General features: G+C 36.3%; 1 protein-coding gene across 1 annotated transcript; it reads left to right on the plus strand.

The window, feature by feature from the left end:
• The first annotated feature begins 19,450 nt into the window (after positions 1-19,450).
• Positions 19,451-82,462, plus strand: CLVS2 (clavesin 2). The gene is made up of 5 exons (XM_007078668.3): positions 19,451-20,058; positions 31,163-31,337; positions 70,731-70,841; positions 77,088-77,308; positions 82,375-82,462. Exons 1-5 carry the CDS (start codon positions 19,670-19,672, stop codon positions 82,460-82,462), a joined length of 984 nt encoding a protein of 327 aa, XP_007078730.1. The 5' UTR covers positions 19,451-19,669.
• The last annotated feature ends 61,717 nt before the right edge of the window (positions 82,463-144,179 follow it).

Here is a 144,179-nt window from a genome sequence, read left to right on the forward strand (position 1 = left end):
CTTACTTTCCTGTAAGCATCAGAAGGAACCATTCACTTGAATAATTTACCATCTATGCTCCCAAGTGGGTGTTTCAAAATCCTCTTTATTTTCTTTAACTTTTCATTATGGAAATTTTCAAACATACACAACACTAGAGAGAAGACCATAACAAAGTCCCAAATATCCATAACCCAGCTTCAACAATTATCAACATTTTCTCCATTGCTTTTAAACTTTCTACTACTCTCAATTTTTTTCCTTAGCAATTTTTTTTCACAGAGAGAGAGAGAGAGAGAGGGAGGAAAGAGAGCATGTGCACATGTGGGGAAGGGGCAGAGAGAGAGGAAGACGGGGAAATCTTAAGCAGACTGTATGCCCAGTGCTGAATCTGAAGCTGGGCTGGATCTTATCACCATGAGATCGTGACTTTGCGATCATGACCTGAGCCAAAATCAAGAACCCAGTGAGCCCCCCAGGCACCCCATTTCCTAGCATAACATCACGTCATTTCACCTGTCAATAATTTCATGCGCTTAGAGCTCTTGCTAAAGGGTAAGAATTATGCAAGAAAATATTCAAATGAATGTGACAATCACAGTTATTCCTCTATAGATGCTCATGTCCTAGAGGGTGGAAAGGAGCCTTTGAAAACTTTTAGTTCCCTTGAGTTACTGGTCCTAACTCAGTATTGACAATGGGGCTTCAGTCATGCACCTTAACCTCTGGGCCCTCAGTTCTTGTTTCTAAGGTGAGAATTTTAAAATGTCTTTTACCACAGAGCCAAATATTGCATTGTTACAAGGATGCAACATGTAAAGAATGCAAATTGGCTTTATAAACCTCAAATACAAAGGCACATTTTATCAAGGCTTGAGTATGTAAGTACCAAATAAAAATGTGCTAAATGGCAGAACCAGTATGTAAAAAATGAATTAAAGATATAGTGTGTACAGGGTTGTATGAAAAGTATAAAGTGAGTCACTTCAACTGACGTCAAGCAGGTAGCTATTTAGAAATAGTAATTGAATATATAGTGTATATAAAGTATACCTTTAGACCATTTGACGTTTTGGTCTTTTGTCGATAAAACACCATATAATTGACAGACATTTCTATTTTTCATTTAGATGTTTATTGTTATGTAGGAATAGCAAGAAAAAAGTGCTATGTTTCGTGCATTGCTGCTTACACTAAAGCATCCTATCTTTGCATTCAGTTTACGGTGTGTTGCTGCCTCACATGGTGATTAAATGGATCTTCTCACAAAGACTCTTCCAGATCATTGGTTGTTCATGGTGAACATGATCGACTGTTTACAAGAAACTAGTTTTTTTCCTAAATGATTAAAAAAAAAAGATTATTTTGGAATGGTTAAAGTCCTTTCAATTAGACACAAAAATATTGAGTATTTTTTCTCTTCAGAGAGTATCATTTTTTTGTTGCTGTAAGGGATGAAAGACCCATGGGTACTGCCCTTTAAGAATTTGCAATCCTGTCGTAGAGAAAAGCATGCAAAAAAAAAAAAAAGCGTCAGCTGCTAGACAGAATAAAACATGTACTTGAAGGAGGTGCAAATAAGTTAGGACAAAGTAAGATGCAATTAAATCCAGAGGAAAAGTTGAATGGTAAAGAAACAAAATGTTGGACTAATGGGTTGCAATTGTAATCAGAGCCTGAAAAAATAAAATATAAGGTAATATATTTTCTTGCCCTGAGAGACCATTTAAAAAAAATTGCATGAAACAAGTGTGAAGTCTAAAGAAATATATGCAGATTTTTCCTTTCTTCTTTTTATCCACAAGCTCAAAGGAAGGTTGAAAATAGAGTTGTATTTGTAATTGATATTAGAGAACACCTTTTAAAATAAAAATAAGAGAACAGACGATTATAATCTGCAATTTTTTCTAAATGTGCTATATCACATCATGTAATTAAACAGTTTCTGTGGGAAAAAGGGCATAGAATTATAGTAAGCTTTTTTAGTCAATCATGTAGTCATGATTTTGTGTAAGGTTTACTGAATTCACGCTACTCAGAGAGCTTCTCAGGCACCACAGTGGTTGCTTTTGTTTTCTCCCACTGCAATCCTCAATTGTCTGTATAAACCAGAAAAGGTTTACAACTTCTGATAAATGGAGTTGATGAGATTTAAGTCTTTTGCTCTCACCATTCTAGCACTATGTAACAAACTATATAGAAACAGATTTTTTTTTTTTTCCATTTAAAAAATGCATTTGGGAATCTTTGTGTGATAGCAGCACTGGGAGAATGCGTCGTGAAATTCCCATTGCTGTGAGGGATATGTCAACATCTGACACTACATAAATTTTTTTTTGTGTTTATTTATTTTTGAGAGAGACACAGAGTGAGAGTGGGGGAAGGGCAGAGAGAGAGGGGGACACAGAACCGAAGCAGGCTCCAGGCTCTGAGCTGTCAGCACAGAGCCTGATCGAGGGGGACGGGGCTTGAACTCAGGAACTGTGAGATCATGACCTGAGACTGAGTCGGACGCTTAATGGACTCAGCCACCCAGGGGCCCCAACACCCAACGCTTTAGAAAGCACGCGCTTTATGCTTTTGCCCTGAGGAATGCACATCACTGGCTCTAATGGGGAAAGGGGCCTCTTCTGCCCCTCACCCAGATCTCCCATTAGTGCAGTCTTCCTCCATGGGGAAGCACTGGATCTCTCCCTGGGGGCCAGCAATGCACAGGGGTCCCTGAACAGTTCCCTCTTCAGATCAGCGAGCCGCTAAGTGGAGTGGAGCCTGTATGCTGGCCTGTCTGTTTTCAACTTGGCCACACATTCTCTGGGACTATATTCAGCTTACCTGAACTTCAGGACAGCGCTGTGTAACATGCAGACACCTCTCCTTCCCCCAGCCACCTTCGTAGTCCCCTTCTCCTAGACAGTGAGGGGGAGGATCAAGCTTATTATATGGATGGAGTCAATTGATTTCCATTCAGTGTGAGTCATGTTTGCTTTAATTGGTACATAATCAATGTCCATTCTACTAAGACAGTCAGCATGCTCTTTTGATGAATTGCTTTTAATTTTGCTCTGACAGTTTGTGGATAGATTCTCAAAGGTGATATTACCTTGTTCATCCAAAACTGAAAGTTTTACATCTATAAGCCATATGGCAACGCTCTGACATTAAATCATACTCATTTGAAGAAGTATAATCCGAAGGCTTTGAATTCTCCATGCCAGTTTCTGTATTGCTCTAATCAAAGAAGGTGATGCATGAAAATATATTAATAAAACACAGAGAAAAGGATCATTCAATTGATAGATTTCTATCTAAAGTTGAATCATAGTGATTAGAATTGAATTACTGAGAATAGATTTAAAAGTAGGTTTCAAGTCACCATTTATAGTTGAGATAAACTGTATTCCACTTCAATTTTATTTAAAAATTAGATTTTCCATTCAGTAGCAAAATCACAAGAGACAAACTGATTTTTAAGGAGAGTGTGAAACATATTTAGTCAAACCATGATGGCTTATAGAGATAAATATTTTTTTTCCATTACTCCCATTTTACACAACTGAATAGAAGTAAATAAAGCATGTTGTTAGTTAAGCAGTCTGGTAAACATTAGTACTTTTACATATATTCTACTTACATTTAATGTTATTATCTGAACAAAGGGTTTTAAATTTGAAGGAAATGTTAGAAATCATTTAACTGAACACTCTTACTTTACAAGTGGAGAAAAAGTGGTTAAGTGATCTTAAATAATCAAGCTTAGCAGCACAGCAAGTGAGAAAGACATAACTAATATCGGGTATCTTGACTCCTACTAATGTAATTTCTACCATATAATTTATAAAGCTACTTCTTATCTGTTTTAAATCATTGTTATTATATTTTATTTGCTATATTTATTTGAGCTTTTGAATTCCTTGAAAAACTTGGCATTGACTCTGAACCAGAAAACCAAATGATGCTATTCATTAATTCAACATATATTTATCACATCCCTAAAAGACAAAGCTCTAACTTTTCAGAATTTATGCACACTAGAGAATGAGATTAAAAAAAGAGAATGTGGGCAATTGCACTAGAACATGATATGTGATATGATATGAGGTTATCATACAAAGTTATGAGCACAGAATAGGAGCACAGATCAATCTTGGGCAGAGGTGGGTAGGTCTTATAATGAGGTTGATTTCAAGTTGAGTCCTGAATAACCAGAAATAACCAGTGACGAAGGGTGCAAGAAGCATATTTCAGGATTGGGGAACAGACTGTGGAACAGAGTGTGAAAAGGCTCAGAAGCAAGACTGTGCAGTACTCTTGCAAGGATGTGCTAGGAGATTGATTTTGCTGACGCTGAGTGAATGACAAGAGAAATGAGTTAGAGAAGTAAGCCAGGGTCAGATAATACCTGGACGTTAAGCTGAGGGAAATAGAGATCTGTTGAAAGGTCTTAAAGAGGAGATGCAAAGTTCACTCTGATTCAAGGGCTGGAACTGGCACCCCTGTAGCCAGGGTGATCATCTTACTATGTGACTTTCCTACTTTCAATCATGCAATGGCTGCCAGCCTCCATAGGACAGAGTATAACTAATCTTATTACAGAATTTACAGGGATCTGTCTGTTTCTTCCATCTTGATGCCAAATTTCAGCTATACTAGAACGGAATGCTTCATGCTAAGAAAACTGGCTTCTGGGACATTGAAGATGGTGCTTCTTACCTGGGACATTTTTCATCTTTCTGTTTGTCCAGGCAGCACCTGCTCATACTTTAGGCTTCAACTCAAGTATCACTTCCTCCAGGAAGCTTTCTCTGAAATCTCCCAATCCTTAAGCCAGTTTTTGTCTACTCTATATCTTCAAGGCCAATTGTATTATCATTGTAATATCATTGTCATCCTATCATATGATTGCATTAAGATTCTTGTGTTCTTAAGAAAATTGAACCTGAATAATGTGTATGTGGTATTCTATGAAATAAGAGTAATAGAGCTGACACTGATGAAAACATAAGTTGTAACTACAGATTTACTTATTTTTCTCCCCACTGGCTATAAACTTGAGTCTGTAAATGCTTGTTGAATAAATGAATTGGTATAAAGCTGGGACAATGAAACCAATAGAAGGTAGTTACAGATGTGGTGTAGGGCCTGACCAAGAGAATGGCAATGGAGTTGGACGGAAGGGGATAATCTCTAGGGCTGTAAAGGATAAAAAGGGGAAGACCTGACTGGACCAGAGATCAGCTGTGAAGGATGATGGCAGAATAGTGGCTGATCTTTAGGTTTCTAGCTTGTGCAATGTCTTGGTACTAGTCACTAAAACAGGGAGCTCAAAGCCAGAGTCCTTATAGAAGGTTAAATTCAAGACTTCAGTGTTATGCATGTTGTATTTTTAATTTTTTTTAAATTGAGAGGGAGAGCACGAATAAGTGCAAAAGCGCGTGCACACACACGTGCACACAAGTGCACTCATGCGCAAGCGTGTACACACATATAGGGAGGGGCAGAGAGAGAGAGAGAGAGAGAGAGAATCCCACACAGGCTCCACGCTGTCACTGCAAGCCCTGACATGGGGTTAGATCCCACAATGATGAGATCATGACCTAAGCTGAAACCAAGAGTTGGAGGTTCAACTGACTGAGCCACCTAGGGCCCCTGCATGATGCATCTTTAGACCTGAAGGATCTACAAGCAAAAATATGCTCAAAACGCCAGTATGAGGGTCCGGAACTTCTTAGGGTAATTTGGCTAGAGAGGTGTGAGTCTTTGACATAAGAGTGGCAGGACACATGAATAGAGTAAGAGGAAGGAGCTGAAAATGCAAGCTTAAGAAACACAAACATTTTAGGACTGGAGGAAGTCATAATGAACTGTTACAAAGGTGCAGTGAGATAACAATAATAGTAAATGTGTGTTGTGGGCTTTCCATATACCATAGTGCCAAGTGCTACATCATTTAATCAGACAAAAATGATGTCTACTATATCCATATTTTTCACTTTCATATTTTATAGCTGCTAAAGTAATGTATGCTTTCACGAAATTTACAATGATACAAATACATAATTTAGGATGTAACTCTACTATCTATTCCATTTTATAAAAAACTTTTGGTGAAGTTCAGTGCAAATCCCTCTAACTTTTCCTACATTTTGCATATTTCTATTGCTATTGATAATTCTTTTAAAGCATTGTGTTACCTTTGTGCAGCTTAATTTTTCCAGATGATTGCAACAGATTTGATTTATATTTTAAAATAGCGGCCTCGTATTCCATTGTAAGGATGCAAAACACAGTTCAAGTAATGCTACAATGAGTAATCTTCACAGTGAAGAAAATGAGGCTTATAAGAGGCTTAGGGTAAAATTGTCAGGGAAAATGGTAATAAATGGTGGAAATAGGACTCAAGAGAGAGAAGCTGAATATATATCAGACGTCGGAGGCCTAAAGACAACGTGCTAGGAAAGACGGGGGTATTAGCAGTGCAAATGCTGCAGAGATGAAGTGATCTTTAGCAAGAACCTGTTAGTGACAACCACTAATGCCTGGTGAATACATTTTAATGGAGCAAGTCAGAGGGCGTGGTCGAAGGTGACTAGAAGGTGATGCAGAGGAGATGGGGACTTAACCAGCTTTTTCAAACCTTTTAAAGGAGAGGAGAGGAAAAAGATAGGGTGGTAGTTGGAGGGGTTTCTGAGGTTGAAGAACTCTATAAGTGATACCATTTGTTAAAATCCAAGCCATTTTTATAGTTCATCAGAATGCTTTCCTTTGATTTGTAATTGAATGAATATGTAAACATCAGAAAGGATGGGTGAAAAAACAAGACAAAATTCTAAATAAAATACTAAATACTATACAAAATACTACATACTGAATAAATGTGCCTCATATACCATGACCTGTATATAAGCATCACCAAAGTATGCGTATGATTAAAGCAATTCTGATGTCTTCTTTCTTGAAAGCTTAGTATAAAACATTCAAGAAGACATAGAAATGGAAATACTATGAGGAAACCCTTATACCCACTAACATACTAAAAAATAAAATGGTACTAAATTACTTAAAGCCCTATGGTATCCCTCTTTGACCCTGCCTCTCTGTCTTCACCTGAACAGCTGCCAGTATTATGAACTTGGTGACTTCTCTTTAGAAGGTAAAATTTTTTGTAGGAATACATTTTCACGGAAACACGATGACGGCTAATAGGCATTAGTATAAAATATTGATCGATTATTCGACACTGTGAGAAATGCTCAATTTTGAAAAAGTTCAGAAGATATTTTTATACACGTGGTAAAATGAACTTTAGAGGGTGATTTAACCCACACCAGCTAAGTTAATTTTTATGTAAACCAGGCAGTCTGGGCATTATAGCAAAAGATAAAACTTATGAGATAAACCAGAGCTTTTGCTCTGACTGATGTTCTTAATTGCATGCCGTTTCCTTATTGTCAAAGTGTCTAATATAAAATTTTATGCTCAGAATGATTTTTTTCCAGGTTAAGCTTCTTAGGCTGAAGCACCCGTCTGCCTTGTGCATTATGCTGTTCATTTAGTGGAAAGGATGTGCTGTTTATAAAAGTGAGTCTCATGGCAGTCAAGGCACCTGGTTGGTGGCGTGACATGAAGGGAGATAAGATGGGACATTATTCTAGAGGCACATCAGCAGAAATTAATCAAGCTCATTGCTTCTCTGCATGGTACTCCTCATCCATCCAATAATTTAAATCCTGGTCACATTATGCCAGAGTGTAGCTAACTATTTCCTGTAACACAGGAGTGTTTTGTCTTTCTCAGAGACAGCTTCAATAGTTTTTAATGTTCAAAGAAAGTGAAATAGTTGAATTTTATATTAATAAAGAGTTGCAATCATTTTTACCAGATTACTTGTTTCCCCCCTTTAAAAGTCTGAGTTATATTTTGATTTCTTGATCATTTTTGAAATAAATATATAGTTTTTGATGCTCTGAAAGGCCTATTTCTTTTCTTTGGAGAAAAACAATTTTTAGTCTCATAATCACAAAATATCAAATCAGCATAAACATCCACAGCAAGCTCCTTTGAGACTGGCTCGCATCAGGTATTGAGAAGTCAGTATCAATATGACTTGGTCCTTTTCTTCAGGAAGTCCAAGGATCTCCTTGTGGAGACAAGCAGACACAGTCATGCCTGATGATTCCAGGTCCTTTAAGCCACAGCACATTTCAAAGGCTGAGATTACACTCAAAGACACATTTCACTCGTTCACTGAGTTTCTCTGAACTTCATACTCTCCAGCTCCCAGTTCTCTTTGCAGGAGACAGAGGAATGTTTTGGAGTCTACCCTCCCGCTAAGAGTCCAGGCAGACAAGTAAGATGGACCAGATAAATCAAATGAGCAGCTTTCCAGGTTGTGGGCACCTTGTTGACTTCCTATATCCACTGCTTCTCCAATCTACTGCTCATACTCCCCATCACCCCAACCTCATCCAGGCATTTGCTTACCTTACCAATGGGTGCAGAGCCATCACCATGAGGCTGGTCTTGCTTTCCATCTTCTTCCCCTATTTCTTTCCTGTTTCCATTAAATTTCTCATGTTGGTAAAATAGGTCCTGTATTTACTCTTAAAGTTTCTTTCATCCCCTCTGTAGGCAACAGACTTTTCAAATATGGCTGCCAGATAAAATACAGTATATTCAGTTAGATTTGAATTTAATTAAAAAAATTTGTGTAAGTATGCCTCAAGTATTTCATGGGACATATTTATGCTAAAAAAAGATTTATTTGTTGTTGATCTGAAATTTAAATTTATCTAAGAACCTTTTTCCCCCCTAAAACAGGCAACCCTACTTTTAGATGGCATTACACAGCCCAGACCCCAGGTGACCATTGCCCCTTTGGCCCCAGGATGTTAGTCAAGCTCTAGCAAGTTTGTGGCTCCCTCTGCTGGGAAGCCTGCCCCCATCTGGCTGGAGCTCCACTCCAAGGCTGTGAGCAGAAGTAATGGGTAGCCTTTGGAGAAAGTATGCTTATCGGGAGTCATGAGTAAATCCATGCGCATGAAGCAAGGGGCATTTTGAAGAGTTGAGCTGCAAATTTTATTTTTCCTCAGTTGTTTTATATTTTAGGAATTTTCATAACCTTATAAAGTTACTTACTCTTTGATTAATTTTGAAATCATGACATCAATATTTTATTTTTTCTGCTCTAGAGTGGATATTCATCAAACTCTTCTGGTATTCCCTTGTAACTTGGATCCTAGAAAACTTGCAACTGTCTTTAGAGTCTTGTTTTGTAACTTCCAAAGGATTATAAGATCAGAAGATAGAAGTAGGATATGATTTTCAGTGATTAGTGTTCTGGAAATATACAATTTGGAAACCCTAGCTGTATAAATTACTACTCACAGTTTTTTTCTTATTATGATATTGTCTTATTATGTTTTACCTCATTGTGAACGTTGTTCAAATCTTTTTCCATAGTTACTTTTCATAGTACCCAGGCATATACTGCAGAGTTGCTGAGGTATGGGAAACTTTTATCATAAACCTGTCTCTAAACTTTTATAATCAAGTACTGTGAAAATGGACGGTTAACAGTTTGAGCTGACTGCCACATTACGACCTATTCTGGGCTATTCAAGTTATATTCTCCCTTGAGTTGCAATTTTGGTAGATTGAGGAACAATGTTGGCTAGATAAGGGAAGAAAGATAGAGCCAAAAAATCTACTCTCTGAGATGTTGCTGGGCCCCTGGTGCTTTTTTGGAGGGGCCTATCTCTTTCTCACACAGTTTTGGAGGAGGGATGTGCTCTTGACCATGATTCTGGAAACAGGAGGCTCTGGGACCTGGCCTCATGTTCACGGAGTCAAGGAACAGCCTGCAGTCCTTCGACTGGTGGGAGAACATTTGGAAGGCAGAGAGTTCACAGTCATCTTCTGGAGAAAGTGTCTATTGATGACTGGTGCCTGGTATCAGATAAAAGGCAGTGTTCTAGCCAACAAGGAGAGCAACCAGACTAAGCAAAGCCAGAATACCAGACAGCCAATCAGTGTGTAAGATGCTAAAAGGGGAACGTTTTGGTCATAGCATCAATGTGAAAAGCTATACTATCACCAGTAGTGGTCATTATCCTGAAGGATTCTGTTTAAATTTATGGAACTATGCCTATCTTAAACTAGAAAACATCACCTTAGCAACTCTGAAAATGAGGCTTTGGCAAAATAAACCTCTAATAGTTCAGATAATTTATCTATAGTATATCCTACAGTGGTGAGCTGAAAATGAAGCAGAGTTGCCTAACACAGGGAGCACATCATAATTGGTTCTCAATAAATATTTGGTGAAAGAACAAATGAATTAGTAAAGGATTGAAACTGCATTTGCATCTTTAAACAACATTTTTTTTCAAACTTCATGGGAGGATTAATCCATGACTTCCTAAATCATTCTTCGTATCACTAAGAATTTCATCTTAATAATCCATTAACACATAGTCGGCTAGACATTTTCAAGGCTTTCTTCTATAATATAATCCTCTTTAGTAAGCCAGAAGATAAATACTTTGGGAAAGACACGTGAATGTCTGTAACTGCAGCTTGAGAGGAAGTGAACCACTGGAAATCTAAGGGAAACATTTTCAAAAGATGATTTAAGTGAACTACAAAAAAAAAATCATAGAAAACCAATTTATTACACATTGAATCAAATGTCAAAGACAATTTCTTTCAAGAATCTAAAATATGTTACTTGTATATTTTGAGGACTATTTCCGCTTAAAAAAACATACAGATGAAGCACATAGGGATTTTTTTTTAACTTCACAAATTTTACTTTTCTTCCACTTGTTTTCACTGGTGGCCTTTGAGTGTTTAATGTGTACTTAGCATTGGGACTGTAAGGAAGGGCAAACACCTATCGTTGCTATGTGCTTGTTGTAGAAAATTTACTTCTAACTCTCGTGAAGTTTAGCTAATTATATTCCATTAAAAGAAACTCAGGTCCTATCCCATGATTATTAGTAGATATGATACAATAACAGGAATGTCAATATTTTGAAGGACAAAATCATTCCTGAGAAAATGAAAGAGATTTAAGTTTGAGCAGTTGGTCTGAAAATATGTTACAACTGAAATTATATGCCTCAAAACAAGAGCAATGAGGCAGAACTGAATTTGTTCTTATCTACTGACACGGCATCACCAACAGGGTGACATTTACTCACTGGCATGTGCACTACATCGGCAAGTCTGAATACAAGTGCATTCATTTAAGAAATGACAACTCTGGGAAATCCAGCAAAATAGTAGTTTTTACCGTGTTTATCTGTCGAAGGACCTTCACCCTGACAGACTCTTTAGTATTGTAAATAGGGAAACACATTTTAGGGAGGTTAGCATTGTTGATCCCAAACTGCTGCCCAGGGAGTGACACATGATTGCACGCTGTCTTAAAAATAGCTGAGGCTTATATACATCCATCCAGAACTTCACCGGTTCTTTTACCTATACACATACATACAAACATGTGCACACACACCTCTCAATCTTTAATGGAGTATTTTTCCTCGAGGTGGTCCTTAGTGATTATTTTAATCTAGTTTCACCTGTACAACTATATGGAAACTGTTGACACTTGGAACTACCTGGGCAATGTACCTGGGCAAGGTGTATCCATTTAGAAAAGCCTTTATTAAAAGTAGGGAGAACCTTGGCAAAATAAAATAAAACAAAATTGCAAAACTTAATTAATATAGATCTGTAATATGAAATAGTATTAAAATTGTCATATATATTATTTATTATGGTTTTAAATAAAACTTATCAGACTAATAAGACTTAATATAATCATCTCCTCGATCACATTTACTCCTCTGAAAGGAAGAAGAGCAATACAATCGCCTCCACTGCATCTAATAGGGTTTCTGGGAAGCATTTGTATCATGAGGGGAATAGGTGGATCAATTTCCTATTACTAGTTTCTGTAAAGGTGTGATATCATTGGTAACACAACATTAAGATGAAATGAGAATTTGTCAACTCCGTCTGCAACACCAGTCAATGTGATGTTTTTAAAGGCAATACCTTTGTTTTAATTTTTAACTTATCTGTAGTACATAGATATGACAAAAAGAAGTAAAAAAATTAAAATAAACCTCTGGAAAAAAGAATTTTGCCTATTAACTACCATAATGGAGACTGTGTACAAGTGACAATGGATTGTCAAGGTATTATTTCAAAGTTCTCTAATGCTCTCTTATGTTAGAGAGACTACTGGTTATGAATCCTCTAATTGTGGAAGGAAGAAGATTCTAAAATTTTGGTGTATTTAGATATATTGGGGCATTGGAGTTTGGGGTCTGAGAGTTAAGTAGAGCTTATAAAAGTGGGTGTGGCTATAAAAAGGTAACAAGAGGGATCCTTGTGGTGATTGAAATGTCTGTCTCTTGATTATCAATATCAATATCGTGATTGTGATGTGTTACCATTGGGATAAACTGAGTTAAGGGTGAGTGAAATCTCTTTGTATTAGTCCATAAAACTGCATATTAATATGAAATTATCTCAAAATAAAAATTAATAAAAGTTCCCAACTTAAAATTTTAATTTAGTTAAAATTTTAAACATACAAATGTTTTCTTATATTTTAGAGTTCAGCTGTCACTTGTCTGCAAATGAGACTCACAGATGATGAAATAGAAAAACACTTGAGAAATAAATACTAAAGGAAAAATTTAGAAATGTGTTCTAATATTTAAGTAAAGTTTTGTTCTTTTCATGAACATATGAGCTCCTAGGAGTGATTTACTTATGCAGGCATTGTTTGTGCAGGTAAAACGTCTTCATATATCTCTTAATTATACATTATAGACGTAGATATAAAATTATGGTCTTCAACATCTAAAAAAGTCTATCAGTAATAAGAAAATTCGGAAACTGGTTTAAATTATCTGATAGTTTCTTAAGAAAAAAGATTCAGTTTGGGCATTTTGGAGATTGATCAGAGTGCTGAGTGAGAACATCTAGAAGTGACAATCAACAAAAGGAAACCCTGCCTAAAGATATTAGAGAGACAAAAACAGGATCAGAGGGAAGTAAGAACAGATACAATTTTTAAAATAGGTGGAAACTCAAGGGGATAGATAATACAATAACAAATGAAAACCAGCAGAAACAATGGAAACAATAATTAATAATAGAGCAGATCCACCAAGAACCCAGATAGTGGAGTTATCAAAGAATTTAAAATAACTATGTTTATTATGCTTATAGAGATAAAAACTGAGCTTGACAATTCCTACATAATTGACATATGTGTATCTCTCTTTGCATTAAGCAGCAATCCTGGAACTAAAATTAAGGATTGAATAAAGAGACAGTTATGAGGCAGACTAGCAGGCTAATGAGATTTGAAAAATTATTTAATAAATTGAAACCAGTTCAGACAGAAAATATCCAAAAGGAAAGATGCCGAGAAAATTGAAGGAAAATGCAGAAGATACATTAAGGAGACATGGAGGAAACAGTGAGGATATATATCTGTATAATCAGAATTCCAGAAACAGAGGAGAAAGAAAATGGAATAGAGGCAACATATGGAGATAGTATGACTTAAATCACTCCAAAACACATGAAAGACATCACGATAGCATCAAGAAGCTTGATAAAACTCAAGAAGGATTTTTAAAAAATGTATAAAGGAATAGAAGAATAAAAAGTGGTGAAACAGCAAAGTAATAAAAAGAGTACAGGACACTGCTGATTATGAAAGACAGGAAGAAAAAATAAATTCAGCTAGAAAAAAATCACTTTCAAAAGAGAAATGAAAAGAGATCTAACTTTACAACAGAAATACTATAGGCCAGAAAAAAATGAATTAAAATATTTAATGTGCTGAAGGAAAATAGCTGCAAATCCAGAATCTCATACCTAGCAAAAATATTCAAGAAGGAAAGTAAGATAGTGACTTTCAAGCAGATGAAACAAGCCATTTATAACCCTCAGATCTGTACTGAGGGACATATTAAAGGGTGTGCGTCTGGTAAAAGAAGAACAATTCTTTCAGGAAACTCAGAATTTCTGGAAACTCCTTGTGTAGAAGGAATAAAGAACACGGAAAAGGATACACATGTATGTAAATCTAGAGCAATGACTCTCAAATATTAATGTAATTTAGAGTCACTTTAAAGGCTGGCCAGACAACACTGTGAGATCCCATCCCAAGATTTTGATTCAAGATGTCAGAGGTGGGCATTTACATGTCTCATAAGGTCCCAGGTAATGCGAATGCTGCTGGTCTGAAGCTCACATTTTGCAAACCATTGAGGAACGTTGATTTATAAAACAATGATGCCTTGTGAAATTTAAAATTTATATTGAATTCAGTCTATGCATATACGCACAATTATTTTGTGACAATAGTAGCTCTTCTGTTCAATAGGAAAAAGATGTCTTTTCAAGAAACAGTCTCAATAAATGGTGCTGAGTCAACTGGATATTCATATTAAAAAAAAAAACAAAACAATACTCTATCCCTTTCTCACACCATGCACTAAAATCAGTCTCAGGGAGATTGTAGGTTAAAATGAAAGGCAAAAATAATAAAACTTCTAAAGGGTACTATCAGAGAATATGTGAGTGACCTTGAGATATTCTTAAACAAAACCCCCCAAATACTATTCATTGAAGAAAAATTGAACTATTTTAAAATTTAAAATTATACTAATCAGAGACCATATTAAAAGTGCAATGACACTTCACACACAAAGTTTATACAAATGGCCAAAAAACATGAAAATTTGCTCAACCTCATTAAAAATCATGGAAATTATACTCAAACTACCATGCAAACATGCCTGTTCAAAATCAGATGGGATAAGTTAAAATGATGGATAATAATAAGATATGTGAGAATGTAGCACAGTGAGAAATCTCATATACTTCTGGGGGGAGGGTGAAATAGCACAACCATTTGGAAAAGAGTTTGGTGTCATTTAGTAAATTTGAAGATACTCATCCCACATGACCCAGCAGTTTCATTCCAACATAAACCCATGTGCACCAACAGACATATATTAGAATGTTTATATGTCATGATTCATAATAGCCCAAAATAGAAAAACAACTCAAATCTCCACCAACAGTAGAATAGACAAGAATATTGTTTATAAAATGGGATTCCATGCACCGTCACCAAATATGAACTAACTACATGCAACACCATGGAGAAAAGAGCCCTCTTTCACAGACGTAACACTGAATGAAAACAGCCAATCACAAAGTTAAAATGAATGATTGCATTCATTTAAGTTAAAAAAAAAAAACAGGAAAAACTAAATTGTAGTGCACAGCCACCTAGTTTATACAATTTTAAAGAAAAACAAGGAGGTGATGACCTTCAAAATGAAGATGGTGTAGCTTCCTTTGTTGGAAGGCAAGGCAAGTAGTTAGGAGGTGAGGAGAGAAGGGCTATGTGGGTACTGACAATGCTCTATTCCTTAACTGGGGTGGGCATTTACACAAGTCCGTGCTTTGTAATATACCACTGAGCTGTGCATCTTGTTTTGTGCCCCTTTCTGTATGTGTATTTTATTTAACAGCAAATGGGATAAAGTATTTTAAAATGTAAATTACTTACTATGTCCACTTTAAATATAATAGCAAACCAAATTGTGGTTTAAGGTTGCTTGAAAACACCAGAAGTCCTTAATTTAATTATTTTTCCAATAATACTTTAATTAATCCTTTAGTTAATTTATTCTTCTATTCTAGTTCTTACATTACTTTGCATTAATTTGGCAAGGTAAATTAATATTGAATAAGAATCAAACACACTGAAGTCATCTGGATAAACACCTTGTTTAATTCTTAGGTTACTTTGCATATTTATTTTGGTTTCAGAACTGATTTCAAATGTAAGAGTAGAGGGAGAATAATAGTAAAATTTTCAGAGTGAGGACTTAATAGTTTGTAAATATAATGAAGAAAATTTTTATATATACCTGTCTGACCTATTCCAACAAACCTACTGCATGATAGAGGCAATTTACACCATATATTGATATAGTAAAATGAACCTATTTGAAGAAGCCTATCATTTATAAATAATAAAAATATAATCACTAAATATAGGTCACACCATACTTTGGAGTAACAAAGTAAATTTTATCTTATAATTCCTTTCTAAAAATATGGTCTACTGTTTCCATCTCAGAGAGCAAAATTAAGTAATTGGTTTTTAAGTACCTTTAGGTTCTAAGATTTAAGCCTACTTGCATGCTAACAGGTTAGCTGGCCAGAGTTTCATGTGTGCTGTGGAAGTTGCAAAACCTCTGAGTTAGAGATAAACAACTTTATTACTCAGGAACAGCAAGTAGTCTAAGCACCAACATATTTTAGGCTTGTTTTCTAAGCCCTGATTCTCACAAGCCTAAGAGAAGAGGGTCGGATGTTATTGGCCCACATAGTAGGTGGTGTTACAGGACAGTAGCTTTGAGAACAGGGGACCAAAATAAACCTGCCTGCCCTGTGCTAAGAAGGGAGATACTACCTCTATCTTCCCAAACTCTAAGCAAACCTTTCATTCAGATGGAGGTACTATCTCTAGCTTCCAATCTCTTCCAAGTCTGTGTACTAACACTGTATACACAGCCTTGAAAAGATAGGAGAAAAAGGGCAGTTTGTGCCCTGCTCCTATGACATTCAGAAACACAAGAGAGCCATGAAGAACTGTCTCTCAATATTGGTGAAACCTCTTCAGAAAATCTCTTTATAGAATCCACAGGAGACAAATTTTCTTCAAGTTCTAGAATATTGGCCAAAAAGAAACTTTTCGAAATCTTTTGAACTGTGAATTAAATTATGTTGATAGTTCACTTTATATTCAGAATGCCTTTGAAGAGTCATAATTACATAAAGTCCTAGAAGGACATTAAATAAATAAATATATATATTATATTAAAAAATATAGTGTGTGTGAGTGTGTGTGTAATTTTCTGCCTTCCCATTTAAAGTGTAAATTCCTTGGGGGTAATGACTGTGTGTGTGTATGTAATGTATTCTTTTATTCTGGTTCTTACTAAACTTTGCATTAAATTAATGAATAAAATGCCAGAGGTCTGTCATCCTTCTCCTTTTTCTTTTGGTAAACATCATTGCTAAAGAACAATAAGAAGTGTGTGCCTGTAATCTGAGGGTTCTAACAGTCATCAAGGATGACAATGTTTACTTGTCTTCAAGACCGCCAATCCATAGAATCTACAAGAACGTCCCACACAGTGGAGCTCAGGAAATAATTGTTGCATTGAGTTGACTTGAATTTAGGACCCTATTCTAGTTTGTAAGCCAAAAGTTGCTCTTAGGGACATGCGCAGTAAAACATGCTGTGCTTTGAAAAGAGAAAACAATCCTTTTCCTCAAACCCTTAGACAGTCATCTGAGGCTGAAAGACTGTTCATTTAATGATAATTCCAGTATACAGGTGTGTAACACTAAAGAGAATGATTGCATGTGTCTCCAGAAATATATGCTTTATTACGAGATGAGAAGTGTCTATTTTTCCTTCCTCTGGGACTGTTTTTGTTTTTTGCCCCGGTGCTCATTTCCATTCTGTTCAATAGTAAGTCAGCAGCCAGAATTCATCGTTGAAATACTATTCATGTAAGTTCCTCCAGAGGTGTAATCATCAACACAAAGCTTTGGGACCACTCTGGTCTCCTTTTCTAAATTAAACATATCTGTCAACAACAAATGCAAAAAGTACAAAATATTTCTGTGTACTTCCCACATCGAAATGATCTCCTAAGGGACTTAGAAAATGTGTGTTCGTGTGCATTGCCATCTACAACAGCTACTCGCCGGCCGCTCCGGGGTCTTGCACACAAAGGGTGAGAGAGGGGCGTGGGGAGGCCGCGAGGCGTCGATGGCCCGCCTGGCCAGGTGATGCCCGCTCGAGTAGCCTGCCGAGGAGTGGGGACAAGGGGAAGGCTAAACTTGGGGCTCAGGATATTTGCATGCGGCGGAAATCGCAGTCCTCCCCAGCGGAGTCAGGGTGAGAGGAGCGGGGTGCGTGCGCGAGCTGAGTGAGCGCTTACGTCGCAGCCAGATCTGTGCTGGGATAATTAGAGAGGAGTTGGGCTGAGCCGAGTCCTCTTTTAGCAGCGGCAGCCGGGGCCGCAGCAGCAGCAGCAGCAGCGGCAGCAGCAGCGGCAGCAAGAGCCCGGAGGGGCGCGCCTGACTCCCGCCGCCCGGGGCCCCCGTGGAGAGGCCCGCGCCCCTCAGCTGCCGCCCCGCCGCGCCCACCGCCCCGCGGCTCCGGCGCACAAAGGCGGCGGCAGCCGGCGTGGCCTTGTCCATCCAGGCGTCCGAACCCCGCTCCCTCCGTTCTCCTCTCCCAGGGACGCGAATGGCCGGGCCGGGCGAGGACCTGGGACGCCGGTGGCCCTAGCTCCGCACCCCCACCCTCCCGCTGGGAGAGGCAGCGGGCTGCTGGCTGACGATGTGGTCGCGGCTGCTCCCCAGTGCGTCTCCGGCCCGGGTCCCAGCTGCCGCCCCTCTTCGCTGCTCGCTCCATCCCGCGGAGAGGAGTTGATGCTGCTGTCGCCGCCGCCGCCGCCGCCGCCGAAGCCGGGGCTGATGGATGCCAGGGAGTGCCGCATTGCTTAGCGTCCCCGCCTCCGGGTTTGCTGGTAGGAGCCCGCCGCTCTTCTCTCTTGCTTTGGGGTTTTGTAGAAAAGGTAGAGACATTTTAATTTTATCCTCCACTCCTCTTCTCTGCCTTCTCTCCCCCCGTCCCCCGCCCCCAACCTCGCATTTGAAATGTGTGTTCTGGGAAAGATCCCCCTCCTCCCTCCACCTCCCCCCTCCACCCCCGGGATAATTCCGTCGAAATAAAGGGTTAGAGGAAGGCAGAAGTTGCGGGTGGGGCTGGGGGGGGGGGGGGTGGGTAGCCCACGCTGGTGCCAACGCCACCGAAACCCTTCTGGTGCCTTCTGAGATCACGGTGTATCTAGGAAGGGAGGAGGGAAGGTGCGCTATCTGCAGAGTCTCCGCCTAATTGGATCATAATCATTTTAAACAAAATCCCACAAATGCCTTTTAAGAATAACATCTTTAAATAAGCATAAGGAAAAATAATTTCCTCCCCCCCCCCCCCTTCTCTCTTTTTCTTTCTGGCAAAGACGCTCTCTCCCCGCCCTGGAGCTCAGCGCTGAAGAGCCACCTTATTATTAATCAGAATTCCCATCGTTATCCCTGGCAGGCGCATCCTTCAGTAGGGACCGCAGAAGCATCACAGAGCTGGGGCTGAGATGTGCGTGGGGGTTGTTTTTGTTGCATCTTGGAAGAGAAGAGGACAGCATCAAGATCAGTGCCAACCGTGCTGGGTGGGCTTAGGGGTGTTTTGTTAGGGTTGAGGAAGGACAAGGAGTGTTGGGCCCGCCAGAGGTCCACAGCTCCTTAAAGGAAAGGGAAGAGGGAACCAAAGTGAGGTGTTGTTTTTAGGCGGTGGGAAAAGAAGTTCGTACTCCCACAAAAGAGCTGCCGAGAGGCAGGAGCAACAGGGTACTGGTCTGGACGCCAAGACAAACAATTTCCTGTACAGAAGAGGAAGCAGGCAGCAGGGAGGTCTGGAGGCCAGAGTGTGGTGGTGGCAAGGGCCAGGTCTGTTGTGGGACAGTCAGCAGGAGGAAGGGAAGGTTCAGGAACAAGCGGGACGATGACTCATTTACAAGCTGGTCTCTCTCCTGAGACCCTGGAGAAAGCTCGCCTGGAGCTGAACGAGAACCCAGACACATTGCACCAGGACATCCAGGAGGTGAGGGATATGGTCATCACCAGGCCGGACATTGGCTTTCTGCGCACAGATGATGCCTTCATCTTACGCTTCTTGCGGGCCAGGAAGTTTCATCACTTTGAAGCTTTCCGCCTTCTGGCCCAGTACTTTGAGTACCGGCAGCAGAACCTGGACATGTTCAAAAGCTTCAAGGCCACTGACCCTGGAATCAAGCAGGCACTGAAAGATGGCTTCCCTGGGGGCCTGGCCAATCTGGACCACTATGGCAGGAAGATTCTAGTCCTTTTTGCAGCCAACTGGGATCAGAGCAGGTAAATCCTAAATTCAAACTTGTACTAGGGATTCTTTTACTCCCCCATTTTCCGGATTTTACCCTGAGTCATGTCATAGTTTTACAGCCTTGGTGTTTTTGTTTATTTGGCTCATGGGGAGGGGAAAAGAAACTGAAACTACAAAATGAGGTTTTGGTGGCCATCCTGGGCAGTGGAAGAAAGGCTTTTCTTTTTACCTTTGAAACTCTTGCTTCGTGAGCACCTAGTTTCTACTGCAGCTTTCAGTGTTTTCCAGAACTGTGTTATTGTGCTGCAATCTGAATCATTCGCCTTCTAAATACAGCTGCTATATTTTTCACCTCTTGAATAAGTTTACTGTTCTATGGAAAAATGAGTCTGAGAGTGGAGACCACTTTTCCTCCTTGTTCCTAAAGAAATTCTTAAACTAAATTCATCATCATCATCACTGTCATCACCATCACCATCATCCTCCTCATCACCATCACCATCACCATCATCCCTCTTCTTAGCACTGAAGTTTTATTTTTAAAGAATAGCGTGGTGTTCAAGCAAGATCAAGTAGTTTTGTGGCTTGGGAACTTTTCTGCTTGGTGATGTGTAGATGAAGGAATAATACGATGTGTGTCACTTCAATGAAAAGGAAGAGTTGTGCCCTCTCGCTGAGCATGCCTGCTGACACTGAAAATAAAGGCTGACTGGTGTGTGTGTTCTACACCTGCCACTAATCTAAAGAATGTGTTTCCTGTCTGATGTGATTTCTCATCTTTTGTAAGGGAGTGGAAAATGTTCAGATATGTCAGTTGGTAGACTTTTGAGCTCTATTGCTTTTTAACGGAGGGGAAATAATATTTTTATTTCATCTACATTGTAATAGCAAGATGCAGAGAGGGACTCTTCCACTTGCTCAGTCAAAATTATTTTCTCAGACTGAAAGATATAAAAAATTATGAAAGACTCTTGTGTAAGGTAGTTTCAATTAAGTTCAAAGCTAAATATATTTCATGGGACTTAAAAATGTTAGCAGAACTATGAATCATAAGAAGCTGGTTGTTATAACATTGGTGTATTTTTAGTTCTGTGAATGGTGACTTTTGATGCATCTGGTTAGTTGAAAACATCTCAGGAACAATTGTAAAAGACTTTTACAGTTACTGAGAAAGTTTATTGATCTTACAGCTTTCTAGATAGGCTTCTTGGATTATTGAAACCTTAGAATGTGAGCTAATATTTTAAACAGGGTTTTACTTTTTTTAAGTTTTTAAAAAATGTTTCTATTTATTTTTGAGAGAGACAGAGAGAGAGAGAGAGAGAGAGAGAAAGAGCAGGGGAGAGGCAGAGAGAGAGGGAGACAGAGGATCCAAAGTGGGCTCTGTGCTGACAGCAGAGAGCCAGATACAGAGCTCAGACTCACAAATCATGAGATCATGACCTGGGGCCAAGTCAGATGCTTAACTGAGTGAGCCACCCTTAACCAACTGAACCACCCAGATGCCCCTAACAGGTTTTTTTTTTTTTTTTTTACTCTTTATATAGTCACCTATTCCCTGTAATTCTAAGTTGAGAACTACTCTGATTTCTTTTAGATAAATATAAAGACAAATTACTACCTGAAGAATCATAAAGCTAAGAAACTTAGAGTTAGCTATTGAGGGGGAATAGAGTTCTGTTTCTTATTTTGGTTATTTATAAAGATCTCACTCTACTTTTTATGAGGTGGCAAAGTTTAAAGGACCAAGAAAAGCCACTATTTGGCCACAATTTATCTTTAAGAAATTTTTGTTTCCCGTCTGAGATGGACATTGTAGGGTTATGCAAATCAATTTTTGTGTATATCAAAATTGAAAAATTTCTTCAAGAAAGAACCTAATCCATATATCAGAGTGGCATTTTGTTTATTGTGAGCTACAGTAAAATGGGAGCTGAGGAAATTTTATATTTAAATATATCTCAAAATCTCTCTGTTAAAGATATTAGAGAGGCAGATTGCATTCAGTGAAACTTGCATATACATCAGACCTTTATTCACTTATCTTTATAAGTGAACTAATATTCACACTGACATAAATCTAATTAAGATGAAAGAGTTCTCCTCTATATGGGAAGCTAATATTCCAGATTTAAAGAATATGTTTTAGTTCTCTATCTCATTCTTTCATAGAAAGGATAGGTTACTAGTAATCAGAATCTATCTCCTTGGAAATCCATAATGGGTGATGATTTATTAATTGGTATATAAAATTATTTTTATAATTTAAACATTAAAATCTCATATGTGTGAAATTAAAAATGAGAAGCTATTTCTTATAAAAATACTCTATCAGGATCCTTAGGCTAAAATTTGTAAATTCTGTTTCTATGGTTGGAAATAAACAGGTATAATCAAGAAGTTATAGAATGTCAAGAACAGAAGGTACACAAGTTATTTTGAGCTTGTCTAAAATTCCTCCTATATTCTTAAAAAAATCATTCCTTCCTTCTTCCTACCTGCCCCCTATCTCAGATCTACATGTATCCAATAACAAGGACTAGTGGATCATCAGTTCTATCGTCTCAACATTCTCTGTAAACTTTTATCATTGAGATATGTGTCTAAGAACTGCCCTGGAGCCTGCAGGACAGTTTCTGGCAATACCTTTCTGGCAGTATCAGGGTCTCACCAGCCCTTCTCCTACCTTTGGTCTGAATCCTTTTCCTTCCCACACTGCACAGCCTCAATTTTTAACTGACTCGACTTCTACAGAAGTCTGTGTCACCTTCCCTTGATGTTTACCTTACTGCTGTTTTGTTAGGTGAACATGCTACCTGCCAAATTCTCTTCGTTCCCATGCCTTCCCTGTTCTGGGAGTCAGATCCTGCTCTCATCCTTCCAGACCAAACAACCTGGGTCTCTTGAGAAGACTGCACATCTGATCATGATTTGGACCACCTTCCTTGTGTTGTTCAGTGAATTGCCTGGCTTTCAACAACTTTTTTGAAAAGTAGCATTGTTTTAAAGAAAATAAAATAGCATTGTTTTAAAGAAACAATAGGTGGGAATGTCCAAGATTACACAGGGAAATTCCAGAAACGAGGTAGAAGAAAGTGTCTCCTTTATTTGGAAATAAGGTTATTTCCAACCTCCCAAGGGAAAAGCAAGATTTTTTTTTTTTAATGAATTTTGAAAAAATTTGTAAAGATCTCTGAAATAACTGATCTGTATAACAACAAAGATGAAGTCTTATGTTATTATATTTACAATAGCATGTGACCTAGAGTTAATGCAAATCTATATTGAGTTGAAGTGAGTTACGCATTAAAAAGAAAGAATTCTAAGTAGGAAGTTATCTTATATATACTTTCTCCTATGTTAAATTTGTAGGACAGTTTTCTGTGCTCCTCGGGAGACTAGCAAAAGTAAATGTGTGTGAGCTGTGACTATAAATAAAATAGTGGCTCTTTCCACTGCAATGTAGTGCAGGTCAGTTTCAGGTTATTGCAAAGAATTGGACCATTTCCAAAGCTTTTATAAGAGACATGGAATCTTCAGGAAGACTATGGTAAAATAATAATATTCACAGCATTATCACATTCTAATATATCTAAAAAATAATTAAAATACTGAAATGTCAAAATGACTTTCAATGTGATTTGTGGTTTTTCTCAAAAGGATAGAACAGGCTCAGATTACTTATTACATTTATTGAGTAGGCTCTACCTTGGTAAAGATTCATACAATTTCATATCATTTCTTTCAGTTTGTCTAACATAATTTCTGAAAACAAAAGTAAATTCCACAAAATTACAAACAATTGAATCGTTACACCACATCACTAGGATGCAATAATCTTCCACATATCATGTGCTGTATTTCTTTCCTGGATGATAGTGCCCTGATTAGGACTCTACAGATACCTTCAAACTGTCCATTTGATTGCAACAACAGAACATGAGGATAATGTAACACTGAAGCTAGAAGGGATCATACTACTTTAAGAAAAGGACGTTTGGAATGAAAGTAGATCACAGTTTAGACCCTAGAGCATGAGAGCAGGTATCTGAGAAGTTGAAATTCACTGGACCGTAGTTCTTGCAAACACTCGTGAGGAAATTATGTCACCTGAAACGTCCTGATGACACCCATTCTGATAGTTGGCCCGTAGGCTGTCAGCATGCAAGTAGCATTTTACCTCATTAGAATTCAGGGTAGTCCTCTACACTTTTGTACAGCAAACAAGCATTTATCTGGAAGCTGGTTAATAACCTTTAGAAAACAATTACATACAGCTAAAATAAACGACTCCTAATATAGTGGCAATTCAGAAGCACTGACCGTCTTGCATTATGTTTGGCTTGTCATGATAAACATTGATTATCACTTACAGTATTGAAGCTCTGGAAGGGATAGAAGAATAGCGGGTCAAACATCATGCTACGATTCTCTAACTTATCCTGGAATTTGCCTAAAAAACGTATCATTGTAGTTTGTTTGTTCCTATTGTGTGGCTTTTTCACAAAAAAGACAATGATAATGTTTGCAAGTTCAGATTGAATTATGATTCTGCTCACATTTATTAAAATAATGTGGTCAGTCTCCAAACTGAAAGACAGTTAAGTTGATAATAGATTAAAATTTTAAGACAGACATAGATTATACAGATTTGTTTTAATCCCACCATGAAGTTTTATTCTTCTCTGGAAGTGTGCTATGAAATAAAACAAAATGAAGTAAAAATTGCTAGGAACAGTCAAGCACAATTAACTAGATAATTAGGGAGAAACACTCACACTCAGTGATCTTGAAAACAAAACAAAAAAAACAAACAAAAGAAAATAGGCTTCATCTTGAGGCCTGATTTTTGAAGACTCAGTTTATTAAAGTTTATATTTATTTATGTTTCAACGTTTTGTTTTACGGTGTTATATATCGTGTCAAGGTCAGGAATCCTTACCTTTCAAACCCTGGAGACATCATTGTGCTATGTTATGGGTGGGTTTTGAGATTCAGTCAAAACTGGAAAAGCATGTGTGGATTCCATGGCACTTCTGTTCCAGCAGAACCTCTCTGTATTGCTTCCTTATAAGGAGGCTCTTTTAACAAAGATTCTGGAAACTGCATCTTATTCCAGACTATGCCCTTGGTTCATACCATGGAAAATGGGAAAGAAAAAAAAAAATTGTCCTGCGAAATGTTAGTGGAATATTGGAACGAATCTCTGGAAAAAAATAGGACGGTCTCTAGAAACTGGGGCAATTATACAGTAATTAGTGAAATAATCTTGAAATAACAGCAAAGACCAAGAGTGCCAACCTTAAAGTAGGATGTTGATTGGGTCTGACTTGAACTGGGATATTTTCATATTTTAGATATACAACTTTAAACAAAGTTGAAGAGAAGCAAAGGATTTGATGTTTACTACACTGCACTGACAGGATACCTCTAAAGAAATGTTTAAAGATATTTTAAAACATAAGCCAATAGTTAGTAAATTACTGTTATCCTTAGTCAATGAATACATTTCTTCCATTCTTAGAAAGGTTGAGCTCTTTTACATGACTGAGGGCAAGTACATATATTTTACTAACATAATAAACAGTACTACTGACATGAGGGAAAGGATGTCCCTGTACGTCAGGTCCTTATAACATCAAATAACTGAACAAACAGTACTCCATTCAAATCATTAAAAACAAAAAGTGCCTCAGGTGGTTGAGCGTCTGACTTTGACTCAGGTCCTGATCTCACTGTTCGTGAGTTTGAGCCCTGTGTCAAGATTTAGATCCCCTGTCGCCCTCTCTCTCTGCCACTCCCTTGCTCATGCTCTGCCTCTCCCTCTCTCTCTAAAATAAATATTTTAAATAAATAAATAAATAAATAAATAAATAAATGCTGAAATACACCTGAGTTGAGCATTTGTTATATAAAAGAAATTTAGTAGGTGACAGGGCAAATAAAGACATATGACATATTCTTTGTACTGTCAAGAGATATATGACCTCTGGGAGGAAAGAACATGAAACATTAAATAACTACTAGAAAGATTGTAAGTGCTTAATGAGAGTACCATTTGCCTGCGCTCGAAGTTCAGGGCAAAGGGGCAGCTGTGGACTACACAGTGTTGTGCCGAGAGAACATCGCCTTCTCTGTTAACTGAATTCAACCTTTTATTGTCTCATTTTAATGCTTTAATTAATTACTTTATTTATTCATTGATTTAAAACACTTTTATAGCATGTGTGATGTGCCAGGCACTCTTCTAAGTCCTTTGCAAACATTAACGTAGTAAATCTTTATCACAATCCTACAAGGCCAGTGTTATTAACATCCACATTTTGCAGATTAGGAAACTGAGGCACTGGGCGGTGAAATATTTCACCCATGATCATACAACTAGTAGGTGAATTGGTCAAACTTTTTTTGTGTGTGTAGACAGCTATCAACGTAAGTCTAAGGACAAACATAAACCTAGCGGAAAAATTCCATCTGTCATTTACAAAATCTTGATTGAACGTCAGAATAGACAATGAGAAAGTTAAATTGCTAGAATAATCTTCTGAAGACAAAGACTTAGCAGACATTTGCTTAGAGTATTCTACCCTGAAGAGTTGCCTTTCTGACATTTGCATTTTTTCCATTACAATTCTATTTTGTTTTGTTTTACTTTATTTTATTTTGGTGGCAGTAGGTGCACATTTTTTAAAACTTTTTTCCCCCAAAGAAAGACATTATTCCTGTAGATGTTTCATTTTCAGTGATTCACTTGTTCTCACTCACCTACACTCCCACAGCAGTAAAACTAAAGCAAGGCTCAGACAGCTAATCTTCTGCACTCAGTGACACAAGCCAGACAGATGAATATTTCAGAGTTCATATTTTCTCTAGGGTTTGTAGACTTCTCCTCTTTCTATTCAGACTCTTATGAATGTCTTCTTGCCTTTCCTTCACCAAAGCCTGCTGCTGGGGCCAGGTTGGAACATGCCCTGGAACCTGGCATGGTGCCACGTTGGTATTGACTTCTTGATCTGTCTTCTGACATACATACTGCCGAGACCTGAAAAAACAGATCAGCTATTCATTAGACTGCGTTCTAGGTACGAGGCACCATGGGGTGTAGAGAGAACCGAGGATTCAGAAGGACCCGGCTTCTCATCTAGGCTCCCTGCTTTACTCCCATGGTGATTGTGGGCAAACTGTTCAAATTCCCTGAGACCCTGTGTCCTCATCTCCAAAATAATAGGAACAAAGCCAGCACAGAGACTCTGGGCTTGTTTTGAGATTAAGATAATGCATTTGAAATCGCCTTGGAACTCTTAAATGATTACACAGATAGAGGTGTTATTATTGCCACTGAGTAATATAAAACACCTAGATAGGTTCATCAACTTTAGTACTGATGATACCCTGAGGCGTTAATACAGGCAATTCTTCGCCTTTGTCTTTCCCCTTAGCACCTTTCTAATAGCAAGTGCTTCAGACATTAGAAACATGGCTTAATGAAAACTGAGGGGAGGGGCAGCCTTAATGAAGAATTTAATAATGGCTGATTGATTTAGTGACAAAGGGAAATTGCTTGCTGTTGTGCTGTTCAGTGTGATGCCAAGATGCCAGTTTTTCCTTGTCAGGCTGGAAGAAAAGATTGGGAAGTAGGAAGGTAATGACTTGTTTGTGATTTAGTTTGCTCTTTGCACCGATTGTAAGTTGTAGAGGATGCCCCAGGAGAGCACAGGCCAGTCAGCCCCCCAAATCCTTGCGTGGTCTGAGGCAGGAGAACACACTTCCTTGGTCTTGATTGTACAGGTAGTAAATAGGAGATATAGGTGTCAGTCTTCTCCATACAGTTTTTACATATTCTAGCAGCTCTGCTGTCTTTCAAGAGCCATGGTCTGTATAGCTTGGTGTCCCAGTTGTAAAATCCCTTTCTGGTGTTATTATTTCTTCTTACTACATGCTATGCATCATCCTCTCCAAGTTGATTTCAGATTCAGGATTTACTTAATGCTGTTTTGGAAAGCACAATCCAGAGTCAAGAGCTGCATTAATGTGCTAGTTTGTTATTTATGGCTTTCTTCCAACATACGAGGGAAGAAGAAAAATGGTGGAGCTCCTGTTGTTGGGATGTAAACCTCACACATGAACATATTTATTGCAGTGACCTCAGATTTGTAGAGTACAACAGCTAAACATAATTTCAAAGAGAAGGATGAAGGTAGGATTCCTGAAGATATAAAATCCCTCATTTCTTTGGAAGATATTTTACAGACTTTGGCAAGATCTCATGTAATAAGATTCTGCTTATGAATAGCCTGCTGAGCTGTTAATGGTAGTAATGTGACATGTTTGACAACAGAGGACTGGCGTGTCAAGAGTGGTTTTGACCTGCCCTTTGAATACAGTTAGCTAAGATGTTTTAATGTTTCTTTTCTTTGATTTAGACATATAATGATTTAGATAAAGATCATTTGATTCTCTTTTTGAAGCAAGATATTAAATTTAAAAACTTGATGAAATTTACTCTTGAAACCTTTGCAAACATGCTTTTCTTCATTGCCGATAATAGGATTTGCCTTGTTTTATTTCCTTTGGAATAACAATATATGTGTAAATTTTTCTCTTGACTTGGCCTCAGTTTTGGAAAACCATACTCAAAGTGTGTTATTTGAAACAAAATGCCTCTTGAATTCTGCCTTCACTGGTGCTATGGTTTATTCTCACTGCAAATAGTACATCATCCTTCCAAAGCTGATTTCAGATTCAAGTGTTACTTAATGCTATTTTGGTATTAATGCTATTTGGTATTTCTATAGGTAACATAAGGATGATCATAACGGAGATAGATTCTAAATTGGGCTTTTCTAATTAAAAATACTTTAGCATGATATTATGATGAATTTCAGGAATTAAAATGAACATATATTTTAAATGGGGCTCTAAGCCTAAACCAGAAATATAACCTTTTTCCTTCATCTTTCCAGTCTGTGTAGGTCTATAGACTTTTTGTCATAACACTAAGTTAGGCTATTATATTTATAAAGGAGATAGGCCAGCCATGGCGTGACAAATAAAGGTATTCAGCCATACATATTTCATAGATTTAAAGACAAATAGGTAACAGAGCTCTACACAAAGTTTTATTGTCTTATGTATTCAGGAAGTATTTTGAGATGTTATATCCTTAGGCCTATAAAAAGCCTGTATACTTTCCAAAGATTTAAAAATAATTTTTTGATCCTCGCCTTTTATAAGAATAAGTTATCTAAAGATCATCAATAATTTTTAAGTATAAACAGCCTTCAGTTCTGATTATATCCTGCCTGGTACACTATGTCTATGGTTACCATTACAATAAAAAGCATGCTCTGTATGTATTCCAACCAACATTTACTGAGCACTTTCTGTACACCTAGCGCTATGGAAGTGCTTTCACCTGCATCATGTCTTTGACTTTCCTCTCCTCCCCCCACCCCCCACCCCACCATTGCCAGTGAGATATAGTAAGATAATAATAGGTACTTCCATTTTTCATATTAGGGAACTGAGGCTCAGAATTACAGATCAATGACATGTCCTGGACCACACAGCTAATGAGGGACAGGGAAGGAATTCCATCTTGAAGTCTTCTGACACCATGCTTGATTAATGTTGGGATCCCACAGGGATTCTATTCCAAACTACTGATTTTACAGATGAGGAAATGATACCCAAAGCAAGTGAAAAATCACCTGAAGTTCCTTCTGAATTACTATGCTTTCTCCATTTGCCTCCAGATGTTTTTAGAAGTAAAAATAGAACTACTCCCTCATATGTACTCACTGTCTCATACTGTCTTCCTGGTGAGCCCATTACTTCCACTCACCTAATCCAGCAATCCTCTTCATCTCACTTGTTTCCTGAGGTCAAGATTTATTTCTCTAGCTTTTCCTAGACATGTCCACCTGAATATATGAGGGGAGAAAACTTAAAATGCAGGCTGCTCAAAAATTGAAATTGTTAACATTTTCATAAATTCAGTGATTCCTCTTGAAATGCTGGGATTTCCTTCTTGAATAATTATCTCATTTTCTTCTCAGCTCTGATTACATTACCCTTTCACTTACTTGAACTTAAGATCTGTATGTTTTTGACTCTGGAATTTGCACCCTTGAGCTTTCTCCTGAGTTTAGGATCTACTTTTTCAGATATTTACTTGATATATCTTTCTGAGTGTACCACATATTTCTCATACAATGGGTTTTATTCTAAACTCTACATTTCCAACTATCCCCAAAGGTATCCTCTTCTTGCATTATTGATTTTGATTAAAGATTTTACCATTTACTCAGGCTCTGAGGCTAGAAAATCTTTGTGTGTGTCATCTTTTACTCTTCCTTTAATCTTAGTCTCAGCATCTAATCAAGTATCAAATTTTAACAAGTTCATCTCTAAAATACTTCTCAAATTTGCCTTTTTTTTTTTTGCTCTTCTTTCTGCTGCCTTCACTGAGGCTGTGTCTTACTCCACAATTAGTGTTCTTGTGCTCTAGTCTACTCCCATTTTACAGCAACATAAAGAGCATTCATTGGGTTCTTCCAATGTGCCAGGCACTGTGCTAAGTGCAAGGCTGAAAAAGATCAAGACTCAATCACCTTTCTTTTCTTGCAGCTTTATGACATAAACTCAGTACAAGTAATTAAAATCTGTTGACAGTTTTAGACCCTAGTGTTATTTAACCCTAGTGTTCTTGTTTATTGGTGAAATTTCTTCAAATCTCATTTTTTTTAAATTTTGGAAATATGAAGCTACAAAGTGTTAGAATTACTGAGAGTGTTCCTGAGCTGCTTAAAAAACTACCATGCCTAGTTTTCAGGATAGTCGAAATGAGATTTTAGAAAATCATAGGAAGGCCTGGAAGTAAAGAAATGGTTGTAAAATATGAAACAGTGTATGTTTTCAAAAGCATTTTAGTTTGGTTTGGTAGAATACATGTTAAATTCTAATATGTCCCCTGAGTGCAGTAAATAAATGTCCTCTTAGGAGAAGATTTTTAAATAAAATAATCTTAAGACTCCTGAGGTATCTTAAAGGAAATTTACAGTGTGGTAAACACTATCTATAGTTTTGGTGAAAGTGGTTGTCAAATTTAATGCAGTACATTTCTATTGCTGATAGGTACACACTGGTGGATATTTTGCGTGCCATCTTACTTTCTTTAGAAGCTATGATTGAAGATCCTGAGCTTCAAGTGAATGGATTTGTTTTGATCATAGACTGGAGTAACTTCACCTTCAAGCAAGCCTCCAAACTTACACCAAGCATGCTGCGACTGGCTATTGAAGGCCTTCAGGTAAAGATTTATAAATTACCCAGTTTCTCAGTCTTTCACGTTTGATTTCTCTCATCTGATGTGTTAGAATGCCGAAATGTCTTACAGAATAATAAAAGGGGGAGCCTGGGTGGCTCAGTTGGTTGAGTGTCCTACTTCAGCTCAGGTCATGATCTTGCAGTTAGTGAGTTCGAGCCCTGCGTCAAGGTCTGTGCTGACAGCTCAGAGCCTGGAGTCTCCTTTGGATTCTGTGTCTCCATCTCTCTCCACCCCTCCCCTGCTCACACTCTGTCTCTGTCTCTCTCAAAAATGAATAAACTTAAAAAAAAATTAAAAATAAAAAAATTTAAAAAAGAATAATAAAAACATTTTTTTAAAAATAGTTTTTAAGCACAAGCACTAAAACCATAACTGGACAAAGGATTATAGAAGGAAAGTTGAAAGATGTGGCCTTTTCGTAGATGGGAGTTTGTAATACTGAGTGCAAATCTTACTACATCTAAACATAAATGTGGGTGCCAATTGGAGATTTTTATCTTGAGAAGCAGAACAAAGAGCACGTTTTCGATTTTAATTATTAGCTATTTAGCTTTCTTGTTTTGTTTCTCTTTCTTTTTCTGTGTGTATTAATTAATTAGGTAACTATTTGCTTTACTACTCAATTTAACCTAATGAATTGAGGATATGATTATTAATATCTTCGTGTTGCCCATAAAGCTGTTAGAAAGGCAATCGGTCAGTATGTATTTTGATATCTAAGATTTGGAATAACTGTTCTGAATTACTTCTCTAGACTTAATTGGGGATTTTTTTGCTGCTGCTGCTGCTACTGCTGTTGTTGTTGTTGCTATTTTTGGTGGAAAGCCTATCACATAGAATTTATATAGGAATGGTGCGTCTTCCAGGGAATGACACTTACCTGGTTAGGAATTATAAAATGGAAAATCAATTATTAATTAGTGACATGTCATAAACCTACTAGTGATAATTTCTTTTTAACTTTTAGGATGTCCTTCTGCTCTCTGTAGTTTGCTTTATGGTACTTTGTATACGATATTTATGGGATAAATTTTAAATTCCTAAAAAAGATTTGAGAAGTAACTCTTCAGTGATATTATTTACTGTTTACTTTCCGTGTATTCAACATGCATTTTAGAGGTTTGCAAGTCAACAGTCAATTTTTGTAACTTTTACCACTGAAAATACCACTCGTTTTAAAATAACTAATTATATCTTTGTCATTCATTAGGCTGGAAGGTCAGACTTTATTTTTTTATGTTGAAGAGCCAAAATCATGCAGACCTCTGCTCCATAGGAATTTCTGACTGTGTCTGTAGGCACCTAAACTGATGGCTGATGACTCAATAAAAATGGTCCTCTTCTCCAGGCAGCAGGACATCATAACCAAATTGAATTCACAGTTTGGATGTTGCCTCTGAAGTGAATGAGACACACTGATCCTTTTTCTCTATATAGGTTTTTCCTGATGCAGGTTTCCTGACTTGCTCTTGGTGAGTCAGACTTGCTGCTGCCTTTTCTTCAACACCTTTTTTAAAACTCCATAGAGATAGATAATAGGTGTTGGGAGAGGACATAGGATAAGCATGTTTGGAAATGTGTATATCATGTAGAATCACTCCTGATTCTACCCTGTTGTCAGCAGTGTGTAAAGTGTCCTTCGCTTTGTGGGGTGCTTGGGTGACCCAGTCCGATAAGCATCCAACTCTTGATTTCAGCTCAGGTCATGATCTCACGGTTGGTGAGTTCAAGTCCCACGTTGGGCTCTGCACTGAATTGAGGAGCCTGCTTGAGATTCTCTCTCTCTCTCTTTCTCTCTCTCTCTCTTCCACTTGCTCTCCCTCAAAAATAAACATTTAAAAAAAATAAATAAAGTGTCACTTTGTAAAGAAAATTGGCTTCTACAACCATGCTACTTAACACATAATGGTAATCTAGCCTTTTATAATTTTTTTAACCTGCCATCTTCTTTTTTTTTAGCTTTTTAAAAATGTTTTATTTATTTTTGAGAGAGCACAAGCAAGGGAGGGAAAGAGAGAGAGGAAGACAGAGGATTTGAAGTAGGCTCTGTGCTGACAACAGTGAGCCCGATGTGGGGCTTAAACTCACAAACTGTGAGATCATGACCTGAGCCGAAGTTTGACACTCAACTGACTGAGCCACCCAGGTGCCCCTACCTGCCGTCGTCTTCTTTCTGCACTAGGGATAGGCAGGCCTTCAGCTACATGAAGGACTGGAGAACTCATATTATTTGTAAGAAATTGAAAATAAAAAAAGCATCTCAGGATAGACTCAGTATCTTGCTATTTACCAACTTACATGGTTTTTGGAGTCATTTAATAGTAACATTGTAAGCCATTCCAGGAGAGAAAACTGACAACTTGGACATGTTTGGGAACTTCCCTATAAGCATGGCTACTATCAGAATTTCTTTAAGTGCTAGGTGTCAGCACAACAGGAGCTACCGTCAATTTAAATCTTTGTGTTTGTGTTGGAGAGGGAAGGATCCCTTGTGCTGGCTGCACGTAGGGACCCGCCTTGTTTCTATTTCCCATAAATGTTTCAGTCCCCTTACCTTTCTCCCAGGACCCAGACTGAGTAAGAGAGTTGATTTCCTCTAATTGCCAACTGGGAAGCCATCTAAAGGAACTCTTTCTGGGAATAAATTTGACATGTTACTAATCTTTAAACTAGATGTTTCTCCAGTTCAGATTGATTTTTAAATGCTCTGTATCTCTGTCTCTGTCTGTATCTATGACTACTTATATATCTAGATCTAAAAACAATAGTAATTCTGAATAAGAATATAAGATGTGCTAAAAACGTTCCATTCATTGGGGCATGGGGCATTTCATAGTCTTCTACTGAAGTAACATTTTTTTACGGCTTTCGTAATCATGACTCTGTTTTACTTTGCATATATTATGTATGACATATTATTGCATATTGATACATGTTTCACTCTAAGCATCAATTTAAACTGTTTATTTTTTTGAGATTAATGTAAGTCCAAAAAAAGTTTGAAGTAAGATATATACACAATGTCAGGTTGCTAAACACAACTACTACCCTCATCAAGACCACCACCACTACCACAATAGTAAACCCCTTCCAATGAACCTGGTCAGGGAAATGAAGAGATAGGATGTTTTGTAACAACTCAGTGAGAATTTATACCATGCTATAATCTTGCTATAATATGTTACTTTTATTTAGGCGAACACAACAAATATTCAAGGTACTTGAACCAAAAATAAGAAAGGCTACCAATGGGTCTAGTGCCAGGAAGAAAACTTACTTTAATTATGTGTGTTGTTAATAGGATGATGTAATTGTGTTTTGAAGAGGCCCCATCTCTTTTCCTTTTCAAGTGATTGTATAACCTTTCTAAATTCACACACCAAACCCCCCTTTTCTCAAGCAAAAGAGGATTTTGAATGATCTGGCTAGAGATAGCACCTGACACCTGGGAAAAAGACACATAGACCATTGCTTTTAAGATCCACCTATGATCAAAGTGCAAGGTCAATAGAAAGATAATGCAGAGGGGTGGAAATAGAATGGTCTTTAGAGGCAGATAGACCCGGGTTTGGATGACAACAATGCTACATATTAAATACTTGGGCAAATGACGCACCTTGTTTGAATCTCAGTCCATTCACTTATACCAATTTTAGAGTATTAAATTAGAAATGATACATCTTTTGCTTAGGAGGTGATAGCAATGCTCAAAGTAATTGGTGTGGATAAGCTCATTTGTCAGGCGGCATATTTTTCTGCAAGTGTGCTGTTTTTCTTACAATTCAGTGACTACTTAGACTGTGAAGACTTAAAGTTGATTGACTTTGGGAATCTGAATAACATCACATTTTGCTTTTAGTGTTCAGGTTTTCAATACACAGGTTGTATTTTTTTTTTTTTTGTCACTTCACTGTGTGGTTAAGTAACATCTAGATATTTTCACGTTAGACGCCAAATAAAATATTTGTTCATGTTGGAAACCAAATGAAAAACGAAATTGTTTCACCTGGTGAAAATTAATCTTTATTTTTTGGGGGAGAAACTCCAGGCACAGTGGGAAAGATAGCAAATATGTGGATATCCTTGGCCTGGATGGATGAACAAGAGTTTACTAAGTGGATGAGGACAGGAAGAACCTGTCAGACAGGAAAACTTTGGGGAGGTGTTTTGAACAAACACACAGCTGTAAGGGGTCAAAAGTACATGACAAATCTGTTTTGAGGAAACTAGACCAAGAAGTGAATTGAGGCAAATGATCAGAGATGAGCAAAGGAAGACTGGCTGAGAACTGTTTCAGTGGGGTGGCGGATGGCACCCTCTGTGGTTTGGCCTGTGTTTCTCCAGACTTGGGGAGGTTTGGGACAGGAAAGTGACCTGGTCACTCTTCTGCTTTGGAAAGATGTCTCAAGTAGAGAAACAATAAAACAAGATTCAGGGTGGCTGAGTCAGTTGAGCACCAACTTCAGCTCAGGTCATGATCTCATGGTTGGTGAGTTCGAGCCCCATGTCAGGCTCTGCACTGACGGCTTAGAGCCTGGAGCCTGCTTCAGATTCTGTGTCTCCCTCTCCCCCTCGCCCCTTCTTGTGCCCTGTCTGTCTCTCTCAAAAATAAAATAAACATAAAAAAAAATTTTAGAGAGCTTCCATACTACCGTGGTGGTAACTATGTTGATATCATTTTATAGGACAGGAAATGAAACTTCAAGAAGTTTAAGAGACTTAACCAATTTTTCTCACCTGACATGAAGGGTTGAGTCCAGGTTGTCTGACTCCAAAGACCAATGTGTTTCCTGAATCTTGTTTTATTGTTTCTAGGGCTGTGCTTCAGAAAAAGTGGGTAGGCTCAGATTAGAGTGACTTCCCTCCCCCATGCCAAAATCCTCACAATATACAATTTGTTTTTTGGGGTAGAGAGAACAATTCTAACTAACGAAGTCGCAAATGGCTGGCCCGTGGCCTTGCACTTTCTTTGACTCCTAGTGGCAGAACCACTTTCTTCTTTCCCAGTGAGCATCCACTTTAAGTGATTGTCAGCCTCTCAGTCCCTGTGATGAAGGCCCACGTGAAAGGCACTTTTATCATAGCCAAAAAGAACTTTTATCAACACAACCACAGATTGATAAACCACTCATGATCATGGTCCAAGATAATTCTGTATGCTTTCTCTGTGCAGAATCTGTAAATATTTTTTAAATTTTTTAAAAATTTAAAAATTTTATTTAAATCCAAGTTAGTTAACATATAGTGTAATAATGATTTCAGGAGTAGAATTTAGTGATTCATCACTTACATGTAACACCCAGTGCTCATCCCAGCAAGTACCCTCCTTAATGTCCATCACCCATTTAGCCCATCCCCCACCCAAGACTCTGCCAACAACCCTCAGTTTGTTCTCTGTATTTAAGAGTCTCTCATGGTTTGTCTCCCTCTCTGTTTTTATCTTATTTTAGCTTCCCTTCCCCTACGTTCATCTGTTTTGTTTCTTAAGTTCCACATATGAGTGAAATCATACGGTATTTGTATTTCTCTGATTGACTTATTTCACTTAGCATAATACCCTCCAGTTCCATCCACGTTGTTGCCAATGTCAACATTTAATTCTTTTTGATCACCAAGTAATATTCCATTGTGTATATATAGCAGATCTTCTTTATGCATTTGTCAGTCTAGGGATATTTGGGCTTTTTCCATAATTTGGCTATTGTTGATAGTGCTGCTATAAACATTGGGGAGCATGTGCTCCTTCAAGTCAGCATTTTTGTATCTTTTGGATAAATACCCAGTAGTGCAATTGCTGGGTCATAGGATAGTTCTATTTTTAATTTTTTGAGGAACCTCCATACTGTTTTCCAGAGTGACTGTACCAGTTTGCATTCCCAGTGCAAAAGGGTTCCTCTTTCTCCACATCCTTGCCAACATCTGTTGTTGCCTGAGTTGTTAATTTTTTTTTAAATGAAAGGCATCAGAGGCACCTGGGTGGCTCGGTCAGTTTAGTGTCTGACTTTGACTCAGGTCATTATCTCACAGCTTGTGAGTCTGAGCCCCTCATAGGGCTCTCTGCTGTCAGCACAGAGCTTGCTTTGGATCCTCTGTCCCCCTCTCTCTCTGCCCCATCCTTGCTCGCATGTGTGCGGTCTCTCTCTCTCTCTTTCAAAAATAAATAAATATTAAATAAATAAATAAACAAATAAATGAGAGGCATCAAACAATTTTACCAATATAATGTAGCTCCTTGATAGATGAGAAGCAACATCAGATATTTTTGTGGAAATAAATTATTCAGACTTCATTGGAAAGAAACAAGAAAGAAAATTATCTCGCTACTTATAAGAAGTTCATTGATTGGGGTAGTCATAGTAACAGGAAGCATCTTAGAAAATCAATACACGATTAAGTGGATGTGACTTGTAGCCCTGGGAAGCCAATTAAAACATGAAATGTTTGGAGATACCTGGCACAGCTTAGACTGCTTGAATTTACAGTGAAGCAATGTCCTTTTTAATATTTTTTTGTCATTGTTGCCCTATTTTTCTAAAATACTAGCATTCTTAAAACTCTTTAGTAATGAAAAAATCAAACTCTTATGAATCCAGAATCTCTTGTCATTTTTTTTAACTTATCCTAACCCTACCTGTGTTGTTTGTTGTTCTTTGGATATATCTATCTGTTATTCCCTCCCAGCTCTGTTCTCCTGTGTCTCAGTGCTTTTGTTTCACAATTTCACAGGAATCCCCAAACTCCATCTGCTGAAAAGTACATAATGTAGTCAAGGCGCAGCTTGCTGTCAGGGGGGTTGGCTGTAACAAGGAACTGAATAGCTCTTTGAGTTTCTACTTAAGACTCAGATGTAAGGGCCATCGCAAAATGCCTAAATCAGTGCCAGATATTTTAAGAGCCCTTAATAAGTAGGACTTGTGAAAGAATAAAGAATATGTAATCAATTCACAGTACCTAATGGCAGCCCTTTCTTCTGTCTAAAGGGTCTAGTGTTAGAAGCGGTCACCAATCTGCTAGCTTTGAGAGCTCTAGTCATTCATGTGGAAGGCAGAAAGTGCTGCTGCTACAAATTCTGGCTCTGACTGTTTGGAAGCCCAGTCCTACCAGGGGGAGCTTGCCAAAAACAGAAGACATGCTAATGACTTGGAACATCACTGTCCAAGGCTAGCGGGTGACGAGCCCCATTAACTTCAGTCCAGCATTAGTTTGTGCAGTCCTCCAAATCCTACCTACAATTTCTGGCAGCTTCCAAATTGCACGTGTTTGTGTGTGTGTGTGTGTGTGTGTGTGTGTAGAATGGTTAAGAGAGAATATCCAAAAAGAACTCAGTGAGATATTGAGTTAATTAGGAATTCCTAATAAAACAAAAGGGCTCTGTGCTTTGCAACAGTGTTCTTTGCAATGATTGTTAACCTGCCAATAGTTTGCAAGCTTATAGTGCTTTGGACAGCAGCAGAAACTTCTTGCATTCAAGCTACCTTGTAAACTTAAGGCAGCATTATGGTGCATTGATAGGAGAGGGCTGAAACAATGCCTGTCTTTTTAAAAATGAACACAGATTCATGAACTGCATTCATTCAGACAGCCTGAAGGTGGGAGAGTTTATTTCCACATTGTGTATGCACAGGCAGAACCATATTGAGAAACAGTGACAAGGGCAGTGTGTAAAAAAAGTGACATTTTCTTCATCACATGCATAGCTGTCTGAGCTAAGTGTGCTTCCTTTCAGTTGTTACTTAACCTAAAACAAATGAGTGAAACCCTTGAAGTTGCTTTATTTCATGGTGTGATAATGTGGTGGTTTGGCTGAGAGGTTTAGTCCCCAGAAGTAGGACGTTGGAAGTCTTTTTAAAAGCTGACAATAGGCATGTAAAAGCTATATATAATATTTAGTTCAGCAAGCAAGCTAAGGATTATATAATCTTTGGTAATGGGCTAGGTTAATTCTATGCATATACACACACACAGCACATACATGTATATATAAATGTATATATCATTATCTTTTCTTGTATTAAAATTGCTGTTTATTTTTTATTTAAAATTTTTTTTCACATTTATTCAATTTTGAGAGGCAGAGAGAGACAGAGCACAAGCGGGGGAGGGGCAGAGAGAGAGGGAGACACAGAATCTGAAGCAGGCTCCAGGCTCCGAGCTGTCAGCACAGAGCTGGACGTGGGGCTTGAACTCACAAACCATGAGATCATGACCTGAGCTGAAGTCAGATGCTTACCGACTGAGCCACCCAGGTGCCCCAAAATTGCTGTTTATTTTTTGATTAGCAGCTAAATCTGTTTAAAATGTCTAGTTGTAGGAAGTAGGTGTCAACTTTGACAAAAATGAAGAGATTGGTGCTCTTGAGTTATTCAACACGTATTTACTGACTTAAAGTAGAGAGTATTATCAATAAAATTTACTACGTGTACACTTTCAACTACTGAGGAAGAGACTACTTATCATTTTGCTTCAAATGGCCAAATAATTGCAGTGACAAAATGGAAAGAAGCAAATAGCAATCTTTTGGTCTGAGTCAGTGAGATAATGATAAATGGATAGAAAGTAATTATCTGTAATGAAAAACTGAACGAACCATATGAGCTGTTCTGCATTTCATTTTATTTGCTATGTTTAGACATGTCCTTAACTAGAGAACAAAAAGATGAGTAAGTGCAAGTTCTCTTTTATTCTTTTTAGTATCAATGCAAATGCATCTTGATATATCCCTCTTCCCCAATGGCACTTTATTTTTTTACTCTCTTCAATTCTAAACTGCAAAATGAACATTCACTTATCCTTTCAAAAAATTAGTTTTGAATACTCTTCAACCTTAAAAAAGAAGGAAATTCTGCCATTTGCAACAGTATGCACGAACCTGGAGGACGTTATGCTAAGTGAAATAAACCATGCACAGAAAGACGAATGAATACATGATTTCACTTATACGTGGAATCTAAAAAAAATTATTCATAGTAACAGGAATAGAATGGTGGTTATCAGGGGCGGAGAGATGAGGGAAATGGGGAGATGCTGGCCAAAGGATACAGAGTCTCAGTTATAAGATGAATAAGTCTGGAAACCTAATGTACAGCATGGTGACTATAGTTAGTAGTGGTATACTGTATACTTGAAATTTGCTAAGAGAGTAGACATTAAATGTTTTTAACACACACACACACACACACACACACACACACACACACGGTAATTATGTTAGGTGAAACATATGTTAATTAGCTTGATTGTGGCAATGAGTTTACAATGTGTATATGTAACATAATCTGCTGTGTACCTTAAATATATGCAATTTTTATTTGTCAGTCATTACTAAATAATTCTGGGGCAATATTAGGACCCTAGTGTCATCAGATTCTCCTACAGATGTTGATAAAATTGACATGCTTATTTTTCAAATGTTTAGCCATTTTACCTTCATAAATATAACTTCATGGACATCTAAATCAAAATTTTTTGGAATATCAAATTGAGGTGTCATTTTTGTTTTTGTAAATTTTAAAATTCTGGTACCATATTGCCCAAATCATGGAGGTACGTGATTCTTCTGTCTCTTCCATGGGTAGCACTCTTGCTATATTTTCTTTTCTTTTTTTTTTTTTCTTTTTTCTTTTTTTAAAATTTACATCCAAATTAGTTAGCATATAGTGCAACAATGATTTCAGGAGTAGATTCCTTAGTGCCTCTTACCCATTTAGCCCATCCCCCACTCCCATAACCCCTCCAGTAACCCTCAGTTTGTTCTCCATATTTATGAGTCTCTTCTGTTTTGTCCCCCTCCTTGTTTTTATATTATTTTTGTTTCCCTTCCCTTATGTTCATCTCATATGAGTGAAGTCATATGATTTTTGTCTTTCTCTGACTAATTTCACTTATCATAATACCCTCCAGTTCCATCCACATAATTGCAAATGGCAAGATTTCATTCTTTTTGATTGCCGACTAATACTCCATTGTGTGTGTGTGTATATATATATATATATATATATATATATATATATATACACACACACCATATCTTCTTTATCCATTCATCCATCGATGGACATTTGGGCTCTTTCCATACTTTTGTTATTGTTGATAGTGCTGCTATAAACATGGGGGCGCATGTGTCCCTTCGAAACAGCACACCTGTATCCCGTGGATAAATGCCTAGTAGTGCAATTGCTGGGTTGTAGGGTAGTTCTATTTTAGTTTTTTGAGGAACCTCCATACTGTTTTCCAGAGTGGCTGCACCAGCTTGCATTCCCATTTGCTATATTTTCTTAAGATTTATCTGGAAATAAAATACTCTTTATCCTTCATCATAACTATTCTGAAAAGAGCTGCAGTTAGAGAAACCACAATAAATTCATAAGAAGAATGCCTCCTAGAATACTATTTGATGCACAGTTAATAACAGTGTGTTTCTATAGCTTAAAGTTGACTGCATTTTGCAAAGCCCCAATTAGTTGGAATTTTAAGATGTGAATGAATATGAGGTAGTTACATAAGGTACTAATAGCTGCTATAACAAACAGATCAAAATGTGTACATTGGTTCAAACATCTTGCCACGCAGCCCAATAAGGTGCTTCTCCTAGTGAATCAATGACCCACGTTCCTTCCACCGTACTGTCCTGCCATTTTCTAGGTATACTCTTCAGGGTCACTTTGTTCAATTCCATTCTATTTCCCTAAAGGTTGAAAAAGCATGGAGAATCACACATTATATATTTCTTTGGGACAGACCTGAAAACAGTGCACATTGCTTTCTTTCAAATTTTATTGGTTAGAAAAAACAGCCAAGTAGACACCCATAACTATAAAGGAGGTGAAGAAATGTAGGTTAGCTGTGATCATACGAAGAAGAGGAATGGTGGACATCTTGTATTCTCTTTTAGAAAACTGAGTCTCTAAAATAAGTTTTTTTTTTAAATGTTTGCTTATGCTCTCTGAAAGTAAGAGGTGATAATTAGACAGTGTTTCAAGGAAGTTTAATTGCTACATTCAAGCACAATGGAATAAATGCATCTTTCCTACAATTCATTATATGACTCTGTACCAGACTAGTTCTGCCTAGGTAAAGGGCTAGCAATTTATATGCCTCGTTTGTTTCTTGGTTTGTTTTACCTGAAAGAGTACAGAGGAGGTAAAATGGCAGAGTATTTGCATTCTCTTAAATGTGTTTCTTCTGTTTTTCACACTTGTTGATAGTTTTGCTAGATATAGAAATGTGAATTCAAAATAATTTTCCCTTAGAACTTTGAAATCATTATTTCATAGTTGTTAGACATCCATTATTTTTTATAAGAAGGCTGGCTTCAGATAAACCTTTGTTGCTCTGTAGGTATCTACACTTTGTAAAAGATTTTAGGATTTTCTTCACCTTTGGCATTTGCAAGCATGCTCTTGGGAGCAGATCTTTTATGTGTGTACCAGATCATAATGAAACTTTTTATTATTCCTTTTAGTTAGAAAAAGAAACATTTTTATTATTCTTTCCTCTGAATTTTTCTCTGATCCTTTTTCTTGTATTTCTATAGCATGGACTTTATGTCTGTGGTCTTAATCCTCTGCATATCATAATGTTTCATGATCACATGTATTTTTTCTTATTAAACTTTTAAATTTTGTCTTGAGATCATTGTAGATTCATGTGCAGTTGTAAGAAGCAGTACAGAGAAATCTCATGTTTCCCTCAGTGATAACATCTTGTAAAAATACTATAGCATCTCACAACTAGGGTGTTAATGTTGATAGAATAGAGAATGAAAGTCCTGACTGCTCGCTCAACCTGCTCTGACATTACTCTGTGGGGGATGGGGTGCCTCATAACAGCCTGGAAATGTGCCACTTCCAGGCTTCCTTCTCCCCCTTTGTTGGTATGGATGGTGGTGAGGTCACATGATTTTCTTTTCTTTTCTTTTCTCTTTTCTTTTCTTTTCTCTTTTCTTTTCTTTTCTTTTCTTTTCTTTTCTTTTCTCTTTTCCTTGCCTTGTGTTTCCTTGCCTCTTCTTTTCTTTTCTTCTTTTCTTTTCTTTTCTTTTCTTTTCTTCTCTTTTCTTTTCTTTTTCTTCTGTTTTCTTTTCCCTGTGGTGTACAGCTGGAGTAAAGTAGCTGTTGCCTAAAAGCTTTGTATGTTGTGAGTATACCTTTCCTGGTCCTTTGCCCAGTGAGGGCAAGCTTTTGTTAGGGCTTTTTTTTGTCTGTGCCTATTGGAATTTCCAGGTGCCAGTTTCCTGAGCTCTAAGTCTGAAATGTATAAGGCAAAAATCAAACCAGGGAATTGACCTAGGTCATTCTTTGGGTCCTACAGTTTCTAGCTGGTTAGAAACTACTTTCATAGTCTTCTTATGTTTGGTTTGCATTTAATGCCCAGTTTTTAAAGTTATATTTAATGGGAAGAATAAGGAAAAGTATGACTATCCCATCTTCTTGGAAGTAGAAGTCAGACCCCCATGTATTTTTCATCTTTTAAAATTTTATCAAATGCCTGATTTAATAATGTTACTTTGCCTCTTTTACAGCGTTTGTATAAATTTTCTATAAATTTGTTATTGTTCGAACTGTTTACTATCATTTAAATTTATAGAGGGAGGTGAGGACATTAAGCTCATTCAGTTTGCTATATTGACTTGGAAGCTCCATAATGCCTTAAAGTCTTTTTAAATGCCTGTAAGTAATGCCTTAAAGCCAGTCATTATCAGGTTTATGATCACAGAATGATAGAAATAAAGTTCAGGAGGCATAATATTTTTACTTTTACATATAGGTCTAGAGAGAAATTATTCTTTCATGAGGTAGTAGTTTTGTTGTTATTATTATGTTTTCCAATCTAAATTCCCAGAGATATTTTTTCTGAGGTGAAATATAGAGTAAATTTATTTCCAAAATCAAAATTCTAAAGAATATACTTACTTACAGTTTTTTATAAATAAGTATAGGCCTACTTAAACTAAAACTTTGAAGCGCAGAAAGCTGGGTTTATTTGCAACTGGGTAGTGATTCAGACAGATAGGCAGCTTTATCACCTGGTTTCAAAAGAAGATTTCAGAACCTTTTTTTTAATTTTTTAAGTTTAATTTATTTTGATAGAGAGAGAGCACAAGGGCGTAGGGGTATAGAGAGAGGGAGAGAGAACCCCAAGTAGGCTCCACACTGTCATTGCAGAGCCTGACACAGGGCTCAGACTCACCAACTGTGCGATCATGACCTGAGCCGAGATCAAGAGTCAGATGCTTAATCGACTGAGCCACCCAGGTGCCCCATCAAAAGATTTCAAAGAGATGCCTCTGGTCAGCCCATTATCTCTGCTAATATGGATAAGGAAAGCATATTCTACTCCACACAGGATAATAATGTATTGCTACAGAATTGGCAAACAAACTACATTTAGTGGTAACTGATGTTACCACAATGTAGTTGGCTATCTCAACCAAGGTAGATGGTCAGCATCATAATGGGTTACTGCTATGTGCTAAACTTAGAGATGTGATTAAGTTAGTGAAAGAAGAGTCGAATCACTCTGCTGTAAATCATAGTTTTGTAAATATAAGGCTGTTTGCTAGTTTTATAAATCTTTAGATCTGGGAAAGATCTTAACGCAAAGATGAGCTAAGGTGACGTCAGTACTGCCTAAAAATCATCAAAAGAGGCTGAGGCTGAATTGAGTAGCACCATGGAGAGCTCCTAGAAATTCCATTGTTGTGGTTTGTAATTTTATGCTTTCCAGTTTTGATTTTCTCTAGTTATCACTGCCTCTAAAGTAAGCCCATCTACCTCTAGAATAGGTCACAATCCCAGCAGAAGTAAATATTTCTTTCATTATCCTGAGTCTTATGGTTTATGTGTTTGAATTAAGGCTTCATTTTTTATGTGGCTCAAGGTTCTCCTTTTAAGACTTTTCCTTTATTATTTAACTCCTATTTTTGGCATTGTTTACTGGAAGCTCATGTATTGGCATTGGAATTAGAACTATGCCTTCCCTTTCCTTTCTTCTTGGAGTCTTCCCACATGTTATTTATAACCTAATTTTAAGAATATGAGCCATTCTTAGGCACCTGGGTGGTTGCTCAGTCAGTTAATTGAACAACTCTTGATTTCAGCTCAGATCATGATCTCACATTTCATGAGATCGAGCCCCACATGGGGCTCTGTACTGATAGCACAGAGCCTGCTTGGGATTCTGTCTCTCCCTCTCTTTCTGCCCCTTATCCACACATGCACATACACATTCTCTCTTCCTCTCTTTCTCTAAAAATAATAGTAATAAAAAAAGAACATGAACCATTCTTAAGTTGGATTTAGGGTAGGAGAAGTGATGCTATAATTTGTATTTCATCATGAGACCATATAAGGAAGAAAGAGATCAGTTTCTTTCACTCAAGCAAACTGCTGGAAAACTCATGTTCTGATTATCTGCTTTCTCTAGAAGGCACTGTTTGTTTGGAGAACAATGATAAGGTATATGGTTGAAAGCAAAATCGTCTCCTCCTGACAATTGCCAGAATAGGTCAGATTTTAGAATCAGGTATTCCTGGACTTAAATCTTGCCTCTGCCACATCCAGATTTCAATTTTAGATAGACGACTTAACTGATCCCAGTCTTTGTTATTACATATTTAAAAATGGCATTAATACCTTCTACCTGGTATTATTATGAGAATTAAACAAGATATAATATGAGAGAGATTGGCATGATACCTAGTCAGAAAAGGCACTTGGTTAAATCGGTTCTGGCCATGTACTTCTTGCCCTGTACTCCAGAAGAGAATCTATGCAAACTGATGTAACAAGAAGGTTATTCCTTTAAACTGTAATATTATTTTTATGTAATATAATTAATCAGCTTAACTTGGCAGATCATACAAAACTCACCAACTAAAATTATGTGAGAAGAAAGACCCCCCCCTCCCAGTTTCTAAGACAAACTGTAGGCAATTTTCTCTTAGAAGTTTATAGCCCCTACTATTGTCCTTCCAGACTGTAAGATAGTGGTCAAATATGATTATAATAAGTATGGGTGCTTTATGGCATGTGGAACTCATCAGTTTACTCCTGTGGTGTAAGACTCTTGAGATTTTCACTCTTGGCAATATCACAAATATTTTCTACTAAAACCACATGAAGAGACTGGTATAGATGTGATTAGTATACATATTTCTCCTCACTGTTCTCAGCTGTATAAGCTCCTCCATGGCAAGAATGACATTTAGTTCAGCTAAATGACTCACAGGCTGGCTGGCAAGGAGGATCATATCACTCGTTCTGGGTGGACTAAAGGCATATAGTAGAAGTGCAGTTCTTAAAACTTTCACTTATGGTGAAGTAGGATGGGAGACTTTTGCAAGAGCATATGCTAGAGGATGCAATATCTCAGGCATTTGAAAGATTCAGAGGAAGTAGAAATCGAAAGAACTATGGGGAAAAGAGAGCTCATACATTAGAGTAACTCAGTAAAAGGACCTCTTGACCAATGGGGGTGGTAGGATTCGGAAACAATATTGGCCAGGTGATGGCATTTAAACATCAGAAGTGTGTTGGGAGCAATTATTACAATGAGGGGCAAGGCTGAAGTGGCAGTTAAGGGCCTGGCCTTTACAGGGCAACAGTGCTCCTATGGGAGAGAGAGATGAGAAGACGATAAGTGATGCTTAAAATATTCAGTCAAAACAAATGAAAAGGAATGAAGACGGCTATCCCAGTGTAAAATTACAATACCATGCCTAGTTTTCTAGGTGCTGAGCTGGTTCTCAGACTCAGAATTCATGACAAGAGAAAGACTACAGAGCCCCATAAAGAAGGACCTTGCAACACCAACTTGTTTCTCTGATGAGTGTTCTTTCAACTCTTAGGAGTGATGTTTGCAAAGAGTTTGTAATAATATAGGCAATGGCTATATATAATGTTAAGTGAAATATGTATGATATAAATGAATGTAAAATATGATCACATTTATGTTAATAATGTATTAAAAAAGAGAAGAAATGCATTGGAATGTGAACAATTATGCGAGAGTTGTAGGACTATGGTAACATTTTCTTTTTTCTACTTCCTGCATTTTATACATTTTACCATTGGAGACATGGTATTTTAAATATAAAATATTTATTTCAAATAGCCATGATATACAGTAGAAAACAAAGCAAATTATTTAACAAGCATACAATATGCCATGTTAAAAAGGCTAGTTTCTATTTTAAAATAGTATTAACATAGGTTGATGAGTAAATTAATAGAATCAGGCAGCTGCAGCTGCTAATCTTAAGAAAATTATGCAGTGCTAACATACATGGCTGTGATGGGTCACATTTGGGGACCACAAAAGAAGTTTACAGGAAGACTCAGGGAAGCAGAGTCAATGGAAATATAAATATGCTTTGGAGTAAAAAGTCAAACATGATTAAAAAAACATGTTTTATGAAGCTACCAGGCTGGCATATAATTCGAAATATTATACTACTATACTTGGCATGTATTAACTACTTTTTGGTAGGAGGAAGGAAGGAAGTTGAATTCAAGCAACCACCAGTAAGCCTTATTTAAAAAAATACTTTTATGCAAATCTGAATAAGATAGCCAGAGAGGAACTAAGTAAAAGACAAAAAAGTGAACATAAATTACACCTGAGAAAGACAATCATGATTTTTAGAGAATACATGCTATTTCTGTCAGTGATTTCCTGTTATTAAAATCAATTAAATAAGTGACTAAATAAATTTTACAGACAGAAATTATTTGTAGTTCAGAGGAGGGGATTATAGTGTATGACTAAAAACGCTAAAAAGGTTTTATGGAAGAGTTGAAAATTGAGCTAGATCTTCAAGGATGACACGGTATTGGTCTGTAGAGAGACATAAGGAAGGAAACAACAGAGCTAAGGTTTAGAGGTGAAAATGCATATATTGCATTTTGAATATGTAGCGAGTCTAGGCAGTCTGATGTAAAGGGTTGATACAACATAGGCAAGAAAGATAAGCTTGAGGAATCTGACAGGTTGGGGTCAAAATAGGAGCGACTTTGCATTTAAACTGTATTTTATGAAGAATGGAGAATCAATGAGTATTTTGAGGAGAATAACTCATGAGAACTGACCAACAGAAAAATTAATGATTGACATTATCTGCTCATGATTTCATTCTATAAATATCTATTGTGTGGAATAATTTTAAAGGAAGAATTTGGAAAAGCGGGAAGTCAGGAGACTTTTGTAGCAATTCAGCCCAGAGATGCTGCAAGTCCACAGTAGTGCAGGCCAAGTAATAATGGAAAAGAAGGGGAGGGTACTTTTTGTCTATGTCCTTTCCTATTCACCTTTTTCTCCTGTCATCATTTAAATCTTCCTTAACCTCTCACCTTGGTAATCTCAAAAGACAAGTGATTGGCCCTGAGTCCCACTTGCCCCTGTCCAGTCCCCTTTCGACATGGCAATCAGAACTTTTTTTCCTAAAACATGATCTTATACAGCCTGTTGTATTATTTGTATACTTTTAAATATTTAAGGGTTACAGATACATGATTGGATTTTTCTTTTTCCTGGAGACTTTCTAGACTAGTAATTAAGACCAGGTGAATGGGAAACTGAGTCTTAAAATATCAGAGAGCATCCTAATGTGATCTTCCTCATCTAATAGGGATGCTATTTCGTGTCATGTTGTGTGGTTCTTTATTGGGCTGTTGGCTATTCAGTACAGATCTAAATCAGTTTTAATAGGTGCACGACACAGGAGCATGTACTATGTCAAATCCTGTAATGAAAAGCTTAGTATAGACATGTCTAGAATCTTAGAATCTTAGCATTTAAAGGAAACTTAGAAATCACACAGGCCGTCTTACATAAGAATTACTTCTGTGGTAGTCTTAAGAGATGATTATGCAAGTTCTGTTTATACACACTCAGCTGCTAGTGCAGCTCCTTGCAAGGCAGACCTTTTCATCTTTAAGAGTTTGGCAACAAAGCTCTTCCTTAAATTCAGCTAAAACTGGCCTCTGAATTTTGCACTTTATGCCAGCTCTTGAAAACAAGATTAATGCCAGACCACCGAATACACTGTCCTTTACGTAACAATATTTCAAAAACATAGAATGTCTGTCCTTTGAACATTAGAAGTGATCTGATATTTTTCATTTTACAATATCCTTCTCCAAATACATATCACCTATTCTTCCAACCTTTCTCTCATGACATAGTTTCTAAATATTGTATCATTCTGGTTGACTACTAAACCCAAAATATTTTGTCAATTTATCCCCAAGTAAAAGTATAATTGCTCCAATATATTTTGATCAGTTTGGCAAATACTTCTCACTATTAGAAAATATATTTTAATATATTATGTACATGAATTATATCATTTTATATTATTTTAATATATGTTATTATATTATTTAGTATATTATTAAACAGACAAGGCTCTGTAAAAGTGAAAATGATATACCAAAGGGAAAGCAAGGACAGGGCGAATAGGTCTTACTTAGGGAAAGGATTAAGAAAAGAGATATCCATAGAAGGCCCTAGAAGGATTTTGAATGAAGGAAAATGTATTGTGAGCAACATTATAGGCTGAGAACAGTTTGGGGGAGAAACAGAGATGAATATGTACACAGTACATTTGGGTATTATCAAGTATGTTAATTTAGTGTATCTTAACATTCATGAAGAAGTAAAATAGGGTGTATTCTGCAAAAGCTAGGTGATACTTAATAGTAGAAGGTCATGAATGCCGCTCTTAAGTGTTTTAAGGTTTTTTTATTTGTAGGTGATCAGTTAAATTTCAACCTGACAGGATAGTATATTTCAATAGATAACTAAATCTAGTGGTCCTGTGATAAAGGATGGATTAAGCAGAGGGAAGCATTGTAACAGTTGGAACATGCTGATGGTTCACTGTAAGCATGCCATCAACCATATTTCTAATAAATACTTCCTGATGATGAATTCATAGATAGCAAAGCAGCAGTGTATTAAAACACAGATTGATGAGGCAGTTTTTGTCAAATGCACTGGGAGAATAGTTCTCATGAATCATCTTACATGGAGAATGCTGTTAGACCTGAAGATGTATCACCCTCACTTAGTGAGATGCTCGTAACCTCTGCACACTGGACATTTAGCAAGCCATACAAAGAGAGCAAAGCTCTGTCAAAGCACTGCAAATGCCGACTGTCAAAAACGGCAGGAAGTTACAGTTTATCACCATCACAGTGCTGTCTTATAATATCCCAGCGTCTCCTTTTATGATTTTTTTCTTATTTCTTTGAAGCACGTTTTTAAATAGGCTGTTAATAAAAGTGTGTAAATTTAGTTCTTTTCTTGTTCGTCTCTACCTGTGCCTGATCTTTGATCTCATTTCTGGTCCTACGGAGCTATTATAAGAGACAGGTAAGAGGATTCTTGAATCCATTGTGTAATATTTAATCTTCAGTGGAGTCCCAGTTATCCAAGAACCTTATCTCATATTCTGTTTTAATGTTCTCAAAGCTCTCGCAGTGAGCAGTAGGAATGAGTCACTTTGAAGTCAAGCTTTATGTCACCTGAAAGTATATGTTGTTCAGACTCATATATGAATGCTTGGAGAATTGCTCATTCCTTTCTGGCTAAGCATAAAGGTCACCCCAGTCTTCAGTAACATTTTTTCTAGATGTGCTTCCCTTTGTCTCTTTCCATAGCTCCAAAGTGAACTTTGCTGTCCAGGTAATGGAGTGGAACCAAGCTGTGCAGACCCAAATGACAACACATACTTTCTTCTTCGTGTTAGTATCTGAAACTCAAACTACCTCTGACAAACTACATGGAGTAAATCCTAGGGCTTCACATGGTACTTTTATTTGCAATGCGTTAGGATGAGGTTGAAATAATTCAGTAAAGGCCATCTTATTCCTGCCTGAAAGGTTATCATTTAGTTCATCAGAGAGCAGAGGAAGGATAAATTTCTGTTGTGTTAGGTGTCTCTAACAGGTCACCTCTGTTTTCTCAAGCAAATGCCAGTTCTAACTCTGGCTCACATATCTGCTAAAGAATCTGATAAGCTTTCAAGCGGTCATTTTAAGAAGATTGTCAGGGAGTACACCTGTAAATTCTGCTGCTAAAACACACATGGATATATATTTGGATATTTTTTATTGCCTTAGTCTCATGATTCAGCCTCTCGGTCCTATTTTTCCTTCTTTTATACTTAATTCCATTCAAAAATATTATATCATACAAGATATTTACCTCTTCATAAAAATACAATAGAAGAGCTTATAATAAAAAGTAAAAGGCCCTTTTCTACTATTTCCTGCCAATATATTATTATCTTTTGATAGTATTTACTCATGAAATTTCTTCTATTCTTTTAAAAACCATTCTTCTTTTAGCCCAGTGGCCTTCTCTTCTAACTTGTCTAATTGCTTTCTAATCTTGCTGGATGGCTGTCACTCTGGATCGTTTTTGTCACTGAACTGGTTTAAATCTATCATTTCTTGTTGAATCTCTCTCTCTCTCCCCTACCCTGGTTTTCACATCTACATTGCTTCTGTTTTACTCATAAGAGTTTTATCTCATTCTTTTATTTTAAAAATGCTTTGAAATAATTTATGCGATGTTGGTTTTTTCTTCACTCACTATTTACAGTTTTCATTTCCTTTAAAAAATATTCATCTTCCATCATTTTCAATGGTGTCTCAGGAGTAAGGGAAACAAGTATATGTGTTCAGTCATTTTAAATTAGAAAATTCTCATCTACTTTTCTTTTAAAGATTTTATTTTTAAGCAATCTCTATACCCAACATGGCCTGGAACCCACAACCTCGAGATCAAGAGTCGTGTGCTCCACTGACTGAGCCAGCCAGACGCCCCCAGTACTCATCTACTTTTAAATAATTTTATGTATCATTGTGAGCCATGGAAATGCTCCCTGGTAAAATAGAGTGTAAACATTTTATTTCAACTAAGTGGTAAAATCTATAGCTGGCAGGGATAGTGTCTTAATATCACTAAGGGATGGCAAAAAATGGGACTTAACACATGTTTCTTAAATGAATATATCATCAATAAAATTTGCTCTTCTTCTTTGCCTATTCTACGAAAATGATAAAGGTAATGTTGGTTGTAGAGTGACTGAACAATGCCACTGCTGTAGGAGTGTGTGCTGTGTTTTCATAGGATGATAGAGCTAGCTTAATAGGCAAATTTTGATCTCTTTTGCACTTACTAATGAATATAAACTTACAGCAGAGTGGACTAAGAAGTAGATTTGAAACCATGGTAAAGTCCATGATCACCTTGAGCAGTAACAGCTTGACTGGAACTTTAATTTTTCAAATCTGTAAGCTTTCTGTGCCTCATTTTTCTCAGTTATAAAATTAAGATGGTGCAATCACAGGCCAGTCCAAGAGGCTGTGGGCATTCTGTAAATCATAAACACCAAAAGTCTATTTGCTGTCTGTTGTTTCTTTACCTATGGGAGATTTTTTTATTTTTTATTTTATGTGAGATATTTAAAAATGAATTATTCCTTAGGGTGGTATGCTTTCCTAGTAAATTTTCTCAATCTTTAGATGTGTAATTTTGACTCAATATTGTGTTTTATCTTTTCCATGTTGGCATATTAATCTTTTTTTGTTTTAAAGGAAACATTTCAAACCAATACTATTTGGCTCATGAAATTAAAACAAGGTAATTTTTTAGCTTTTTCTGGGTAAGGTATTGTTTCCTTAAAAATCCATTTTATTTAACGTTCAGAGAAATGGGGTTATATTCAGAAAGTATTTTAAATTTACATCCTTAAAAGACATAGATTTTGTTCTTTTTACAAATATCATATCTATATAGCAGCAATAATATGAAATGTAGTGATGGTTACAGAAAGCTACATGGGTGATAAAATTGCATAGAAGTACATAAATACACACTCACGAAGGAGTACTTACAAAACTGATGTCATCTAAATAGGCTCTATGGCTATATCAATATCAAATTCCTGGTTTTGATTTTTTTTTCTAGTAAGGTATCCTACTTGGGGAGACTAGGTGAGGGGTGCATAGGATTTTCCTGTTCAGTTTTGCAACTTCCTGTGTGTCTATAGTTATTTCAAAATTTAAAAAATTAGTCAATAGATAGACACAGATACCTTCTGAATGGTGAAAAAAGTGACAAAGTAACAGAATCTGGGTCCCACCACCAGCACTGTGCAAATATATAGAAGGAACCATAAATAATTGTTGAATGAGAATGAAGAGATACTGTCTATTATCTCTTTTGAAGAACACCATGGGATAATATTTAAAAAGCATTTTTATTTGAATTATTAAAAGAAGTTGGGGCTTTTTTGCTGTTTCATTTTGGTTTTGATTATATGACAGAAAGAATATTAGAAAGATAAAAGCAAAACTCTTCAAAGAAAAATCCACCTCTTTGTTAACATTTATATGTAAAGGAATGTTTTGATGACTTTACCTAAGCATGGGGACTATCTTTTCAGAGTTAATACATAAACCTTCAAATGCAGCTTTCTTTTGGATACACACACACACACACACACACACACACACACACACGAACTTGAAAACAAATAAGATCCATATTGAAGGAATGAGAATTGGATGGTAGGAGAAAAGGAATATCATCAAGTCTGATCTAATGGCAAACTACATGGATGGGGTTGGGAGAGTATTGAAGATAAAGTTGTTGGAGAAAAGGTGTAACTGTTTTGTCTACAAAATTTTTAGAATCCACTTAAGTTGTAACTCACAGATGAACTGCAATCTATTCTAAAAAGTAGAGTGAATTAAAACATTATATAGATCAAAAGCAGCCTAAATATGTCACATACTTCAATGTCTAAAATGACATGCATGACCCTAAGTCAGATTCATATGTTACATAAAACAGATCTCTATCAGCTTTGTCACTAATTCAGAATTGTTGTGTTTGCTTAGGTTTCAAGGTTGAATGAAGGCGAGGCATGTAATCTTTTGCTTCTACTCATGAGTTGCAAGGAAGAAGTCAAAGCCACGGAACTCTCTTAACCACACGAACACATATCCATACACACAGCAATAGTCAGGAACATTTCTTAATTCAGAAAAATCTGTGTTTCCTTGAGATCTTATGCAACTTTATGTGGCTGGGCTGGAAATTTTGTTTTTTTATTTACATGCCATTACTGAGATTATGGAAAGACAGATTGCAAATGTGTATGGTTGCCCTGATGTCAATGCTTGATCAGATATAGATGCTTGCATATCTTGTTTATACAAATTGGCAGACCAAAGACTAATATGAACTCTCCAATTACACTGCAAGATTCCAGAATGAATGGAGACCTTGAGTGCATTGTACCACAATGGGGAGACAGTAAAGGCTAATCACTGACATTGCTAATCCAGTGAAGTGTACCATGGGTAAACAACTTGTTGAGTATTACTTCCTAAGGAACTTTATTTGTAGAAAGACTTTGCAGCAATGGAAAGGAAAACTTACAAGGAATAGCTTTGGATGATTATTATTTGCCAACAAAGTAACAGGGAGTAAAGCAAAAGGAAAAAGGATCTTTCTGAGGCCACATGAATTTCCTGGTGTTTAATTAGAATATTCTCAAATTAGCGAAAACTTTTAAGTGTCTATAAAATTGTGTGATAAACACAAGAAGAGCACAGTGAAATCTTTGAAGCATTAACTTAAAAGTTCTTTTTGTAGTGAGAGGTACACTTATTAAGTGTTTCTGAATTTTGGAGAGGGGATGATGATCCCAATCTGAACCCTTGCTTCCTTCCCATTATAAAACTAACAAGTAAGAACAAGCAAATATTCCAAGATTAGCTAAACTGTGACATCGTCTTCATTATCCCCAGCCCTGCAGGAGATGTTCAGAGACTGAATGGGAATTCCTCATTAGCAGACAGGTGGATGGGGGATTGCCTACATCATGAGCCCTAGTCGTGCTGTTTTTCATGTGTGCTTCTCTGAAGGACACGTGCCTGAAACATCTTTAGACTCTCTCAAGCTGTCTTTATAATCCACTGCCTCACAACCCATATGGACACCACACAGTCTTGGAAGGCGGTAGTAGAGCTAAAAGCGTTCTGGCAAATGATTGGAAAACATCATTCTGGCTTCAGTGACCTCCTCTCTCCAACCCCTTACTCAAACCAGCTCCATGATATTGGTCAGGGACTTCAATTAGGGGAAAAAATGTGTATTTTTACTACTTTAATAGTACACAGATTACTGGAGCCTTTCAATGTATTCGTGAATCTCAATTTCTTTCTCTGTTTCTGCTTCTCTATGTCTTTATTTCAGTGTGAGCTATCCAAGCTTGGGGATATCTCACACATATGGCCTGCTAACACTGAGAGCTCAACATTTCAGACCTCCTCTTAACTATGATCCTTTTGTTATATGTTTCTAGTACAATTAGTGGTGAACTAAGCAAGATTAAAAAGTATCAACCTGTTTTCAGCCATTCTATGGCAGGTCTTCTCCGTATCCAATCATTTCTTAACATATGTCACGTGTTTTCCTTTTATGGTTTACCACCATGATAGGACTCAGATTCAGCTCTAGTTATCTGTATAGTGATAATAGATTTGACTGCATGTCTCCATCTTCTTGAAATCAAATAAAGTAGGACATTTCACAAGACTTCATCAAACAAACTGGGCAGGTCAAAGCATCAAATCACCGTTTTCTATTTCAAGAAATATGCACCCGAGACACCCATAACCCTTATTTCATCCTTAACTCTAACAGTTCCCTAGTCCAACTCCACCCCTATCCATCCCTAACCCTCACCACCTCATCCCTGCTGCCCTGTGGTAGGTGGCCATGATGGAAGACCTGGTAGATGGTGGGTCACACATTACTTGGTCATTTTAAAAAATAATTAAACTAAACATCTACCTGGTTTTTATTTTTAACCTGAGAAAGAATGTCTCCACATCAAAGTGGTTGCACTAAAACATAAACATTAAAATGTCAGAGTTCCATAACAGAATACACACCCCTACTCAACTAATGTTCCTACAGCACAACTGTAACATACCACTCTTTTCTCAAGAATGCCCACTACAAGCCCTTTGGCAAGACAACCTGGATGGCGGTCCAAGTAGACCCCATAACGGTCTTCTTAGCCACGCTGCCACCATTTCCTCACATTCCCCCTCAACTCCTGACAAACATTCCTGAAAACTATATTGTAAAAGTCGCCCAGTCTTCCCATCTCTGGTTTTACTGCTCCTTCTCCCTGGGACACTCTTACACTCACTCCATTGCCTCATCCACAAGTACCAGATTCTCATTGGTGCCCCATGATCTATTCCATGTACTACCTCTTTGGAGAGTATTTTCATCATCATTCCAAATTTTCTCTTCAGTATGGAATTGTTTCTCTCCTTCAAACCCAGTCACATTTTGTGGAAATTATTTTTTCTTGCTTTATGTTACTCTCTTTACCAGTATTATATAAGTTTCTTCAGTTAGGACTTTGCTTCATTCACATTCCCCTTACATTTCCCAAGCTTGAGTAGTGTGCAGTACATATTTGCTAAATTTAATAGATACTTAGAGGGCTATGTTGTTGTCCTTGTGTTGATATTTTTAAAGTAGATAATGTTTTTACTATTATACATATTTACAAGCGTGTGTGTTTGTGTACGGTACATGGTCATGTTAGAACATTTGAAAAGTATAAAATACACAAAGCAGAAAATAAAAGTCATCTATTATTCAATTACACAGAATTAACCAGGTTAATATTTTGATATATTTTCCTAAATATTTTCTTTTATATTTCTTTTTAAATAAATTTAAATTGATTCCAGTGATTTCCTCACCACAAAATATGTATGAAACATTGGTGTACATAAAATTTTACCCCAATTTATGATGATTTCCTTATAATTGGTTTCTCATACTGGTATTAGGAAACAAAAGAAGTATATTTTGAGGTTTCTTTCAGGAATGTTTTGCCAATTTATATCCCCTCAACAGAATCTGATGGCTCCCATCTTGCCAAACCCTTGCAGGATTGAGTTTCATCATTAAAAACAATCTGGTCTAGTTGCACATGCCTGATGTAGGCAGGAGTGTCTTGAAATATCCACTTAAGGACTTCTGCCTAATTCTTTTTATAATTTGCTCTTCTCAATTCCTCTAGCTGAAGTTCTGCAGCTTAACTCCCCTTTGGCAATTTTGAATATGAGAATGTCAGCACTTCTGAATGTATGTTACTAAAGTAGTTTAAAAGTCAAGTGAGAGACCTAATCCATTATTGATAGTAAGGCCTGTTGCAGCTGACTTAGAGATTGGAGCTACAGGCCTCAAGATACAGGTCATAGAAAATGACTACATATTCTATTTTGATTAGAAATGTCACCATTATTTGTTACTCTTGCTATGCATTCACTTTTAATAGAAGAACCTGACTTAGAAACATGATGATGTAACAATTTTATAAGTTGGTAGTTTTTACTTTGGTTTCTCTCCTGCTATTACACTTGATTGAAACTTGTATTTCATGGATTGTGAAGAGTTGTGACAATGGCTGGTGTCATGTTCTCCAGGTTGTCTTGACTTCTGCCTGTACCAGGCACACACCTGCAGCGACAAACTTAAATAAGCTTGTGTCTCCATGTTAAGGCTCAATAGCTGTGATTTGCTTCAATCTGTTATCAACTTTCTCTGACAGAAAAAGTGGCTGGGCAGAACACCACACTTAATTTGTTCACAAAAGAAAGATCTTCCTGCCCATTCAGTTACATGATGGCTAAATGTATTGCAATTAGTTTTCCTTGTTGGTTTTACTTTAAGAAATAGTTTTGGCTAGAAAGAACTCTTTTAAGGAGGAATATTTTATTTAGTATCCCACTAAATTGCCTATATTTTACCCTAGTCAGGACTCAGATCAGGGCACCTGGGTGGCTCAGTTGGTTAAGCATGTGATTCTTGATCTCAGCTCAGTTCTTAATCTCAGGGTCTTGAGTTCAAGCCCTGCATTGGGCTCCACTTGGAGCCTACTGAAAAAAAGAAAACCCAAAAGACTCAGATGTTCCTCTCCACATGCAAAGTGAGTCATCAGTGTAATTTAAGAATTTTATCTAGGTGTAGGGATTTATCTAAATGAATACACCAGAATTTGTGTCCCGGGGACCCCTGTAGGGTAAGGAGGGTTGTGTTTGAAGCCCCGTTAGCCAGCATTAACTGATTAATGGTGGGCACAGGAAAAAATAACAAAATAATGATTTGTCTAGAATTAGAATATACTTGAGATTTTGAGATAGATTGGTCAGTTCTAGTCCACGAATTTCAGAGGTCCTGACCATATAGTCATAGTGTACTCTAAGAGGCTTTCTCTCCACTCTTTGTTCTATTTAGCAATTCTGTATATGTGGCAGGGATATTTTGCTGACAGAGACTCATTTATCTTGTGGGTAAGTAGATTTATCATTGGAACCTAGAAGCCAAGAGTGTATGGATTCCTTCAATACATGTGTTCATAACTAGCAGGAAAAGGAAAAAAAAGGAATAACATTGTGTTTTGTCTGTGGCATCAGGATAAAACAAGTTATTATATTGTTATTTACAATATATTTAAATGTTATTTATAAGTGATTGTTGTATTTGTTATTTATAAATGGTAATTTACTGGTTGAAGAGGAATTGGGGTTGCTTATAGATTTAAACAAGCCAAATTTACCGTTATTTAAGATTTTTAAAACAAAAGTAAAAATTTAGAAATGATGGTCTATATTAAGATTACATTGTTTTCACTTTGAGCAGATGATAATCATGTGCTATCTTGGATGAGGAAAGTGTAACTCCTTGCTTTTCTCTAGACTTTCAGTTTTATAAACTGGAGTAGCCCTTGACCACCACTGTGTTCTGAGTGACCCAAGCAGATTCCTCCTAGTCCTCTTGAATCGAAGTGAAAAGACTCTCTCAGTCCAAACAATAGATGCTGATTGTAGCATCATGAAAGCAATGCAATCCAATCCCTCTGCATTCAAAATGTTGGCGTGAGACCTGAGCTTCCTACAGCATATGTCCACTCACAATTAAAAGCCATGATTATTTAACACCTTAGAATCCTATGGCAGGTTTCCTAGTGATTTGCGTTGAGAAGACATAGCCCTTCAGTAAGTCCCTTCATGCTTTCTTTTATGCACCCTATAAAGGAGAATATCCGGCAGCATCATTGTACATGGGCACCACTTCTAATTAAGTTAAAAATTATTTTTTTTTTAATTTTTTTTAACGTTTATTTATTTTTGAGACAGAGAGAGACAGAGCATGAACAGGGGAGGGTCAGAGAGAGGGAGACACAGAATCCGAAGCAGGCTCCAGGCTCTGAGCTGTCAGCACAGAGCCTGACGCGGGGCTCGAACTCACGGACCGCGAAATCATGACCTGAGCCGAAGTCGGCCACTTAACCGACTGAGCCACTCAGGCGCCCCCCCCCCCAAAAAAATTAAATTTTTTAAATGTTTATTTATTTTTGACAGAGAGAGAGACAGAGCATGAACGGGGGAAGATCAGAGAGAGAGGGAGACACAGAATCTGAAACAGGCTCCAGGCTCTGAGCTGTCAGCACAGAGCCTGACGTGGGACTCGAACTCACAGACCGTGAGATCATGACCTGAGCAAAGTCGGACGCTCAACCAACTGAGCCACCCAGGCGCCCTTCTAATTAACTTAAAAATTAAACCAGAGGACACCCTCAGACAAAACTGAAAAAGAGAAAATCTAACACATCTCTATAATAGGAATTGGATTTTATAAAAGGAGAATGACAGAGCAAAAGAGAATTACTAGGAGTCACAGTGTCATGAAGCTAATATTCATTAGCTAAGTATTTATGTATATAGGGGGAGATGGCTATTTTTTAATTAAAAATGTCATAAATGATATGTATTTGCCTTTGGGGAGAGCATATTCTGTTGACCACCCTTAAGAGATATACATGTTGACACATCTGTATTCATGATAGACAATTTAAACAATAGCTGACATTTTGCCAAAGGTCTTAAAACAAACAGCTATTATGTATGTAAAGTGTGCAAATGCAAATAGGGACATTATTTTTAAATTAAAAAATTTAATCTAAGAAGGTATCTTTGTTTTCATGCATATTTAGATTAGGATTTTACCATTTGGGAGGGCAAAATCATTTCCAAATATACTCATATTTTAAAAATTTTACTTTATTTATTTATTTTTATTTTTTTATTTTTTTTAATGTTTGGTTATTTTTGAGAGAGACAGAGACAGAATGCGAGTGGGTTAGGGGCAGAGAGAGAGGGAGACATAGAAGCAAAAGCAGGCTCCAGGCTCTGAGCTGTCAGCACAGAGCCTGATGCGGAGCTCGAACTCACAAACTGTGAGATCATGACCTGAGCCAAAGTCAGATGCTTAACCAACTGAGCCACCCAGGCGCCCCATAAAATTTTAAATCTTTTTAAAAACTTATTTATTTAGGGGGGGAGAGGCAGAAAGAGGGGAGAGAGCATCTGAAGCGGGCTCTGCACTGACAGTCAGAGAGCCTGACATAGGGCTTGAACCCATGAACTGTGAGATCATGACCCCTGCTGAAGTCAGATGCTCAAGTGACTGAGCCACCCAGGTGCCCCTCATATCTTAAAAAAATTTAATTATAAAAATACCATTAATGAAAAGTTAATATATACTATTAATTACTTTTTTAAATGATCCATCACAGTTAATCCATGTTTCTTAAAACACTTATTAAAATTAAGACACTATTTGCTGAGAAGTCATTAGAATTTAAGCATGTAATTTGTGTGCATTTTGTTTCAGAGATTGCTCATCAAATAGAAAAGCTTTCTAAGTGCTTGTTTTGAAATACAATGTGATATATCTTTGAAGGCTGATTGTTTCCTCTATCAAGAATTGACTATTCATTTTTTAACCATTTATTTATTTTTTCCCTCTTAAGTGTTAAGTAGACTATAGAAAATGTTAATAATTATTGTTTCCCTACATGTCAGAGCAATACCTATCTGGGTGAAATTTTGTTTCTTACACAATACTTTGTATCTAACCCATCTCCTTTATTGTCTGGCTACCTGGGCAGCATGAGGTTTTAATGGGCATTCAGAAGTTAAGAGATTGGAGGAGAAGCATCCTTCTGTATTTGTACTCCCCAGTTTAAACTGCTATCTCTCTGTACCAGGTCAAGAGCCTTTGTTTTCCATCTGTTATTTGCATCCATTTACACATGGCTCATTACCAGTTATGAAGCAGGCATCGAAAAAGACATTCCAATTAGCTGGTCATTAAATAGTTTCCTGATTATTTTCCTTCAATTTGGCAAAATATGCTAGTTAGCATATTTTGGTAACAATCCTTATTTACCTCATGAAAGCAATGGAATGACTTGCCTAGGTTTGCCTGTCTAGTATTGATGAGACTAAAAATATAAGATTATAGAGGTAGCTCCATTCTCTTTAGTTTCAGACACTGCACAGAATACTAGAGGTGGGGAATGGAAGCAAGGCTTTGGAAGTAGGGCAAACGTGACTTTCTTCAGGAATCTTAACCTTTTACAAGATAGGTAGAGTGTGTATACAAATAGCTTACACAACATTCATTCAAAAAGGTAGATATAAGTATACAAATGCTATTATACCAGCTAGAAAGAATACCCACAAAAGACATATTTGGGAAAATATGGTGTGGTTAGCACATCAAGACACATCAAAGTTTTCTCCTTCTCCTTCTTTTTTTTTTTTTTTTTGGCAATGTCTTGATTTTCTTTACTAGATTGGCCAAGAAAACTTTTTAATAAAATTTTCTGAATTCTCTATTAACAGAACTCTTAATTGAGCCTTTCCTAAAACCATCCAGAATGTTAGATCTGTATTCTCACAATGGCAACCTTTCACTAGTCACTCTTGTAGTTTCATTCCATTCTCTTCAATGTTCTGGGCTGCCGTTTAGATCTTTCTGCCTGAGGGATGCCTTCCCCAATTTCTCCTCTTCCTAACACTTCTTTGTAAAGCAGACCAATCTTAATAAGTTTAAATATATCTGAAGGAAATATTGATAAGATCTAAGGAACTAGTAGTACCATCTGCTATAATAGCCACCTTCTTCTTTCTATACCTGGGCACACTTTTAGAGAGTATATATATATATTGTATATATACTGTATGTATATTGTATATATATATATATTTTTAAAGAGTATACATATATATACATATACATATACATATATATATATAGTATTCCTATGAGGCATTGTAAAAATTATTCTCATAATTATTCTCATAATTCCAGGCTTTTAGATAGAATTTCATGTCATCTATATAAAGCTTAACTAAAAAAAAATTAGAAGCACACACCAAGATGCCTAAATATTGCTTTTGTCTCTGGTTGGTAAGGTTATGAGTAGCTTTTTAAAAAAATTATACATTATTTGATGTTCAGAATTTCTACAATAATCATGTTCTCTAATTGTACTAAAAACATTAACAGAATAGTGCAATATTTTTAATCTCAGTATAATTTTAGAGAGAGAGTTATGGAATTAGAAGAGTAATTTCTAGGTATTGACTTATCACTGCATGCACTTTGCCATAGTGCACATAATAGTTGAAATTATGTGCTTCAGAAAAGTACCGTAAAGGTAAAAAAGAAAAACAAGCATTGAAAAAAGGCTAACAAGGGTTGATGGGAGAGTGGGGGAGAAGAGAAAATGGGTGATGGACCTTGAGGAGGGAACTTGTTGGGATGAGCACTGGGTGTTGTATGTAAGTGATGAACCATGGGAATCTACCCCCAAAACCAAGAGCACACTGCACACACTGTATGTTAGCCAATTTGATAATAAGTTATATTTTTTAAAAAAGGCTAATGAACTTGGTTTTGAATGAGTGAGTTACACATACAATTTTTGCCTATGTTCACACTGAGGATACTTCTTAACACACTTGATCGTTTTATGAACCTTAGACAATCTTGTGAAACAAGACCAAAGTTGTGGATTTAATTCTCACGGAAGAGTTCATTTTGTTCATGTTTATGACTACAAACTGTACTGCGATTACACCAGACATTATTTTGATTTATGTGTTTTCAGATCTAACAATTTACTTGTAATAGTATTATCCTAACATGTAATTTTTTATTTCATCAGAATCAATTAAAAAATTGAATAATATATTAATGGTTCATTTTCTAATTTTTCTTCTTGAATAGCTAGACATGTAAGGCATACATATTTTTGCTAGAAATATATGAATAACTTACTTATGTATATTTGATACATATACATATATCTACCTCTCTATATAGTGCCCATACTGCCAATATCTATAATGTGTATATTGTTTATATGCCAATGAGGAGAAGGTAGAGGTTTTGCTTTGACTGATATCATTTTGTAATTGTTTGCAATAGCAATCAACTTTTAAGGAAACTCACATATTGCATGAAGGGAGTACTTCCAAATCTATCTTCTCCCAAAGAAAGATATTTACTTGAGCATATGGTCAACAGAGGCTTGGAGAAATGTTGAATTCCACTGGAGCTTTGGTGGGCCAAGTTTCCATTAACTCAAGCATTCAGGCAAGATAATCTGTGCAACCAGCACAACAAAGTTTACCACTCAAGAGGAAAATGAATGGGAGCAGGTGAATTGCCAAAAGCTTTCAGAAGGTAGAAATTCTGTTAACTTTCTTCCACCTATCTTGACTGCACTCTCACTAATTGCAATGTACTTCTTATTTCATTGTCTCCCGTGAATAACACTGTGGCCAGCAGAGTCAATGATCAGCATGCTGTATATTGTTATTTTGATTATTATTTTGTACTATGCAGTGTTTTAGGACCAAATAACTACCCATTAAACCACATTATAAAATTGCCTCCATAGTCATTTCTATATGTGTAGAGTAAAAAAATAGATTATTAATATGGTAACCCAGTACTTAGGAGGTGTGTTTAATGGCTAACAGCTATGGTTGGCTGTTAGCAGTCCTATTAAATGTTTCATTTTGCAGATAAGGAAATTGTGGCTCAGTTTACTTAAATAGTTTACTTAAATAATAAATATCAGAATCTATTCTTTTCAAGAAACATCCACCTAGCTTTGCTATAGGACATATACACAAACACACAGACCCACGCACACATACACACACGTTTTCAAAATGTTGGGAATGTGAAGATGAATTACACACAGTCTGGAACTGAGTTCGATGCACAAAACAGAAATCTCTCTGGATAGTTCAAAGACAAATGGATTTAAATACAGGGAGTTCACGCTTTAAAACCTCATTGGAAGAACGGGAGGGATGACAATGTCATTAGCAGACTATGTCCGCTTTCTTGGTTTTGAGGTCACAGCCGTGCAGATGTCATCTAGAGGTCAAGAAACTTGCTGTCTCCACCCTCTCACTACTCCCATCCCAGGGGTCTCTCACTCTCCAAAGTGCCACCTAGGATGTGGAAGGTAGTGTTGTTCAGACACTGCGATAAAGAATTGCCCCTCTAGAGCTTGCCTAGCAGCTGCCACTGCAGCAACAATGTAATGGTGGCCTCTGTATGTAAATGTAATGACTGGTTCTTCAAATCTTGCTGAAGGGCTTCTCATCGACAGAATGACAGAACGTTGTTATTTAGAATCCCAGTTCTAAAGTTGTTTTGTTTTAGCCTTCCATCTCCTGCCCTATGGGGTGGGGCATGAAGTGGGTGGAAATGGATGCCAGGCCAAGCACCAACAGACCGTATACAACACACAATCGCGCACCCAGAGCTCACAGTTTAGTAGTGGAGGCAGACAAATAAAGAGAAAATTTAAGGGTCTTGTGGCAAGTACGCTAAGATACTTAGACACTGTGCTCGTGATGACAGAGAATGGACTTTTCACGGAGAGAGTAGGGCATGGAAAAATGAGAAAAGATCAAAAAGAGCTTCCTTGAGATAGTGTTGCATGAGCTAGGCCTTAAAAGGTCAGCACAAGAAGACAATTCAAAGAGGGAGGAAGGCCATGTCAGGCATGAGGGAGAGAACAAAGTCAACATGCTATAAAACTACACTTGAACGTAAACAGACATGAAGAGGCTGCAGGGAAGTGACATGGTGCCAAACAGGGGAGTGGACACAGTGGAGTTTGGGTTTTTATTGTGGTCATGAGGGTGAATATGAAAATATGAAGCTACACAGAGCTGAAACTATAAATACTGCAGGGCTTCGGGCATGATTGGAAGTGAGAGAATCAGACTTCTGGTTTCCAGTTCTGTTTGTGAGAAGCTTGGAAGTCGCCACTTTGTCTTAACAAGTAAACAACTGAACAGACTGAGAAATCAACAACTCTTCTTAGATTCACAAGAGAGGTAAGGTATCAGGGAACACCACTATCAACAAGACTGGACGGGCAGACAGGTGAACACAGGGAGTCTTGGCTTACTGGAGCAGAGACTCTTAACAGGAAACAAACCATGGTGAGAATCAGTGCCCAGGCAGGACATCATGAAATTTGAATGACAAATTGCTGGAGTCTCATTGGGAATGAACTTGAGAGTTAAAAATTCTAGGGGGCCCAGTCTTGGGGGGCCATCCACGCTTTTGTGAGATTTACTTCTAGGAGCTGGACCAGGTTCTCACAGTAAATATTAGGTAAAAATCCCCTTGTGTTTATGTCAGGGGGAAAGGAGAAGAAAACCTTTGAAATATGCCAGAGCACTCTGTTATTTTTACTGCCTTTTTCTCCAAGTTTTTATTTAAATTCCATTTAGTTAACATTTAGTGTATTATTAGTTTCAGGTGTGGAATTTAGTGATTCAGCACTTACATAAAACACCTGGTGCTCATCACAATTGCCATCCTCTGTTCCTAACAGGGCTTGCCCTCAGGAGAAGCTAGTTAACCAGAGCATAATTTGCAAGGGTATTAATAGAACCTAACTGACCTAGGGGTGGGGAGATACCACACTCCAGCCTTCCGGTGGCAGAAGGGAAATACACAACTCTAGGCTACCTGTCCCACCTAAGGGAAGAGAAAAAAAAAAAAACTGAGAAACACTTGGGAGTTCACAGTCCAGAGGCACAGACTCACTAAAAGACTGAAGCCTAATCATAGGACTGTGGAACATTTCCCTCCCATGACACCTCACCACCACATTACAGAAGGCCAATTTACAGCAGTTCCTTTTATCTGGTACATAATGTCTGGCTATCAAGAAAAAAATTATAAAGTATACTAAAAAAAGTCTAAAAACACAACTTGAAGAGTCAGAGCAAACTGCTCTAATGGATAAAGTAGACAACACACAAAAACAGATGGATAGTATAAGCAGAGAAATGGAAAGTCTAAAAAAGAAAAAAAAATCTAGAGATAAAAAATGTTGTAACAAATGAAGAATGCCTTTGATGGAGTTACTATTAGACTGGACACGGCTAAAGAAAGGATCCCTGAGTTTGGGAATATATCAATAGAAACCTCCAAAACTGAAAAGCAAAGAGAAAGAACACTGAAAAGAAAAATGGAATAGAGTATCCAAGGACTGGAGGACAGCTATAGAAGGTATAACGTATGTGTAATTGTAATACCACAAGTAGAAGAGAGAGAGGAAGGAAACAAGGGCATCACAGTAAAGAGAAGGAAGGAATCAGGGATTATGTCATCCTTGTTTTGGACTTTGATGCCTGAGAGATGGCATTGAATCAGAATTTTAACCTGGATTAATTTGATTGCAAAGTCAGTGTTCTCCACTTTCACCCTGTCTTAAATGTGATTTGGTACTGATTAAGTCATTCTTTATGTAAAGATACAGTCAAGAATGCCCATGAACTCATGCTTAAGTTTTGTGTATATGTGTGCATATTCATTTTTCAATAGAAGAAGCATGGCCTCTGTGTGATTTTGTTTAAAAATCACTGTCTTAAACACTTGGCATAAAACTTGATAGCTGGTGTTTATTCAGTTTTGTTCTAGAGATTAAATGCTCATTCAAGAGTGTATTTTAAAAGCATTCCAAGTAGTTCTGCTTCAGGTAATGCAATAGGTTAAAATTTCTCGAAGATCTTCCTGCCAGGAAGCACAAAGGTGTTAGGTAAATCACAGCAAAAGAATCACACCTACCCCTCACCTGCCTCTGGACCCTGAGACAAGAACGCAAAGTCTACTGAAAAAACAAAGCAAAACAAACAAAAAAACCCAGGGAATAAGTGAAGCCTGGGTGGTTCTGGAGGCAAATGTTGGCTGCAGGAGCCTACAGATTTAGAGTGTAATGATTGCCTAAGGTGTGGGGTGGGCAGAAGCAGAGACTAGATTTGCACTAGTTGAGGGTAAATGGGGGACTAGATGTGAGATTTTGCATTCCTCCAGGTGTGGCACCCTTAGGGAAGGTTTGTGCCAGGAAAATCACTGCTGGCTAGGAAACCTTTAGGTAAACCTCTCTGCCTTTCCCATAAGCAGGTGGGAAAATAATAATAATGATAATATTGGTATTAATAATAATGGTAATTATCTTCTGTGATAGTCTGAGGCCATAATTATCTCATGAGGCTGAGGTTTGAATATACACTGTACAATCAGAAACCCCAAGATGGGAAATTAAATTAAAGCCAAACTAAGCTGATGGCACTGAGTAGGAGCTGATACAGATCTCATCTGGGGAAAAGCATCCTCAAGCCAGCTCCTTCAGGATTCCCAATGGATAATATTAGCCAAATATAAGTTCACCATAAACAAGATACTGTAAGCAAGATCAGTAGAGACAGTAAGCAAATTCACGCGCTCAAGGACTATAAAACAAAATAAGTATGTATTAATTAAATGGTTATGTTACTAAATAATGTTATTAATGATGGAATTAAAATAAGCAAAGACCAAGTAACTAGGGAATTAAAGTTACATGAAAATCTATTTTATACCCAATAAATTGGCGAAATTCAACAGATTGACAGTACCAAGTGTGGTATGGGTAAGAGCTGGAACTTTCCTCATTGCTGGGGGAAGGAGGGGTATAAATTGATATACTTGCTGTTACCAGTTGTGTAAAGCTGAAGTCTCTACACTCTGACTCAGTGTTAACAGTTCAGATATATACCCCACATATACACTTGAACATGCCCAAGAGACATGTCCAAGAATGAAGTCTGCAGAGCAGCTGTACTGGTAATGGCAAAACAGACAAAATATTTGGAAAACACCATGCATTGACAATACAAAATAAATTGTGAGGTATCATACAATGGTATACTATACAATAGTGACCATGAACTATACCTGTGCATGTAGAAAACTCAAATACAGGAAACCTTAAAAACAATGTTATGTGACAACAGAAAAATATATTCACTAACATTTTAATAAAGTTTAAGTAGTTAGAAAACTTAACCCTCTCTCTCTCTCTCTATATATATATACACACACATATATATATACATACATATATATAAACACATATATCCCTAAAATCTATATATACATGCCAGCAAAAACTATAATATATAAAAATAAATAAAATATATAAGATATAAACTATAGAACAAGTAAAATATTATATTTATATATTTATAATGTTTATAAAATAAAATATAAGCAAAAGAATTACAATATAAATTTTAAAATGTAGAAGATCAAAGAATAGGAATACAATAAACTTTAAGGTTATTAACCATGTTCTATTTCTTAAGGTGAGTGGAGGGCACATGGGTGTTTATCTTAGCATTCTCTTTATTGTATATACATTATTTTCTTTTTATGTATAAAAATGTGATAACTTAAAAACATACTATGTCTGTATTTCTATCTGATTCATTTCTATTATTGTAATAACTTCTTGATAAATGAAAACTATGTATTTATAAAAGAAGTAAGACACTGGCATTAAAGGAGACAAATTTTATCTTTAGTTATTCTTATTTATTTATCTAGTACTGTTCTCTTTTTATTTTTTAAGTTTATTTTTATTTATTTTGAGAGATAGAAAGGAAGTAGAGGAGGGGCAGAAAGAGAGAGAGAGAGAGAGAGAGAGAGAGAGAGAGAGAGAGAATTCCAAGCAGGCTCCACACAGTCAGTGCAGAGCCCGATGTGGGGCTCAGACTCACAAACTATGAGATCATGATCTGAGCCGAGATAAAGAGTTGGATGCTTAGCTGACTGAGCCACCTAGGCAGCCAGTACCGTTGTCTTTTTATAATGTGTTAGTCTCAGAGATAGATATTGCTTGGCAAAAAAAAAAAAAATGCTTATTCGCTCTGAAAATCAATATGCAAAACCACGAATTAATTATTAATGTTCCAAAGTGTCCCCCCAAAACTAAAATATTTTAATGGGGTTATGCCATGTGTGTTTTTGACTAGACAATCTTGTTTAAGAAAATATTAAATTAAAAAAATGCATCTGATTATTTCAGTTCCTTTACTTTTCATTTGTTCCCATTCATGCTCTAAATAGAATCCAGAAGAATGCTAATTATCATGATACACCTTGAGAGAGACTTCTAGTGGTATAGCCCTTTTTTTTTTAAAGAAGACTTTTGTAGTCAGTTCAGTGTGGAATTTTTCAACTAGTAGCAAGAATCAGTCCATTTATGTGGCTTCCTCAAGTGCACTGTGAGATGTTGTAATTCATTCAGCTGAAGGATTCCCTTCATATTATAGAGTGAATGGGATGCACCTATTTAGTTACAGATAGGAAGAAAAGCCCTCTCTACCTCTCTACGTCACTTCAGATTCGAACCTTACACAAGTGAGTTCTTGTTGAAGAGGAGGGTGGCTTTCTGACAGGCCCGTTTTCATCCTGTGGGGTGAGCTCAAAGGGTTTTGACTTAATTTAACCTAGCAAAATATAACCCCAAATTTCTTACACTACAACGCTAAGGTTTTATTTTGCGTAAGTCTGTTTCCCCTTTTTTATGGCTGAGATAAGGGAAGGAGAATGTTTATAATGAAGTTGACAAAATAAGATAAAGTGAGTTTTGAAATATAATGGTGCTCACATTGTTGTTGACTACAGTGAACTTAATAAAATATTTTAAATTAGGTACACTTTAATATAAATATAAATGATTTAAATACAACACTTATCTAACTAGATTCAGTATTTGACAAATAAATAAAAGTATTTATTTCTTCTTCTTGGCCTATAATGACTGTTAACAATTTGTAGGCTTAAAATATGGCACTCTTAAAAGCGCTGAAGTTAGTAATTAACTGTTCTTGAGAAGGATTTGCTTTATTACATATTGCTTCACTTTCGGTATGAACATTATAATGTTTAATATGGTAAGGGTCTTTCTTATTCATCTTGACTATACAAATAATCTCATTTAAGTGTGTGGAATAACAAATTTATATACCATATGATTTCCTTAAGCCTTCTCAATATATTAAAGCATGTTTTGATTTTTCTCCCCGCTTCGTGTTACTCTAGGATAGTTTCCCAGCACGATTTGGAGGAATTCATTTTGTCAATCAGCCATGGTATATCCATGCCCTGTATACCGTGATCCGGCCTTTCCTAAAGGAGAAGACTCGGAAAAGGGTATTTGTTTGTTTCTTTGTTTTTATACTTTTTTCTCCTCCCACATTCAATGAATTATGATGCATAATGTGTATATAATATCAGGTGTGGTAAATGTACCTCTATATTGCATGTAAATATTCAACATACAAGATATTTAAAAATTCTTAAAGACCATATAAAAGAAATATTCAAAAGCCCGCAAGCCTGCTTGTCTATTTTCCCACAAATTGGGAGAACATGTCAGTACATTCATGATAAAGCCCCAGTTTAAAGTAAAAAAAAAAATTATGCCATGTTACTAGATTGTTATTAGTACACCTAATTTCAAGTAAGATCTAGAGAAAAGTTATCATTTTATTAGTGGATATATGAATGCTAGTTATTTCACAATGTGTATCGTATTGAATATAGTGAATTTTGTGAAATCTAATATAATTTTGTGGTGATCATCATGATCGATCACACATTTCAGAAAGAATGCTGATGTTTAAAAATATTAATATTTGTTTAGATTGCAAGTTACTTGAGTTCTAAGGCTCGGTTTCATTTAACAATGAGGATATTCAAAGTACATGCAACAAAATAATCATTTTTTCTGCAAATAAGATGATTTATATAAAGCGTTTAGCACAGTGCATGGTACGTGATAAATGCTGAACGCATTTCTCATTATTATTAATAATACAGACTTTAAAATGTGTTTTAACGCACATTATTTCATTTTAGCCTCCAAAAGTTTCTGAAGTGTAAATTTAGTAAGCAGTATCTCCTATCTCGGAGCTAAGGAAAGTAAGTCTTAAGATGGAGTAACTTGCTTACTCAGTTCCACAGCTATAAAGCTCGTATAGGAACCCAGACATCTCCAGATTTAGAGCTATTTTTACCACTGTGCTGTGACCAATTTTCAAACGATTAGTTCCAAAGTAAAGTATGCTTTACTTCTAAACCTTTATTGAAGGCAATTTTCCATGTTTCCCAATGAGTGAGGAGGCACTTCAGGTATTTCCATGCCATGTTGTAGAAGCCTCCTTGTGAGCATAAAAGAGAGGTAATTGTTAAGTATGTGTTTGTATCAAGCATTAGTGAGCAGAAGGTCTTCTGGATATGAATTTGTTGAAAATGTTTCAGTAGTTTAGGAGGAAGAATTCTGTAAACAATTATAATTTATATCAGGAATAGTTTCTACCAGTGAGAGTCAAATTAATTTACATGTTAGAATTCAGAAAAATGTATTGATGTGCTTCACAAGTAACACTTTCAAACTTTGTTTTATGAAGAGATGATCAGGTGATCCAAAACACCTGCTGGGGCTTTTAGTACGTATTATACTAGTGAATGCTTCTGTAGTATTCACTCTATGCCACATGCTGTTCTAAGTACTTTACATATGTTAACTCATTTAATCCTTACAACAATGGCTCAAGGGGAAGCATTGTTATTTTTCTCCCTCTATAGATGGGAAAATGAGTTACAGAAGGTTAAGCAAATTGCTCTAAATCACAGCTAGGAGGTAGTAGAGCTGAATATGTGGATTTATGGGAAAGACAGTGCCAGACAGAGGGCATAGCAAAGACAAAGGCCCTTAGGTAGAAACATGCCTGGTATATACACTTAGCAAAAGCAAGGAGGCTCAGAAAGCTGGAGCAGAATGAGCCGCTGAGGAGGGTAGTAGAGGATGGGATAGAAGGGGGTATGGCGTGGCAGATCACATGGGGCTTTGTATTCCATTGCAAGGGTCTGGGCTTTCAGTCAGAGTGAAATGAGAAATACTTTGAAAGACTGTGAGTACAGGGGTGACTTGTTCTGAGCACAATGTTCTGCTCTGTTGAAAAAGACTAAAGAGGATCAAGTCTAAAAAATGAGGAAAGTTCCAGGTTTGTGGTTATTTGAGTGAACTGAACAGTTTTGACAATGCCTAGAAAAATTCTTTGGTAGCATTATTCCAGATGGAAGTGAGGCATCTGAGCTTTACCATTTTAATTAAAACTATATGACTTATAAATAGTTATAGTCTAAAACACTTTTAATTTTTACTTAAATAATTAATGTAATGTACAAAGCAATTATATTTCTTTACAGGTATTCCAAGTGATGCATTCAGCATCACCACATTACTCAAACACTTCCTCAGATGTTATACATCTATGCTGTGAAAAACTGGTAAAAGAAAACTTAAGGAATAACTGTGAATCTTTTGTCACAAAAAGGAAACACCTGATTTTCTGTTTATTTATTTATTTATTTATTTATTTATTTATTTATTTTCATTAAACGAAATCTGACTTTGAGTCTCCAACATGCTGGACGGATAGGCATATGAACCTGAAGTGGTAGAAGGGTCCCTTCTTCCCAAAATCTCATTGATATCTGGAGTCTTTCATGCAGAACCAAACTTCTCATCCATCATGGCCACTTGACATCTTCATTGTTGAAGCCAGTACTAGTTCCTTGAATAAAGGTTTCCTTCTGCTCCCAAGTTATCTGTAATTAAGCTAGAAACCAATGGCTAGGCTTCAACTCTCATGCACCCTTCAGCTATTCTAGGGCTGTGGTCTTGCCACTCACCAAGAGATGACAGGATATAGCTTTCCCTACTGATGGGTGCAGATTTCCACCTGTTCCTCCATATGGTGGACTCTGCTATTCCTTGCTAATTCCCAAATGTATTTCACTTTCCTCCCTTCCACTCAGGTCACTTGCCATAATCTCTTTAATGGCATGGTTTAGGGAAATAAAATAGAAGCATTATTTAAGCTAATTCATAGAATTGTAAGGTACACTGAGGCTAGGGAGCCCACAAAGACAAGACTTCCTGAATGAAATGGTGGAAGAGAAAAATATAAGGAGAAAAAAAATAGCAAAACTTTAATAAATCATGCCGCTATCAACAACTAGTTAAAACAAAGAAAAATCTAAAGCAAAAATTAAATAGTTGCATTATTGCAATGCATCCTTTTGCCCATCCCAGAGGTGCATTCACATTTAAGAGTTCTGGAATCTTCATATAGTATATATTTTTCAAGAAACCTTGGGTTTGGAGACATGACAGTATTTTATGAATTGTCAAAACAGTAAATGCACAGTAAAACTAAGTAAACTATATAATATGCTAGATGGTGAGAAATGATATAAAGAAACATGATATGGGGAAAGTGGACAGAACTTTCCAGGTTGGGCAGGGTTATGATATTAAAAAGGCTCACCAGAGGAGGTCTTCCTGAAAGGATACTTTCAAGAAAAGGCTTGCAGGAGATGGGAGAATAAGCCATAGGAATATCTAAAGGCAAAAATCCTCAGACAGAACATCCATTGCAAATGTCCTGGGACAAATGCATGCATGGTATGCTTTATCAGGAAGTAAAGGGGTAGGTGTGTTCAAAGAAGAGGTTTATGGAGGACCTTACAGGATTTACTCCTTGAGAAAGGAGAAGCCAATGGGGAATTGTGAGTGGAATAACATCATCTGACATGGTCATTCTGGCCGCTGTGTTAAGACTAGAGCACAGGTGGCCAGAGTTGCAGTGGGGAGAACAATTAGAAGGTTAGTGCAGTAATACAGTTTGAAGGATGATGATAGCTTCATTTAGGGTTGTAGAGGTGGAGTTGGTCAGATGTTCAGATTCATGATATATTTTGAAGAAAGAACCAAAAGGATTTACTGACAACTTAGAGAGGAATTAAGGATGGGTTGAAGGTGTTAGCCTGAGAAATTAGAAGCAGTCATACCACTAACTGACATTGAAAACAGGGAGGAGCTGATTTTGAGAAGAAAGTTGTGAGTCAGTTTTGGACATATTAAGTTTGAGGTGCCCATCGAACTTTTAAGTGGAAATGTTAAGTAGAGAGTAGAAATAGTGATATAAAGTTCAAAGGAGAGGTCTGGATTTGATATATAAATGTTTCAGTGTATGGACAATATTTAGGTCCACTGGACTGAATGAGGTCACCAAGAAGTAAGTACGCTTAGAGAAGAGAACAAATCCAAGAACTGAAGCCTGGAAGTCTGTGACATTAAGATGTTGGGATGATGAGGAATAATCAGCAAAAGAGACCGAAAAGAAGCATCTGTCAAAGTAGGAGAAAATCGTGAGATGCTGGGAATGTTTCAATGGGGAGAGTCATTTATATCCAGTGCTGTTGAGAGTTCAAGAAAAATAAAGGCTGAGAATCGGACACTGAATTTAGCAATGAGAAAGAGCCTGACAAGAACTATCTCCATGTTATCGTGGGAGGCAAAGCCTGTTTGGACCGGATTCAGGAAAAATGGGACTAGAGTATTTGGACAGTGAATATAAACAACTCCTTTGATGAGTTTTGTTATAAAGAGAAGGAGAGAAATAGAAGAATAACTGGAAGTAGAAATCTGGCCGTGAGAGGTTTTGTGTGTCTTTTTGAGAGGGAATGGAAAGAGAAGAGTTGGCAGGTTTGTTCTCTAATGGGAAAGATCCACCAGACGGAGGAAGTGCGATGATGTGAGAGAGACTGGAAAGAACTGCTTGAGCAGTATAACTGAGTAGAGGAGAGAAGATGGATTCTAGTGCACAGGTGGAGAGGTTGGCCTTTGTAGAGTTTATCTTTCCATTGTACTAGAAGCGGAGGCACAGCATATGGACACAGATGCTGGTGGGTGGGTCTCATCTGGTTGCCCTATTTTTTCAGTGAAAGAGGAAGCAAGGCCAAAGCTGAAAATGATGTTGAGGGAGGAGGTAGCAGAATGTTAGCAAAGAGAGAGGAAGTAGTGTGCTGGGATTCCATTTACCTCCCTAAGGATTTATGATGATAACTCATGCGTGACTTGAAAGGAGGTTTGTTACGTGAAGAAACACATCTAATGAAATAAGATTGTATAACTAATAAAATAAGAGTTTCAGGTGCCAGAACTTAACTTACCACCGGCCTCAATTATTTTAATTTCTCCTAAGAAGAACCTAAGAGTGTGTGTGTGTGTATGTGTGTGGTGGGGGTAGGTAGGGGGACTGTTGTGCTCTGCAAAGAGGAGTGGAAGTGTGTGAAGTTTGCAATTGGCCTGATGTACTTGGCAGCAGATGGCATCTTCTCCCTCCGTTGGCCCCACATCAAGTATTTCAGGCAGCCATTTCCTCTGCCTATTTTGGCCAGTGACCCTCTCTCACCTGCTTTTACTGGTCCATAATCTGTTGAAATTACTTGTTGATTGATCATTCCCATCCCTATCATTTTGTTTGAATACTGTAGACTATTTTTTCTTTGTTTTCCCATATATTTACTTTAGCGGACTTTAAAAATACAGACAGCGAAGATAAATATATTAGCCTGTTTGTTCATCATGAACCTGAAATATGAGTCACTTTTAAACTATAAGTGACTATTTCTAAGTTACTTATAAACTATAATCCTTAAACAAATGTTCTATAAATTATTTGAGATGACAACAATGCTTTTTCAGAGAAGACCAATCTATAGTTTTGAGATTGAAATGAAAGAAGAGGAAAGAGGTAGTAATTCATGGAGGAATAAATCTTGCATCTGTAGCTTGAATAATTTTCCAGTTAAAAAAAAAGCTAGATGTAGACAGTAATACCAACAATTAATGTATACATACATCTTTACATTTTCACTCCATTATTTTATTTTTATTTGAACAATAAATATAGAAACCACTAGTAGAGAAGATGCTGGCAACATTATAGAACTTAAGTCCTTTGGGATGTGAACCTTCACTCAACCTTTCATTATGATGATGCTAATCTACTTTTATTTACATTACACACTTTGCATTACAAAGCAGTAATTTAGTGGTTACAGTGTTCTTATTTTTATTGATGATAAAGAAAAAGCCAAAGTAGTAACAGCTTTTGGGCTTAATAACTTGGATGGGCTCTACAGTTGATGAGTCCCTTATGAGAATGGTCTATTTTAACAGCATTCATTATGCACACCATTAGCTCTGCACAACTAACATCAGGATGATGTACAGATCAATATGCACATTGGATTCTACTCATGACCTCAAACTATAAATTTTGGGTTCCAGCTCTTTAACCCAACCACCCTCTGACTTTCTAGAAACTACTTAAAATTCCTATGCCTCAGGATTTTTATATGAAATATTAGTATAACTATACCATCCCTGTCTGTTTTACAGAGTGGATGAAGGACTTAAATATTTTAACAGACATGGAAAACTCTTATTTTTGCTTTTCCTAGCCTCACTCCCTGCTCCTAGCCTTTGGATTGTATTTATTCTCCTGTGTGTGTTTCCCCTCACCCTTGTTGCATTTGTAGATATTTTTGCATGGTAACAACCTGAACAGTCTACACCAACTAATTCATCCTGAGATCCTGCCTTCTGAGTTTGGAGGAATGCTGCCCCCTTATGATATGGGAACATGGGCAAGAACACTGCTAGATCACGAGTACGATGATGACAGTGAATACAATGTGGACTCCTACAGTATGCCTGTAAAAGAGGTGGAAAAGGAACTCTCTCCCAAGTCCATGAAGAGGTATGCTGGAGGTGGCTGGGCAGTGGGCTGGAGCCAGTGTGAGGGTGCCCCCAGTTAACTCCAGGTTTTATACTTTTGGGGAATAGATATTTGGTGGGATTTTAAATCCTTTTATGCCTCCATCAGTAGATGTCTAAGAAAGTTAAGTCAAAGATAAAGTCATACAAGGTAATGTCAGCACAGTTTTGTTCCATATTCACAGAGACTCTAACAAGGCTCTTAACTGAATGAGCCACCCAGGTGCCCCTCAACCACTTGGTCTTAATCAACTCTACATCCTCCTCATTCTGGTCACTCCTTATCAGTCACTTCCTTTATTTTTTTGCCTGTCAAATCACTGATTTTATTTAATTCTATTTCCTCTCCCCAAATTTAAGCTTCATGAAGACTTCAGTGGCTTTGTCTGTCCTGTTCTCTGAATTGCCAGTGCCTGAAGTAGGGCCTGGCACAAAGAGAGGCTATTCACTGGGTACCAGTGGAGTGAATGAAGGAGTTCTCTGCTGTCAGTGGCCCCTTTTAGGTGCCATGTCCAGAATTGAATAGGTGACATCTGATGCTATCACTACTTGCATTTAGGTTCCAGAACCCTAGCTTTGCCCTCAGTGGCTTCCTTTGATTTCTGTTTTTGACTCTATTGCTGTGGTTCAGGCAGCGAAAGCACATTGCTGACTCATATTGAGCTCCCTAACACTAGAAAGCTCTTTACTTACAGATCCATATCCTCATAATTCTCTCTTTCTGTGTTTAGCTTTTTCCTCCAAGCAGACAATTTTAATTGATTAACACCATCTTGTTAGATTTGGCTCAGTCTGTCCACCTTTTGAAGTCTTTTTGGATCTTGATTTTCTTCTCCAATTAATTAGGCTGTTCTGTCCTCTGACGACTTGGCTCACAGCACATTGACCTCCCAACCCTGAGTTTCTTGCTTCTGACATGGATTGATTAGAATTTCAGACATCCTTTGTTTGGGGTAGGTTTTGTATTATGTGAAGTTCTTAGGGTGCTATCTGAAAACTTGTGAAGAATGAGCCTAAGAAAGTTATTTCACTTGAGTCTCATCTTCTCTAAGTCAGGGAATGGCAGTTCCCTGTTAAGAATGGGAGAAAATTGTCTCCTCTTCTCCATCCCCCCCCCCAGTTTTATATTATCATTAGATTGAGAGGGAAAAAAATCATTCCTTTGCCAAAGACTTGTAGATATTTCCTCCTTTGGGGGCATTTAGCTAGAGGTGTAGGAAGAAGACTTTCTGCCTCTGTGTCAATTTGTGGAGGAATACCATAGTCCATGAAAAGATACAAAGTTCAAAAGATTGTGGGTGTTTCAAAGTGGAGGAATGTCTTTTGCCTTATATCTCTAGTACCTAGGATAGTGCCCAGGGTAGGCACGTAACAGTTGAGTGAGTAGCAATATTAATATTGCCATGGTAATATGAGCTCTGATTTTATTGAATAATATTCCACATCTGTTGTTACTACATGTCAAACTCCATCTAATGCTTTGTATACATTGACTTGTTTGCTTCTATAAATAACTAATAGGTTAGAACTATTCCTCTCTCATTGGTGAGGAGATCCAGATAAAGAGAAGATAAGTAACTCCCACATGCCACATAGACACAAAGTAGCACTGCTAATATTGGAAAACCAACAATCCAATTCCATCAGTCGTTTCCTTAACTGCTACCATTTGTGACCTGCCAAAGTTTGTGCTGGACTTTATGCATGCATTATTGAGTTTGATCCTTAGTACATCTGTATGATGTAGGTGTTGTATTCTCCCTCTTACAGTTAAGAGAACAAAATCTAGGAAGTTTAAATAGCCTTCTCATGGTCACAGAGCTAGCAAATAGCAGACCTGGAATTGGAATCCACTTCTGTCCAAAATCTGTCCTCTTAAACACAAAGGTATAACGCAACATTGTGGGTGCATAATAAATGAATAAATGACAACTGAGTGATTAAATTTAAGTTATTGGGTTTCATGCAAAAAAAAAATAGAGGTTATTCATTGCAAAGATAGTAGAGGCTATGTGGAGAAGGTTCCCATATACTATGAGTTAATGATAAACAACTCCTTCTATTGTAGCTGAAACAGACACATTCACTTATGATCCCACACAATTATGATCCTGCACAAATAGCCCTGTTGTGAGGTACCTGAGTGGCTCAGTTGGTTAAGCATCCAACTTCAGCTCAGGTCATGATCTCACGGTTTGTGAGTTCCAGCCCCACATCTGGCTCTCTGCTTTCAGTGCAGAGCCCACTTCAGATCCTGTGTCTCCCTCTTTCTCTGCCCCACCCCTGTTCATGCTCTTTCTCTCTGTCAAAAATAAATGAACTGAAAAAAAAAATGCCCTGCTGTTTTTGTATAACACAGCAAAAAAAAATCTGGACTAAAATAATGGTACACTTGGGACAATTAAATACCAAAAAATCTTAATCAGAAATCGTTTCTGCCTGGCTTGTTTTGTTGAGGAATTGTTCTACATATGGAGCCAGCGTTCATCATCCAACAATTCTGATACTGGTAGTTCATGATAAAAGCAAACTAAGAATTTAATCCCAGGTTGAATAGTGCACTGTAATTTAAAATATTAAAATAACCATATTCTCTAATCACTCTTTAAAAATAGTCAAGGAACTTAAGGATTTAAAAGACTGTATGTGTGTGTGTGCACATGTGTGTGTATGATATATGTTTTCATAGAACCTTTTGGCAAATGCTTAAATTGTGCACTTTGTGCTGCCTGAAGAGCTTTGGCATGTACTTATTCAATATTATTAGGTTATGCTTCAACATTTATAGAATAAATCTAACTTTGTGAGAATTTTAAAATGGATTTTCTGTTAAGAATTTCTTTTTTTATAGGATAAATGGCTTTATCTTTATTACTCTTGCTTTTAAATGCTTAATACCAAACTTCTTTCAGTTATGGAAACTATTTATTGGGTAGAATTCAAGATATTCAGATCCTGTTGTGTAACAGACTGTGATACACATTGTGTTTACTGTAAGGAGAGAAACTGATCATGTCCCTGCTTATGGAATTTACTAGTAGTCACGTTAATACTTTAGTGCAGGGCATCAAATGAATTTTTTTTGTTTTAACATGGATTTTTCTTAGGAGACCATTTTTTTGTTTGTTTTTAGTTGAGTCCAAGTAAAACAGTGTTAAAGGTCTAATTCCTAAGTGTTTTGTGCCATTTTCCACTGTGTTAAAATGTTATTTTATTCATCAAATAAATTATTTTTCCTAAGATATGGGGCGCTTGGGTTGCTCAGTTGGTTAAAGGTCTGACTTTGGCTCAGGTCATGATCTCTTGGTTCCTGAGTTCGAGCCCTGCATTGGACTGTGTGCTGACAGGTCAGAGCCTGGAACCTGGCTCGGATTCTGTGTCTCCCTCTCTCTCTCCGCCCCTCCCAGCTCATGCTCTGTCTCTCTTTCTCTCCAAAATAATAAACATTAAAAATTATTTTTCTGAAGATAAATTATTATTGCCTTTAAAAATGATACACAATCCCTTATTCCTTCTTTTCTTCCTCCTTCTTCTCTCCTTCCTCCTCCTTTATTTCCCCTTCTCCTCCCTGTCCCTCTCCCTCTTTTCCCTCCACTGTCTCTCTCTCACCCATCTGCTCATTCAACTTTAGTTGGTCTCCTTTCTGATATACACATGTATAACCTATTACTGAGATAAAATAGTGAAAATGACTTAGGAAATAAAACATTCCTATTTTAATGTCCTCCCCTTTCTTTGCACTCCCTCTTTAGAGATGAATTTAGGTTTATTTAAATAAAAGAGTCAATTAATCAGTTAATCCTATAATTATTTTTGCTTTGATAATTAGTTCCATTGCTGTTCTTTTTCATTAGCATGTGCAGTTGTATTTTAGCTTACAGTCTTTTTTTTTTTTTTGAGAGTTAATGAGGTCTGCTAAGAGGCATATTGCCACAGCAATAGCCAATTGGCTGGAATGCAGCAGCGGGGGGGGGGGGGGGGGGGGAACTTCATTACTGAGGAGAATTTTAAAAGGGCAGCTGCTTCTTTAATGCCATAGCTATTAAGAATGCAGTTTCCTGCCATAACAGTAGTATGTTTCATTGACTTTCCCCCTGCCCAGTTTCAAGTTGTTTCCTAATGATGAATTGAGATATAATCCCTACCTACTGTCAAAGGCATGTATAAGGAGTTCGAATGATTGCTCTTGTAATCACAAAGTGCTGCTGCCTCAACAAGAGGGATTTTTACTCTTTTAAAGCCTTAAATCGTTTCATGAAACTTTCCAGAGTAAGACTGATTTTATTCAGATGCTCTAGTGGGAAATTTAACAAAAGCTCACATTGAAATTTTGATTCCTTTTCTTTTCCTATTGTGGTCATCCAAAATAGAAAATGATGGTTAGGGATGCTTGGGTGGCTTGAATGTTTGAGCAATGGACTCTATTTCCACTCAGGTTCTGATCTTACGATTGGTGAGGTCTAGTGCTGCATGGGGCTCCACGCTGACACCGCAAAGTCTGTCTTGGGACTCTCTCTCTGTCCCTCCACTGCTCTCACTCTCTCTTTCAAAATAAATAAATAAATAAACATTTAGAAAGGTGGTTAAAATGCACATTCGTGTTGAATTTGTTTCCGAGAGCTCTTTAAAACAGGAACCAAGGCTCCTATCACTTCTACATCATTTCTCATAACAATAGTTTCACTGTAATAATTTTCCACTTGGGGATGTGCTATTATCATCCATCTGTCCTACGCTATAAATTCTCACTCTCAAAGAAAAGACTCTTGATCGATTGGGAAGAGTAGAACTTAAGCTTATTATGGTACGTTTAGAATTCTTTGCTGCTCATTATTTTATTTAGAGCTCAGAGGGGATTTTTTTCTCCCTCTGATGCAAAACCCATGGTAAGCATGTCTTTCTGTAAACGTGCAGCGTTCTCAGTTCATAAAGCCTTTGATGTAGGGAAGATAATCCGCATCCATGAGAGCAGTAATAATGGAGAAAAGACAGAGAAGGGAACATGATTATTTGGTAATAACTCTCTGACATTGGCCTTATCATTTCCAGATCCCAGTCAGTAGTGGATCCTACAGTACTAAAACGCATGGATAAAAATGAAGAAGAAAACATGCAACCTTTGCTCTCTCTGGACTGATAAATTCTCTACACTCTCCATGGATTAGAAATGGAAGGTACTTGTTTTCAGCAACAGGGACAGCACTGTGGAAGAATGACCAGCTGGAAACTTATTTATTCATGTTAATGTAGCATAATATATAATAAGGCATTGGGCTTTCCCATTTGCCTGAACCATGGGTGCCCTGGTCTGGAGTTAAAGAAAAAAGTCAATAATTTATTCTGTAAGTGCCAAGTTCTTTGTAAATATAATGTAATCTTCATGTCAAGTTTGTAAACTTTGGTAGTAACTTAAATTGGAAAAGATTGGCTCATGAGACCATACCAGTGATATGAATTATAACAAAAACCAGAAAAGACACATACGCAATGGAAGCTAATTAAATGTAGCCCTGTTTCCTATGAAGCCATATTTCAGCTATCATAGTGATTGTTTCATTGTTTTTCTCTGAAATTGTCATATTCCAATGTACTTTTAATGGACACAGGTAACTAGATGATTCTAGGAAATTAGTATGATAAGTGTATTTCCTGTCTAGTGATTTTCATTTCACACAAAATGTGTCTTAGTGACTATCACTGGCCTTGAATTTTGGAGACAAGGAATGGCAGAGGAGCTGGTAAACTAAACACTTGAACTCCTCCATGTTGTTTAATTCCTGGAGTCTTGTGAAAAGATATGTTCCCCATATTAAGATGTCGAATTCTGAAAGAGAGTGGATTTTTTTTAAACTGCTGTCTTCACAATGTGTCTTTTATTTAAGACCCCATTGTATCGTTTCTCGGCCTTTTGGCTAAGATCAAATGTAGTATTTAAGACCCCATTGTATCCCTGTCTAATGTACTTTAGGAACATTTCCCCCCACAAAACTCTTTGACCAAGAGAAAGAGAACTCATATGTGAATAGTGTTTTGACAGCTAATTTTGGGCATAAAAGTTGCCATGTACGGATAAGGGGCTAATTTCTAATTCTTGTGCACTGGTTGGAAACATAAACATATATATTCACATGCACATATATATTTTTATTGAGCTCTAATAAATTCTTGATGTGACAGGCTTATAAAATAAATCATAAATATTCAATGGTCTTAGAGATGTTATAAATGATTATGTGAGATACTAACTCTGGAAAACTACTTCTGCTAAAGTTAATGAAAATGATGTTTAGTGAAATAGACTTTCAGTGAACCTGTTTAAGGGAATTCCAGTTTAATTTGTAATGCAATCTTGAATCTGTGCCATTTTAGTGAAAAAAAATTTTCCTTTAAAAAACAACAGGTCTCAACGTAACGTAGGTTTTAGGTGACCAAGAGTAATACAATTTTTCTCAAAAATCCAAGTAATTATCTTAATGACTCTGTAAGTACAGATTTTCTTTTCAGAAAAGACTGAAGGAACATATTGCATCCATAAGACATAATGAAAGCTTCTGAGGGCATCTGAGATAGCATATTATAATTCAAATCTAGATGTGGAATCCTTATGTTATTTAGTTTTTATTTCATAGAAATTGTACAATTATAGCACATTTTTAAAATCTTACTTTAAATTTCAAATCCCAGTGTGAAAAAGCAAGATTTTTACCACCTCTTCAGAGTGACAATTTTTGAGATCGAAAATTTACCACTAAAATATTCTTTTGAAAGAAACATATCTCAAGGAGCTCTTGGAAACCAACAGAAATAAAGGCATGTAGCAGCTTTTATATATTTTTGGCCAAAAGCTTCAAAAATTCCAGTGACAATTCTATAGTCAAAAGGCTTAAAATCAAGATCAGGACGCCAATCTGCAGTCTCACTGATGGCCTAACATTTGTAAAAATACATAATCTATACATAAAAATATGATTGAAATACACCTTAGAAATGCCAACCTCAAGGAAGTGTAGAAGAATAACAACTGTCAGGTACTCTGCCCTGCCCATAAATATGATAGAGATTAGAATGACCTGGGGATAAAAAGCCACAGCAGCTCTTATCTTTGTTAGAACCCTACCCATGAGATTCTTACGTTTTTGCTTACCTGATGTACATTTTATAGTCTTGGACTTCATATACTACAGAAGCAAGTGTTAGGCAATAGGATGCATTAGGATAAAAGAGAAACAAAGTACAGAAGGATTGTCAACTTTTCAGTCTCATGTGTTTCTCTTGAAATACACTATTTATTGGCATTTTTTAGGATTCTACCGGCTTCAGATGTCAACCACTATAGCCAGCTTCTTTCCCCTCTCATAAGGCTACTGTCATATATAAAAATAACCAGAAAGGCATATTTTATGTGTATACATACCTATCTAAGTATGATTCCCACTATCTCCCTTGCCCAACATCTGGAAACTTCATTTCCCATTGCTGTGTGTCTGTTCTTCTTCAAATGAGCAATTCAGAGTTGGCTGCATTGTGTAAAATATTTTTAAATGAATGAAAAAATTACAACAATGATGCCTTTTGAAATTGCTTTATCTAGTTCAATCTGTGAGTAGACTCGTTTTCCAGGAATGTTTTTGGAGCTGCTTGGTCAAGGGATATTTGGTCAACTCTATAAATTTTCCCTTCAGCACCAGCTAACTTGCACCGTTTAGGGATGCTTTTCCCTGATGCGATATTCTGTGTTATATCTATTGTCACATAACTTCGTAAATAAGCACCCCCATATTCTTTCAATTTAATTGTGATAGTCCTCTCTCTCTCTCTCTGTCTCGCTCTCTCTCTCTGTCTCACACACACCCACATACATACACACAACACACACACACACACACACACACACACACACACACACAGCTGTTTGCCCTCATGGATTTGCCTATTTTGAGATCTATGCTTTACTTTTGTAGCCGTCGTTATTGAAAATAGTAGACCTCAAAGAATTACCACATTTCATTTGGAATAGGCCAGTTGTTCATACTTCTCTCACCCTGCCTGTTCTGCCAGCTAGTTCTTATATCCTTTCTTCCTCCCATTGTTTCAGGGGCGGCTGCTTCCAAAGCTAGTTTAAAAATAAATAACTTTCCTTTTATTGTCAGTGATATTTATACACATTTTTGCCTGATATTTTTAAAGGAAGAGATTATCGTGAAAATACACTCTAAGAAATATGAAGAAGTGCCTCTTTAAAAATGAGATAAAGCAGTGATACTAGAATATGGATTCTATTTATATTCTCTTTGGAAAAGTAAATACATGCATCTATGTCATAAGGGTGAAATATAAATGTCATTTGAAGAAAGATATCGAGGCCTTGCTTTGAACATTCCCATAGAGTATAAGTCTTTATTGTGTAAGTTCAATACCGTAACTTGAACACGTTATTGACAAGTCTGGCATTATGCTAAAACAATATACAAGTATTTGTTCAAGGAAGTTTTTGAAGTGGGCATGCATGATTTCTTTTATTTTGGTAATAGTTTGCTTAGTGTAGGCAGACATTGCTTGAGTCTTTTCACAGAAAAATGCTTGTTTATTTTACCATACTGAAATTCATACATTCATAAGCAGGAAAGCCAAGCAGCTAGGTTCTCTCTAATATTGTTAACTAGGTCACATTGTTAAAGTAAACATTTGAAGTTTCTGTACTATTCCCGAGGGAGCAGAGGTCCCTCTAATGCATCAAGAAAATGGAGCATTGTTTTAGACCTCGGGGAACATGTTTATCACTCACAAAAAGAAACCCTTAGAGCCATGGCAGAGTGTATCTTCAGAAACAGATTTCCTTTCCTTCTACAAACAACCTAAAGGTTTATGGATGTGTCTGTGACCCCTCAGAGAAATTATATGAAGACAACCTGCTGAGAAGCTATGTATTCTGTGGTTGTATCTAAATGTCTAACTGATCTGGTTAGTTAATAACTTTTTTGATTCTTATTTTGTGTGTATTTATTAATGATTACTTGAAAAGCTGCCATCAGCCATCAGGACATTTTAGAGTGATTTTCAACACACAAAATAAAAGGAGCAAAGGTCTGGCATGATATTTGAACTTTCAGATATAGTATTTACATTTTTACATCAATAAGCTCATAGGCATATATTCCTTTTTAAGTATGCTATATAGATATATAGCCTAAAAAATAGTGGTGCATTTTAAATTTATGATACCATTAGATCATTTAAGAATCAGCAAGTTACATAAAATGTATTGGCACAAAAGTACAAGATTGGCTAAATATCCAGGATGTGTAATTATCTTCAGTAGTAAAAAGGATTTGTTTTTTTGTGTTCATTTTAGTTGAAAGAAAACTGATTTCAACGTGCAATTGGAATTATTTAACACTATTTGCTAGTTGAAAGGGGGCAAATAAGTAAGACTACAAAAGGAGACTTGACTTTGAAACATTATTGTATCTTCATCTTAGTGGCTTAAAGAATGTAAGTTTTCACAAGTTCAAGTTTTTATTTTGTAAACATCCATAGGTTAACCCCACACATGGAGATACTATTATGGAGTCTATTCTGTGATAAGTGTGGGAATTTATTCCTTTGCATTGTGGGAAAAAATATAAAGTAGCAATTCTGTGGATTGAAACAGCCAAATTTTACTGTTTTTCAAAGGTGGAGGGTGCAAATGATACTTTTTAAATTAAGAAAAAAACCAAATATGCATAGATTTAAATACAATGAATGCACTTTTCTAGTAGATAGTGGACATGTTACAATTCAGAAGGTGTTGGTCAGTATTTGGCTTAGTTTCAAGTTTCAATGCAAATATTTGTATCTTTAATGATATCAATTCATTTATTCTGTCAAAATTATTTTTGTGGTGAATGAGAGAGACCTCAGTGAAAATTGAAATAAATGTTAATAGAACTTTCAAGAGTTCATCAATCCCCAACTATTTTGAAAAATTGCAATGGACTATAAATGGTTTACATATAATAGAGTTTCAAGCATTGTCTTATTTCTAATCTAGTTTTCAGCTTTCAGACTTATTTAGAAGATAAATAAAATTTCAAAACCACATACTTTTTTTTCCCAAACGGTCCAGAAAGAAAACAAAACAAGATGTCTAAGAGGTAATTTATAAAAGTCCTACATAAGAATACAAGCACACTGTTTACTATTTGGTTTAAATACCTATGACCTTTTGAGGGAGTGATTTATTCCAATACAACATTATAAATGGTATAATATAATTTTTGAATAAATACATTTCTGCTTTAAAAAATAATTTTGCATATGGTGAATGTTGAATTTGGTAGTATTGGATCTGTTGCACCTGTGAAATGTAAATTTCTAAAATATCATCTAAAAATGGACAATAACTTTCTTTTTAGAGAAATTTTAGTTAGCTATTTAGGTTAGGATATCAGATCTTCTGACATTTACATGATTGGAGCTTAAAGGAGAAAACATATTTCATTTAATCAAAACGTCATTTTTAGTATTCTGTAAGTTTTAGACAAGATTTCAAAGGATAGTTTGAATGAAGAAGTGAATTAACTTTTAAGTTGCATATAGCAATGCGGATGACCATTAAATAGCTGATATTTTCACTTTTGACGTAAAGTTATGAGATTAGACATACATTCAAAATTATAAAGAAGCATTGATTTAAATAAATTCTATTAAACATAACTCCATTTCAAGCTATAAAATAAAACTATTCAGCCTGACTTGGAAAAAATGCTTAATAAATCCACATTTGTGTCTTCTGTGAGTTTCCCTCATTTAACTTACCTATAGATGAAAAGTTATCTAATGAGGGAAAGAGACATTTAGCTAGAACCCTCTGTAATAGACTTTATGACTTTCTCTGGCTCAGATGCAGATGATTTTCCTGTACACAGCTTTTGAGATTATTAAGGATCATTATTGCTGCCTCTTTGTAAAGCCATGTCAGGAAGGGGCCATGTTTCTAGCAGCAACTGAAGAAGCATCACAAGTGGGAATGAATTCAGGACAACCAAAGAATGCAAGAAAAACCAGAGATATGGAATTCTTTCCGCACTAAAAAGTACATTAAAGTGTATTAAAGTGTACATACAGAAAACGTTTCCAAAATGTCAAGGGTTTCTGATATCAAGGCTTAAATACTTGGCCAATAAAAGAGTCCATGGGGACATGATGGTCAAGGCTCTGATGTGTAGTCTGTCTTCACACAGCAACAACATCAAAAACCCTTGTCTCTGAATATCACTTCTCTCTAAAAATAAAAATGAGTATGCTCTCTTCTGCCCCTTTTTTTTTCTAACTGGAATCATAAAAGTATCAGAAACCATAAACACTTTGCTATGTTTTAAGAAAAAATGTGCCATTATACACATAAAAACATAAATCAGTCAGTTGTATAGGATTGGGTATTTGCCTACTGATTTGTAAATGCTTAAGTAAATGTTTTTCAAAAATATATAAGATTTTCATGATAGAAAATTATGAAATGTTTTTTGGATCTTCGATCCACAGAGAAGACCAGTAATATTCTTTCTTTTGAATTAATTTATCTAAACGTTTTTATTTGGATGTCTAATGAACATGTCACGTTTAACATTTACAAAAAAACAAACTTCTCTTCTCTCACTCTGAGCCTGCTTCCCCTTTGGCCTTCCCATCTCCCCAAGTGTCAACTCAACCTTCTGGGTTCCAGGACTCAAAACTTTCCAATCATCCTCTCTTCCCTGTCTCTGTCTCGAAATCACATCCAATCAGCTCACTAACACTGTGGGCTCTCCTTCAAAATGTAATATCCATGCTGACCACTTCTCTAACCAGGACATCACTACCCTGTCCCAAGACTTCAACATTTTCCACCTGGAATATTTTAATAATCTGAAAACTGGTCTCTTTGCTTCTGCCCTTGGCGCCTAGAGTGGATTTATAACACATTAGCGAGAGTGAGCTCAGATCATTTCACTTTCTCAAAACCCGCAAGACTAAAAACCAATGTCCTTATGATGGAGAATGAGGAGAGTTGGTAAGAAGTTTGTAAGCACCAGAAGAGCAGAACAGCAGATTTTCTGGTTGGGTTGCATCTTGTCACCTGTGTAATGCAAAAGTAATTGTTAAATACTTTAATTTCTTGCTTCTAAAGTTCTACGCAATATACCCTCTCACCCATGACTTTGGCTTTTCTAGAGATTTCTTAAGACTATTTCTTCTACTCTTTATACTCTGGCCAAATTGTCATCCTTGCTGTGCCAAGACTTTGCTAAGCATTCCTCCAGCTCAGAACCTTTGCCCTTCTGTTCTTTCTGCCTCTCCCCCAACTCCCCAAAATCCATGTGGCTTATTCCCTCATTTCCTTCATCTTTGCTCAAAAGTCACCTTCTTAGAACTCTCTAAATTTCCCTATTTAAGATTATATGGCCCTATGGTTCTTCATACTTCCTTTTTCTGGTCTATTGCTTCCCCATAACTTTTATCACCTTCTAATACACCAAATAGCTTATTTATTTTGTTTATTTTACATCTTTTTCTAACAGAATATGAACTCCACACAAGCAGGGGTTTTTGCCTGTCCTTTCATTACTGGTGCCTTGAATAGTGCCTGGACTTAGCAGCAAATCCAAAAAGACTGCATGAAGATCTTAATTTGTTTCAGCATGCTATGTTATGCTTTTAAGGAGAGTTTTTTTCTATTATTTATTTATTTATTTATTTATTTATTTATTTATTTATTTTTGAGAGAGAGAGAGAGAGAGACAGAGAGAGAATTTCAAGCAGGTTCCATGCCAATTCAGGGCTCGAACTCACAAACCATGAGATCATGACCTGAGCTGAAATCATGAGTTGGGCACTTAACCAACTGAGCCATCCACGCACCCCAAGGAAAAGTTTTTTTTTTCTTAATAAGAAACCTCTTTTTGTTATTCATCTTCAAAGGGGGAATTTTTCCCTCTCTGATGATGATGGAAACATGAACCAATAATTAAATTCCCCTCTCCCTCAGATCTGGTCTCTACCCCAGAACTTCAGTTTTACATGACTGTTTGAGCTTTGTCTTTGGAAGATACTCTAAGATCATTTGATTCTTGACCTATAATATGCATAGCTTACACTCAGTTTTGGAAAGACTACAAGATAGCTCAGATGAAAAGTCATTTTGAGGTCAAAACCATAGTAAATTGTTCTTTGTTGATTATCTTAGTTCCAATTTAAAATTTGCAAGTTAAAAGATCATAACTCTTCCAATATTGGAAACTAGATTAAGAGAAAACACCAAGATAGTTAGTTTAACTGGAAAGGAGAAAGAGGAGAAGAGAAGGGGGAAAAGAAATTATGATCACTCCTTCTCTGAAACAATTACAAGATAAATGAAGTTTTATGGTGTTTCTAAATAATCTTTTCATGATCTTAGAAATAGGTATTATAACTATTTAGTCTGGCAACACTTTAACAGAAGTCGTATCAGTCGGGTTTTATATTTGATACCTTTTGTATATTTTTTAATTTGGAAATTTTAGTTCTGACCCCACATGACAGGAATTGTTCATATATTCTAACTGGTTTACTCCCTTCTCCTCTGTACAATTGCAGCTATCATTTTCTGAAATTCATAATCACATTTGTTACCCCTAACTATCCCCAAACTTTGTATCCCTACAATTTGGACTGACTTCGGCATAATCTAGTAACTAAATATCTTCAATACTGGTTCTTGGTGTGATAGGTTTCTGATTTTTATCCTTTGCAGTTTATCTTCTCTTTCTCGCCAAACCTATGTTATTCCCTTTACTCCACTGCACTGTGTGCCTTTCTCTACATTGTAATAATTCAAGCCTCCAGTTTTACAATCTGCTACCAGGTCTTCTCTTAACAAGACACTGAGAATAAGTATGGTGTTGAATGTGAAATTGAAGAAGGAACTATAATGTGAAAAATGAGAATAGATGTTTGAAAATGTTTCGGAAGACAACCAGTCTTTCAGTGGCTTTGTAATAGGCATGATGTAGCATATAGGTAATCAGTGTAGATCATATTTCTTGCCGGTTACCCAAATATATGACAGGGTTAATGAGGAATGTGGAAAACCTTCTATAGAGAAGAGACTAAATGGCCTGTGCTTGGGAAAAGGCAGAATTCTCTTGTGTGAATTCTCTGGACAGTGGGAGGTATTTGCCTCTGTGACATCCTTTTTTGCCAGTTTCCAAGAATGTGTTTAGCATTACATCAGAAATAAAGGGTTCAAGTTCAAGTATACACAGTGCATGGAAGATGCTGTTGTTCATATCATCTTATACTGAATTTTGTTGTTTTTTTAATGTGTCATTTTTATGATTGAATCCTAGGAATATATTGATTGGTAAATTTTATTAATTCTATCTGCTTTCAAATGGATTTAGAAATTTTACAGTTCCTCTATTATATTCTTAAAACCATAGTATTAATGTTTCACTTCATGTCAAGGTTATTTCATGTCCCTTTGGATCTCTGAAGATGAATGAAGTTCTGCTAAATAAAATGTCACTAAATGAAATTTAAGATTCAGAAATGTGAATGTGTATATATTTCTTTCAATCTTTTTATCATAAACTAAACTCCTGTAAATTTAGAAAGCCTATCATATTAAATAGTTATGAATAAATTTGTTATTAAAATATGGAGATATGGCATTGATGTTAGCATATGGGAACATACAATGCTTTCAAATGGATTTTAAACATGTGTGGGCATATTTTAATGTTATTTTGAATTTATTGTTGACTCGATCCAATATCTTTGATAAAATTTGATATAAACTCCAAATCACTGTAAAGTCACATCTTGATTTCTAGAATGATGGAATGGAGATACAAACCAGCATGAGTTATAAAGTCCAGCCCCGAAGCAGTGGAGTGGGTTGAATGATAATTTCAGTTTATTTAATTTTAACATTAACAGATATTTATTGAGTGTTTGCTCTGCCCCAGACACTGTTCTAAGTTCCAGGGACATGGCAGTGAAACAAAGCTCCTGCCCTTCTGGAAAGTGTGTTCAGATAGTGTGTTAAGCGTGATGAACACACCTAATTTAATTTGTGTGACCTCTGGCCCTATTTCCTCATCTGTGAAATGGGGCAATTATTGTTTCAACAATATGAGCTAATTTTTTAAACAAAATTTTGATGTTTATTTATTTCTGAGAGAGAGCGAGAGAGAGTGCATGTGAGAGGGAGAATGAATGGGGGAGGGGCAGAGAGAGAGAGGGAGACAGAGAATCTGAAGCAGGCTCCAGGCTCTGAGCTGTCAGCACAGAATCAGGAGCTAATTTTTGATAACCTGGCCCCTTCCTTCTCATGGAAAAATGCAGTATCATCTTCTCATATCCATGCTGTTTTGGGGAATACTATTACGGTTTTTGGTTCCTTCCTTTCTGCTCTGCACTGGTAGTAGTTCAAGGCTGTCGACACTCAGGGGTATAGCATCTCACAATCTGCCTCTTGGGGTGACCCAGAGGTGTCAGCTCTTGCCCAGTTTTGCCCCTTTTCAGGCAATTTCCTACTGCTTTAACTCATTATAACTGAAAAATGAACACTGATTTTCATCAGAAGACAAAGAGGAACCAAAGATAAACAAATTCTGATAGACTGTTCAATTTAATCTTTCCATTTAATCTGAACCACAAAGCCATTATTTTCCTGGACATGTTTGGATGTATTCTATGTCCCACTGTTAGGGGAAACTCTGACCATTGTAGCTCCAGAGGCGCTAATGTAGGTAGCATTAAAAGGATTATTTCCTGCTTGGTATGTGAAACGAGAATCTTTGCCTTTATAAAGTGGTCGTATTATAAAATACCTTAAAAACTCACCATGTGCAAGTCTCAAAATAAGGGTATCAGGAATATTGATTATAACTTAGCTAGAAGGAGCTGTGAATAAATAAAAGTTTCCCTTTTTGAAATATAGGAAAAAAAAAACCCCAAAATTGACTTTCATCTTAAGGAAACGGAGCTTCTCTATTTTCATTCGTATAGAAAATCACTAAAGGTGAGCGCTTGTGTTAGGGCAGGCTGATTCTATGTTAATCAATAAACAGAAAAATTGAGTTATTTCACATACTGACTTTTATAAAGAGATATTTAAGAACATCAGCAATTGACTCATTACTTTTATGAAGGAAAAAAACATAATTTAGTATGGTCATAATAAAGCATCTTGTTTCTAGAAGCAGGAAGTTATGGACACCATTCAGATTGCCTACTTTTGTGAACTTATTTGTTTATGAAGTCTCTATAAATTTATTTCCCTCATTGATTATATATACTGGGGATTTTAGCCAGTCTCAGAAAAAAATAGTGATTTTTACACAACTTTATTACTAAAGGGTGATTGAAAACATTTTTCTATAGAAAAGAATTTCAAATCTTATTTTGCCACAACTGCTCTTATGTCATTTAATGGGCGTTGTAAACATGTTTTAACAATCTATTCTCGAGAGTAGTAAAAGAAACTATGTATAATTCAAGACTTAAAAAAAACTAAAGATATGTAAGTATACATAATTTTAATTGGAATAATTATGAGAATATTTACCAATTACAAATATATTTGATTAATGGAGACTGACAGATTATTATGAACACTTCAGTAAAAAAGGAAAAGAAGTTTATTATTATCCCTCAGCTATGGCACCCTCACCTCAACCAAAAACTACCTCTGTTCTTGCATTCTCTGAAAATAATAGATGCCACTACTGGAAGATCCTTTAGAGATTAATCCAAGCTGCCAATTTTATTAGCATATTAACGGAGGCCTATAAATACTCTGTCTTGCTGGAAGTCATACGACAAATTAAGGGTAGAACCAAGACTCAACCATTCCAGTGATATTGTTGTTCCTTTTAATAACTTTCCCTTGTTCCCCTAACCCTTTTTCTATGTAACTCTGTTCTGCCTGCATAATGAACCTGTTTCATTTTCTCCATACTGTTTACTGTGCTTGGAATTCTCCACTGGCATTACATTCGGTAAACATCTACTCATGCAAAGAGGGCAGGACTCAGGGATTTTCAAATCAGAGGCGGATGATTGGACATATCCATTATTCCCAACCATTCAGGATCTTAGCAATCAATAGCTTCAGGATGAGCCCAGTCCTAAAGGAAGATGAAACTTTATCAGGCTTATCTCTAAAAGAAATAGTCATTCAACAAAGCCAACTACTGTGTTTAGAAGCATGTGTTCCTTGATTCAAGAAGAAAATGGGATCGGGAACATCTCAACACAGGTGCTCCACTTAGCTCTTGAGCACCTTCTCTATATTTGTTGGTAAGTTAGGGCAGGTGGGACAGGATGTTACTACCATGATGCCTGTCAAGCAACCATGCAGATGTATAGGAGAGCTGAGGTACTGTTTGGGAGCTTCCCATGAGTTTATTCAGGTGTTTTCCCTACTGTATTGATTTATGATGGGCAGTTCTCATAGGATATCCTACAGGAATTTTGTGGAATGGACTTTTGAACAGATTAGATTTTCTGAAATCTTAAAAAAAATGGAGAGAAATGCGGGTCTTAATAAATTGGCTAATCTAAACATAAAAAATCTTTAGTTCACTAAAAGGGAGTAAAAAAGGCTCTGCATCAGATTTTACTTGAGATTGTTTTAGCATTGCTATTGCTGACTTTGGAAGACAGTGGCTTTGGAATCACTTGGCACAATCAATTTATGCGACTTTTTAACTGCTTTTTTATGGCTTTTAAAATACTGTGTGAAGACCTTGTATTAGACGCATACCGAAAATATAAATAATACACAGAGTCGTGCTCTTAAAATAATGTATTTATGATACTATTATATTCTAAATGGACAGTGATCTACCTTAGATATGATTTCTCTTCAGGAAAGGAACTGCATAGCTCCATACATCACATCATATATTATGATAAATTTCAAATATATTAAAAATTTCAAATTAAAAAAAGGGAACCACAGAAGTATTGGTAGAAAGCATGAAAGAATGCCTTTATAATCTTAGAATAGAGGCCTTATACTATGATTTAAATTCCAAAAAGTTTTAAAAAAGGGTACATTTGACTAAATTAAAAAATGAAATTCAACAATTTTTGCATGGAATAAACATAAGCAAAATCAAAACAAAAGGCAAATGAAAAGCTGGGGAAAATTTTCAACTTATATCACAGACATAGAGTCAAGTTTTCCAATATATTAAAAGGTTTCTAGAAATTGATAAGAAAAGGAAAACCCTAGTAGAAAAATAAGCAGTTGATATGAACAGATGGTTCCCAGAAAATATAGTGTCTTTAAAAATATGAAAAACTGCTATGCCATACTCAAAATGAGAGAAATAGAAATTGAAACTATGGACTAGTTTAATAACCTACTCTTTTTCAAGGAAGCTATGAGGACATAAGCTCTCCTTATATTGCTTTTAGGAAGGATGACAATTTGGCATAATCTATCAAAATTACAAATGAGACTGTACTTCGATCCACCTACTCTTTGGGGAATTTATCCTTCAGGCATACTTGCACACATGAGAAATATTTCATAAGATATATTCAAATGTGTTTCCAAGAATAAATATTTCCAAAGATATTTATAGGATAATGGTTTCCAAGAACCAAAAATTTGGAAGAAAAACCAAAAATATATGATATATCCATGGAAAGGATACTATGTAGATCTGATATAATCTGTTTAAATAAATGAGAATACCATACAAATCTTAAAAAATGAGGAAACATTTTTTGTGTGTGCTGAAATAGCTCTCTAAATATGTTGCTGAGAAAAGCAGCAAGGGACAGAGTATTGTAGAGAATATATTATGCTTAATGTAAAAAAGTGGGGTGGGAAATAAAAAATTCATATTTGCTTGTATATTAAGGAAATGCAGAAAAATATAAAGGATTAATAACATTTGTTGTTTGTTGGGGGAGTTGGAAATTGGATGGATTAAGGTAAGGGTGAGAAGGAAATTTTCATTTTTCACCTTTCTACATTTTTTTATTGTTGAACTTTGTGAATGTATTATTTACTGAAAATCAAATTAAAAAAGCTTAAGAATTTTTTATTGTCTTAAAGCATTTTGACATTGCTAATATTTAAAAAGTTTGTAGTACGGTATACATATAGAAAACAGAAGGAGCACCATGTATCCACCACTCAGCCTAAGATACAGAACATTACCAATAGTTTAAATCCTCCTTTATGTCTCACATAATGCCCTCTGATTCCTGTTTAAAGGTAACTATCTCAAATTATGTTGACTTTTAATTTTACTTTCTAGTTTACTACTTATGTATATATCTCTAGAAAACATAGTTTTGCAGCTAGTTCATGTAAAATTGGGTTATCTCTTCTTTGAATGTCTAGCAGAACTCAGTTAAGATGATCTGGGACTGGCATTTTCCTTATGTAAATATTTAAACTCTTAATCCTATATCCTCAATGATTTTAGGACAATTGAAATTTCCAGTTTGTGGTTAAGTTAGTTTCAGTTACTGTTTTCTTTTTCTAGGAATGTGACCATTTTCAATGAGGTTTTCAAATTGATTTTAAAATTTTATAATAATCTCTACCTTTTAACATAGATATGCCTTGTTTGTATTCATCTCCTTTTCCTACTCCTCAGATTATTCACATGTGTCTTTATTAGTATTGTCTTAGACCTTCTTTATATAGCTTTATAAATTTATGTAGCTTAGTTGAAACTCTATTACAGCTTTGCTTCCTATTTCATTAATTTCACTATATTCTTTTTTTAATTTGCCTCTTAATGTTAAATTTTGTGAATCTTGTCTTTTTAATATAAATTTCTAATTTGGGTTTTGAACTATTAGTCTTTCTTATTTTTAATAAACATTGTTAAAGCTATGGATTTTCTTGTAGGAAATGATTTTTTTCTCTTTTTTTTCATAATATTTTACCTCTGCCTTTGACAACCTCAGTGGAATTGATGTTTCTATGTAGTGAATGATGGAAATCAAATATTGTTTTCCCCCCATCAAGTGTCTAACAGTCTTAGGCAGTCCTGAATTCATTCATTGTTCTGTGTTTCCAATGCTCCAGGCTTGTAAGGGCCTCCTCCTTTATCTCCTATACCTTCAGTAACTATTCAAACCAAAACTTCTGGTGAAACAGTATTTGTAAAAAATCCCAAGTCAATGGCTATCATCAGTCTTTGGTATCCTTCTTTGGATTCTCACACCTGCCTTATATTTATCCTCTGAGGATTTCCCTTATTTTATTGACAGTTTAGCAGCATTTAAATAGTTTTTTTTAAATATAGCATTTCTACTTGTTCTGTAGAGGAAGGTATTGCCAGAGTATTTATATATCAATAGTGCAAAAGTCTTTTAAATTAATTGCCATTTTAAGAACTTTGAAATTTGGGACTCCTGGGTGGCTCAATCGGTTAAGCCTCTGATTTTTGGCTCAGGTCATGATCTCATGGTTTGGGAGTTCCCTTTGTGATGTGTTTTTTATTACTAACATTTTTGACATGTACCTCAATGTAATGTGTTCCAATATTGCAAATTAAAAAAAAAAGATATTATGGGTGCAGCAAGCTAAATACCTACTGATTTAATAATAAATGTCATAGACATTGTTGGTGCACATTAAGCGAGGCAGTCCACATCTGTTGGGATGGACAGTAAGTTTTCTTGGAATAACAATTGCCTTGTCACTTATTTTTCCCTTGCAGATAATTTATGTATTAGCCTAGGCAAAAAGCTCTCAGATTTTATTTGCACTCTATGCACTCTTTCATAATGTTAGGATTTTCTGAGGTCATGGATACACAGGAAGTATTCAACTGGCAGTAATTTCCCTTGGATTTCTTCTCTTTATTTTTTTTTTAAAGTTTATTTATTTATTTTGAGATGGGGGCATGGGGCAGAGAGAGAGAGAGAGAGAGAGAGAGGGAGGGAGAGAGAGAGAGAATCCTAAGCAGAGTCCATGCTCAGCACAGAGCCTGACATGGGGCTTGATCCCATGATGGTGAGATCATGACTGGAGCCGAAATCAAGAGCTGGTGGCTTCATTGACTGAGCCACCCAGGTGCCCCTGATTTCTTCTCTTCAAATAATCATATAACAAAGATAAAATCATTGCAGGATTATAGGAGGAAATGTTATAGTAACCAAAATATTCAAGTGGGATTCTTTCTATCTCTAAATTCTTTAGTGTTCAGAAATCTCCAGGTTGCCTTTAAAACAATTTTTAACAAAATCATTTTATGCCTTTCAGAATGGGTGCTCCAGAATCAGGGGTGGTCTCTTATAGGATTCAACATTTTTGAACCATCACAAAACCTGAGGTTGCTAAGTTTACTCAGAACCTAAGGTAACTTTTATTCTTAAATAACTCTCTACAGTTGTTTGGATAAAAAGGTTCAAAGTAAGAATTAGTAATATAGATGGATTAGAATAACACATACATATTTAGAAATTGAGAACAAAGAAAAATAATCATGTAAGCCATGTCATTCTAGAGTAGTATTTAGAACTGTGGTCTCTCAGATCAGACTCTTGAGTTTAAGTCCTTTGTATTAGTTTTCCAAGGCTGCCTTACGAAAAAGCAGAGCTTGGGTAGCTTGAACAACCAATTTATTTTCTTGCCATTCTGGAGGCAGAAGTCCAAGATCAAGATGTTGGTGTATTTTGTTTGTTTTGAAGCCTTTCTCTTTGACTTGCAGATGGCTGGCTGCCTTCTTGCTGTGTCCTCTCATGGTCTATCCTCTTGTGCAGGAACTCCCCTGACATTTCTCCATGTTCAAAGAGCTTCTTCTAATAAGACAGGAGTGGGACTGGATTAGAACCCACTCTAAGAGTCTCATTTTTCATTTAATTACCACTTTAAAGGCACTATGTCCAAATGTAGTCCCATTCTTAGGTACTGGGGATTAGGATTTCAATACAAGAATTTGGGAGTGGGGGGACATAATGCATACTATAACATCCTTGCTTATCATTTCCCAGCTGTGAGATAAATCCTTGTACTTCTTAAGATTGTTGTGACTATTAAAAAAATAAGAAACATGCAAAACACTTAGGATAGCACCTGGTACCTAGCAAATGTTAACTATTAGTGTTAATTATTCTATAATGGAAGCTCTCTGTTTTTACATTTAGGTAAACAAAACATAAAATATGAAATGTTCTGAAGATAGTGGGCTTGTAGTGTTCATGTATTCTCTTCCCTTATTGATCTTAGAGGTTGTATCTATTTTGAAAATTCAATATTGGAGACTCCAACTATTATTGTTGAATTGTTTATTTCTTCCTTCAATTCCTCAGTTTTTTACTTCATGTATTTTGGGACTCTACTCTTATGTAGTTAAAGACTTATAACTGGTATGTCTTCTTGAAGGATTGACCCTTTTGTCATTGTAAACTGATCTTAGTATAAAGGAGAACATCTATAAGAGGAGGTCTCTTTTGCTCCAGATATTTTCTTTTATCTTTTATATTTTCATGTGTGTTAATCCTTTTCCAAGCCTCAGAAGCCCATCTGAAGAAAGAGGAAACTGCTACAGTGCTTTTGACCAATGTCTTCTGCCTCATAGACCAACTATCCTTATGTGTTCTTACCACTAAACAACTCATGCCCCATCAATGGAGAATGCAACTTACTGAGGGCAAACGGGGACTTGGGAAATAGCAACAGTGTCATGACACTAGAAGCCAGAGAGGACCAAGGCTTTCCTGGTTGAGATGAGTATTATAAGCAACATTGAAAATTCTGACAAAGTCTTAAAATACTGATGAATGTTAAATAATATTGGTTATTATGTTCACTATCAATATCATTTTTTAAGTTTGTATTTAAATTCCAGTTCATTAGCATGCAGTGTGATATTAGTTTCAGGCGTATAATACAGTGATTCAACACTTCCATACATCTATATCCCCTGGTGCTGATCACAAGTGTCCTCCTTAATCCCCATCACCTATTTAACCCATCCCCGATCCATCTCCCTTCTGGTAACTATCACTTTGTTCTCTGTAGTTAAGAGTCTGTTTTTTGGTTTGCCTCTCTCTCTCTCTCTCTCTCTCTCTCTCTTTCCCCTTTGCTCTTTGGTTTTGTTTCTTAAATTCCATATATCAGTAAAATCATATGGTATATTTGTCTTTCTCTGACTGACTTATTTCATTTCCTATAATACTCTGTAACTCCATCTATGTTGTTGCAAATGGCAAGATTTCACTCTTTCTTATGGCTGTGTAATATTCTATTGTATATATCTATTTATCTTTATCTATTCATCAATAGATGGATACTGGGTTGTTTCCATAATTTGACTATTGTAGATAATACTGCTATAAATATGGGAATGTATGTATTCCTTTGAATTAGTATTTTTTTGGGGGGGGGTGGAGTAAATTCCTAGAAGTACAATTGCTGGATCATAGGGTATTTCTATTTTTAAATTTTGAGGAACCTCCACACAGTTTTCCAGAATGGCTGCACCAGTTTGCATTCCCACCAGCACTGCAAGAGGGATCCCCTTTCTCCTTATCCTGTTGTTGCCTGAGTTGTTAATGTTAGCCATTCTGACAGGTGTGAGGTGATATCGCATTGCAGTTTTGATTTGTATTCCCTGATGATAAGTGATGTTGAACATCTTTTCATGTGTCTGTTGGCCATCTGCATGTCTTCTTTGGAAAAAAAAATGTCTATTCATGACTTCTGCTAATTTTTAATTGAAATACTCATTTTTTTGGGTGTTGAGTTTTATAAGTTCTTTATATATTTTGGATACTAACCCTTTATCAGATATGTCATTTGCAAATATCTTCTCCCATTCCAAGGGTTGCCTTTTAGTTTTGTTGTTTCCTTCACTGTGCAGAAGCTTTTTATTTTGATTTAGTCCCAATAGCTTATTTTTATTTTCAATATTATAACCAGTACAGAAAATGAAATTAGACTGAAGAGAGAGAATTATATTACTTTACCTTAATTATTACTTAATACATAGCTTATTCTATTTTTTAAATGTTCTTAATAAACATGGAAAAAGAGAGAACACATGTGCCAAGTAGTTTTGTTTTGTTTTGTTTTGTTTTGTTTTTGTGGAAAGAAGGTATTTTTAACTCATGCTTCACTTTGATGGAAGTAAAGATTTTGTGAAGACAAGTTCAGAGTAGTAAGTAGAAGGAGCAGGATTCTAAAACCTGCTTATCTAATGCTGAAGTTATTTCTACTACAATTTTCTGCTACTTAAAGATATCAGATCAGGATATTCTGTTTTTTGAAGAGTTCTAATTAATGGAAATTTTGTATCATAACATGTGTTATAAAATGCAGCATATCAGGCATATTATATATAACACGTATTATATAATCCAAACAATTAAATTGTTTAATTGCTATTGAAATTGATTTTTGTCATTTTATAGTAATAAAACAATTTCATATTTATTTAGCACAATGTAGTTTTCACTATTGGCACATTTGCAAAATGTGTCAATAAACAGATTTAAGACACAGAAGATCTCATAAAGCAACAATATCTACATGTATTGAAGTGCTTTCAGTTCTGTGTAGTGACTGATGATGTGAATGTTCTGGAGGGCAAATGTCACTATTTTTATGTCAAGGCAAAACTAAAGTAAAAATATGAGTTGAAAATAAGAATGGACGTTCTCAGAAAAGAGATTTATGCTGGAAACATATATTATCTGAAGCTACTTGGATGACCATCAGAAATGATTTCTAATGTTCCTGACAACTGAGAAAAAATGTGACAGGTATGTGTTGGAGCTTTTTACAGACTTATTTTTAATCAAAAGCATTTTATAAGAGAAGAAAAATGTGAGAAACCTACTTTCTGATGACTTACCTTCATGAACAAGTGCATTTGCTTAAGATACATTACGAACTCCACTGAGTGGGGACTGGAGACACTGGAAGGGTCTCTTGCTCTCTTCCTTCACAGGACAGGTTTGTGGAGTTAAAAGAAAGGCATAAATGACAAGCACTTAAATGCTTACTTTTATCTTTTTTTAATTTTGGAAAATCTGTTATATTGTCTCTACTCATCCAATCCTTGAGATGACATAGTAAAAAAAAAAAAGGTGTTTAACAGATTTCTGGGAATACTAACAATTGAAGCAGATCTTTACTTGGTTAATTATATTATTCATATGGCATTTACTAGTCTCCCAAGGGCAAACAAGAATTGGGGGTTTGAAGAAAAAAAGCAGCAAAGATAGATGAGATACATAAAATAACTTTTGGTTGATTTTTACTTTTTTTCCTGGATGGTCTCTCTAGAATGAGATATGAAAAGTTACATAGACTGAATCCTTTGATTCTGGGTATAGCTAGGTAAGTGCTATTGGGAGCAGATCAGCTGGGAAAGTGCCTTGAGATGTTCTGTGTGGGACACCAAAACATTATTGACATAAATTGGAAAAATTTGAATTGCCCCTGCTCTCAGTTTCAAGTGGTAGAGATGAGAAACATTTCTTGTTATGCAATATTGGGCTTTACTTATTGTATTCATTTTACAATTTGCATGACAGCAGAAATTTGGCAGCCAGGCAGTCAGCTGAAATTCTGAAAATAAATAATTCATGATATCGTACTGTTTATGGGAAATTAACCTGAATTTTAGACCCTTTGCTATACCTCCCAAGTGATTTCTGAATAGGAAAAAAAATGTATAAAAATGCAGAAAATAGAAACTATAGAACATTTATTTATTTATTTATTTATTTATTTTAGGATATAAATCCTGCTTTGCCCAATTAAAGTGAATCACTAAGTGAATCTATGTGATATACAGCATTTATAAATAGAAAAGCAGAACATCAACTTACAGCAACACTTAATAGCAACAAGATAACTAGAATGATCACGATGTTTTTTTTAGTCCTTTTAAATGCATAGCTGAGCAAGCAAGAAAATAAGGGAGATATCCAAGATCATGAAGTAAAAGTATTGAAGCTCTATGATCACACTGGGTGGTGGGTTTGTGGAATAGGGGAGGGTGCCATTAGAAAAAGGTGGAAGAGGTTTCTACTCTATTTTGCTCTGGTTATAAAAGTAGAATGAGGTTTTGGGTCCAAGAAAGAGATAGTAAATCAGAAATGAGATCCTACAGGCAGCTAAGCCCCCCAAAGTGATATACCCTCCTAAAAGGAATAACATAGTTACTTTAGTAGGTAAATTTATCCCCATGAGGAAACTTACAAGCATTACTCTGGGCCCAGGTGGAAAATAAGTGTCTCCACTGAAAATTGGTAACCATATGGAATTAGGGTTCCAATTTACACTACATGAGTGGTCCAGAAAACCAAAAGCAGAACCACTCTGGAGGAAGACACTAAACCTGTTTCCCAGGACTTCCACATACAAAGGAATCTTGAAAATAAGTTCATAGTACAAAATTTAAAATCCATGAGGAACAAATTTACTATGAACAAGAATCAATGAGATATAACAAACAGTAGCAAGGATATCACCATCCTTAAATTTTCAACTATTAGAATTATAAGTATGCATGCCTACCAATTTAATTATTGAGTATTCTTAATAGATTCACACACCTTTATTTATTCAATGGATTAAGATTTTAAATGTGAAAATAAAACATTACAATTTTAGAAGAAAAATATAGATGAATATCTTGAAGCTAGGGTAGGGAAGGATTTCTCAACTCCCTCCCCCCAAACTTTTAAAGGAAAACATATATTTGATTATATTAAAATTAAAATTCTCTCCATAAAAAAGATACACTTAATTATAAACCATAAACAAATTTATTTCTGATGAGCTAGAGGCCAGCAAAACCTATTTGCAATGAATATATCCAACAAAGGATTTGAATCTAGAATATATAAACCCCTGAAAATCAATAAGAAAAGGCAGTCAATACCATAGAAAATTGATCAAAAGATTGAAGAGAAAAAGAAGAAACCTAGGAACCTGGAAACCTGGGAAAACTTTTTCCTCTCCTCCAGTTTCTAGAGGATCTTTTGAACACGCTGGGAAAGGAGGCTGGATTCAAAAATTCTTCAAGTGTTATTTGTAACAACCAGCAAATTGGAAACAATGTAAATGTCCATCCGGAGAAGAATAAATAGTTACATTGTGATATATTCTACCCTGGAAGGACATACAACAAAATAGCTCCAGCTACATGTATCTTCTGATGCCATTTATATGAAATTTAATAATGGCAAAAACAACGGTCTATTCAATGAAGCAAAAGTATAAGAATATCATACCTGATGGTAAAAATCACCAAATTCAAAACAATGATTGCCTGTAAGAAGAAAAGAAGGAAGTATGATAAAGTAAAAATCACAGGGACTTCAAATACATTCTTTGAAAATAATTATATTTCTTTTAAAATAATTATCTTAAATTTTCTCTTAAGCTGGGGCGCCTGGGTGGCTCAGTTGGTTAAGCGGCCGACTTCGGCTCAGGTCATGATCTCGCGGTCCCTGAGTTCGAGCCCCTTGTCGGGCTCTGTGCTGACAGCTCAGAACCTGGAGCCTGTTTCAGATTCTGTGTCTCCCTCTCTCTCTGGCCCTCCCCCGTTCATGCTCTGTCTCTCTCTGTCTCAAAAATAAATAAACGTTAAAAAAATTAAAAAAATATGTTCTCTTAAGTTTTGATTAAGTTGGATGAGTGCCTAAGTTTCATTTTATTATTCTTTACATTTTCCTATATGTTTGAAATATTTCAGTATAAAGAAGAAAAAAATTTTTAAATCCAACTCACTAAATAAATATTGGTCTCCTAATTAACTGACGTGTCTCAGCCTTTTCCAGGCCCTGTGTAATTTGATTGCATTAGTTCCAGATCCACCCTTGGGGCAAATGTCATGCTTCCATGCTTCTTGGAAGCTACCTATAGAATAATGTCCAGCTATGTCAGGTACCACTAGACAAGGTCAAGGAGGTTGATCTTTATCAAATGAATAATCTGCAAGGGTGTTAAGGACTGGAATGTATTCTACCAAATTTCTTATGTTGAAGCCCTAATCACTAATATAACTGTATTTGGATAGGTAATTAAGGGGGTCTTTAAATATGTCTTTAAATAGGTAATTAAGGTTAATAAATAAGGTTGTAAGTATGAGCCTTTTTAGGACTGGTGTCCTTATAAGAAGAGGAAAGAATGCCAAAGAAGAGGCCATGTGAAGACATAGCAAGAAGGAGCCTGTTTGCAAACCAAGAAGAGAGGCCTTAGGGGCAACTAAATGTACCAACACCTTGATCTTGGACATCCAGCCTCCAGGACTGTGAGGTCATTAATTTCTGTTGCTTAAGTCATCCAGTCTGTGGTATTTTGTTATAGTAGCTTTAGCAAACTAATACAACTGTTCAAACTTTGGGATATATGAGATTGTAAACCCAGAAACTGATTGAAGACCAGAGGTAGGAACATCAGTTAATCTAAGAAACTGAAAAGGCCAAGAGAGCATCAAGTAGCTACCTCAGCAAAGTCTTTAGCAGTATGGGATTGGCTAAGAGAGAGATCCACAGTGGCATCAAAGTGGGCCATTGCCTTATTCAAATATCAAGTGATTGCCAATGTGGCTGAAAACCCAAGTGTAAATCCCATCTACAGGTAGAAATAGATTTTGTTTCAGCTATTGTATGAATGGGGGCTTTCTTTGAGTTTTGCCCTATATTTATATTATTTCTAATGTAACATCCCATGAATGTTGGCATATTAATAAATATTCTATGGTTTAGTGCTCAATGGCCTATTCTGAAGCCCATTCATATTTTAGAAATCACAAACAAGAGCAAAAGACAAACAAATAAAGCAAACACCACACCCAGCTTTTTGGTAGGCCCTGGGTCCAGTTAATGTCAAAAAGTTAGTGTTTGAGTTTTAAAGTAATATCAGTATTTTTCATTTCCTGTCTCTTCTTAGACGTGAATAGTTTTCTGTCTTTATTCCTTTAGATGAATGGATTGTTCTGAGGTGAAAGGGAAGGTAAGATTTAAAGAGTTGTGCTGTGGTGAGTTAAGCCAAAGGAATGACTAAATAAAAAGAAATAAATGATGTTAGTAGCAGCTGGAAGAACATTGGATTATTATGGAAACAGACAATGCATAGAATGCCCTTAATAGTATTACTAGTTTTTGAACTCTCCTCTTGCACCTGGTTCTATGTTCTGCCTTTTATATACTGTATTCCATTTAAATCCTTAAAACCTTAATCCTTAAAACCACTCTATAGTGTGGATACTTAGACAAAATTCTCAGAAGGAAACTGATTTAGTGACATCAATTAATGTGCCCAAGGACACTTAGCTGGTAAGTGTCAGGATCTGAATCCAGTTCTGTCTCATTCATAAACCTAGGTGTTTAATCACCACGAAACACTGCTTTACAAAGGACAGATATTACGTTTAAGGAATTATAAAAGTCAATGTGAAACTCTCTATCCTAAGTGTCTTGTGCATTGTCAGCAGTCAGGGGAGAACGAAGCTGAAGACTGACTCTGTTTTGCTCTACATCATTTCAGGACACTTTGTACTCCAACTTATGTTTGCTGATGACTCAGAGTGGCTGACATCTCCATAACACACAAATTAGAACAGAGCAGCACGCCTCTCGCCAGCTGAAGCTGCCCCTCAAGGTAGTATACACCAATCAGACCTATCCTCAGGGAACTCCAGAATCAGATTTGGGAAGTCTGGAAGGAGGCCAGGCTCTCTATTCAATAGGAGTGGGCTGAGAGTCAGATGTAAATAGAAGAGAAAGTCTGCTGAAGCAGTGGAAAATCACTATGTGGCCCTGAATTGTCCATTTAGCATAAATGCTGCAATGATTCATCTCTGAGTTGATAAACATGTTTTCCAAAGTGAGAGGCAGACAGACAGGATGCAGTTTCCTGCTAGAAGGCCTTCATTACGGAGAGGTTTGCAGAGAGAAGCCACTCTGCCAGGCCTCCACCGGGTTGGAGATGGATCGGTGCTAGGGGCACAGTTTTTCTTTTCAATGAAACACACACAAGAGGAACTCTAGCAGGTTATTTATCAAAGCATAGTTTGAATTGGATCCTCAGACTTACTTTTCCTGTAGTTCATATAGTGACCCAGCTCCGGTGTCATATTTGGGGCTTACACCGATAGTAGGCATGCAGGAAATATTAATTGGCTCACTGACATGGCCATCAATATATTCCTAATTCTCAGAAAAAAAAAAAAGGACCACAGACCCAGAATTTGAAAATATGGCTGACATTGTTTACTCATGATCTACAGATACACAAAAAATTAGGCACACAGCCACCAGGTAGACATAGGGAAGCTACCACCCCTCAGTCATTAACACATCAAGATCACAGGTTCTCATTTATGTGTAGGGCAACCACTACCACCCCAGGCTTTCAAGAATTACTTTGTAATTCATAGGCAAGAAAGAACTTTGTGCTCACAAGTAAACTAACTTCCAAAGTCTCTTTGAAAGGGAATGCTGACAATATGCATTTGAAAGGAGATCAATTACATTTGAAAAATAATGAAAAACAGTATTTTTCAGAAGAACCAAGTGTAATATACTTTGAAGAACTCTACAGGGGGCCTGATGGTGATTCAGGAAAATAAAACAAATATTAAGGTTATTTTGTTAAATGGAGTTTTTAACTTTTGAATTTGTGACATAAAAATCTGTCAATTATACAGAAACTAACTGCCTTTTCATTATGCCACTGTGACAGGAAGATCGAGGGAAATTGTTAATTAAATAAACAAGTTAATTGTGAAATATCCAAGTGGTATATCATTTAGGCATTTGACTATAGGTCTAAGGCTTAGAAGAGAAGTCAAGATATAAATGTGCTTTATATTGATGATTTTAAAAAAATAGCAAGGGATATAAACACTTAAAGAATGAGGGTAAATTCAAATATGTGCATAGCCTAGATCTGAGCCTACAAAATTCCAACATTTAAAAGTCTGGAGGCAGAGAAGGCATGCACGAGTGTCACTAGAAGGGGCTGTCAGAGAAATAAGAGGAAAACTAGGAGAATGTCTTGTTAAAGAAGAAAAGAAATCTTTTTTTTTTTTTTTTCAAAGCCAAAAGAAGTTGGTGCTTGGCTTGTTGAATCCTAGGAAAGTCAAATAGGTTTTCCTGTGATTTAGCCATTTGGTGGCATTCGTTTCCTTTACAAGAGCATTTTTTTTTTCCCCAAGCACTAGGGCCAGAAGCCAGACTAAACTGAAGAGTACAGTGAAAGTGAAGAACTGAAGAAACATTTGCAGAAAGCTTTTTTTAGAGATGTTTTATAGTTAGATTTATAGTTAGATTCGTCTGGAGGTGTGGTTTTCTCATCTGGGTGTGATGATCAAGGGCAGGACAGCTGGATTCGCAGCATCTGTAACAGTGTAACAGAGTGAGTAGCTTCCAAACTGAAGATGTGTAGGCAAAGACGGTAAGACAGAAAGGCTGCTAGATATGGTAAAAAATGGTAGGGTCACTACCAAGTGGTGAGTTGGCAATCTCAGAGTTCTATGGACAACTTCTTCAGGGGGTACAGGGCGTGCTTAGCAAGTGACTGGAAGAACAGGAGTTGGGTCAGCGTGGAATATCTGAAATGGGTACTTTGGGAGTAATTTGACTTTCTTAATTTTTTTAAGTTCATTGATTTATTTTGAGACAGAGAGAGACAGAGCAGGGGAGGGCCAGAGAGAGGGAGAGAGAGAATCCCAAGTAGGCTCTGTGTCAGCACAGAGCTGGAGGTGGGGCTCAAGTTCACGAACTGCGAGATCATGACATAAGCTGAAACCAAGAGCCAGATGCTTAACTGACTGAGTCACCGAGGTGCCCCAGGGAGTAATTTGAGTTTCTTGAGACGACAGAGCTCAGGTTGTGATTGAAGGAGTACGTGGCTTAGGTAGAGTAGAGGAAATCCTTCGGAAGCCCAGGGAACACAGACTCAAGACTTTTGGCTGGTTCATCCGTGAGGCTGATATACTCATTTGGATGATTATAGCAACCAAGGTAAAGATGGAGATTGTGCACAGGTGCTGAAGTCTTTAAGAAGGACCTGGAATTTGGAATCGGGGAGAGTGGTGAAGCTGGGTGAATTAAGTCATAACGTTCTGGAACTTTGCATTTGGATGTTTCCTGATAAAAACCTTGAGGACCCTAATGCCACTTCTTAGCCCCACACTTAGGCATTGAGGGTGTGGGAGGGAAACAAACAAAAACCAAACAAAAATACCTGGCCTGAGAAGGATAAAAAGGAAATTACGTTTTCTGGGAATACCTAGGTTTTGGTTAAAGTAGTTTATATAACAGATAATTTAGGGAATATCAGTGGTCCCTGTGAAAGGTTTAGGAAACAATGTTAGAATGAGAAATTGGGCTAGGAGAAAATATGTTGCCAGCATTGTGGCAATGAGAATGGAGGAAATGATTGACTAATCTGAGAGGTATGGACTCTGGGCAATGGCTACTATAAACGGGGAAGAGAGACATCGTACGCTTGGTCCTGATTGTGATCTTATGAACTGAGGGACTTAGCTGCAGTCTGGAAGCAAGGCCTTATAGTTGCCATTTAGCATCAGGGTTGCTAGTGGTGGCTTTTGTCAGTGCAGTGGGATATCAATGCTGGCAACAGCGAGCAATGATGCTGAAGTCAAGTGATACCTCACTGGGGAAAGTCTCGGGGTTACATGTTGGCAGCAGTGCTAGGTGGGTCCAGCTACATTTCTGCATTGTGTGGACATCCTCAAGGATTGGTCGGAATTTTCCATGGCTTTCAAATGACAGGGGCGAAATACTCCCTGCGACAGCCTGAGGGTTCGTTCCCACCTCATCTAGTTGTCGTGATTGTTTCCTGGCATTTCCAACAGCTTGTGTCAATGAACACAGGCTTAGCACTATGACAAAATATACCTTCAATTTTATATACTGCAAAATATGATTTTTTGTCACATACTGCGAGCAATTGGAGAGATAATTTTGTTTAATACCCGGGTCATATTTTGTTTGAATTTTAAATCAAACTAATGTAGCTGGCATCACTTATTTAGAACATGATATGGAGAAAGTTACTATCTTTTCTCAGGTTCATGCTATCTTAAAACGAGAAAACAAATTAACCTATAAGGATGATAAAAGAAATATATACATTTCTGTGTGTGTGTACATAAATGTACCTACACACATATAGGTATGTATAGCCTTGCACAGCTTGTGATAAATGGGACAAATATAAGTCTTATTTTAATAGGATGTTATTCAGAGGTAATATCTAAATTATTTAATAATTAGTGAGGCAGAGGGAAAGGGGCTTCCTGACCAATAAGAACGCATATTGGCCAGTTTGTGGTGTGGAAGCATATCATGATGAGTGTTGGTTGTGACACTAAGTACATTGAACTAGCAAGAGCAGCAGACAGCAGTGTGTATTCTCTCATGGCCACATGGTCTTGTGACTTCACTCAAAATGATCTGGGTTCTCATTCATTACTATGAATTAGTGATGACATAAAATGCAAGAGGCAGCTTCCTCTACTCAAAATGAGGGCCATTATTTCAAATGCATGCTATAGTAGTATTTAAAGAGTACTTTTTAAACTAGTCTTTATAAGTGAAGAAATAGTACTTCACCTTCTACTAACAAGCTAGAATTAATTACCTGAAACAAATGATTAAAAGCAATGGCTCTGTGATGTCTTCTTTGGAGAGGTCAATATTTTGAGGAGGTGATAACATTTAATATCCTAAGATCTTTTTTTTTTAAATATGCTTATTTCAGTTTATAACAAGTTAACTTTTTTTTTGATGAGCTACTCAGTATTTGAATATTGGGTCTGTCAAACTACTATATTATTAAACTGGGAAGAAATGAGGTGAGCAGATAGATGGTCCTTACTCAAAATTCAAATTTTATTGTGTTATGTTGTATTTGTTATATATTAAAATAAGGAATTTAACAAATTAAAAGAAAAATTAGGTCTTTCATTTGCCCCAAACTCTATCTCACCCATGGAAAAGTGCAGAGAAAATTTAATTCAGGGGTGTCAGGGTGGCTCAGTCAGTTAAGTGTCTGACTTCGGCTCAGGTCATGATCTCATGGTTCGTGGGTTCGAGCCCTGCATCGGGCTCTGTGCTAATAGCTCAGAGCCTGGAGCCTGCTTCAGATTCTGTGTCTCCTTCTCTCTCTGTTCCTCCCCTGCTCTCACTCTGTCTCTCTCTCACTCTCTCAAAAATAAATAAAGATTTAAAAAAAAATTTTTTTTTAAAAGATAATTTAATTCAAAGGTAAGATTTAGACTTAGGTAAATAATTGATTCTCCATAGAAGTTTGAGGTATGAAAACAACATGTATCATCCCTGGAGATATTAGAAGGCTTTGAAAGAGTTTCAAGCCAGACTTTGTTAAAAATTTGTTAAGATTTATCCAGGGCATTATTTAATGAGAACATAATTTTCATTTATATTGTTCAGATAGCTATTTGTCAGGAATGCCATAGGGAGATATGTTGATTTATCCCTCTGTATATGAATCTTTAGGGTTCATGATCCTTGACCTTGTAATATAGGAAATTTTTGTTTCCACCTCCCAGTCTAAGAAAGTTTTTTTTTTCTGGCATCTAGAATGCCACTTTAAATTTTGATTGAAATCATTTTTATTTGAAATGATAATTCTAAAAAATTTTGCATAAGGCATTATAATAAAATTGATTCTTTGCTGATATCTGTCAGGTTACTTAAAATAATTTATTGCTGTGATGTAAATTATTTAGTCCATGAGAAATTAAAGAGAGCAAGGCTGTGTATGCCTCAGCTCTTGTAAATCTGTACTCAACAAATATTTATTAAGTTAATACCCTTTAAAAATTATTTTATCCAAATTATGGGGAAATTTACAATAGTAAATATGTACAATGAAACCAATCTAGGTAACTTGCATATCAACTCTTGCTCTCACTTCTGTCAAATGACAAGACTACTGAAGGCTGGACTTCTTTAGACTCCTTTACGATTCTTACAAATTGTTGCAAGATTGATTGCTCTGTAGGTTACCTAGATAAATAAAACCTATGGGCTCCATTTCCTCTATGACAAACTTTTATTCCCATTCAACTTAGCAAATATGTCATGGACATCTAATATTTGGTGGGCTTCATCTAGTTGCCATGATAGGAATATGAGTAAGAAATAGTTTGTGTCTTGAGGGTCGTAAGGCCCAGTACGTGAGATAAACGTATAAGCACAAGTATGTGTTAAGCACCAGTGCTATGCAGAAAAGTGGTAGAGTCATAACATAAAATGTTTCCTGATGAGGAAACAATTTTTTTTCTGAATAAGATTAGATAGTTGGGAGTAAAAACAGAATTACCAAAAGCTGAGGTAATGTTTGTGCTTGTTCTTCAGGCCTGAGAAAACCATTTTTCAGGTTAACTAGTGGAGAAAGACATTCTAGCTCTAGGGAAAACCATGGTCAATGTCTGAACAGGAGGCCTGTGTGTGAAATATTTTAGTGAAAATGACCCACCAGCAATGGCTATAAAATGAGGTTTTGTGGGGACAGTGTAGAAGCAAGACTGAAAAGGCAAACTGTGACCAGGTCATGGGGTAAGTGGGGCAGGTAGTGGATGGGGCTGGCAAGTAAGGAGTGTGGTGTTGCCCTTCCTGCTATGGAAGGTGTAAAGCAAGCAGAAGCTTTTTTTTTTTTTTTAAGTTTATTTATTTATTTTGAGAGAGAGAGAGAGAGTATGTATGTGTGCAAGTGGGGGATGGGCGGATGGGGAAAAAGAGAGAGAGAGAGAGGGAGAGAGGAAATCCCAAGCAGCCTCCAAACTGTCAGCACAGAGCTGGACATAAGGCTCCATCCCTTGAACTGTGAGATCATGACCTGAACCAAAATCCAGTTGCTTAACAGACTGAGCCACCCAGGTGCCCAAGTAAAGGCTTTTAAACCAGAGACTGGATCTCAGCTTTATGACAATTCAGATCGATATGCATCTAGCTAATACATTATTTGGAGTTTATCTAGGTAAGGTACATCAAAAAGTTGATTTTTCTTTCTCTTTTATTAATCAGTTTAGGGACATAGGGAAACTGAATCTCAATCCAAAAGCAATTAGCACCATTTTATGAAATAAATAGAAGCTTAGTTATTTTGGGGATGTATAACTTAATAATATCCTTTTAGGAAAAATAAACACTTAAATGTATATTTACTATGCTTCATCAAATATTCTCATATAAAAATTATTACTCATTATCCTGGATCACAAGATAAAAATTATAATTCAGTACTTAATTTTGAGCCAATTTATAAATAAATATAGTAACTTTAGGTCTTATTTTTGAAGTAGGGTAAGAATTTTTTTTCTTGGAACTCTAAGAGATAATAACTCTTCAGGGAATTATATTTGAAACAGTTTTCCTTATTAATTCACATTGACTTTTACCATTACTCTGATGTCCTATTAAATTTGAGGTAGATGTTATTATCTGGTTAAATAATCCAGGGGACTAAGTAACATCTCATCATAATCCAGAAGCAACAAAGTTCCTCAAAGTTTTTCTCAGGATGTATATGTCAAATCACATGAAGCTTTGATGAATGATTTTGAGGTCAGACTCTGTCTATGCCATTCAACAAAGATTTATCCACCCTGGGCAATGTTCTAGGTTCAGGGAATAAACAACATTTCTGTTTTTATGAGGTTTACATTTTAATGTGAAAATAGTCTATAATCATGTAAACAAGTAAGTGTGATAACTTCTAAGTGCTGTAGAGAAAATAGAATAAGGGTGGCAATAGCAAAGAGAATGACTTGGTGGAAGGAAGGGTCACTTCAGTGAGGATGGTTAGGGAAGAGCTTTCTGAAGAGGTGACAACTGAGCTAATCCTCGGAGGGAAAAACGTAACAATCTGGGAAAAGAGAGGAGTGGGGAGAGAGTTCTAGGCACATGGAATAGTGAGTGCTAAGGTCATGATCCAGGAGAAGATTCTGGTCTATTAAGAGATCAGAAAGAAGTCCAGTATTTCTGGAGAGGAATTAGTGAGGGGGGGGGGGGGGAGAATAGTAAATGATAAAATCAGGAAATGACAGGATTTGGATTTTGGTCTTTTGCAATCAGATACCATTGAAGGGTTTTAAGATTATGTTTAAAAACATAAGGAGAATGGACTATAAGGCATTAGCATAGAATTAGAGACCTCCTAGAGGCCACTAATGAGGTCTAGGTGGGATAATCTTATCTTACATTAGCAAGTAGCAGTAGAGACGGTGGAATGGTAGGTAGTGTTTGGAATATATTTCAGATGAATAATCAATAGAACTTTTACTGTTCAATTGAGAATGAGGTGAAAATCATCACAGTTGAGGTCTAGGTTGGGACCCACGGAGATGGCATTGCCGTCAATTAAGATGGAAAGAATGGAAGAAAATGACTTTGGCAGTGATATGGAATCAGTAGTTTTCTTTTGACATGTTGAGTTTATGATAGTTATTAGACATGTAAGCAGAAATAAGCAGATAGGTAGAAGTGAGCTCACAAGAGAAACCAAGGTATGAAAATAAAGATTCGGAAATGGTGGGACATAGATTTTTCATGCTATGGAGCTTAGATGAAATCTTCCAGAGAGGGAGTATAGATGGAAGACATAAGAGGATGCTATTTTTCTTTCTAGTTAAGACAGGAGTTACTGGGCAAGAATTGTTCTATTTGGGGCTGAGATAAAAGAGTAGGTTTATACATTGGTACTTAGCTGAAGAGGAACAAACTGAAGAGGAAAGGATATGAGAGGAGGTTGTCAGGTTCTTGGCAAGTTTGGGTATGTTTAGTTCTTCCACGCATTTGGGAAGGCTCCATTTGTCTTCTCTCTGATTGGTTTCTTCAAACTGGCAGTCTTACTGACTACGTTCACATGCCAAATTTGGGTACCTGCGACTTTCTGAGGGACTGAGCACTCAGGTTATGATGTATGCCTCCACATTTCCCATCTTAGTTGCTGCCATGCCAAGTCCATGATTCCTGGGGCTTGCAATTTCACTCTCTGAAATTTCAAATTCTTTTCCTGTTACACATATATTCTCTTGAATAAACTTCTTCTTAAAAGTGTCATTGAGTTTATCCTTTGAGGCTTTTGAATGTTTGATTCCAACCTCCAAATCAAATCTCAATGCAGAACACCTCATTACTTCATCCCATTGTTTCATGAACCAGCAATGCTAACTTTCTGAGATGTGGGGAAGGATAATATCCACCACTGACACAACCAGATTCTGGGTATTGCTCTTATCTTTTGTTGTTGTGGTAATGACATTTTCCTTTTTTCATCATGGCAGATAAATTAAATAGATAAAGAGAGGGGCCAGTATATGAAGGAGTAAATGAAATGTCCATAACACATAACGAAGTTTATATGTGCTTGGAAAAAGGGGTCAGTTGGAAGGATAAATCCTATCAGTGACCCACTCTTTGTTTCCAAGAAAGAGGGAGAATATTATTTTATTTTCTTTTACTTTTTTTTCCTTTTTTAAATTATTTTTTCCTTTTTAAAATTTTACTTATTTTTTTAAATAATGTTTATTTACTTATTTTGAGAGAAGGGGAGAGAGAGAGAAAGTGTGAGAGGGAGAGGGGCAGAGAGAGAGCGAGAAAGAGAGAGACTCCCAAGCAGGTTCTGTGCTTACAGCACATGTGAGGCTTAATCTCACGAAGTATGAAATTATGACCTGAGCTGAAATCAAGAGTCAGGTGCTTAACTAACTGAGCCACCCAGGTGCTCTTCCTTTTTTTTTTTTTAATTTAAATTTTAGTTACTGTGTAATATTGGTTTCAGTCGTAGAATTCAGTGATTCATCACTTATATACAACACCCAGTGCTCATCACAACAAGTGTCCTCCTTAATACCCGTCACCCATTTAGCCCATCTTCCACCCACCTCCCTCCATCAGCCCATAGTTTGTTCTCTACCATTAATAGTCTAGTATGGTTTGTTTCCCTCTCTTCTCTTCCCCCCGCCTTCCCATATGTTCATTTGTTTTGTCTCTTAAATTTCACATATAAGTGAAATCATATCGTATTTTTCCTTCTCTGATTGACTTATTTTGCTTAGCATAATATATTCTAGCTCTATCCAAGTCATTGAAAATGGCAGTATTTCATTCTTTTTTATGGCTGAATAATATTCATATATAATATTCATATATATAATATTCACATGTGTATATATATATAGTCTTCTTTATCTATTCATCTGTTGGCTGTATCCATAGTTTGGCTGTTGTTGATAGTGCTGCTATAAACACTGGAGTGCAGGTATTCTTTCCAATCTGTATTTTTGCATCCTTTGGGTAAATACCTAGCAGTGCAATTGCTGGATCATAGAGTATTTCTATTTTTAGTTTCTTGAGGAATTTCCGTACTCTGTTCTCCAGAGTGGTTGTACCAGTTTGCACTCCCACCAATAGTGCAAGAGGGTTCTCCTTTCTCTGCATCTTCATCAGCACCTGTTGTTTCTTGTGTTGTTAATTTTAGCCATTCTGGCAGGTGTGGGGTGGTATCCCATTGTGGTTTTGATTTGTATTTTCCTGATGATGAGTGATGTTGAGTATCTTTTCATGTGTCTGTTAGCCATGTGGATGTTTTCTTTGGAAAAGTGTCTATTGCTGTCTTCTACCCATTTCTTAACTGGGTTATTTGTTTTTTTGGGTGTTGAGTTTGATAAGTTCTTTACAGATTTTGTATACTAACTCTTTATCAGATATGTCATTTGCAAATATCTTCCCCCATTCTGTAGGCTGCCTTTTAGTTTTGTTGATTGTTCTTTGCTGTGCAGAAGTTTTTATCTCGATGAAGTACCAATAGTTCATGTTTGCTTTTGTTTCCCTTGCCCTTGGCGATGTGTCTAGTAAGAAGTTGCTCTGGCTGAGGTAAAAGAGGTTTCTGCCTGTGTTCTCCTCCTGAATTTTGATGGTCTCCTGTCTTGTCATTTTTTTTAAGTTTATGAAAGAGAGAGAGCAAGTAAGAGTGAGAGAGGAGCACAGAGAGGGTGAGAGAGAATCCCAAGCACTGTCTGTACTGTCAGCACAAAGCCTGACTTGGGGCTCAAACCCACATGAGACCCATGAGATAATTCTGAGCCAAAATCAAGAGTCAGATGTCTTGATTGACTGAGCCACCCAGGTGCCCCATTCTTTCATCAATTTTGAATTTATTTTTGTGTATGGTGTAAGAAAGTGGTCCAGTTTCATTCTTCTGCATGTTGCCATCCAGTTTTCCTAACACCATTTGTTGAAAAGGCTTCTTTCCATTAGATATTCTTTCCTGCTTTGTCAAAGATGAGCTGACCATATGGTTGCGGGTCCATTTCCGAGTTTTCTATTCTGTTCCGTTGATCCAAGTGTCTATTTTTGTGCCAAAACCATACTGTCTTGAAGCCTACAGCTTTGTAATATATCTTCAGATCCAGAATCATGATGCCTCCAGTTTTGCTTTTCTTTTTTCAGAATTGCTATGACTATTCAGAGTCTTTTCATACAAATTTTAGGATTCTTTGTTCTGGTTCCGTGAAAAATGTTGGTGGTATTTTGATAGGGATTGCATTAAATGTGTAGATTGCTTTGGATAGTATAGATATTTTGACAATGTTTGTTTTTCCAATCCTTGAGCATGGAATGCTTTTCCATTTCTTTGGGTCTTCTTCAGTTTCTTTCATAAGTATTCTATAGTTTTCAGAGTATAGATCTTTTACCTCATTAATTAGATGTATTCCTGGGTATCTTATTGGTTTTGGTACAATTGCAAATGAAATGATTTCTTGATTTCTTTTTCTGCTACTTTGTTATTAGTGTATAGAAATGCAACATATTTCTGTAAGGTTAGTTTTATATACCGCGACTTTGCTAAATTCATATATTAGTTCTAGCAATTTTTTGGTGGAACGTTTCAGGATTTCTACATGGAGTATTATGTTGTCTGCAAAGAGCGAAAGTTTGACTTCTTCCTTGTTGATTTGGATGCCTTTTATTTCTTTCTGTTGTCTGCTGAAGGTAAGATTTCCAATACTATGTTAAATAGTAATGGTGAGAGTGGACATCTTGTCTTGTTCCTGACCTTAAGGGATAGACTCAGTTATCCCCCACTGAGGATGATATTAGCTGTGGGTCTTTCGTGTACAGCCTTTATGATGTTGAGGTATGTTCCATCTATCCCTACTTTGTTGAAAGGTTTTATCAAGAATGGATGCTGTATTTTATCAAATGCTTTTTCTGCATCTATTGACACAATCAGATAGTCCTTACCCTTTTTCTTTTCAATTGTGGTGTGTCATGTTGATCAACTTGTAAATATTGAACCAGCCCTACAGCCCAGGAAAACATTCCACTTGATGGTGGTGAATAATTCTTTTAATCTATGGTTGAATTTGATTTGCTAATATCTTGTTGAGAATTTTTGCATCCATGTTAATCAGGGATATTGGCCTGTAATTCTCCTTTTTAGTGTGATCTTTGTCTGGTTTTGGAATCAAGGTAATGCTGGCTTTGTAGAATGAGTGTAGAACTTTTCTTTCCACTGCTATTTTTTTTGGTACAGTTTGAGAAAAATAGGTATTAATTCTTCCTTAAATTTCTGATAGAATTCCTCTGGGAAGTCACCTGGCCCAGGACTCTTGTATGTTGGGAGATTTTTGATAACTGATTCAATTTCTTTGCTGGTCATTGTTTTTTGTTTTTTTTTTTTTTTTGATTTTTTTTATTTCATTCTGTTTCAGTTTTGGTAGTTTGAAGTTTCTAGGAATTTGTGCATTTCTTCCAGATTGCCCAGTTTGTTGTCATATAACTTTTCATAGGATTCTCTTATAATTGTTTATATTTCTGTGGTGTTGGTTGATTTCTCCCCTTTCATTCATAATTTTATCTGTCTCCTTTCTCTTTTCTTTTTGAGAAGTCTAGCTAGGGTTTATCAGTTTTGTTAATTATTTCAAAAAACCAGCTCTTAGTTTCATTGATCTGTTCTACTGGTTTTTCTTTGTTTGTTTCTATATCTTTTTTTTTTTTTGTGCTCTAATATTTATTATTTCCCGTATTCTGCTGGCTTTAGGCTTTATTTGCTGTTCCTTTTCTAGCTCCTTCAGGTGTGAAGTTAGGCTGTGCATTTGGAACCTTTGTTGCTTCTTGAGAAAGGCCTGAATTACAATATACTTCCTCTTAGAACTGACCTTCCTGCATCCCAAAGGTTTTGGACTGTCATGTTTTCATTTTTATTTGCTTCCATGTGTTTTTTTTTTTTTTAATTTCTTCTTTAATCCTGGTTAACCCATTCATTCTTTAGTAGAATGTTCTTGTAGGGCTGTTTCAGTGATCATAAACTCCTTTAGCTTTTGTTTGGGAAACTCTTTATCTCTCCTTTTATTTTGAATGACAGCCTTGCTGGATAGAGTACTCTTGGCTGCATATTTTTTCCATTCAGCACATTGAATATATTTTACCATTCCTTTCTGGCTTGCCAACTTTCTGTAGACAGATCTGCTGCAAACCTGATCTGTCTTTGTTTATAGGTTAAGGACTTTTTTCCCCTTGCGGCTTTCATAATTCTTTCCTTGTCTGTATATTTTGTTAAACTGACTATGATATGTCTTGGTGATGACCAGCTTTTGTTGAATTTAATGGGAGTTCTCTGTGCTTCTTGGATTTTGATATCTGTGTCCTTCCCCCTGATTAGGGAAGTTTTCAGCTATAATTTGCTCACATATACCTTCTGCCCCTTTTTCTCTCTCTTCATCTTCTGGGACTCCTTTGATATGAATGTTATTACATTTTAATGAATTGCTGAGTTCCCTGATTCTGCCTTCGTGATCCCTGACCTTTGTTTCTCTCTTCTTTTCAGCTTCATTATTTTCTATAATTTTATCTTCTGTATTACTAATTTGCTCCTCTGCCTTGTTCATTCTTATTTTTATGACCTCCATTTGGGTTTGTATCTTGGTTATAGCATTTTTAATTTTGGCCCGACTAGATTTTAGTTCTTTTATCTCTACAGAAAGGGATTCTCTGGTGTCTTCTATGCTGTTTTCAAGACCAGTTAGTATCCTTGTAAGCATTGTTTTAAATTCTAGTTCAGACATCTTACTTATATCTGCATTGTAAATCCCTGGCCATCATTCCTTCCTGTTCTTTCTTTTGAGGTGAATTCCTCCCTCTTGTCATTTTGGAAGAAGGAAAAACAACAACAACAATAATAGAATGAAATAAAAATTGAAAAATTGAAAAATTGAAAAAAATCAAATAAAGGAAGCTAGATCCTAAGTGTGTTTGGTCTGTTTGTTAAGACAAGCTGCTGTGTTCTCTTCCTCAAATTATGCAGATTGTTCTGTTAATACTCTGATCAATTTCCTAGATGTTCAAAATGGTTTGATGTTGATCCAGCTGTGTTCAAGGGATGAGACCAGCCCAGGTCCCCTTACTGTTCCACCATCCTAAAGCCTCCAAGAAAGGAAAATCTTTAAAGTTTAGGTATTAAGAACCTAAGCTAAATGTCACTGTTACTCCATATTCTTCCTTTGTCTTCAAAACCTTAACTAAGCAATGGTTACTCCATACAGAAAATGGTGGAATTTTAACAGTGAACAGGCTTTCAGGTAAATTAAACTGACAAAGGGACAAGTCATTCAGAAACAGAAACTGACTTGGATTTAAGTTAGGAACAGAGGTACCTAGATTTTAGCTCTTAGACCCCACTCTGTAACACTCTTGCATCTAATCACCAAGTCATAATGGTTTTGCCTCCTAAATAATTCTCAGATCCATTCACCTTTCTATATCCTCTTTCTTAATCCTAGCTACATAGTCTGCTTCAATAATTTTTTAGTTGGTTTCCTATATTTAACTTATTCTTTTAAAGTACAAAAGTGAGTGTATCATACTGTAAATTAAAACCCTTCCAAAGAAGTTTTCTTAAAATGTTGGGATTAGACATAAAATGTTGGCCATGAGTCCCTGCATGTTCTGCACACCAGCAGCTCCCGTCCACTCTCCTCCACATGTACACACACCTTTACTACAAGCCCTCCCCCCCATATCTCTATCATAGAGCCTTTGCATAAACTGCTTCCTCTCATTCTCAATGCTCTCTTAACCTGTGTACTTAGAAAATATCTATGAGTTTTCTATTGCTGTGCAGCAAATTGCCATAAATTGAGCAGCTTATGACACAGTTTCCATGGGGCAAGAGTCTGGGCACCGTTTAGCTGAGTCCTCGGCTTAGGATCTCACAAGGTTGCAATGAAGGTTTAAACCTGGAATACGATTTCATCTAAGGTCAAATGCACTTCCAAGCTCACTGGTTGCTGGCCAAATTCAGTTCCTGGTGGCCATAGGACTGAGACCCTCAGCTCCTTTAAGTAGCCTGCTGTTTCCTGCAGCATTGCTCACCCCACAGGATGACAGTTTGTTCAAGGTGAGCAGGAGAGTTTCCCTGTTGCTTGGAGTCTCTGAAACCTGGTCCCTCTCTGAAAATGCTGACCAGATTAGTACAGGCCCACCCAGAAAAAACTCCCTTTTACTTAAGGTCAACTGACTCAGGGCTTAAATTATATCTGCAAAATCTCTTTACCTTTGCCATATAGCCTAACATCCGATTCTTTCACAGGCTTTACACTCAAGAGAAGGGGTTTCCAAGGGCGTAACTTTTTGGAGGTCATCTTAGAATTCTGCCTACCTCACTTGGATATGTAATTTCATCTGGGCATTCTTTCCTTATCTGAACACTCACCAAAATTCTAATCAAATCGAGGATTATAAGCTCAAATGCCTACAATGGCTGGCAGGTTTTGTTAATGAATGAAGTGATAAGAAGAAGCCATAGAGCGTGTGGTGTATTAGAGAGCCTCTTGCCATCTAAAAAACACATATCTCCTCAGCTTTAGCCAATCATTGCCTTGCAGGCAATTCCAGCCCAGTGAGTCACATCTGAGTTTTTCAGATCAGCCAGAAATCCAGATTTATGTGTGTGTATGTGTATGCCCGAGTCCAGCTCCAGCAGGTCCAGGGGTTCCCGAAGGAAGAAAGGCGTCGGTGAAAATAAAACAAAACTAAAATAAGAAACTAAAACTAAAATAAAAAAGGACACAGACAACAGCAGTGTGTTGAACTGGCCAATTTATTGTAGTAAACGTGGCATTATATATGCTAGTGATTTCCTTGTAACATACGTCATCTATGTTTTTCTAACATTACCTAATTTTGAAAATGTTCTTATGTGTAATCAACCTTTAAGAAATAACATGGCGATTTTCTCATAAAGTTCCCGCATACCCTTTGATTATTGATTAATTCCTTACATTATTCCATTATGTACCTGCGTTTGTAGATCCATAATCTACAAAGCATTTGCTTTGCTGTTCTCGTGAAAGGCCCTCTATTTCTCAACACCTCAAGTGGAACAGTTACAGGGACATGACCTCCTAACCACATGAGGCCAGAAGAAGAATGTGTTTGCCTAGGTCTGAGGTGCCAGGAAGGGGCCGAAAAAGCCTTAGAAACCCCCATGCCTCACACATTCTCAGAGAGACAACGCACCTAGGAACCAATGAACCATTCTGTACCTTAACCGACTAGGTTCAGTCATCACCTGGAATGCCTCCAGGGGCCAGGTGGGTCTAGGGATTGAAGTCACCTGGGCCCAGAGATACACTCCTTAGTTGCCAGAGTGGGACTTTCAAATCCATATGTCTCTCCTTTACAGGCCCTCTTTGCTGGCAAATGTATGAGGCTATCCTTCCTGTAAGTAGAGGAGTCTCCTTAGGGGATGGCAAGGGCTAAATGTAAGGCCAGGCTGCACAGTTTCTTGCAGAACCTTATTTTCTTCTCTAATGGTTCTTTTCCCAGGGGGCCTGCCGAGGGCAATTCCCCAACAGGTGATACCAAATTTAATAAGGCCAAATTACCTAAAAGCTGGAGTACAAGAAGCTTCACTGTCGGCAGGCCGCCCTGCAGTCACCAATACGTCCACAGCCCGGGTCCTGCCACTCAGGCTGGGATAGCTCGGCTTCCAGCATGTGTATGTCTGCCTGAGTATGAAATCTTCTGATTTATAAGTATTACTAATTAACTCAAATAATAAAGACACTCTGCAGACAAATACTACGCAGAACAAATAAATATGTTTGCAGGAAAAGAATTGTCCTTGTGCATTTACTTTGCAGATTTTGTCTTAAGTGATTGTACTATTATTTAAAAAAATACATTTGACCCCTTTAGACTGTAAGTACATGAGGACCCGGATTATGTCTGTCTCATTCATGCATGTACTTCAGTACCTAGCACAGTGTATGGCACATAAAACATTATCAATACATATTTGTCAAATGGATTAATAAATGGAAACACTGTGAACTCTCTCAGCTGGGTAGACCTGGGTTAAGATTTTCACTCACCAACAGTGCAGCCTGATCTTTGACAAATTATTTAATATTTCTGAACCTTAACTTCATCATTTATAAAATGGCATTATTCATAAGTACAGTTGTGAGGACTAACCAAAATAACAAATACAAATTGCTTAGCACAGGGCCTGTTCATTGTCAGATGGTTTCTTTTTTTTTAGGGACGGCCTCATGGATGTGAGTACCATATAGTTTTACACATTTCTATATAGTGGTGAATGGACTTGATCAAAATGTTATATAAAAAGGTTATATATTTCAGTATATGTACATAGAAGACATATATGTGAATAATATATATGTATATGTATATGTATGTGTATTTATATATGTGTGTATGTATATGTGTATATATACACATATGCACATATTCATATACTGAAGGCTTATGTGTTTGGGTTAAGGGAAGAGAAATGCAAAAGTACATTTCATGGTCTCCTTGGCAGGGAGACTAGGGAGCAGGGAAAGGTATTTGCCAAAGGGAAATGAAGGGGTGCCTGGGTGGCTCAGTCAGTTGAGTGTCAACTCTAGATTTTGGCTCAGGTCATGATACCAGAGTCATAGGACTGAGCCCGCACTAGTCTCCACGCAGATAAGATTTTCTTTCTCTCCTTCTGCCCCTCTCTCTTGCTTGTACTCTGTCTCTTTCTCTCTTTCTCTCTCTCAAAAGAAAAAAAAAAAGGATGTTGTATACAGAGTCCCTTCTTTGCCTCCCATACAGAAAGTATGGAAAAGGAGATAGTCCCCATAACCAATAAATATTTTTAAAGGAATTGAAACCCAAAATGTTTCTAAGTTCTTTATGCCACAAATGTTAACAGGAAGGGAAAATCTTTTAATTTTTTAAATAATTTTTTTTAATGTTTATTTATTTTTCACAGTGAGAGAAAGAGTGCAAGCAGGAGAGGGGCAAAGAAAGGGGGAGACACAGAATCTGAAACAGGCTCCAGGCTCTGAGCTGTTAGCACAGAACCCGATGCAGGGCTCAAACTCCCCAATGGGGAAATCATGACCTGAGCCAAAGTCGGATGCTTAACTGACTGAGTGACCCAGGTGCCCAAGGAAGGGAAATTCTTATTGTGCCTGGTGGATGAGCTAAATTCTGGATTTAATATTATGCTTTCTCTAAGAATATTTATAAGCATTATTTATAAGCAGACAATTATAGATAGCTTATGATTTATTTTTAAAGGGTGATAAAATGGAGACATAAAATAGAAAACCAATGTCCTCCTTTAAGGTAATGAAGGTCAAATGGTTAAAATGATAAGATGATAAGATAAAACCACATTAGCAAAGAAAAAAAAAAGCCACAAGAAGCAACCCTGCAGAAAGGTCACTCCAGCATTTTATACATTTTCAAAGTTATTTTCCTTATGTCATTTTTTAAGCTTCTATTTTGTCTACAATGAAAACCATTTTATTTTGTTGCACATTAGGAGACAAAAACGTGCTTACGGGAATTTGATCCAATTAGTATTACATTGAGGACCGTTAGTAAAGATTACACCAAATGTATTCAGGAGTAGGATTGAAACAGATAGGTAATACATTGCATATATTCTAAAGGTTCAAAAGTATAAAAAATTTCTACTTTGTGATTACAAGTAAGTGTATTATAAGATTTTATAAACTGAATTGTTCCTAGCTGTAGGACATCATTTCAATAAACTATTCTTAAGGGAGAAATACAGCCAAATGAAGCTGAACCATGTAACAAAAGTAACAATATGCATTTGGTAACTACTTCATTCTAAATGTATTATTATCATCAAGGCTGATCTCTCCTTCTATCTGTAGAAGCAGTTAAAACCTAGAAAAGCAAGTTACTTCTCCAGTTCCCCAGTTTGTGTTATCACAAAACATGCAAAATTATTTTTTAAGTCACTTCATAAGACATATATTCAAAGTCATTATTACATTGCTATCTGGTGTATTTTTTAAAAATAAAATTTTAAGTGCAAGCAAAAAAATCTGGCTGCAAAATAGAGCAAAATAAATTTCTACTTCTTATTTTTCTCAGGATCATGACAATTCAATTTTTTATCACTTGGGAGTATGGCACTTGAACTAGGCCATAAGGAAAAATTTTGAGTACGTAAAATAGGACAGGTTTGGAATTAAGAGATGTAGAGTTTTACAAAAGGGGACTTTATTTTGCCTTGTAAATGTATTTACAAATTAACATATGCAAGTAGAGAATGATTTTTGAGTGAAAGTGGTAGCTGAACTTTTGTTAAGTGAATGGTATTTCCCAGGGAATAATTGTATCCATCCATCCAGCCAACATGTCCAAATTTATCCCTTAGTCAGTGTAAAAGATACATCAACAGTGGCCCATGCTTTGCTCACAATGGGGCCTGAAAAATATCTTTGGCTGTTTAAACAATGTTTATTGTTTATTATTTCGGAACCAAATTCGAGTGGTAAGACTGAAGTCATTCCTTTGTAGTGGCCTGTAGGACCTCACTGCTGCTCCAGTGGCTTGAAAATCTGGCACTTACTCATTCCCTGGTGTCCTTGGCTTAGACCATCCATGCTTGTGTTAGAGATCCTGGCATCCATCGCCCTACTCAATGACTTCAGCCATTCTCGGTTCTTGCTTCATCATCTTTTCCTTGTTCCTGGATCACTAACATAGCAAACATATATGCGACAGTTTTCCCCATTGTTCAAACAAACAAACAAACAAACAAACAAAAAAGCAAAACACCTCCCCTGACCTCACATTTTTTTCCAGGGACTGCCCAGTTCTTTGTTCTCCTCTATAGCAAATCTATACATTTCTTTTAAAGTAGTCTTTGTTTTAGTGGGTGCCACTTCTTTACCTCCATTATCTCTTGAACTGACTCCAGTTTTTAAGTCTTCACCTCTGTACAAAACTGCTCTTATTAAGGTCACCAATAAATCCCAATTCCAGTCTTTATCTTTCTAGATTTTTCAGCAACATATGAAGCCGTTTTTCTCTCTGTTTTTAAACACAGCCTTGTCTTGTCTTCTGGAACTCCATTCTTGCTTACTTTCAATTATTTTGCCTGGGTCTGAATCATGTTCCCCACAGCGACACGTGGCACATTCCAGGTTTGCCTCTTGGGCATTTTCTTTTCTGTAGCAGCAATAACTCTCCTTCCTTCTCAGGAACTTGATCTCATTTGTATGCTGATGGCTCTCACATTTGCATCTTCAGCCCTGACTTTTCTCTTAAATTAAATATTTGTGCCTCCAAATTCCAACTTGATATCTCCTTTAGGATATATAAGAATTATCCCAAATTAGTGTACCTTAAAACAAAGTTTTGATAATTCCCTTTTGAATCTATTCCTTCTTTATTTTAACACAGTTGTTCTCAAATGGAGGTCATTTTGTCCCCAAGAGGACATTTGGCAAAGTCTGGAGACATTTTTGGATGTTCCAACTAAGGGATGTATGCTGCTGGCATCCACAATGCTTGGGATAGTTGCCCACAACAAAGAGTTATCTGGCTTAAAGTGTCAACCTTCATTCTCATTCCCGACCATCAACACTCCTTGGCAACTCTGCTTTAGGAAATATCTGGGATTTCTCCTCAGTTCCAGTGCTCTGTCTCCAGTCTGCACTACCATTACCTCTCACGCAGAATAACTCACCTGCACCAGTTCATCTCTTCTTTTCTACTAAAACATGAAAATTCTACACATTGGCTACAATGATCCTATTAAAACAAAGTTAGAGGCATTCAAAGACTTCTTATCTACCTCAGAATAAAATCCAAAGCTTTTACTTTTATTCATAGTCTATTTATATTTATTTCTCATTTATCAGTCTGTCTGCTAAAAGATAACCTCTAAAAAAGCTGTGATTCTGTTTTGTTTATTGCAGTATTCCAGAACCTAGAAGAGTATAGTGTACATAATAGGTGCATAATACTTATTTATGAATTGAGTGAATGACCTCAAGGTTGAAGTGATGACCCAACCAGCCAGTAAGGACCTGCTAAGTACCACTGCCTGGACAATATTAACTGCAGAGTAGGTCATGAAGTTATATTAGAACATACCTTTTTTTTTTAAGTAGGTGTTACACCCAATGTGGAGCTTCAGTTCACAACCCTCAGATCAAGAGTCATGTGCTCTACTGACTAAGCCAGCCAAGTGCCCCCAGAAAACACTTTCCCTTTCTTAGCCAGATAAAATGTTTTATGTTAGTCCTCCAGAAAAAAAAAAGAAATTATGAGTGGCTTATGAAATTAAATTTCCATTTCCCTTTCCAACACACTAAATTAGGACCAAAGTCTTTCCTGTGTGAACTACTACAAGATTCCCCTGACCAGTGATAAGCTCCCATCTTTTCTTATCCAAATTCACCTTTCCCTGCATAAAAATTATTTGAGGGTAACTCATTGTTTGCCAAATTAAGGAAGAGTTTCTCTTCTTGGTATTTATGTTATTGACAATATAGGTTCAAATAATTTTTCCAGTTTTAGTTTTAACTATTCCTTCACACAGATTCTAAATTTCAGACACTGAGCAATTTTATCTTAGCTTTTTAGTCCATGTTTCTGTGACTTCCTGCCTGCACTTATCTTGTACTAAGTGGAATTATGGATTCCTTCTTGATTTGCCACAGCATCCATACTTTGATATTCTACTCAGTCCTTGGGGTTCATCTCAAATGGCACTTTCCCTCATAAACCACCCCCTTTCCACCCTGAAAAGTAATTTCTCCTTGCCTTGAGTGCCATAGAGCTCTGTTAGTACCTCTTTCCTGCTCTTATCTTCCTCTACCAGCTGTTAAAATTAATTATATAATTCTCTCCTCATAGGTGACAGATTCTTAAGGAAGATGATAAAATTTAAAAATTTTTAATAACTTTTGTAAAAGTTACCAATATACATTTTGACCTACTATAATCACATATCATGTGTGTTTTCAATAGTATTTAAGTTCCTTGAGGTCTATAACTATGTCTGTTTTGTGTGGGTTTTTTTTGCATTATATAAAATATATTTTGACTACCATCTTTCCTAGATCCATTATAAAGACTCAAAAGTAGCAGTGCCTGGTTGGCTCAGTCAGTTGGGGTCCTACTTTCACTCAGGTCGTGATCTCATGGCTTATGAGTTCGAGCCCCATGTCGGACTCTGTGCTGATAGCTCAGAGTCTGGAGCCTGCTTCAGATTCTGTGTCCCTATCTCACTCTGCCCCTCCATCGCTCATGCTCTGTCTTTCTCTCAAGAATAAATTAAAAGGTTAAAAAAATGAAAAACAATTAAGGCAAAAGTAGTTATTGAACAAAATTTAATCTAAAAGTTTTTAAATGTAGTGTTACACATATAGTGCTTAAATTTATGCTGATGTAAATATTGAGCTTTATTTTTAAAGAAATACATAGCTAATACATGAGCTTATTGTCTTTACATTTGAAAACAATTTAAAATAACATTGCTATTCTGATGGTACTAGTTTTCGTTGTAATATAGCTAAAGAAAACTCCTTCCTGGACTCAAAAGTTATCATTATCGTGATGAATATATATATATATATATATATATATATATATATATACACATACACACACACATATATATGTACACACACACACACACACACACACACACACATATATATATATATATATATAAAATCCTTCCCATATCTTCCATTCTCCTCTCCTTGCTGAGATAAATTCTATATGTTTTTAAGCACAATCTAAAATGTGTCCTGCAAGAATCTTTTCCTGATCTTCCCATTGTAATTCTGATTGAACACTCTCCCTACCTGTATTACGATAATCATAAAATGCTATGTTTTCCTCTTTTTCTTTGTATCAGATCATCACTGAACTTCTCACATAACTAACAAAGCTAGCATATTACAAAACCAACACAGATCACTGCTTAAATCTATTTTACGCTTAAAACATTAAAACTGTGTATCTGAGCTATGAAAAAGTGTGCTGATTTTCTGTTCAAAAGTGGACTCACACTTATACCAGTCTCAGGGTCTCATTCCTGCCTGAGGGGTCTGGCTGCCAAACACACACCCTTATTCCTGTATCATCAATCTTTCTCTTTACTGAATATTCTCTCCAAAGTGTACATATGCCAAGTCTCTCCTATTGTAAGCAACATACTACTTTTATACACAATTACCTTATAATCCTATTGTTCCTTCTTGCTTTCCCTTCCTTTCACAGTCAAGCTTTCTGAAAGAATAGTTCAAACTTCCTCTTCCACTTCTCTAATGCTTCTCAAACCAAGACATTCTGACTTTGGTCCCTGTGTTGATTAATTTTATTTGTCGATTTGGCTAAGCCATGAAACACAGATATTTGATCAAACTTTGTTCTAGATATTCTGTAAAAGTGTTTTTTTTAGACCACACTAACATTTGAATAGTAGACTTTGAGTAAAGCCGATTATCCTCCATAGCATAGAGGTACCTCATCCAATCAGTTGATGACCTTACTTTAAAAAACAAAAACAAAAGCAAAATTGACCTACTATTAAGGAAAAAAAAAGCCAAAAACAACAGGAACTCTGCCAGCAGACTGCCTTCAGATTCAAACTCCAACTCTTCCCTAAGTCTCTAGCTTGCCTGCCTACTCTGCAGATTTTGGATGTGCTTGCCTCCATAGTTGTGTGAACCAATTCCTTAAAATAAATCTCTTTAGACAGTTGCAGATAGATATAGAGATATGGATATGGATATGGATATATATATATATATATATATATATATATATACACACACACATTCTATTAGTTCTGTTTTTCTGGAGAACCTTGACTCACACAGTCCTACCTTGCTTCTCAAATTGATCTACTGTGCCTACCAGTGACCTCCTCTCTACCTACTACTTTTAGACTGTTTTAAATTTATCCTCCAATTTAAGTATTTCTAGACCCTGTTATCTTTTTTTTTAAAGTATTCTCCATGCCCAGTGTGGAACCCAACATGGGGCTTGAACTCATGACTCTGAGATTGAGACCTGAGCTGAGATCAACAGTCAGACACCCATTGACTGATCCACCTAGGCACCCTGATCCTATTATTGTCTACACATTTTCCATCAACTTTCATAACTTCAGTTGCCACATGCATGTGGATAATTCCAAGATCTATCTTAGATCTCTTTCCTCAAACATATATATCTATTTATATGCCTTAGTGTCAGAAACTGAGCTCTTACTCTTTCTCCTCTTTGTGTCCTTTCTACTTAAAGAAATGCTCTCAACATCCACTTCAAAATTGAAGTGGGAAACCGGTTAGAGACACCCACAATTCTTCATCAACATCTACCTCCAAACAGATGCTAAGTTTCCTCAACTGTGTATGAATGAATGAGTGTGTGTAGTGAGTGTGTGTGTGTGTGTGTGTGTGTGTGTGTGTTGGTAGAATTCTAGGTTTGTAGTTAGTTTTTCTCAATACTCTAAAGATATTATCTATTGTTTTCTGGCTCCCATTATTTGTGTTAAGAGGTCAACTTCTATTCTTATTATTTCTATTGAAAATAATTCAATAATTCTGAGGCTACTTTGAAGATTTCTTTTTTTGCCTTTAGCTTGAAGCAGTTTTACTAGATTCTTTTAAGTATAGGCTCTCTTCTTAACAAAAATACTGTCCCATTATCTGCCCCATTCTCTCTCTTTCTACAACTCATTAATATGTATTTTAGACATTTTCATGAAATACTGTATGTACCTTTTACAGGGTCTTTTCCACATATTTTCTTTGTTTCCTCTTCATGCTTCAGTTTGGATATTGTCTGTTGACCTATATTTTCAGTTTGTGTTCCATGCCTAGCAAGCTGTTAAATCCATCTGCTGAATCCTTCATTTCTGTTATTATATTTTTGTTGTTTTAGAATTTATTGCATCTTTTTTTATAGATTCCAGGTTTCTGATGACATTTCCATTTTATTCCCTAGTTACTTGAATATATTAATCAGGTTCATTTTCAAGTTTGTGTCTGGTGACTCTAAGTACTTACCCCTTATGATCCATGTTCTGTGTCCAGTCTTCTCCCCTGCTTTTCTTAAATTGGTTTCCTAATATATTTTATTGATTGCTGATGACTGTGTGTGAAAAAATAGGGTCTCTGGATGATTTACATATGATTTTCTTTTAATTCTGGCAGAAATGTTGGGTAGATTACATTAATCAAATCTGAAACTGAAGTGATTAAACTCTGGGCATTTTGTTTTTGTGTAGCTTGATCTATATCCAGTTTTTCCTTGTTCCTATAGTACATTTTTTTCAAATGCCCCTACTGATAGTTCAAGTCCCCAGCTCCCAGGAATCTCTTGAATTAAATTTTTATTTTTAACAAATTGGAAGTGTGGTGGTAGAAGATGTTCTTCAGAATAGTAAGTTGAGGTTGTCTGTAATAATTATGAATGACTTCTTTGAAGAGAGCGGTAAAAATAAGGAGTAATCAACCAACCAGAGGCACTAAATCAAACAGTTTTTGTTTTTTTTCTTCTGAGAATAAGTAAGGTTATGTGGTGTTATGAGCAAAAAGTAAAGGACTCAGAGGAGATGCTCTGATGGAAAATTTAAATTCAGATTAGAGATAAAGATGATAACTCTTATGTCCAAATTTTGGGCTATCACTCTATTTCCCCCAGATACCTCTTGAGATGTTTTCTTCTTTTGACTACCAGTCCCAGGAAAACAAATTTCCTACATTATTTCGAAGTAGTACAGATATATCTCTTGGTCTTGTAGAGCAAGTGACATCTTATTTATAGGGCATCTCTTTTCTAGATATGAGCCTGTGTGTGTGTGACTGTTTGTGTGTGTGTTTTGTCTGCTTAGGATGGAAAGTAGGCTAAATATATGAAAAAAAGATAGTATTAGACTTGGCTTCTTGGCTTTATCAGTATATAGTATCTTTATTTTAGGATTTCAGTGGTACTAAGAAAGTGTTTTTTTGTTTTTGTTTTTGTTTTTGGTTTTTTTTGCCCAAAAATATATACATAAGCACTTGTGATAATGCTAACTTGCACTTCTAGAAATGTTTTTCTTTGGGATTTGAAGACTCTTTTGGTCAGCAAGAATCTTTTTAATACTCTTGGGAGAGGCTACTATTGAACACTTGACATTTTAAGGGGAATTATCTTACTTTCTCAATTAGTGACAGTAAAGAGAGCCTGTTCTACTGGGACTAGAAAGAAATACGCCTCAGGTAGAGAGTGGAATTATTAGGAAGGAGGGGAAAGTGGCAAAGATAACTCAATCTATTTCACAATTTTGCTTAGGGCTGGCTCTAAAGAATGGTCTGCTATTGATATACTGTAATTCTTCAGCCTTAAAGTACAGTTCTGAGAGAGGGCCATCATAGATATAAAAAGGCACAACTCCTGTATTTACACAGCAGAGGTAGAGGACAGGTCCTGTCCTTTCTTCTCTAAGAGTTTGGACTCATCTTCTCCAACCCCTTGACTCTCAAATTCCTCATGCTCCTCACAAAAGGGGTGATTCCTTGGTAAAGGACCAGGCTGCCAAGAACCTTGTCATAATATTCTTTACATTTTGTATAAAAAAAAGAAGATAAATATTAAAGTGAAGGTGATAGACAACATTTCTTATATTCAGTAAATACAATCTCTACTGTACTTTACTTAATATTTTTCTCAGATTTGATCTTAGGTTTTCTCAGTTTCTTTACATAGTCTCACCCTGAAAATTAAAACCTTAGTGATTTCCATAAAATTATTAATGTGATAAGCCATATATAATAATATATAGCTAGAGACAATTAAAATACATAAAATATGTTAACTAAGAAATGTTTCCCTATGAAAGCATAGAATATGTTATACTGTCCTTCAGCGAACATTGTGCTGTGATGTAATACATTTACAATATTTTGAACTTCTTCATCCTTTACACCTTTCAAAGATTAACATTTTCTTTAAAATGTCTGTTGCCCTTGACTGCTATTTATGGATTACTTAGCTAAATTCAATTAATAATTGAAGCTGTGGAGGCACCTGGGTGGCTCAGTTGGTTAAGCATCCTACTTTTTTGGTTTCAGCTTGGATCGTGATCTCAGAATTTGTGAGTTCCAGCCCTGTGTCGGGCTCCAAGCTGACTGTGTGGAGCCTGCTTGGGATTCTCTCTCTCCCTCTTTCTCTGCTCCTCCCTCACTCACTCTCTCTCTGTCTCTCTCAAAATAAATAAATAAATAAACTTAAAAAAAATTGAAGCTGTGCATCCAAGCAATTGGAGTTTTTGGATGTAACTACAATGAACCTTCACCACTGTTGTTTCCATCATTTTATTTAGCACAATAAGGTAGACATTGTGCCAAACACTTTTAATACTTTATTGACATACTATTTAATCTGTGCGATAATTGTACCATATAGGTCACATATCCCCTAACTTGGGTGAGGAAACAAGTCCCAGAGAATTTGAGTAAATTGCCCAAAGTCACACAAATAATCAAAAGCAGAGCAAACTTTCTACTCTAAATTTGTCTAATTCTAAATTACACGCTATATACTACTTCACACTTTACACTGTAGAACTTAAAGGAGTATCAAGTAATTTATTTGCTTTTTTTGTACTTGCAAGCAGTTTTTTCTATCACACAGAATAATCTAAAATTAATATAAAAGGTCTTCTCTCACAACCATAAGACAATGGAAAGAATTTATTAAACTATATTTTCTTGGGGTGGCTGGGTGACTCATTTGGTTAAGTGACCAACTCTTGATTTCGGCTCAGGTCATGATCTCATGGTTTGTGGGATCGAGCCCACATCATGCTTTGTGGGGACAATACAGAACCTGCTTGGGATTCTCTCTCTCTCTTTCTCTCTGCCCCTCTCCCACTTGTGCTCTCTTTCTTTCCCTCCAAAATAAACAAATAAACTTAAAAAAATAAATAAAATCTGTTTTTTAGATTCTTAACCAAAACTTTTTTGTTTGTTTGGTAGAATGAGCTAACAGCCATACTTATTCACTTTGAAAAGTAAAAGTGAGTGAGGTAGAGAATAACTTTGTAAAGTGATATTTTCATCAGGTGAAAATTCTCTTCAACATACTTAACTATTTCTATTTAATTTTACTAAGGAAAATAATGCCATGAATTTAGTACTCTGTAATTAATGGCCATCATTTTTTTCAAGGTGCTAATTTTCCATTAATGAGCAGTTGCTCTACCTGATTTGCTTTATAAGCTGAAGTATATTCTTTTAAATAATTAGCTAAAATATCTAATTGCAATCCTACCAGAAGGCACCATTAGACATCTATTGAAATGATCCATAATTTTTGTACTAATCACCAAAAGTCATAGTATGAATATTTTCTACTCACCAAACAAAAGCTATGACTCATAGGTGGTTTTTTGTTGCTAAGCACCCTCTTTGCAAATTAACAGATTTTTCAATGTGGAATTTAGTGTAATGAGGCTGATTCTCATGTTTTTACAGACTAAAAACTATTTTAGACAATTTTTTGAAAATATTTCTATATCATATTCAGGCTTTGGAAAGCATAACCCACAGATAGCTACAAGTATAACTGCTATATTAGAACACAAAGCAAAAATAATTTTCTAATTTAATGTTTCCTTCCAGATGGAGCTACTACACTGCTTTTCGTTAACATTTCCATTTAGTATGGCTGAAATTAATAGTGACCAGATCAGCATTTTAGAAGTTATGAGAATCTCAGGTTCCTGCTCCAATCCATGAACTATGATTAATTCTCCTCTGGTTCAAGTCCCTCTCAACGTGATGATGGTCATGTTTCAAAGGTTTCTTCTTCTCATATAAAATCATGACTGAAGACTGTAATGATCCTTTGTGGGATCATCCCCTCATATGTACTGCTGGAATAAAGATTGACATCCCATATCCTTTTCTGGGGGGTCAGGGAAGGAAAATTCCCTATATTGAGCTTCTCTACATGTAGAGCATCTCTGGTGTTCTGCCAGCCTAGGATCACTAACTCCTCCTCTGTTACTATTACATCAATGTACTTGATATTACTTGGGTGGGGTGGAGTTTCCCATTCCCACTTCGTCCACTTGGGAGGTGAGCACAGGCTGGGCCTAGAAAACAGATGCTTGGCATGTAAGCCCACATCTGGAGGATTCTACATTTGGAAGGTTCCAGATTTCACATCCTTGACCATTGTCCACGCCAGGGGCCTGGATTTTATCACATGCTGCCTTCAGGATACTCCCCACAGTGAAATACCACCTGTTCTGCAACTTCCTTCATTTTCGAATTGGATTTTATTAAGTAAACTTTTTATTTTGAAATTGTTTAAAATTCACATGCCTTTGTAAGAAATAATACAGTGATCCTCTATACCCTTTACCCAGTTTCCCCCAATGGGAACATGTTACAAAACTGTAGTATAATATCACAACCAAGATATTAACATTGAAGCACGCCATCAATTTTACTCAGATTTCCTTGGTCTTACTTGTGTATGTGTAGATGTATTTAGTTCTATGCAATTTAACCACACATATAAATTTGTATATCCACCATCACAGTCAAGAGAGAGAGCATTTCCATCATTACAAAGATCCTTTGCACTTCCTTTTTATAACCACCCTTACCCTCACCTGGCCTCTAAATCTTGGAAACAGCTAATATGTTATCCATCCTTATAATTTTGTTATTTTAAAAATGTTATATAAATGGAATCATATAATAGTGCCTTTTAAAGTTGGCTTTTCTTTACTCATTCTAATTATCTGGAGGTTCAACCAGGTTGATGCATGTAACAGTAATTCATTCTTCCTTATTGTTGAATAGCATTCCATGGTTTGGATATATTACAGTTTATTTAACCATTCACCTGTTAAAAGACATCTGACTTCCTGTGAGTAACTTGAATATTTTCAAGATTTCATTATGACTTAATTACAGTGTTTTTTATTTTATCATTTTGTAGAGTTTTCTTAGTGGTTGCTCTGAACGTTATAATATGTGTGATTTGTCATAGTCTCCTGGGTACAACATTTCTAATTTTGAGTAAAGTCTGGAAATCTTATTTCCATTTTTGTCCCATTACCTTAATCACTCTGAAATATTACTGTCTTTGGTATTAGAAAGCTTTACAATTTTTTAAACATTGAATATGATTTAGAAATTTCAAGGGGGTAGTTTATTATATATTTTTATATTTCTGCTCTTCCTATTCTTCTTTCTTCCCTCTTGATGCTCCAAGTTTTCTTCTATCATTTCCTTTCTGTTTGAAGAATCTCCCCTAGTCATTCTTTTAAGGTAAGTCTGCTAGTGATGAAGTCTTTAATTTTCCTTTATCTGAGAGTGTATTTTACCTTCTTCTCTGAAGAATACTATGGCTGAATATAGAATTAATGGTTGACAATACTCATCTTTCAGCACTTGAAAAATGTGGTGGTACTTGCTTCTTGCCTCTATGACTTTAGATAAGGCATGTGCAGTCATTCAAATTAGGGTTCCTCTATATGAAATGTATCAGTTCTTTCTTCTTTTGTGATCATTTCTTTGCCTTCAGTTTTTAGAAGTTTAATTATGATGTGTCTTAGTATAGCTTTGCTTAGATTTGTCCTATTTGGATTTACTCAGCTCCTTGACCTTTTAAGTTGTGTCTTCTGACAAATTTTTTCCTGAACCTGGGGAGATTTCAGCCTTTGTTTATTTGAATATTCTTTTTTTTAAGTTTTATGTATTTATTTTGAGAGAGAGAGATCGCAAGTGAGGGAGGGGCAGAAAGAGAGGGGGGAAGAGAGAATTCTAAGCAGGCTCCGTGCTGTCAGCAGAGAGCCAGACATGGGGCTCAAGCCCACGAACTGAGAAATCATGACCTGATCTGAAATCAAGAGTAAGAGCCTAAACCAACTGAGCCGCTCAGGCACCCCTCTTTGAATATTTTTTTACCCCACTCTCTTTTTTCTCTCTTTTTGAGACTTTAGTGAAAATAATATTGGATCATTAGTTATTATGCCATAGGCTCTCCAGGTTCTGTTCACTTTACTTTTTCAATTTATTTTTCTCTCTGTTATTCAGATTGGTAAATTATATTCATCTCTCCTCAGGTTCAGTGATCCTATCTTCTTCTATCATCTACATTTTAATGATAAACTCATTAAGAAGTTTCTTATCATAGTTATTGATTATTTCTTATAGCTTTTATTTCTTTGCTGAGATTTTCTATGTTTTTATTTGTTTCAAGAGAATGTGTGTTGAAGTTATTCAAAAAAAAATTTAATGTTTATTTATTTTTGAGAGACAGAGAGAGACAGAGCATGAGCAGGGGAAGGGCAGAGAGAGAGGGAGACACAGAATCCGAATCAGGCTTCAGGCTCTGAGCTGTCAGCACAGAGCGCAAGGTGGGGCTGGAACTCATGAACCGCAAAATCATGACCTGAGCCGAAGTCGGATGCTCAACCAACTGAGCCACCCAGGCCCTCCTTGTTGAGATTATTTTTGTGATGACCAAAACTTTGTCAGATAATTCCAACATCTGACTTATCTGGGCATTGGCATCATTCTCACTCAACTTGTGATTGTCCTGGTTCTTGGCCTCACGGGTGATTCTCAGCTAGGTAGATGAAAGCAGTCCCATCATCAGTAGGGAAGGAAACTACTTTTTCTGGGTGCTTATTGTCAGCAAAGTTCCCGATTGATTCCCCCTTGCTGGTGCCATTTGTTGGTAGTGGAGAATTTCCAGTTTAATCTGGAGGAAAATTTGCGTGCCTGAAATGCTTTTGGTTGCTATGTTGGAAGTCAAGAGATACTACCCTTTTTTTCCTCCAGTTCTAGCATCCCTAATTAGACCATCTTCTTTCATCTCTCAGGGCCCTCATTTGGCTGCTTCTTATGTTATTTCCAGGAGCTAGAGTTGTACTTAGTGGGGAATAGCAGGGAGAAACAAATCTATGCCATCTTCTCTGGATCAGAAGTCTCTAATTTTATTTTAAGCTAATTCAATTTTTTTACACAGAATCATCTTAAGAGTTAAGGCCTAAGTGATTTCTATAAAATATCAGTGTGTTAGTGCTGATATTATATATATATATGTATATATATATATATATACACACACACACACTATATATATATATATAATATATTGTATATATATATAGTACCTATATATATATGGTACTATATATATAGGTACTATATATATATATAAAATCTTAAAAATCTTATATATATATATATATAATCTTAAAATACATAAAAAGTTATAGAATAAGTATTGTAAACTGTGGTATGCATACCACATTGGGAAATATTGTGTTATAATATTATGCATTTAAAGTATTTTAGAGGCGCCTGAGTGGCTCAGTCAGTTAAATATCCGAATCTTGATTTTGGTCATGATCTCAGGCTTTGTGAGTTCTAGCTCTGCATTGGGCTCTGCACTGACAGCATGGAGCCTACTTGGGATACTCTCTCTTTTCTTCCCTTGCTTGTGCTTTCTCAAAAATAAATAAATGAACTTAAAAAAATGTTAAAAATTAGGGCACTTGGGTGGCTCAGTCGGTTAAGGGTCTGACTTTGGCTCAGATCACAATCTTGCAGTTCATGGCTTCAACCTCCGCATTGCGCTCTGTGCTGACAGCTTGGAGTCTGGATCCTGCTTCAGATTCTGTGTCTCCTTCTCTCTCCCTACCCTGCTCGCACTCTGTCTCTCTCTCAAAAATAAATAAAACATTAAAAATATTTAAAAATATTTTCAAAACTTTTCTACTTTATGTGTTGAAGAGATTAATATTTCTTTTACAATATGTGCATTGCTTTCCAGTGATATTTATGAGATATTTAACTAAAATCAATTAGTGTTTGACATTGCAAAGGCAAGCAATTAGGTCTTCTGAGTAAACACATACTAGTTGGCCACAAGAAATAATTTTCTTATGTGACATTGGACATATGAAAGATTGTACATTTCTCATATGACATGTCACACTGGTTTTTTAAATATCTGAAAAGGAATATTCTTGAGTTTAGGTAGAGAAGTTTGCCTTCAAGTACCTTTTCTTTTCAAAAGAAAAGCGAGTCACAGAATTTTAAAATTAGAATTGTCCTTGAGGATCATATAATTAAGAGGTCTCCTTTTGTAGATGAGGAGATCGAGATTAAGTTAGATACAGTTACTTGACCAAAATAACACTTACTAAGATCAAATTATAATTTACTTACAGTACAGTTTTATATAAGCTTTAGCTACTAGATACAATAATTGATGTGTTATCATTTGTGTAAAATTAGGATTCATTTGTCACAAGTGTAGATTTTTTGCTCATTTGTATCCATTTCTTCTAAATCAGCTCAATGAAATATGCATTTTTAATTCTAGATTTCTTATTTCTAAGTTCTAGTCTGAACAGTTATCCTTTTAACTTTCTTGCAATTTGGTGACTATTGATCAGCCTAAATAGTGCCTTTGCAAAAAATAAAAAAGACATCTCTCCTCTAGTCACGAGTAAGGCCAAGTTGTGGCTAGCAGAGAGTGACTGGATTCAGCCCCTGTTTGCCGCCTCAAGCCTGTTAGTTAGCCTTGTCCTGTGCACAGCTTTACCAATGTATGGGACAACGGTGGGGTCAGCTTTAAATTCTACGATGTTCTATTCTATTTGGTTGACTTTCCTACACATCTTAATATGTAGTATTTTTTTTTTTTACAAAATTCAATTCTAAGTATTTTGATTTTCATTGTGATCTTTGACCCATCAGGTACAGAACAGTACAATTTTAAACCTCCAACTGTATAAAGTTCATCTCTTTGTTAACAGTGGTTTTTAACTTACCTCTTGGTATAATACTAATTCTTCAAAAGTAGTTTAATTTTGAAATTTTACAGTGAATATTTCTCTTCCTTTTTTATGGCCAAATAATATCTCATTGTGTCTATATATACCATATTTCCTTTATCCACTCATCCATCAATGGACACTTAGTTCGTCTCCATATTTTGGCTATTGTAAATATATTGCAGTTAACATGGGGGTGCATATATCTTTTTGAGTTAGTGTTTTTGTTTTCCTTTGATAAATTCCCAGAACTGGAAGGGTTTTTTTGATGTCTTCCAACAGTTTATTGGAAACCGTGTAGCCATTAAAAAAGCTCCCACTGTCATGAACATAAATTGAGATTTTCAAGCACTGGTATAAGCTGATCAAAAAAAAGAAATAAAAAATTTAGTAATGTATTAACATTTTTTTCATTTATTTGGCATAGTGCCATTTGTATTGCAAATACAAATTTGGTTTAAATGTACATACTGTCTAGCAACAACACGCAACCTTTCTTCATCCTCTATACTAAGATATATAAAAGTTTAAAGGTCAAACAATACCAAATGTATGGGCTTCAAAAACCATGTAAGTTAGGGTATTCACTAGTTTTAGCTAAGATACATCTGAAATACAGACAAATGACCACTTATGTACAATAATGTGAAGTAAATATTTTGAAAAATATAACTTTAGTGGAATAATCCTCAAGGATATAGAAAAGTTACCAGTTTAAGATATCACCCAATTTATTTTAGTCACTTCAAGTTCATGTTCTAGAATCTAAAATTTATTTATGTCTCCCTAAGCCAAGAGCTTGCTACCTTTGAAAATGTTCTTCAATTTCAAATCCCTTATATGTTATTTATTTCACTTAATTTATTGCATTAGCCAGTTCCTCTAGTTTAATGTGACATTAAAAACAATGAATGCAGTCTTTTTTGCTGTTGTTCTTATTTAAAGTGAATTCTCACTTATTTCACCAGGTATTATTATTATTATTATTAATTATTATCATTATTACTATTATTTTGCAAGTACTATTTCTCATTTACAATGATTTATTTAAAGATGAATGGCCTTGAATTTTATTCATATTTGACTGCATATCTTTTTCTGTATTATTGAGATAAACATATCCTTTTTATGTCTGTCAATGCATATTTTATTATATGAATAGATTCCCAAAAAAATCACAGCTAGCTAAATTGTTATTGATGATGGTGATGGTCGTGTTGTATGTGTTTTAATTTGGTTCTTTAATTCCACTGTATGGCTTTCCTTTCAATCATTTTTATTTCTGTTAGCCATTGTTTATTCTCTTTCATATTGTCTTATTTCCTTTTGTGTCTTTTATTTTATGCTGAACTTTTATCTTTTAGTAAAGATTTATTAAACTTAGTATTTAATTAGGCTGCACTTTTCATGATAATTTGTGTAAATTATTTGACCCTATATTATTTTTCTCCATTGAGGATTTTCTTTTCTTTCTGCCAATTCTTGTGGGCATTAGCAACCAAGGATCACCATAATTCAATTTTAGGATCTGAACTTGTCTGGCCACTCAGCTGACTCAAAGCTGAACCGTGGTACACACGAAACTGGCCAGCATCCAGTTGTTTTTTTAACTTTTGATGTGCAGCCTTGCACTTTTAAATTCATTTTGAAGTTGTTGTTAACATAATTTTAAAAAATTTCCTTTACAGTCAGTGAAGCTCATGATTTATACTTACTTTTTTTAATTTTCTTTCCTTTTTTTTTTTAACCAATTTGGACATATAATACTTCCCTTTTTCTTATACAATATACATTTGATCTCACGAATAAAGAGAAAACTCACATTTAAAATGCTTTGATTGTAAGTAGTTTGGAAATGTCAATATGCAGTTAATTGGAAAAAAAACATACATCATTAACAGTGTCAAATTAATATGGATAGAAAAAAAACCTACCCAAATTGAAACGGAAAGGAGGTAGACTTTAGCTTAAACACTCTCCATAGTAATATATGTGGTAAAACTTTCCTACTGACAGTTTTCTTTATGGAGAAACTTTTTAAAGTACTCCTGTCTAGTAAAAGTTACTTGAGAACTATATTTTGTTAAATTTTGTATCCACACACAGAGGCCCTTTTATCTTGCATGACATTTTTATAAAGAAGGTTTGTCATATTTTTATTTAGCACAAAATTTTGTGATAATTATCATCACATGTTGATGTTAATGGTTAAATTACATATACCACCCTTTGTATTGGCTTATTTGTACACCATTGCTGATGCACACAAAACTTTCATTTTCAGAAATCTTAGAGAGGGAGAAAAATAGAACTGAAAATTGCTCTGTGAAAATTAGAGTTCAATATTATAATTTAAGAACATAATTTAATGTAATGATATATAACATGTTCAGCCATTAAATATTCTAAACAGGAAAGATTATCTTGAAAATGTCATAATAGATCAAGTAAAAAGAGAATTTTTAAAAGTAAATATCAAATGGAAACATCAACATGAACTCATGACCTTTACAATAAGAAAGGATTTCTCACTTCATTAATAAAGTGATTTAAGTATTCTCTCTTCTTAAGGTCACTTGCCTAACATCAGGATTTATGCTTTATTAGTGCCTAGATTTGGATTTCTGGCACTCTCTGTTGACAGCCACTTGGAGAATAATTGGTCGCATGTCTTGGCACGTGAAAAATAAAGATCATACTATAACATTTTGTTTTCAGAAACAGGGAGACAGTAATATCTGGGTTAGAGTTAAAATGGGCAATTTGGTCAGCTTGAAAAAAGGGCTTTTAGTGGACACATTTTGACAATTAGAGCATCAAGAGAAAACAATTATTATTGTCAATTGAAACATTCCCAGTATGAAATAAGCAACATTGTCAAAACAAAATGCAAATTTTCACATAAAGTATGTACTAAAAGTTATTTCGCCCACATGAGTTTCCAATATTGTCTTTAAAAGTCCATAAAATGACCAATACAAATTGTAAGTTCATGAGTAGACTTATAATTGACCACCTAGACATAAAACATTTAAAAATGGGTTTTTAATACAGAAACAGAAGAGATTTAGATAGGCTTGTAGGAGGAATATTGTGTGATATATTTGGCTTTGCTGTATTTTCTATTCTAAAGCTGTGGTGGCTAAACATGGCTCTTATTTGTGGAATACTGTAGAACTTGTGTTTTGATTGCTTGGTAGGGGCTACATAAGAAGTCATGAATTACAGGTGAATTGTTTGTGAGAAGATAAAAGAAAGGAGGAAAGAAAGAAAGAAAGAACAAAAGAAAGAAAGAAAGAAAAGAAAAGAAAAAAGAAAAAAGAGAAGAAAAGAAAAAAGAGAAGACAAGAAAAGAAAAGGGAAAGGGAAAGAAAAGAAAAGAAAAAAAAGAAAAGTAAAGAAAAAAAAGAAAAGAAAAAAAAGAAAGGAAGGGGGAAAAGAAAGAAAACCCGAGTTGGGATCAATTTTGGGAAACTGAATGTAAGCTGTAGTGGCTTGGTGAACTCCTGTCATATCCTAGATGGATCTGAGACAGGGTAGGCTTTGATAGAGAACTACTGCCCCAAGCTGTGTGGATACAAACTGAAGTGTCTTTTAATTGTACTGTGGGTATGGGGTTGGATTAATAAGGGGTTAACTCATAAGGACAGAGAACTACCCATGAAATAGATACTATCATGATCACTTGGGTAGGAGA

This window comes from Panthera tigris, chromosome B2, assembly GCF_018350195.1.
Source record: "Panthera tigris isolate Pti1 chromosome B2, P.tigris_Pti1_mat1.1, whole genome shotgun sequence".
Taxonomy (NCBI): Eukaryota; Metazoa; Chordata; class Mammalia; order Carnivora; family Felidae; genus Panthera; species Panthera tigris.

Coding starts and splice junctions, on each gene's coding strand:
- CLVS2 (XM_007078668.3), top strand. CDS start 19,670: ATGACTCATTTACAAGCTGGTCTCTCTCCTGAGACCCTGGAGAAAGCT. Junction 20,059..31,162: donor GCCAACTGGGATCAGAGCAG/GTAAATCCTAAA, acceptor TATTGCTGATAG/GTACACACTGGTGGATATTT. Junction 31,338..70,730: donor TGGCTATTGAAGGCCTTCAG/GTAAAGATTTAT, acceptor GTGTTACTCTAG/GATAGTTTCCCAGCACGATT.